The 124,749-nt window shown below is 39.0% G+C and overlaps 6 protein-coding genes across 11 annotated transcripts; 3 read left to right on the forward strand and 3 right to left on the reverse strand.

The window, feature by feature from the left end:
• Positions 1 to 423: 423 nt before the first annotated feature.
• On the forward strand, positions 424 to 14,507 carry LOC133657301 (calpain-2 catalytic subunit-like). The gene is made up of 21 exons (XM_062058459.1): positions 424 to 750; positions 968 to 1,037; positions 1,399 to 1,517; positions 5,193 to 5,326; positions 5,399 to 5,567; positions 5,651 to 5,734; positions 5,847 to 5,932; positions 8,103 to 8,177; positions 8,407 to 8,567; positions 8,738 to 8,907; positions 9,513 to 9,524; positions 9,991 to 10,202; positions 10,281 to 10,317; positions 10,385 to 10,450; positions 10,523 to 10,580; positions 10,643 to 10,707; positions 11,294 to 11,362; positions 11,470 to 11,548; positions 13,424 to 13,540; positions 13,617 to 13,675; positions 13,750 to 14,507. Exons 1-21 carry the CDS (start codon positions 514 to 516, stop codon positions 13,771 to 13,773), a joined length of 2,103 nt encoding a protein of 700 aa, XP_061914443.1. The 5' UTR covers positions 424 to 513; the 3' UTR covers positions 13,774 to 14,507.
• A 115-nt stretch (positions 14,508 to 14,622) lies between these two features.
• On the forward strand, positions 14,623 to 47,723 carry cfl1l (cofilin 1 (non-muscle), like). Its single transcript, XM_062058460.1, has 5 exons — positions 14,623 to 14,769; positions 32,958 to 33,023; positions 40,075 to 40,355; positions 44,255 to 44,331; positions 47,268 to 47,723. Exons 2-5 carry the CDS (start codon positions 33,021 to 33,023, stop codon positions 47,384 to 47,386), a joined length of 480 nt encoding a protein of 159 aa, XP_061914444.1. The 5' UTR covers positions 14,623 to 14,769; positions 32,958 to 33,020; the 3' UTR covers positions 47,387 to 47,723.
• Positions 47,724 to 51,272: 3,549 nt separating this feature from the next.
• On the reverse strand, positions 51,273 to 76,251 carry rrbp1a (ribosome binding protein 1a). 2 transcript variants are annotated; one of them, XM_062058461.1, is made up of 26 exons: positions 76,006 to 76,251; positions 70,823 to 71,917; positions 68,577 to 68,731; positions 68,359 to 68,481; positions 67,524 to 67,676; positions 67,309 to 67,427; positions 67,050 to 67,203; positions 66,215 to 66,353; positions 65,759 to 65,940; positions 65,654 to 65,688; positions 61,313 to 61,388; positions 61,144 to 61,181; positions 60,983 to 61,064; positions 60,866 to 60,900; positions 60,718 to 60,784; positions 60,551 to 60,640; positions 60,379 to 60,468; positions 59,736 to 59,825; positions 59,571 to 59,663; positions 59,433 to 59,483; positions 59,246 to 59,326; positions 59,091 to 59,174; positions 57,081 to 57,158; positions 55,556 to 55,654; positions 51,725 to 51,868; positions 51,273 to 51,660 (listed from the first exon to the last, which is right to left on the reverse strand). In XM_062058461.1, the coding sequence occupies exons 2-26, from the start codon at positions 71,895 to 71,897 to the stop codon at positions 51,622 to 51,624; spliced, it is 3,372 nt and encodes a 1,123-aa protein (XP_061914445.1). In that variant the 5' UTR covers positions 71,898 to 71,917; positions 76,006 to 76,251; the 3' UTR covers positions 51,273 to 51,621. The 2 variants fall into 2 exon arrangements, with proteins under 2 accessions (XP_061914445.1, XP_061914446.1); XM_062058462.1 differs by lacking the exon at positions 57,081 to 57,158.
• Positions 76,252 to 82,569: 6,318 nt separating this feature from the next.
• On the reverse strand, positions 82,570 to 94,409 carry snx5 (sorting nexin 5). Its single transcript, XM_062058463.1, has 13 exons — positions 94,033 to 94,409; positions 92,824 to 92,928; positions 92,618 to 92,728; positions 92,414 to 92,535; positions 92,150 to 92,273; positions 91,741 to 91,836; positions 91,556 to 91,661; positions 91,394 to 91,469; positions 89,548 to 89,587; positions 88,031 to 88,117; positions 87,647 to 87,806; positions 84,487 to 84,572; positions 82,570 to 83,503 (listed from the first exon to the last, which is right to left on the reverse strand). Exons 1-13 carry the CDS (start codon positions 94,066 to 94,068, stop codon positions 83,453 to 83,455), a joined length of 1,200 nt encoding a protein of 399 aa, XP_061914447.1. The 5' UTR covers positions 94,069 to 94,409; the 3' UTR covers positions 82,570 to 83,452.
• A 168-nt stretch (positions 94,410 to 94,577) lies between these two features.
• On the forward strand, positions 94,578 to 121,268 carry mgme1 (mitochondrial genome maintenance exonuclease 1). Of its 4 annotated transcripts, none has more exons than XM_062058465.1 (6): positions 94,578 to 95,232; positions 95,868 to 96,096; positions 96,164 to 96,296; positions 104,478 to 104,608; positions 104,912 to 104,947; positions 113,989 to 115,546. In XM_062058465.1, the coding sequence occupies exons 1-6, from the start codon at positions 94,737 to 94,739 to the stop codon at positions 114,041 to 114,043; spliced, it is 1,080 nt and encodes a 359-aa protein (XP_061914449.1). In that variant the 5' UTR covers positions 94,578 to 94,736; the 3' UTR covers positions 114,044 to 115,546. The 4 variants fall into 4 exon arrangements, with proteins under 4 accessions (XP_061914449.1, XP_061914452.1, XP_061914450.1 ...); XM_062058468.1 differs by lacking the exon at positions 113,989 to 115,546 and adding an exon at positions 121,244 to 121,268 and having other exon boundaries at positions 94,579 to 95,232; XM_062058466.1 differs by lacking the exon at positions 113,989 to 115,546 and adding an exon at positions 112,822 to 112,867 and having other exon boundaries at positions 94,579 to 95,232.
• On the reverse strand, positions 105,673 to 120,774 carry LOC133657306 (glycine N-acyltransferase-like protein 3). Of its 2 annotated transcripts, none has more exons than XM_062058469.1 (6): positions 120,693 to 120,774; positions 109,586 to 109,725; positions 109,391 to 109,498; positions 109,183 to 109,303; positions 108,895 to 109,027; positions 105,673 to 106,907 (listed from the first exon to the last, which is right to left on the reverse strand). In XM_062058469.1, the coding sequence occupies exons 2-6, from the start codon at positions 109,658 to 109,660 to the stop codon at positions 106,508 to 106,510; spliced, it is 837 nt and encodes a 278-aa protein (XP_061914453.1). In that variant the 5' UTR covers positions 109,661 to 109,725; positions 120,693 to 120,774; the 3' UTR covers positions 105,673 to 106,507. The 2 variants fall into 2 exon arrangements, with proteins under 2 accessions (XP_061914453.1, XP_061914454.1); XM_062058470.1 differs by lacking the exon at positions 120,693 to 120,774 and adding an exon at positions 116,760 to 117,198.
• Positions 121,269 to 124,749: the final 3,481 nt, after the last annotated feature.

The raw sequence follows: 124,749 nt of genomic DNA on the forward strand, positions 1-124,749 counted from the left end.
TTCGAGTTGTTATGGAACAGATAGGGATAACAGACATACATTGACGCATTTAGATAACAAACAATGACGCACATGAGACATATAAAAAATGGCAGAAGACCGGAACTCGATAGTGATTTTGGCTTGTGTGTGTCTTGTTTGCTCCGGAGTGACATGTGGTCTGTCTGCACGGCCAACTCAATTCAACCTGCACTTCTGATAATGGGTAAATAAATTTGTTGTACTAAACTACTTTTGTTGCCTGTTTAAGCTTCGGACAATCCACTACAGCTGTCTCATTAAAGCAGAAATGCTTTTCATTAAGACACATGCAGAAAACAATTGCGTTCACACACAGACATGGTATAAAACCTGCTTTTGAAAAAAAGGTGTTTCAGGTGCTTCAAAGTCCTGCAGTAGGAAAAACATAGGTGTGGCCTAACCTGATCTGTGCATATAGTAACCAACACACCTTGGAGCACACTCACTTTGGTAGGAGACAGTCACTAACAGGCACCCGAGAAGACCTTCAAAATGGCCGGCATAGCTTCTAAACTTCAGCACACTCGAGACAAACTGAGTGGGATTGGAACTAACGACCATGCGGTGCCGTACCTCAACCAAGACTTTGAGTCTTTGAGGAGAAGCTGCCTGGAGAGACGACGCCTATTTGAGGACGAAGCCTTTGAGCCTCTGCCGACATCTTTGGGCTTCAATGAACTGGGACCCGGTTCCTATAAAGTTCGAGGCATCGAGTGGCTGAGACCCAAGGTGGGTACTGTACTGTACATGCACGGACATTTTATGTAATCCATTCATGTCATTAATTGTCCCAACTGTTTTTGTGTGTGTTTTCTGGCTTGTTGCCAAGCATCATGCAAAATGAATGCCAAATAGGGGTGTGAAGTGGTTGCAGGTGCGCCCATTGTTTGGTGTCTAAACTCAAAAGTCACATCTCATATTGTCAATAAACATTTCTTTGTCTCAGGATATTGTTTCCAATCCCAAATTCATCCTGGAAGATGCTACCAGGACTGATATTTGCCAGGGAGCACTTGGTGAGACACGCACACAAATACCTTTTTTTTTTTTTTTTTAAAGTAGTTTCATGCTTGAAAAATTTGAAAATCTTCATGTACTTCTCCTCCTCCTTCTCTTGGCTGTATAATTAAAAATGATCCTGCTCGGGTTGACCGCCCTATCCTAGCAAACAGTGCAACGACATGAGCTGTCTTTGTGTACAAAATATGCTTGCATGTCATGCTTCACTCTGTCTACACCCTGTCTGGAACAATGTGAACAGGTGTGGGTGAGGCTGGGCGGGTAGTAGATTTAATGCAAAAGATAAGATGAGACTGTGAACTGAGACGTATGTTTTTGCAATACAGTATAGATTAATACGATCATATTTTTGGTCAGGTGACTGTTGGCTCCTGGCGGCTATCGCCTCCTTGACTCTCAACAAGCAGGTTTTGTCCCGTGTTGTGCCACATGACCAAAGCTTTGACAGGGACTATGCTGGCATCTTTCATTTTGAGGTACATTCATTCACACTCACACTACATTACATCCAAATAATGTGCAACAAAGGGTTTTGCATCAAATTAACCCAAAATGTAATCTATACAGTTGGTGACCTTAAGGGACTATTCCTGAAAAATGTCCAGGTATAAATTGAGGATATGACCTGACCCTAGGGCGGGGGCTTAGCAACTCTCGAGCCGCATGCGGCTCTTTAATGCCACCCTAGTGGCTCCTTGGAGCATTTTTCAAAAAGGATTGAAAATGGAAAAAGATGGGGGAAAAATCATGTTTTTGTTTGAGGACAAGCATGACACAAACCTTCCCAATTGTTAGAAAGCCCACTGTTTAATATGTTTGTGTGTATGCTTCACTGATGAGAGTATTTGTTAAACGTCGTTTTGTACTAGTGTTGTAACGATACCAATATTTTGGTACCGGTACTAAAACTATTTTGGCACTTTTCTAAATAAAGGGGACCACAAAAAAATTGCATTATTGGCTTTATTTTAACAAAAAATCTTAGGGTACATTAAACATATGTTTCTTATTGCAGTTAAGTCCTTAAATAAAATAGTGAACATACTAGACAACTTGTCTTTTAGTAGTAAGTAAACGAACAAAGGCTCCTAATTTAGCTGCTGACGTATGCAGTAACATATTGTGTCATTTATCATTCTATTATTTTGTCAACATTATTAAGGACAAGTGGTAGAAAATGAATTATTAATCTACTTGTTCATTTACTGTTAATATCTGCTTACTTTCTCTTTTAACATGTTCTAGCTACACTTCTGTTAAAATTTTAATAATCACTTATTCTTCTGTTGTTTGATACTTTACATTAGTTTTGGATGATACCACAAATTTGGGTATCAATCCGATACCAAGTGTTTTGAAGGTTTGCATATTTCTGTAAATTGTCCATTTTAGTTCTATTGATAAATCATTTCTGTTAAGGGACTAATTATTATTATTATTTATTTCCATTTCATATGTGTTGTTTGGGAAGGTGCAATGTATTTTCGTTAGATTGTTTAACGGTTGCCACGGTTACGGTTGCCTTGGTTACGGGCACTTCCGTTTCCGCCGGCAGGTAAGAAAAGTGTTTAAAAGAGCTCCGGCATTTGACAGGCAGCGGAGCGTCGGTAATACTACCCGGAGATAGAGTTTACCACAGTTGCAGATCAGATAAGTAACTAGTACTCTAAGCGTTGTATTTAAGTTTGTTATAAGTGACAGTTAAGTGCCAGTGCACTAGTTTAAGTTTAAAGACGTTTTGGGCGCTTCACTTTGCCAGTAGGAGGTGAAGCACATGCTAACCGCTAGTTAGCTCACCGCAGCTCGCACCTGTGTTTGTTGGCTGCAACGTGACTTCACGAACGCCAGGTTCAGTCACGTTCGGACCCGGTACATTTCAGAGACTGTATCGTACTGAAAATTATTCATTAGTATCGCGAAATTATTCATTAGTATCGCGGTACTATACTAATGTCGGTATACCGTACAACCCTATTTTGTACTACTAATTTCGGCAGTTCTTGAACTCACCATAGTGTGGACTGTGACGCAACAGTTTGTTTACATGTAAAATCTTCCACTCCTTTGTCTCATTTTGTCCACCAAACGTTTTATACTGTGCGTGAATGCTGTTGTTGATGTTCTTGACTTGTTAGAGTGCTAATCAGGCATATTTGGTCAGTCCATGACTGCAAGTTAATCAATACTAACATGCTATTTAGGCTAGCTGTATGTACATATTGCATCATTATGCCTCATTTTTTGATAGTAGGCTAATATAGACACTTACATCATGTGTTGCCTTCATTATAACACATATATAATACTTGTTATTTTGATAGTAGGCTATTGTAGCTAATATAGACACTTACATCATGTGTTGTCTTCATTATAACACACATAAGACTTTTACATTTTTGCGGCTCCAGACAGATTAGTTTTTTGTATTTTTGGGTGTAATATGGCTCTTTCAACGTTTTGGGTTGCCGACCCTTGCACTAGGGTGTGAACAAGTTGAGCCCAGATAAACATACCCCAACTCGCAGGTATTAACTATCTATTCAAGGACTATACATACCTTAACCCTGGGGTAAAAAACTGGACTACACCAGATTATACCCTGTCAAGAAAGCATGCATTGGGTTAGCCCAGATTATACCGTGACCCTGAATATAAAAATATACCTCTGCCCAGCATTCAAAGAACTACCCATTTTTATACCCTATAACCCTGAGGTAACAAAAGAAAGCAGTATTATACCCTAGGCAAAAAATTATTTAGTACAGTAAATTTCCTAACCCTTGGGTAGAATTCTGCACAACTATTAGTATAAAATGTAATTCGGGCTAGGACTATGGCATCAAAACAGTGCCGCGATCCTCACATTTAAAACCACACTGCGCAGAGCGTCTTCTTGTTCGTGTTGTTAGTCTGTTTTTCTGTGGCTTTCTCTTTCTCCAAGCGTGTAAGGCATTGAATACACGATACAGCAACTACTCTCTTTTGTAATCATTCACTTTAAAACCTATCTGCACGCGTATTGTGGATTTTACGACTAGGGAATTTTATTTTGAACATGCGTACAATTACAATATGATATTTTACATGTTTTCAGTTTCTCATTATGAGATGTAATGTTCTTCTTCTTCTGGGACTAACCCAGAAAATAACTCTATGCCCAACGTCTATTTATCCCAAAATATACTTTAACACAGGGGTGTCCAACGTTGTTCCATGGAGGGCTGCATGCTGAAATATTAAAGGATGCGGGGGCTCTTTTGATACCAATGCAATGTAGACCTATAGATTTTTTTAAGAATATAAAAACAGCCTGCATGTCAGCTTTGTGGTATTAGCAATAACATTTCCACTTTTTCTTCTTTTTCAAAATAGTATTTTTAGAATGTGCCGTGGTCCGTTTAAATCTGAGTTGTGGGCCACAGTTGGCCCACGGCCCTGTGGTCTAACCCCATGATGTAAATTGGATTAACCCAAACAATACCTCTACCAGGGCATTTATAAAACTAATGTGGCCAGATACCCTAACTGGGGTAAAAAAAATGGTCAGGGTCAGAATATACCATAAAACTGGGCCAAAAACTAAACTTGGCCTAAATCTAGGGTATAAATTGTAATAACCCGCAACATACCCTGACTGAAGTGAATAAACTGGATTTAGCACAGACTATGCTGGTATAAAACCTGACCCCAGGGTATAAATTGGACTGGAATAAACAGGACTAGACCAGAATCTCCCCAAATCTTAGGGATAACTAGGGCTACGGCAAAATACTGGACTAAAAACTGGAACTATGCCCAAAAAACACTGAACTACCACCAAAGCTGCCTACAAATCTGGTGTAAAGATGGGTCTAGCCTAAATACAGTGATACCATAAAAAATAAACCAGGATATATACTCTGCAGTGGGCTACATAACAAACTAAAATTGGACTATAATAAACAGGAAGGTCCTCCTAGTATATACCCAGTCCTTGGGGATGAATTGGACTAACCCAAAGATACCTCAACCCTATGGTACAAACTAAACTAGCAGAGAACACAGTGCAACCCTGGGTATAGGTGGAAAAGCTTATCCCAGAATATACTGTACACTCTGGTGTATGAACTACTGTACAATGGCTGCTACACCACGTCCTCTTGCATTGTCAGTTCTGGCAGTTTGGTGAATGGGTGGATGTGGTGGTTGATGACCGCTTGCCGACCAAGGATGGAGAACTGATGTTTGTCCACTCAGCCGAAGGATCAGAATTTTGGAGTGCACTGCTGGAGAAGGCCTACGCCAAGTATGAGAGACACATGCTTTGGTTTTATTCTTCCAGGTCTAGATCCTTACAGGCCTTACTTTTATGTGACAGGCTAAATGGATGCTATGAGTCCCTCTCTGGAGGAAGCACTACTGAAGGTTTCGAGGACTTCACTGGAGGCATTGCTGAGCGACATGAACTTTCCAGTGCCTCACCTCACCTCTTCAATATCATGAAGAAGGCCTTGGAAAGAGGCTCCCTTCTTGGATGTTCCATTGATGTCAGTTTGAGTGTCTCGCTTCTACCACTTTTATATTGATTAGTATATGACACTCTTTTCACTTACGCTTCAAATGATCCTAGATCACCAGTCAGGCTGACTCTGAAGCCGTCACGTATCGCAAACTGGTGAAGGGCCATGCCTACTCTGTGACAGGAGTTGAGGAGGTAAAGAGTCAGTAGTATGAGTGGTTAACTATCAAATAGCAAACATATCTAATCAAATATGCTCAATGTAAATAACTTTACCCTCTGCATTTACCACCTCATTGTGTGTCAGGTGGATTTCAGAGGAAACCCACAAAAGCTGGTCAGGATCAGAAATCCATGGGGCCAAGTGGAGTGGAATGGAGCCTGGAGCGACACGTGAGTATAGTAAACACCTAAACCTACATGTCAATCTTTGTTAAATATTCATACAAATTATCAGTATGGGTATGATATTTTAATGTATTTTGAAACATGCATACATGCAACAATTACAATATGACAAATCACATATTCCCAGTTTCTCGTTATATGTCCGAAAAGAGAAGGAAGAGGAGAGCATATTTATTTCTACTCATTTTCCGTTTGATAGCAATTTCTAACATATTTGTATGGTAACTTCCTGTGCTCAATCTGTGACACAAACAAATATAGAAATTAAGATAGATAAATAAATAACGTTCTCATAAATGAACAATTAAATACAGTAAGTTGTGATAGGATTGTCTAGTTTTTGATAAGGGTCAATATGTTTATCAGTATTCTTCTTCCTCGTACTTTGTAAACACTTTGAGTTTCTAAAACAGCTTATAAAAATTGATAATCTTATTACACATATTAATATGCTAAAGGTCTTAAGTGTTGTACATGCATACAAATGTTTTGGGTAAATTTTTTTCTTCAGGGTATATTTTTCTTCTTTGTTTTAGAAGAATCATTGTTGTACATATTTGGTTAGCAGGTTATAGTTTACTTTGTGAAACATTCTAGCTGTTTGCAAATGCATCAAAAGATTGAAAATCAATATTTTTCATTTGAATGATCTCGATAGCCAACATGATCCATACATCCATCCATTTTCTACCGCTTATTCCCTTTTGGGGTCGCGGGGGGCGCTGGAGCCTATCTCAGCTACAATCGGGCGGAAGGCGGGGTACACCCTGGACAAGTCGCCACCTCATCGCAGTAGCCAACATGATGTGATATTCCAATCAACATCTTTTTGTAACAAGATCAATAAATGAAGCGTGCTTTTGTAGTTATTTCCCCAAATTTCTACACAAAAACTCAGATATGCTAGTAAAGAATATGGAGTGATTTTTGCTCCATAACATATTTAGCTTTAATCTTTGTTGAAGTAGTTATTGCCACAAAGTTGTATATAATTATTAGATTTCTAGTTTATTTTATCATCTATTATTACACCTCGAAATTAATTGTTTTTGACTGTCAATGTCTGCTCCTTCAATTTGTATTTGTGTTTGACTTTCTCTCCCGCTGTTACCGAATAGCATTAATTTAATTTTACTGTTATATAAAGATAGTTTGTTTTTGTCAAGCCATCTCTTTAATGTATTCATTTCTACTGTTATTATTTGTATTAGCTTCTGTGTGTTCTCTCCTGAACAAAGCGCGGCCGTGTTGTCAGCAAATGGCATTAACTTTAAATCCTTTGTAACTTTGCAAATGTTTATATAGAGATTGAACACTTTTTGGTTCTAGTATTGTTTATTATTATTATTGTTTATTAATTTACAATATAACATACATCCATGAACATGGATGCATATGCAAAAGTGCAATATATTTATCTGTACAGTAATATATTTATATCTGCAGCTTCTTTTGTAAATGCAAACACTCTTATTGCTCTTTTATCCTGCACTACACCAAGCGATTGCAACGAAATTTCGTTCTTATCTGTACTGTAAAGTTCAAATTTGAATGACAATAAGCTGAGATAGGCTCCAGCACCCCCGCGACCCCGAACGGGACAAGCGGTAGAAAATGGATGGATAAAAGGAAGTCTAAGTCTGATCACTGAGGTACCCCGCAATATATATTTAGAGCTGCAGCTACTTTGCTTCACATATTGTTTCCTATTGGTTGTGGAGCTTCTTACTGAGTTTGAGACCAACCCTCTGATGCCATATTTCTAATTTGTAAACTAATTGGTTAATTGTATTAAATGCTTTCGTTAAGTCCATAAACACTGCAGCTGCTCACTGCACAGATCAAATTATCGATTTAGTTTTTTACATTAGATCCTAAACGAAATGCAGTGGATAACACTATATCTTTATGTCATATGGAGACATGGAAGAAAAATTACGCCTATTTAGCAACGATATGAGGCTAGGAAAAACAGGCTCTGCTCTGGTGACTCATCAGGGACTGCTTGCATGGGCGTTACTGACTTTCTTGTGTTGACTTCCTTGAATGCCATTTTTGAATCTAAAGGCTTTCACTAATACTTCTGAGATGTTGTACACTTGATCACATTCAGTAAGCAGAGCTAACCAGAAGAAAATATTGCCTATTGTTCTAGGTCCTCTGAGTGGAGATCTATTAGCGATCAGGACCGACAGAGGCTGACCAACCGGCGTGAAGATGGGGAGTTCTGGTAATCAATCAGTCTCATACACACAGTAACTGCAAATGAGAAATGCTGTGACATATCTCGGGGTACTGAAACACTCCTTTGGGATTTTTCGTATCTTTGGCAATACAGAAGTAAGCCAAACAAGTCTCAGCTGTGTATAGTACATAACAAGCTGCATCCCCTTTTATTGTAGCATCACACATCCCCCTGTCCATTTTCACACAGGCATGATAAACCACTCTTCCCACAGGATGTCATTTTCTGACTTTCTGCGAGAATATTCCCGTTTGGAGATCTGCAACCTCACCCCTGATGCCCTCACAGGGAGTGAGTTCAAGAAGTGGGCGGAGACAGAATTCGAGGAGACGTGGAGAACCGGCGTGTCTGCTGGTGGCTGCAGAAACTTTCCAGGTACTTTACTTAAGATCACTTGACACAATGTTAAATTGTTTTTTTGGTAGTTGCAGTTAAAATGTTGCTCCATGTTCGATTGAAGTTTGTAGTCTAAGTTTATTTCGAGCATTTATAAAGTTTCAATATGATACATCACATATTGTACATGTTTTTTTGTTTTTGTTTAGATACCTTCTGGACAAATCCTCAGTTTGTCATCAAACTGGACGATGTGGACGATGACCCCTATGACGGCGAAGAGGGATGCACCTTCATTGTGGGCTTGATGCAGAAGAACAAGCGTAGCAAAATGAAAATGGGCGAGAAAATGGACACCATTGGCTTTGCTGTATATGAGGTCAGTTATTCTATAAGTCAGGGGTCTCCAACCTTTTATGTACCAGGGACTGGTTTGATGTAAGCATTATTTTCATGGACTACCCAGCTTGCAAAGATTGTAATAAATCCATTAGAAGAAGACAGCCTGACTTAAACTTGGACAGTAATTTCCAGAACTTATCTCATCCTGTGAGAAGCCTCCATTTTACTAATGATTTCCAATGTTGCAAAAAAGTGTAGAATAAAAATTAAAATACAACATTTCTGTCATCGAAATTTTGCGTCAGCCTTTGATAGTAGGCTAATATAGCTAATATAGACACATCATGTATAGCCTTCATTTTAACACTTGCATAAGGCTTTTAATTTTTTGCGGCTCCAGACAATCTTTGTTTTGTATTTTTGGTCTAATATGGCTCTTTCAACATTTTGGGTTGCCGACCCCTGGTCTAGCGGGACAGGCAAAAGTCAAGTAAAAAAAAAAAAAAAGTGGTCGGTTATAAATTATTTAATGTTTCGGTGTGGCCCGGTAGCAAATGTGTCACGGACCGGTATAAGGGAAATTAGACTTGATCCTTTTACAGCTTTTCCTAAAGTGCATTTGTTTTTGTATTTGTCTTACAGCTGCCTTCTGAGGTACGAGTGCAAAGAAGGAGACACTTCACTGGCTGACATCGCATGCAATCCATTTCTGGTCTTAAGCAGATTTTCCCATATGAAATAGGAATACAGTAGAACATTTTGTTTCACAGATGCTCACTTTCAACATTCTTAACTGCCACACACGCGTAAAAAGAAGTTAATCTCCATATAAGACAACAAAACAAACCACACCGCTTTAGTTTTAAAAACAAGTGACGCATGCAGTATGTTGATACTACTTTGAAAGTGAGTCTGCTTCAGGTAACTTCCTGTGCATTGTATCATACTTCTCTCAATGCCATTCATTGTGTTAATCCTCCTGTTGAAGTCTCGCAAAAAAACATTGAGCCACTTCACTATATTCTGACGTACCTGGAAAGGCTGAATCAGTCACTCCAAATAGGAAGGATCTACACTTAATTTCTCTTGTGACTTTTCCCACATGTGTGTCACTTCCTAGTACTCTGGTGCCAAGCAAGTGCACCTGAAGAAAAATTTCTTCATGCGTAACCGTTCGGCTGCACGCTCCGAGACTTTCATCAATTTACGAGAAGTGTCGAATCGCCTCCATCTACCCCCGGGGGAGTACCTCATCATGCCCTCTACCTTTGATCCTAACAAGAACGGAGATTTTTATGTGCGGGTGTTCTCTGAAAAAACGGCTGACTTTCAGTAAGTACAACCGCAGCGCAGTGTGGCACCGTAAGAAATATCACAAAATGTAACACAAATATCTGTTGCTGCCTTTAGTGAAATTGACGATCCAGTTGACAGCCATGTCAAACAGGTAATATCATTAGGCATCCAAACGGTGGTAAGAATACATGAGAAAACGTTTTTTGTTCAATTCATAGCCTGACATTGATGAAAGCGATGTTGACGATCGGTTCAAGAGAATGTTTGGACAGCTGGCCGGACATGTAAGTTATCAATAATTTTATGTTTCATTTTGAAGTACTTCTGATTCGTAAATATGTCACTGTGACTCTTAGGACATGGAGATTTGTGTGTTTGAACTACAGAAAATTCTCAACAGAGTGGTGGTAAAAAGTAAGAATAATGATCTTCTTTTGCATGAAATGCAGAAAATCGTATCTAGATTTCATTTGCAGGAAGTGACATCAAAACCAACGGGTTCAGCCTGAGTACCTGCCGCAATATGGTCAATCTGCTTGATGTATCCTTCTTATTTAGCCGTGATTTCAAATTCAGTTCTGATGGGTAGACAATTTGGGTTTGTGTTTCCATCTCAGGTTTGTGTATTAATGTGCGTCAGCTGCATAAATAATGTGACATCTGGCCAGCATAGTCTTGTCCAAGCATACTGTGACTGGTGCTTCAATGAAGGGGTACTAAAAAAATGTTTATGGTTATGGTTTAAGTTTATTTTGAACATGCACACAGTTACAATATGATACATCATATAATTCACATAATATCATGTCTCTTTACAATACGTCCAAAAAGGAGTACGAAGAAGTAAAGTGTATTGAATCCTGCACCTTTTACAATTCATAACAGTTACTAACACATATGTTCACTTCCTGTTCTCATTTTGGCAGTTTAAATATCTGTCAGTTTAGACATTTCAAAACCCTTTACAATGGAAAATGTACGGCTTGGTGGAAATTGGTCTCTGTTTACCTGCTTCTATACTATATTGAATTGATCACAATTTAACTTCTGTACAGTACTGCAAAGGGATACAGCGCAAGAACTCGGTACAATCATGTTCACAATTGCCTTTAACAATCTTTTCAAAGAAAGATGGAACTGGAAAATTGGGATTGGTAGAGTTTAAGATTCTTTGGTCCAAGATCGAGAAGTTCTTGGTAAATTTATATTTTTTGTATATTATACACAATCGAAACACATCCAATGCTAGAGGTATACCCCGAAAAATCCTTCAACATTAACTAGTGTTGGGTTCTCCCTTCAGAAAATTTACAGAGCGAGAGATGCAGATAATAGTGGCTGCATGAGCTCCACTGAGATGCGGATCGCAGTTGAAGATGCTGGTGAGTCCATTCCGAATAAAGGATACTTTAGAGCATGAAACAAAACACAGAAGGCAAATCTAATGCACAAAGGTTTAGATCAGTGCTATTCTGGGAATTACATCATACAGACCCCCCGAGTTCAGTTCAAAACTTGGGAGACAAACGTTTTTGCATTAAGTCCTAAAAACACTAGAGTGCCCGTGTTGCTTAGAGGAACTTGGGCCTCTGTAAACACATTGGCAGACACTTCCATTGGCATTTTAACCTTCCTAGCAGACCCAGAACACTGGGGTCCAAACTTGCGGTTTACATAACTGAGGCGCTCCTCAAGGCACCCCTTTAAGTGCTCTCATTTTAGTTGTTACAATTTTTTTCTGTAATGTGATTTATGTAACTAAGGTGTTGCTGTAGCTCGTTTACTGTTTACGTCGATAGTCATTTGTTCAAATTATTCAGTTATACTATAAGTATTCTTCAAAGTTCCATCTTAGGTCCTCTCTTTTTCATTATTTGGGCTATTCAACTGGTGACCCGCAAGTTCAGTTCAAAAAACTTGTGAGAGACTCACATTTTTGCAGCAGAATCCTAAAAACAATTGGGTTGTCATAGAGGTTATATTTTTGCAGAAGGTCCTTTAAAAACAGCAGATTGCTCCTGTAACTCTGACAAAATGATTAGACCAAAATCAAATGTCCACTGTAGAGGACGCTGGTGCTACTGAATAGACAAAATAAGACTAATAGTTTACCTTAGGGGTCGGCAACCCAAAATGTTGAAAGAGCCATATAAGACCAAAAATACCAAAAAAATGTCTGTCTGGAGCCTCCAACAAATAAAAGCCTTGTATAAGTGTTATAATGAAGGCAACACATGACGTAAGTGTCTATATTAACCTACTATCAAAATGACTAAGTGTGTCACAGGCTGACGCAAATCTTCGTAGCCAGAAATGCTGACAGTAATCTACATATTTTTACAACATTGGAAAACATTAGTAAAACAGAGGCTTCTCAGAGGGTGAGATACTGTAACTCCTGGCATATAATGGCCAAAAGTATAAATGTGTGTGTCAATCTTAAGGAAACGGCAGGCTGTGTTCTTCTTATGGATTTATTACAATCTTTGCAAGTTGGGTAACATTTGCTGTGGTCTGGAACAACATGGCACACAAACAACTATCAGAAATGCAGCCAATATTACATACAGATAATGTGTCATGAGACATTCAAATTTAAATTAAATACACAGAGGACATAAGTAAAGGAAATTAAATGAGCTCAAATATACCTACAAAAGTGGCACAATGATGCAATGCGTACATACAGCTAGTCTAGATAGCACCTTAGCATCGATTAGCTTGCAATCATGCAGTGACCAAATATGCCTGATTAGCACTCCACACAAGTCAATAACATCAACAAAGCTCACCTTTTTGCATTCATGCACAGCATAAAAAGTTTGGTGGACAAAATAAGACAAAGAAGGAGTGGCATAAAACATGTCTTTCTGTGGCAGTGTCGTAGAAAGTTGTACTTGTAATCAAACTACGGCGAGTTCAAAGACCACTGAAATAAGGACAAAACGGCGCTCGCCAAATACTCTCATCAGTAAAGCATGTTCAATATACAGTGGGATTTCTAACAGTTAGGAAGGTTTGTGTCATGTTGGTCCTCCTACAGAAACCATATTAAAACAGAAATTTGTGTGCATTATTTAAAAAACTCCAGGGAGTCACTAGGGCGGCACTAAAGAGCCGCTGGTTGCTGACCCCCAGTTTAACTAACAGTAACAAAACAATTTTGTTGAATATCCCTTATTTAGGTGGATTTTGCCTTGTGTACATTGTGGGATGTGAATTTCTCTTCTTTATTTGATGTTATTGTTTTTTGGCAGGTTTCTCTCTCAATAACCCACTGCATCAGATCATTGTGGCTCGCTACAGAGAACCAAGCTACACCATTGACTTTGACAACTTTGTGTGCTGCCTGGTCCGCTTAGAGTCACTCTTCAGTGAGTTTTTGCTCTGTACATTTTTGCCAAAAGTATCATTATTTGTCTTTCCAACAATTATTTTCCCTTACAACAGACACATTCAAGACCCTGGATACATCAGGTTCCGGTGTGATAGAGCTGACTATGATGGAGGTAAAAGAGTCAAGTCAGAGTCAAAATATTAGATGAAAATTTGTAAATAACGGTTTCTGTGTTTTTCTTTCCAGTGGCTTAATCTGGCCATGTTGTAGAGGAGCTTCTCACACTATGGAAATGAAAGACTTGTTGTTCTTGTTCAACATAACATTATTTTGGTTGTGGTGTGGAGTCTCATTGGTCAAATCAAGGGAACATTATCTAATATTATAACAAATATTGAATCTATGTACAATATGAATGATTGTGTTCAATAAAAAAAGTCATTAAAAAAATCTTAACATGTTTCCCTGTATCCACTGCACTAAAAATGTTTCATTTCAATTTCACTCACTGTAATATAATCACTGTTGCCTCCTGGTGGTTATTGAAAAAATAGTCCATCCCTTTTTAGTGTTGTCAAGGCAAAACAAATACACCCTACGTTTGAGAAAGTAGTTTTATATACAGTAATTGTACTTAAAGTCATTAAAAAACTATTCCTTTGTAAAAGATTAAGTAAAACCACATTGATTTTGTTTAACTTCCCTAGGTAAAACATTACAAATCAAAGACAAATTTAAAAAGTAATGTAAAATACGGTTATGTTGTGTTTCATTCTATTTTAAGTAGTTTTTCCTTCATTGTCTTTTATTTTATAGTGGTTATTTAGGATGTCTTGTTGTCTGAATGGTGGCAAACTGTTCTGGCGGCGATTGAATATATATTTTATGACCACATTTTGGAATTGTATATGGTATTGTTGCTATTGTAAAATAAGGTGTTGATGTACCCGGCATGTATTTGTTTTTGTGTGTGTATCGTAATTTTGTTGACACAAAGTTTTTTGGGAAAAAATAAAAAAATAAAAAAAACGTTTTTCCGGTGTTCTGACGTAGTTCCTCCCACCAACCAATCAGATGCAACAATCTTAATGACGTATACATTATGCTGGCGAATCAGTTTTCATTTTGTTCACTCACTCAGAGCCCATACGTATTAGCATACGCATCGTCGTTAACTCGAATTTTCTGAGTCACGTTGGAATGTGACTTTTCCATATACGTAAATCTAGATTTATAATCTCGGCCGTGGATTGTACACACAAAAAGGTACGTAGAAGACTTGTATATATGTTGTTGTATGGAGACGTTAAAATGGGGTTCAACTTATTGGATCAATGACGTAACCGTCATAGATATTGTATACCTACGGTATGGTAACCGCAATAAAGAATGACTAGGCCCGTCATGCAACTAAATGTTCACGGTAAACGGTTGCTTTAACATTTCATCAAATGAATTTACTGACAATGTTATGATGTATTTTTGGTAGAGCTGCATTTCATCATACTTTGGGATACATATTTTGTTTACATGACAAAAAAAATCATAGGGGCGCACATGGACTTATTGGAACACAATTAGTATTATTATCGTTGTAAAGTCAGACAGCTATAGTCTTAAAATGTAGTACCGGCTATGTTCCTAAAATATAGTAAATACGAAGCCATCCATCCATCCATATATGGATGGATGGATGGATGATATATATATATATATATATATATATATATATATATATATATATATATATATATATATATATATATATATATATATATATATATCAATTTTTCTATCTACCTAAATTAACATTTAAAAGTCACCTACACTGTACAGGAAAACATGAAGGCCACATACTGTACACCACAGCCATAAAAGGAATAGATGCAAACAATTCATGAAAGAGTAATAAAAAGGGATTGATTGATTGATTGAAACTTTTATTAGTAGATTGCACAGTGCAGTACATATTCCGTAAAATTGACCACTAAATGTAACACCCGAATAAGTTTTTCAACTTGTTTAAGTCGGGGTCCACTTAAATTGATTCATGATACAGATATATACTATCATCATAATACAGTCATCACACAAGATAATCATCAGAGTATGTACATTGAATACTGAAGTTAGGTTTGGTTGATATCAACACTTCAGTCATAAACAATTGCATCATCAGAGAAATGGACATTGGAACAGTGTAGGACTGACTTGATAGGATATGTACAGCAAGTAGTGGACATAGATAGATCAGAAAGCATAAGAATAAGTATCTACATTTGATTATTTACATTTGATTATTTACAATCCGGGGAGGTAGGATGTGGAAGGGAGGGTGTTTGTTTAGGGTTGAAGTTGCCTGGAGGTGTTCTTTTAGTGCGGTTTTGAAGGAGGATAGAGATGCCCTTTCTTTTACACCTGTTGGGAGTGCATTCCATATTGATGTGGCATAGAAAGAGAATGAGTTAAGACCTTTGTTAGATCGGAATCTGGGTTTAACATGGTTAGTGGAGCTCCCCCTGGTGTTGTGGTTATGGCGGTCATTTACGTTAAGGAAGTAGTTTGACATGTACTTCGGTATCAGGGAGGTGTAGCTGATTTTATAGACTAGGCTCAGTGCAAGTTGTTTTACTCTGTCCTCCACCCTGAGCCAGCCCACTTTGGAGAAGTGGGTAGGAGTGAGGTGTGATCTGGGGTGGAGGTCTAGAAGTAATCTGACCAGCTTGTTCTGGGGTGTTTCTAGTCTAGATTTGAGGGTTTTGGAGGTGCTAGGGTACCAGGAGGTGCATGCGTAATCGAAAAAGGGTTGAATGAGAGTTCTCGCTAGAATCGTCATGGTGCTTTTGTTGACCAGAGAGGAGATTCTATAGATAAATCTCGTTCGTTGGTTGACCTTTTTGATTACCTTGGTTGCCATTTTATCACAGGAAAGATTAGCCTCTAGAATGGAACCTAGGTAGGTGACCTCATCTTTCCTGGTGATAACAATGTCACCCACTTTTATAGTGAAGTCACTGACTTTCTTAAGGTTGATGTGGGACCCAAATAGGATGGATTCCGTTTTACCCAAGTGTATGGACAGCTTGTTGTCAGCGAGCCAGGTGCAAATTCTACAGAGTTCAGCACTGACGATTTTCTCCACCTGTGACTTGTCCTTGCCGGATACCAGCAGGGCCGAGTCATCCGCAAACAAGAACAATTCACAATCGCATGCTGATGACATGTCGTTTATGTATATTAGGAACAGTAAAGGCCCTAATATACTGCCTTGGGGGACTCCACAGCTTACTGAGAGGGGGGGACGACACTGTGCCGTTCACCTCTACCACCTGTTTCCTCCCCTCCAAGTAAGATTGCATCCAGCTTGATGAGGTTTTATCAAATCCGATTGCTCTGAGCTTATCCAACAGTATAGCGAGGTTAACGGTGTCAAAGGCCTTCTGAAGGTCCAGCATGACCATTCCGCAGTATTTGCCCGTGTCCACCTCATGTTTGATGTGGTCGCTCAGATAGAGAAGGCATGTGTCAGTGGAGTGGTTAGTTCTGAAGCCGGATTGGAATTTGTACATGAGTTTATTAGTGGCAAGGTAACTATCGACCTGTTCATAAACTATTATTTCCATTACTTTCGAAATGGAACTGAGAAAAGAAATAGGTTGGTAGTTGCAAGGTTCTAATTTGCTTCCTTTTTTAAAGAGGGGAGTTACTCTTGCTATCTTGAAATCTTTTGGTACTTGGCCTTGTGTAATTGATAGGTTTATTATGTGCGGAGAACAATTCTTTACCTTTTACCCTGTGAGAGATAAGCTTATCGGAAGGAGGAAGTCTCAATAATGAGACCACTATGCTGCTAAGGCCATGTCCACTCAAACATGACTACTTTAAAGTGCTCATATTATGCAAAACCAAATTTTCTTACCTGTTGGTACCTGATTTTGTGTATTTGGGATCCCCATAAGTCCCAACAATGTGAAATCCTTCCATGGAGTCATGGCAGAGATATTTATAAAATAATCTTGCCGTCCAAACCTTCTTCAAACAAAGCCGTTCAGAATCTTAGACTTTAATGATGTATTTTGCCTTTGGTGCATCATTCTCTCGATGAGCGTCAAGCACACCTGTGAAGTGAAAACCAATTCAGGTGACAACCTCTTAAAGCTCATTGAGAGAATGCCAAGAGTGTGCAAAGGGTGGCTATTTTGAAGAAACTAGAATATAAAACATGTTTTCAGTTATATCACCTTTTTTTGTTGAGTACATAACTCCACATGTGTTCATCCATAGTTTTTGATGCCTTCAGTGACAATCTACAATGTCATGAAAATAAAGAAAACACATTGAATGCGAAGATGTGTCCAAACTTTTGGCCTGTACTGTATATGTATTTATATATGTGTGTATGTAGGGCTGGGCGATATGGCCTTTTATTAGTATCTCGATATTTTTAGGCCATGTCACGATACACAATATATATCTCGATATTACACAATATATCGCGATATTTTGCCTTAGCCTTGAATTTACACATGATGCATATAATCACACCAGTATGATGATTATATGTGTCTACATTAAAACATTCTTGTTCATACTGCATTAATATATGCTCATTTTAAACTTTCATGCAGAGAGGGAAATCACAACTAAGTCAAATTACCAAAACTGTATTTATTAAGCAGTGGCACAAACATTCGTGTAATATCAAAACAGAAAGTGCAAGATTGTTAGAGACATTTTAAAACAAGCTATTAGTGCACTTTTGTGCATGATGTCACTAAGATGACATATCAAAACAACACTAAATTAAAGTGCACTTTTTGTACAGAACGCCACTACAATAGTTAAAAACAAAGTGAACTTTTGTGCATGATGTCACACAAGATATTTCAATAACTGTCAAATAAAAATTAGCTGCATAATAGGAAATCAAATAGTGTATGTCCTTCGCTATGTGGTAGGTTACTGCGGACGTTATCTCCTTCTGTTGTTGACTATTTTTTTCATACTGTGTTGATCTGGAAATGGAAGACGACGGGCTCAATTGGGTCAGTGCTGGTTGCTTCTGCATTTTGTTGGGTGTGGCACCGGCCGGAGATGTTGACATGCAGAGTTTCAAGCACTCCTTATTTTCTAGCGGGTGACTTTTCAAATGATAGTACAAATTAGTAGTGCTGCTATTTTTTTGTAGCAACACTTTTGTCGCATACTTGACATATTATGGTTGTCTGTTCAACATCTTCCCGCTTAAAGCCAAACCACCGCCAGACGATGGACCCATGCTGTTTTTCTTGGGAATTAATTATTCTTCCTCCATTTGTTAACAGATTCGCATCTTTCTCTCTCTCGTATTACCACTCGCACCGCTTCGCTTGCACACCTTCCACTGCTAACGTTATAAATGATAAATGGGTTATACTTGTATAGCGCTTTTCTACCTTCAAGGTACTCAAAGCGCTTTGACAGTATTTCCACATTCACACACACATTCACACACTGATGGAGGGAGCTGCCATGCAAGGCGCTAACCAGCACCCACCAGGAGCAAGGGTGAAGTGTCTTGCCCAAGGACACAACAGATGTGACCAGGATGGTAGAAGGTGGGGATTGAACCCCAGTAACCAGCAACCCTCCGATTGCTGGCACGGCCACTCTACCAACTTCGCCACGCCGCTCCATGCCGCAACCTCGCTGCTCCGCGAGAGCGTATGACGTTGCACACGCGACAGTATGTGACGTATGTAACAAGGTGCACTTGTTTTATCACTCCTGTGAGAAGGAGAGACAAGAAAGAGTGAGAAAAGCCTGAAGTGTAATGCCCACAGCTAAAAGCAACTGAGTGAGGACGTATACTCAAATACTCACGATATAGTCATTTTCTACATCGCACAGAGACAAACCCGCGATATATAGAGTATATTCGATATATCGCCCAGCCCTATGTGTATGTATATATAATTATATATATATATGTGTATGTCTACATATTTATATGTGTATATATACATGTATATATATGTGTGTATGTATATGTGTGTGTGTATATACAGTATATATGTGTGTGTGTTGTGAGTTCAATCCCGGCCTCGGGATCTTTCTGTGTGGGGTTTGCATGTCCTCCCCGTGACTGCGTGGGTTCCCTCCTGGTACTCCGGCTTCCTCCCACCTCCAAAGACATGCACCTGGTGATAGGTTGATTGGCAACACTAAATTGGCCCTAGTGTGTGAATGTGAGTGTGAATATTGTCTGTCTATCTGTGTTGGCCCTGCGATGAGGTAGCGACTTGTCCAAGGTGTACCCCGCCTTCCGCCCGATTGTAGCTGAGATAGGCTCCAACGCCCCCCGCGACCCCGAAGGGAATAAGCGGTAGAAAATGGATGGATTGATATATATATATATATATATATATATATATATATATATATATATATATATATATATATATATATATATATATATATATATATATATATATATATATATATATATATATATATATATATATATATATATATATATATATATATATATATATATATATATATGTGTGTGTGTGTGTGTACGTACAGTATATGTATATGTAACAAATTAAATAGTTGTCCACAGTACCCGTGCAAATTGTGGATGTTGGTGATAGTTCAATAAGTACAATAAATAACAAAAAATACAACAAAAACAAAAAAGGCATACATTGCATAGATTAGTCTTAAATCTATGCAATTTATGATAGAAATAAAAGTAATCATCAGAAGGAAATTAAGACATTGCTTATACAGAAACAGACAGGCGTATGTTCTCTTCTTACTCGCCATGTCTGAGACATGATGTCTCTTCTTCTGCTTCTGTTCGGAATGCCGTGCTCGACTTTGAGGTGTAACAGTTATTATTGTCCGGCTGGAAACGGCGCTGAGCGAAGGATGGTGTAGCAATATTGTTGTCTGGGTGGAAATCGGGAGAAATTAGTGAGAATGGTGGCTCGGGGAGATTTTCGGGCAGGTTATTGAAATTCGGGACTCTCCTGGGAAAATCGGGAGGGTTGGCAAGTATGGTGAGCAGCAGAGACTGAGCAAGACGCTGTGCTCACATGAACTTACACACGCTTACCGTGTGAACCCTGTAGGATCTGCCGAAAACATCTGGTCTTACTCGCCAGCATTAGCCTATAGCTAGAGATGGACATAATTTTGTTTTACAACCACGGGTAGAAAGAAAGTGAGTGTGAAGGACAGTACTGAGAATAAGATGTAGATGATATTCATTGAATAAAAGAAATAAATCATCTAAAATATGACAGGGCGTGACGCCAACTTGTCAATGGAATTGAACCATATCACTGCGAGTCTGCACTATAATTAAGCAGAATGAATCTGACACCAGCTATGAATGATAAAATAAAATCTAAATTTGGGAAGTTTATCCTTGAAAATATGGAAAAACTGATAATGGTGCGTTTGATGGAGAGGCAGCTCGAAGGACATACCGTAGATTCTTAGAAAACCACTCTAAGAAGTAAATGTTATACAATATTATAACATTACGTATTAAAACTACCGGGACTGTAGTTGTTAGTAGTACAATCTACTGCAGGGGTTCTTGTCACGTTTGGGTCATGTCGTTGCAAGTTTGTGTTCCCCAGGATGCGGAAGGGCAGGCAGGAAAACAGCGTGTAGGTAAGCGCAATCTTTAAGCCTCAGAGAAGACAAATAATAAAAGTGCCGCTGGAAGCACACAAATAGCTTAAGGCTAACCTTGGCTATGTTTAGCGTATTGCTCAGCAGCAAACAGAACATATAACTTGCAGACCACAAAGTAACATGTCGCATAAAGCGAGGAATTCGACCGCGCCGAGTGCACAGCGTCATGGGTATAAAAAGGAGGCATGAATAAGCTGATAGCAGCTGGAGCCACGAATCATAACACGGAAACAGGTGTGGCTAAAACTCAATGCTCCTAGCAACAGGAAATGTAACCAAGGGAGGCTTAGGAGCATTGGCAAAATACATTGCATAACATGATCTGTTGCGACAGATCTTAACCTTTTTGACTTGAGGGCCCAACTTTTCCACTACAGATGGGCCTGGGGCCCACTCAAATAATAACACTGAGTTAGTTTTCTTACTCTTGATTTTAGACGTATTAAATAATTATATCTAACCTACTACCTTGTCAGATGATACAAAACCATGTGTTAATCACAAAGATTATTATCAAGACTAAGGTCAGGCTGATTACAAAAATAAATACTAATCAAATATCAATCAATCAATCAATCAATGTTTATTTATATAGCCCTGAATCACAAGTGTCTCAAAGGGCTGCACAAACCACAACGACATCCTCGGTTCAGATCCCACATCAGGGCAAGGAAAAACTCAACCCAGTGGGATGACAATGAGAAACCTTGGAGAGGACCGCAGATGTGGGTGACTCGGTAGAAAATGGATGCATGGAAGTGCTTTTCATAGATAAAAACCACAATCTGTAGTTCAAAACAAAAGAAAATAAAGAGCAATCAATTCAGTCAGAATTGTTATGCCTAAGGTTTGTTTGATATCATTACTGTCACAAGGGATAGAAAAGTGCATTACATACGAACCACAGCTGAGAAACAGGTATTTTTGGTAGCCGTCTTGTGCACAGATGTCTAACTCAAGGCCCAGGGGACAGATGTGGCCCACCACTTCATTTGATGTGGCCTGCGCAAGTCTGGAAATAAAGTGCGTCAATAAAGTACCTTTAATCATTTTGATTAAAAAAATGTATGTACTGCATGAAAGTGCATATTTTTATAACTTTAATATTCGATCATGCAACAAATATATATATAGTTATATATTTTTGTAAAACTAAGTAATATTTGCTTGTCATCTTGACAAATATATAAATATTTGCTTGTCATCTTGACTATTTCAAAGCAAGCCAACATTTCTTACGTAAAAAATCTAATAATCAAATGCATAAGCAATTGTGTAATAACATTATGAGGCGAGTATAACTTTGATAGTAATATGTATTCACTGTAACATGCGGCCCTCTAAGGCAGTCATTGACTGTGATGTGTCCCTCGATGAAAAAGAGCTTTACATCCCTGCTCTAGGTGTCGCTTACAACCCAACAATTGGCACCGGCCCTATAGTTAACCACTGTTCAATTGTATTGTTTATGATACAATATTTCTTATCTAAAATTTAAAGTAAACAAAACAAAAAACGTTGTTTTCCTTATTAAAACGCATGTTATTAGTTGAGCTCATAGGACTAGATAGTACAATCCCTCAGATTAATCAGCAGTTAGTGTTGAGTGGGGGGTGGGGGGTTAGGGGAAAAAGCTTCACTGGGGTCTTCAGGTGGGCACCCTCCTTCACTGGTGTTTCGTCGATAGGCCCACGACACCTCCGGAGGGCTCAACGGCGACATCTGGCGTCCCAGGTGTGCCCCCCTCTGCCTTTACCCCTAGATGTCATTTAGCAGCCCAGTTTGGGTCCTTTCTCTTGAACCATATCCATCTGCTACTTTGTTCAGCAGCATCCGACAGCGATTTGACAGCCCGCCGGAAGGCCTGACCTCTCAATCCCATTCCTTTGAGGAGCTTGGTTGTGGACGTAGCAACGAAGCCTCTGCACCCGACTTCAACTGGAAGCACTCGGGCACGCCAGCCGCGCTGCTCTGCCTCGGCTGCTATGTCCGCATACCTCAGTTGTTTGCGCTCATATGCTTCACCAACTGCTGCTTCACATGGTACAGTTAGTTCAACAATGAACACAGTCTTCTGGGAGGTTGACCACAAGACCAGGTCCGGCCTGAAGCTGGTTGTAATGATTTCAGGCGGGAAGATGAGTGTGTGGTCCAAGTCAACCTGCATTTTCCAGTCCCGGGCAGAGTCCAGAAGGGTTGCCTCCACTCTTGCAGATGGTTTTGGTGGGAGTTGTCCTGCTCTTACAAACTGAGTGGTGATTGAGTGACTAGGGATTGGGGGAGGGAGGGCCTTGTTGTTATTTCTCCTTTCCTCCAGGGTGATCGCCAGCTGTCTCAAGACCTGGTTGTGCCTCCAGGTGTAGCGGCCTTGAGACAAACTGATTTTGCAGCCAGTGAGGATGTGATGGAGTGTTGCAGGGGTTTGACAGAGTGCACAAGAAGGATCTTCTCCAAACCATTGGTTTAAGTTCTTGGGTGTGGGAAGAACATCGTAGGTGGCTCTGATGATGAAGCTGATTTGGCTCCCTTCCATTCCCCAAAGATCTTTCCATGTGAGCTTACGATGCTCCAGGTTTTCCCAGCTAGTCCACTGTCCCTGTTTGGACTGTGCCACTGCTGTTGCACATCTGTCTGCCTCCTCTTGTTGTCGAACCTGATCAACCACCAGCTTTCTCCTCTGGGCTGATGTTGCCTTGTGCCATGTGGGTCGACTAGCCCCAAGTCCAAACCCACCTCTTCCGTGCTGCACTTGTCCCACTATGTCTCCATGCCTGAGAGCAGATTTGGCTTGTTGTACGGCCTCAGATGGGATCCATTTCCTCCCGGTTGTCAGTCTGGGAGCAACCGCTCGGATCACCTCATCTTGAGACTCAGTCAGTGTCATGCTCAGCCTCACCTTGGTGCATTTAAACTCCTCCGTGAGGCTAGAGATGGGCCTGTTTTGTTTTGGGCTTTTTCTGGGCACCAATTAAATTGATTTCAGTTAATTTCAATGATTTGAGAAACAAGCGTTTTGAGTTACAGAACTATATATGTATACTATTGATAATTAGATAGATACACCCACCCCAAGTTTGGACCGGGCACGCTTACGGCCAAAATTATAATCGCAATTATTTTTATCAATATTGAAATCACAATTATTAATCACAAATATTTTACTATGTTATGTAAAACATATTTTTATTGCCTTTTCTATTTTAAACCGCTCTGTGAGCAACCGTAACTACCTTTACATGGCGGGCAAACAATGGCGGTTGAGGAAAGAACGGAAGTGTTTCTAATGCCTAACCTGGCGCCGCAGCTCAATACTTTGTTTATATGTGCACACCAACGCAGCGTTGCCGTGCAACTTGTTGTGGCGTTTGTTGGTTTATACGCGCAAGAGCATTTCCGGGTTTGCGGAAATGAGCGGGAGAATGCTTAGAGAACGGTGAGGCGTGCGGATGTGTTCCGGTTTTAAAATGTGGGTCACTCTACAGGAGAGAAGGGCACCAATGTATAAATGCATTTATTTTTCCAAATATTTTCGGGAGCTACGAGCGACCAGCTGTTCAACCGTCAGTCACCCTCTAACTCACTCCTACTTGCTCTCACATACAGTAAGTCCACTGTCTTTCGGTTGCCCCTGGTGGTTGGCTGACTGTTGGTTGTGAAAGTACTTGAAATGATATGCAGCAGAGCGTGCTTTTTAAATGTTAATATTGCAGACGATCCTCCTCATTTAAACATAGCGGCCAAAATCGTGATCACAATTAAAATTTGATTAATTGTGTGCTGCCTTACTGCAGCCAATGGTAATTACTCAACTTTATGAGCATTTCAATCCAACTACACTTCACTTTCCTTTTTCTTGACGCACTGCCACCACTCCCGAAAGTTAATTAAAAAGAACAGAAGTGACGTTTTCCTTCCTCAGTGTAGCGACATGTGACTACGGATTCATTCACCTACGCCACGCATACGTAACAACTTCATTGTGTCTTTTTGAACAGTATGAATTAATTGAGGGGAGTGTGTCACATTCGTAACCACGAAATGTCGTAACACAAGGATTGCCTGTACATGGTTTCACAGTTAAAGTGTTACCATAACAGCCACAGTCGTGTAAGTAGCAGCGCTGATGTTAAAGTAAGTGATACAATAGATAAGTATAGAGTATAACAAAGTAAGGTACACAATGTACCACAAGTGGACAAGACCCAAAATGTAAAACTGTAGGATGCGAATGGTCAACTGTTTGCGTTTACTGATACAAAACATTTTCACTCCTTAATACAAGTCCCAGTTTTTATTTCACGCAAGGCAAGCTGCTAGGTACAAGTGCATGCTCGGACACGTGCTGGAATTTGGATGCCATTCTTGTTGGAGCCGTGGCAAGCCGAGGCAGGGGTGCGCCTCCAGCACTGTAATGTCACATGCTTGTGTGATGTACTTGTGGACATGACTGTACAATAGCAGAGAGTTTCTTTGTGAGATGTCCAAGCACACGCACATAAAATAAAAACATTTACCAATGACACATATCTATGTACACTACTATGGAGGTTAATTTGTGTCTTTATTACGGCAGGTTTTTTTAAAAATGTGGTTTATGTGACTGAATTTTTTGCATTTACTTTTACATCAAATTATGCTGACTATTTCATTAAAAAATTAGTGTATGAAACTTCAGTGTAAAAAAATTCAGTGTATAAAAATTCAGTGTAAAAAAATACAATGCTTTTTTTTTAATTATTTTTTTTTTTAATTAATCAATCCAACAAAACAATACACAACAATACCATAATAATGCAATCCAATTCCGAAACCAAACCCGACCCAGCAATCCAATTCCAAAACCGACCCAGCAACATTCAGAATAGCAAACAGAGCAATTGAGAGGAGACACAAACATGACACAGAACAATCTAAAAGTAGTAAAACAAAAATGAATATTATCAACAACAGTATCAATATTAGTAACAATTTCAACATAGCAGTGATTAAAAATCCCTCATTGACATTATCATTACAGACATTTATTTAAAAAAAAAATTAAAAAAAAAGAACAATAGTGGGGACGGCGTGGCGAAGTTGGTAGAGTGGCCGTGTCAGCAATCGGAGTGTTGCTGGTTACTGGGGTTCAATCCCCACCTTCTACCATCCTAGTCACGTCCGTTGTGTCCTTGGGCAAGACACTTCACCCTTGCTCCTGATGGCTGCTGGTTAGCGCCTTGCATGGCAGCTCCCGCCATCAGTGTGTGAATGTGTGTGTGAATGGGTGAATGTGGAAATACTGTCAAAGCGCTTTGAGTACGTTGAAGGTAGAAAAGCGCTATACAAGTATAACCCATTTATCATTTATTTATTTAGTGTCACAGTGGCTTACACTTGCATCGCATCTCATAAGCTTGACAACACACTGTCCAATATTTTCCACAAAGATAAAATAAGTCATATTTTTGGTTAATTTAATAGTTAAAACAAATTTAAATAATGGATCCCATATTCCAATATATGACTTATTATTATCTAAACTAAATGCAGTTTTTTCTACTGATATCATCTCCATAGCTTGTGTGTACCAGTCAGAATGTGTTGGACAATACAATGCTGAAAAAATCATTATTGAAAAATTTGCTGCTTCAAAAAGCAAGACTCACTTCCGGTAAATTATGGCTGAAGCAATCGATCCGGTCTCAGAACCAGTCAATGTCAAGTTTGAAGTCTGACCACCAGGTGTGACGTCTCATACACACTAGCACCTGACCACCAGGTTTTACATCACACACAACGACTGGTGTGATGTCACACACACTAGCACCTGACCACCGCTGGATGTTTTCAAACTATAGAAAGGATTCTAATGGTTAAAATCTGCACTTTTGAGTGACATACGGGTTACTACGGTGACCATAGGAAGCGCTGCTTCATGCAAACGAGGCACAGGACAGAGTGGGTGGGGCAGCAACAAGCCTTAGACCTCGCAAACGTGAGTGTCAGACAGAGGCGGATTTCTACAAAAAAGTTCTGCAGAACAGTATTATATTAAATAGGTGGATGTTTTTTTTTATCCTTTTGCTTTTATTTTTCACCGCGTTTGTTGTTCTTACTCAATTTTAAAGGGCGTCGGTCCTTGAAGTGGTCTGGAAAGTAGAGGGGCATTGGGCATGTTTTGGATATTCAGTGTTTTATTCTTCATAGTCAATATTGTAAATCCCACATTCTGTAGTTTCATGTACATTCTGAGTGTCTTTTTCAGTAAAAAAAACTAAACAGACAATCTCAAAAACGGAATGAACTTTAACTTACAGTCAGAGTGTACATAAAAATACAGAATGTGGGATTTACAATATGAACAATAAAACATTGAATATGTTAAATATATGAACGTTGCTCCTTTACTTTCCAGACAACCTACTTGATTGCCATCTTTTATAATTGAGCAAGAGCAATAAATATGCAACAAACACAGCGAAAAATAAAAGCAAAAGGATAAAAAAAGATCCACTTATTCGATATAATATCATTGTTCTGCAGAACTTTGTTGTAGAAATCTGCCTCTGTCTGAAACTCGCATTTGCCAGGTCTCAGGTTTGTTGTTGCCCCGCCCACTGGGTTCCGTACCTTCTCTGCATGAAGCAGCGCTTCCTATGGTCACGTAGTAATATAGTTTGAAAACATCCAGCGGGCCGCTGGATTATGACGTGTTATGATGTAGCACATTGTGGTTCGGTGCTAGTGTGTGTGACTGCACACCTGGTGGTCAAGTGCAAGCTTCCTCCATTGAGAGACTTTGTACCCTGGCCTGTAAATATTGTATGACGGTTGTAAAGGGGCCATAGAGGTCGGGTGCAATGTGAGCTGGGCGGCAGCCGAAGGCAGGGCACTTGGCGGTCCGATCCTCGGCTACAGAAGCTAGCTCTTGGGACGTGGAACGTCACCTCGCTGGGGGGGAGGGGCCTGAGCTAGTGCGCGAGGTGGAGAAGTTCCGGCTAGACATAGTCGGACTCACTTCGACGCACAGCAAGGGCTCTGGAACCAGTTCTCTCGAGAGGGGATGGACTCTCTTCCACTCTGGCGTTGCCGGCAGTGAGAGGCGACGGGCTGGGGTGGCAATTCTTGTTGCCCCCCGGCTCAGAACCTGCATGTTGGAGTTCAACCCGGTGGACGAGAGGGTAGCTTCCCTCCGCCTTCGGGTGGGGGGACGGGTCCTGACTGTTGTGTGCGCTTACGCGCCAAGCAGCAGCTCAGAGTACCCACCCTTTTTGGATTCACTCGAGGGAGTACTTGAGGGTGCTCCCCCGGGTGATTCCCTCGTTCTACTGGGGGACTTCAACGCTCATATTGGCAACGACAGTGAAACCTGGAGAGGCGTGATTGGTAAGAATGGCCGCCCGGATCTGAACCCGAGTGGTGTGTTGTTATTGGACTTTTGTGCCCGTCACGGATTGTCCATAACGAACACCATGTTCAAGCATAAGGGTGTCCATATGTGCACTTGGCACCAGGACACCCTGGGCCGCAGTTCCATGATCGACTTTGTAGTTGTGTCATCGGATTTGCGGCCTCATGTTTTGGACACTGGGGTGAAGAGAGGGGCGGAGCTTTCTACCGATCACCACCTGGTGGTGAGTTGGCTGCGATGGTGGGGGAGGATGCCGGACAGACCTGGCAGGCCCAAACGCATTGTGAGGGTTTGCTGGGAACGTCTGGCAGAGTCTCCTGTCAGAGAGAGTTTCAATTCCCACCTCCGGAAGAACTTTGAACATGTCGCGAGGGAGGTGCTGGACATTGAGTCCGAGTGGACCATGTTCCGCACCTCTATTGTCGAGGCGGCTGATTGGAGCTGTGGCCGCAAAGTAGTTGGTGCCTGTCGTGGCGGTAATCCTAGAACCCGTTGGTGGACACCGGCGGTGAGGGATGCCGTCAAGCTGAAGAAGGAGTCCTATCGGGTTCTTTTGGCTCATAGGACTCCTGAGGCAGCGGACAGGTACCGACAGGCCAAGCGGTGTGCGGCTTCAGCGGTCGCGGAGGCAAAAACTCGGACATGGGAGGAGTTCGGGGAAGCCATGGAAAACGACTTCCGGACGGCTTCGAAGCGATTCTGGACCACCATCCGCCGCCTCAGGAAGGGGAAGCAGTGCACTATCAACACCGTGTATAGTGAGGATGGTGTTCTGCTGACCTCGACTGCGGATGTTGTGGATCGGTGGAGGGAATACTTCGAAGACCTCCTCAATCCCACCAACACGTCTTCCTATGAGGAAGCAGTGCCTGGGGAATCTGTGGTGGGCTCTCCTATTTCTGGGGCTGAGGTTGCTGAGGTAGTTAAAAAGCTCCTCGGTGGCAGGGCCCCGGGGGTGGATGAGATCCGCCCGGAGTTCCTTAAGGCTCTGGATGCTGTGGGGCTGTCTTGGTTGACAAGACTCTGCAGCATCGCGTGGACATCGGGGGCGGTACCTCTGGATTGGCAGACCGGGGTGGTGGTTCCTCTCTTTAAAAAGGGGAACCGGAGGGTGTGTTCTAACTATCGGGGGATCACACTCCTCAGCCTTCCCGGTAAGGTCTATTCAGGTGTACTGGAGAGGAGGCTACGCCGGATAGTCGAACCTCGGATTCAGGAGGAACAGTGTGGTTTTCGTCCTGGTCGTGGAACTGTGGACCAGCGCTATACTCTCGGCAGGGTCCTTGAGGGTGCATGGCAGTTTGCCCAACCAGTCTACATGTGCTTTGTGGACTTGGAAAAGGCATTCGACCGTGTCCCTCGGGAAGTCCTGTGGGGAGTGCTCAGAGAGTATGGGGTATCGGACTGTCTGATTGTGGCGGTCCGCTCCCTGTATGATCAGTGTCAGAGCTTGGTCCGCATTGCCGGCAGTAAGTCGGACACGTTTCCAGTGAGGGTTGGACTCCGCCAAGGCTGCCCTTTGTCACCGATTCTGTTCATAACTTTTATGGACAGAATTTCTAGGCGCAGTCAAGGCGTTGAGGGGATCCGGTTTGGTGGCTGCGGGATTAGGTCTCTGCTTTTTGCAGATGATGTGGTCCTGATGGCTTCATCTGGCCAGGATCTTCAGCTCTCACTGGATCGGTTCGCAGCTGAGTGTGAAGCGACTGGGATGAGAATCAGCACCTCCAAGTCCGAGTCCATGGTTCTCGCCCGGAAAAGGGTGGAGTGCCATCTCAGGGTTGGGGAGGAGATCTTGCCCCAAGTGGAGGAGTTCAAATACCTCGGAGTCTTGTTCACGAGTGAGGGAAGAGTGGTTCGTGAGATCGACAGGCGGATCGGTGCGGCGTCTTCAGTAATGCGGGCGCTGTATCGGTCCGTTGTGGTGAAGAAGGAGCTGAGCCGCAAGGCAAAGCTCTCAATTTACCGGTCGATCTACGTTCCCATCCTCACCTATGGTCATGAGCTTTGGGTTATGACCGAAAGGACAAGATCACGGGTACAAGCGGCCGAAATGAGTTTCCTCCGCCGGGTGGCGGGTCTCTCCCTTTAGAGATAGGGTGAGAAGCTCTGTCATCCGGGAGGAGCTCAAAGTAAAGCCACTGCCCCTCCACATCGAGAGGAGCCAGATGAGGTGGTTCGGGCATCTGGTCAGGATGCCACCCGAACGCCTCCCTAGGGAGGTGTTTAGGGCACGTCCGACCGGTAGGAGGCCACGGGGAAGACCCAGGACACGTTGGGAAGACTATGTCTCCCGGCTGGCCTGGGAACGCCTCGGGATCCCCCGGGAAGAGCTAGACGAAGTGGCTGGGGAGAGGGAAGTCTGGGCTTCCCTGCTTAGGCTGCTGCCCCCGCGACCCGACCTCGGATAAGCGGAAGAAGATGGATGGATAGATGGATGGTTGTAAAGTTACTAAGTGCTGATTTAAAAAAAATAAAAAAATCATGGCACTACATTACTCAGAATATTACTTCCTTGATATTTTATGATCATTTTCATTACTGTGATTACCTTTCTCTACTGTCTGAATGAGAGACTGCGTGATTTTACTAAGATCAGGCCCGTCGCAACTAGGTAGGCAAACTAGGTAGGCAAACTAGGCAATTGCCTAGGGGCCCCAGCTGAAACTCTATATGTAAATCACGGCTTATAAACAAATATTTGTTCATGAGATTTGTATTATTTATTTAATGTTATTGTGCTACAAATTGAGTACAGAAGTGAACAAACAAATGTGTGTGAAATTGCTATGAAACAGAAAAGGGCACTCTTACTGACATGTAATGAGAAATTGGAAATATGTGACGTACCATATTGTATCTGTATGCATGTTCGAGAAAGACCAAAACCTTATGAATTGTTATGTGGTTTACATACCAAGGACATAAATCCTTGGACACAGGAGAGCTTTGTGGGCGGAAAAAAGAGAGCCAAAAGTAGTTGCCCTAATCTAAACCAGTGGTTCTCAAACTTTTTCCACCAAGTACCACCTCAGAAAACACTTGGCTCTCCCAAGTCCCACCATAATGGCCCAACATTAAAATACAGTAGTGTAGTAGGCTTAAGTGTTCATTAAAAACAAGCTTGAGGTTTTATTTAACAAGTTTATGTAATATTTTTGGCCACTGTATTATTACACACAGTTTGAACAGTAACACTGTGTTTGGGGACGGCGTGGCGCGGTTTGGAGAGTGGCCGTGCCAGCAACCTGAGGGTTCCTGGTTCAATCCCCACCTTCTACCAACCTCGTCATGTCCGTTGTGTCTTTGAGCGAGACACTTCACCCTTGCTCCTGATGGGTCGTGGTTAGGGCCTTGCATGGCAGCTCCCGCCATCAGTGTGTGTGAATGGGTGAATGTGGAAATAGTGTCAAAGCGCTTTGAGTACCTTGAAGGTAGAAAAGCACTGTACAAGTATAACCCATTTACCATTTAAATATAGGAAAATAAAACACTGTACTTTAATGAAGTGAGTATTTGGCATACCACTAGATGGAGCCCATATGCAATACAAATAATAATGTTAAAAAATAACTTACTTGATACAGATTTTGTCACGTTCGTCTATAATCTATATGCTGTGTATTCCTGTCTATAATCACGATCACCAAGTTAAAGGCACATTGACAAAATATTTCAAATAATTTGGAAAATGTTCAAGTAACAAATATTGCAATTAATACCATCATTGACTGTAACGCCCATCCCTAATCGTGACGACGACAGTGAGGCGTGTATTTATGACTCAAGTTTTGGTCACCAAAACTTTGGCCACTTCTACACACAACCGGTAGTGTGACTTAGTTACATCATCTAAGTCGATGTGATCAATGAAGCATAACCTAATGTGGCAAAGTGTTGTTTTTACTTCTTCTCAGACAAAGACAAATGGAATTCCACGGGGACACGCGTCCCTGTTCAGCTCAATCCCTTTTGACACAACATTGTCCTAATCCTACGTTTTACCATATAAGGTCACTGAACGCATCTCAGCTGCAGTTCAGATTGTGGGGCAGGTTTGTTGTCCATATACGGGCATTGCCACGAGCCACACCCACCATGACTCCAGCTGGGATTTTACCTGTCTGAAAAAGAAAATCCTTACCTGTAAAATAAATTTAAAAAACCGATAGAGTGACATTAATGTTTGTAAAGTGAAGGATAAAAACAGGCGCCTCCATAGATTGGGAATGAAGTACTGATTGTCAGATAATGTTGAATGCACGGAGTCATGTGCCGAAACCGACACACCTGGGATGAGGGGGGAGGGGCTTATCCTGTAGCTCCACCTCTACAAGTCTAACCTGCTCTCCTTGCCTATAACCCTTCAAAGGTGTGACTACTGCTGCCATCGTCTCTTTGCTGCCTGCCGTCTTTACACACACCTCAAGCAAAAATGGTGAGTAACTTAAGCTGGACTCAATTTGGTTGAGCTCCTTGCTGCTGTTTTGTGACCTATGACCTTTTCACAGCATTCCACTCGTCCTGACATGTGCTTCTCAAACAAAAAGTCTTTTCAAGTTGCTTCTAGAGGGTAATTTTCTCTCTGTTGTGTTACAAGGAAGTGGATTTTTTTTTTGTAAGCATAAAACCAAATTGGTTGGTTGATGGAGGAATTAGTTTCTTCCTTGTTTGGTTTTAGTCTCCAAAATGGTGGCTGCTTTGTTTGAGCTTGACACTTAGACTGTGTGTGAGTCCCTCAGGGCAAACTTGCTCGCGCCGACATGTTCCACAATGACAAGAATGTGGAAGTAAGGAAGCTACGGCCATTTTGTGTCAGCTGCCTCGTTTTCAACCAGTTTAATTTTCCATACTACCTGCGTCTATCCAGGTACGGTGGCGTATGATCAATGCGAAGAATCATTCTGACAGTTCTTCATGACAAGTGTCAGCTTTCATAATGGAAATGACCACAAAGAGACTCCTAACCTATTTAGAAAGTTTCAGTAAAGGTGTCACAGTGCGACATGTGTGCTTAATCCGTGGTACCAAGTACCACATATTGACCAACATTAAAATACTGTAGGACAGTTGGCCTAAATATTAATCAAAAACAAGGCAGTAGTGTAACATTACACACAGTTTTAACAGTGTTTCAATATTTAAGTGATTCTTGGGCATACAACTGGATGAAGTCTGCGTACAGCATTTTGAGAATCCCTGTGCTAACTGGACCAATGACAAATGCTTCATGTTTGCTTTTAATTATATTTAATATCTTCAAATGTTAATTGTCAAGATTTTGATGTGATTCATTACCAAAAACTTTTTACAATTATGAAATAGGATCTTTTAAATAACATTAATTCTATTTAGTGACATCACTTAGTGGTGACACCTGCCTTACTTGTTTCACCGTCTGACCAAATTTAAATAAAGCTAATTATGGTTAAAATTTGTTACAGATATAAAACTGGTCTTAGATGTATTTATGAAAAGAGACAACCCTTTCACTCGGCTGTAAAGGTCAGTTGTGCCAATCTAATATTAGTGGACATCAAAATTACCAGACAGCTTTTGGTTGGTGAGTCAAAACGTTTTAATTGCTGTTTTTAAAGGACTACTTTAAAAAAAGTTGTCATTTTGTGGACTGGTGTGCTACCTGACATTTTGGGAGTTTGAGATGCCAAAACATTAGGGATATAATGATACATTTTTGTATAATTTCTTGTATCGTTTATTGTTGCATCCCGGCAAAACATTACATTATATAATTTTAATGCAGTGCAACCTCATTCAAACTAAACTTATTTTAAAGGGTAAAGTTAACCATGACATGATTGAATTGTATTATGTACAAATTGCATTAAGTCGAACTGGCACAGTTTCAGCGTGCCCTTAAGCAAGGTGGTGTGTAACCTTTTCATGTCGCTGCCTAGAGGGCGCTAATTTTTCAAAACTTTTGGAAGCACTCTATCCCGCCCTTTTCTGGCTTTGAGCATGTAAACGACGCAACGCGTAATACACATGCACTAGCTTTGTCAGCTAATGATGGCTATTTGGCAAAGTTTAGATCATGTTGGCTATTATTGAATTAATATTCTATTTTAACATGACTGCTGATTGTTAGTTGCTTCTCTTAGGTTCTTGGGTACATGTTTGGGCACATGCTCACTGCATGTATGAGACAGCGGTGAGTCACAAGCCTTAAAGCTTGACTAGTGACTCGGGCTGATGAGTAATTTTTATTAAAGTGTAGTTGTAAAAAAATAAAAATGTAACCTTTTCATTTGAAGCAAGTTGCAAACAGCCCCTGCACATGCATATACTGTTTATATGCAGACATATATTTATTAGGGCTGTCAAGTGTTTGAAATATTTAATCGTGATTAATCAGTTTGTCCATAGTTAACTCAAAATTAATCGAAGACCTATTTTTTTTGTCAATAAGTGTACTCTAGACAGATAATTTAAGTTTTTATTACCATGACTGGACAATTGGTTTGCATTAATTACATGTTTTTTAAACATGCTTTTTAAACAGATCAACACAAAGAACGAACACACTTTTAATGAGAATAAAAAAATACCTGCAGTGGGTTGGTGTCCTTCCAGATTTTGTATGTTGTAGGAATACATAATCTGTATTCCTGCTGTAGAAGCATTTGCATTCAGAGGGGGAGCGCCACCATGTTTAGATACCAGTTTCTCGCAATCACACAAAATGTGGATTGTTACGACCAGAGTTGGTTGTCAAAAATGTTTGGTAATGCAAAATGTGATATTTATACCTAAATAAATGCTCCTGGTATTCTGTACATTACATGTTGTACAAGTTAATCATATTTATTTTGCTGCATGACAATGTCTTAACCCTTTCTATGTATACATAATGTGCGATTCAGCCTGATAAACATTTTTTAATTGAAGACTATCAATCAGAGCATGTTATAAAATGGTGTTTAACCACCCATTATTGGGATGCAAGGGCCGCCAAAAAAAGATGTTCGTCAGCTGTGGTCGGTATGGGCAGCAGCGGTACACAGTTGTGATACACTTTTCCACCATGTGTGGCAGTAATGACAAACTGTAGTCTGATTTTAAAGTCACAGATGTTTATTAATCGCAAAAATTATGACTAATGTGGTAAAGCTGTTTTTATTTGCACTTTGATTTTATTGACGTTTAAGAAACGTGTATTTTAGATAATTTTAGCGCAACACAATTGTATGTACATTTATTTTGTCAGTTATTTATAAGTCCCTTCTTATGCAGTATATTTGAGTACCCTATCAGCCTGATCTAAGCATAAGGTTTGTGTTGAATAAATATTTATGAATGCTTTCATATTTGACAAGGTTGTAAAATGTAAGTAAGTTGGATATAGTTTTTGAATATAGTTTAATATGAGGAGTAAGATTACCAATTCAGTGTCAATATTTGAGTTGGCCTCGGGCCCCTCTGCAGTGGAAAAGTTGGGGCCCGAGGTCAAAAAGGTTAAACTGTCGTAAAAGAATATACAGTACACTTGATTGCAATCTGCCAAAAAATATCTCTACTCAATTGATACTACCATTTATGTAGGAAGAAATGTCACACATTTACAGTGGCGTAAAGTGCAAAACACCAGCATTTCATGAAACAAATTTCAATTTCAGAAAACTGATTAAAAAAAAAAAAAAATCACAGATTGACAGCCAAGTCAGCAAATCATTTTGTTCAAAGCCGCAGAGCCCGAATGAGGAAGTGAAGACTCAGTGGATGGTTTATGACATTTTAAATTGTTTCTGTTTTTGTGTTTTCTGAAATTGTAAGTTTTGGCTTCTTTTTTTTTCTTTCTGTGACTGTAATTTGTTTCATGAAACAAATTACGTCAAAGCACGCCAGCCTGCCTTCACTCCAGTGACGTCTGCTCACGGTCATCAAAGATAAAATAGTTTTGTCTTTGGACATCGGACATATTAGCTTTTCTTTGCCTTTTTGCTTGCTATTTTTCCGCTTTTGGCTCAACATTAACTAGGCACCATTACATTTCCCTACGAGTCTAAAAGGAGCCAGGACTCATGCACGTTAAAAAAAAACCCAGTGCCGTTAGGTCTGGCTATAAGAATAAAAAAATGCATAATTCTTTGAAGACCTAATGAACTAATTGGACGAAAGGAATTTTGACACATTAACTCTTCCAGCACACACATGTAGGTATTGACACCAGCAATTTATGGATCGATCCACCCTCCTTATGTGTACTGACTGACACTCAGTACATGTCCATGCACCAAATTAATGTGATTTCTCAAATAGTTTGGCTCTAAATAGGCCTCCTACAACCCATGGGAACACCTTAATCCGATCGTTTTCGGTTTTTGAAAATCGGACTAACACACCTGGATTATGTGATTGGAAACCAGGGGCCGTACTTATCAAGCTTCTTAGAATTACTCCTAAGAAGTCTGCTAAGAGTTGACTTAAGAATAAATAAATTATTCGCTGAAAGCTGCACTTAAGTTAGTTATCAAGCGTCTTACTCACACTTTCAGCGAAGTGTAGGACTGAATCTTAAGTGTCACACTCAGAGCTGAATTACGACATTACTATGTGCCGTAAACGGAATTTTAGGTGACGTAATTTCTGTGTCCATAGAAATTACCAATCACGGAAGGGAATCCGTTGTCTAAGAATAAAGAAATATCTTGGAAATATTTAAGTGGACAATGGGAGTGTATATTTTGACAATAAACTACAAAATAATACAAAACAAACTAGTCCCCGCCGGCACTCACGCTACCGCTCCCTCTCTTCTATCGCCCACACACTCACTGACGTCACTCACCTCACGGCCACACACATACGCTACTGTCATAACATTTTCTTTCCAATTCATTAATTAGGCAACTAATTTGAAACTAGTGTGGGTGGCTCTATATATACTAGCCCACTGCAGACACATGCAGAATCAACAAAGAATCGAAAAGTATTAAATCTGTGACAAAAATAATATCCGCTCTGTCTAAACGATACCGTTTGATCAGCTGCTCGTCATAAAAAACAAAACAAAACATTGTTCCGTTCCCTGAACGTTCGCGCACGTCTCTCTCGCCTCAGTGCCATCCCCTGCTGGCAACTCCTAACCACTTAAGACACCTCTGAAGGTCTCTTAAATATCGTGGAGAGTAGGAGTGATTCTTAGACTTAAGAACGTTGATAAAAAGCTTTTATTCTTAAGTTTGAGAGTAGGACTAAATTTCGCAAATTCTCAGGACTTAAGTGTAAAATGGCACTCTAAGAAGCTTGATAAGTACGGCCCCAGATCTCTCGACCGCTGGAGAGGACCCTTTTGTATTGCGCATGCACCAATCTCCATGCGCGCAGAATACAACCCTGAAGCAGATACTATTCAATAAAAACATAATTGTAATGAAGAGGAGACTGTTTATTTGCTTCACAAATTAAAAAAACTTTACATTTTAAAGTGCATCGATGGTAGAATTATTATTATTTTTTTAAAGGTAGCTAAGGAAATGTAGAATGTCGATTTCAGTTTCTCAAACGAAATACGAATGAGATAAAAGATAATGAAGCAGGTATAATAAAGCGTACACAAACCTCGTCACGCTGCGTTTGTGCACTCCAAACTGATACTTTCCACACAACTGGCAAGATAGTCCAGAACGATTGCAACATTCCTCTGGATATCAGTTGGGACACAAACTGTCTTTTCCTTCGGATTTAAAACTCCTTCCATGAATCCAGAGTCTTTTGAATGAACTTAGACATTTAAAAGTTTAGTTTTCATTATTTTCGTCCGAAAATTCCTTCCCCTTTCTTTGCATCCGACCCGATACATTCTTGGTAGTAGCGTCATGTTCGTAGCGCAACCCGAGATCACTTCTTGATGCTGTCTAACATTAGCATAGCCACTAAAGATGTAATATTTGTAATCTGTGCCAATATTACAGCAGACATCACTTAAAGCCAGCTGTAAGGATCCGCAAATCATACTGTGACGTCACAGGTCAACCGGAAAAGTCATTGTTATCCACCCTAAAATGAAATAAGCACCCCCTAGTGTACAGGCGTATGACCAATAGTCACATTAGAGTGTGTGCATGGACACTTGGACTTTACATGTAAATGTGAAAATACAAAAAATAATTATTATTTGAGAAATCAGACTAATTTAGCGCATGGAAACGTAGTGACTGACACACCAACTTATGTATATATAATATATTATCCTCTCTTCTAGACTCTTATTATTCTACATGATTATTTCCTGTTAAGTTTCGGGTGCAGCATGGTTCCGCCTACACTTCTCAAACTTTACTAAGCACTAATTTCTAGTTGTTTAAAGCCATCTTAGCGGCTAGCTTAACCTTTAGCATGCCTGCTGATTGATTGATTGAAACTTATTAGTAGATTGTACAGTACAATTGACCACTAAATGGTAACACCCAAATAAGTTTTTCAACTTTAAGTCGGGGTCCACGTAAATCAATTCATGGTAATTCGTTGCACACCATGCTCTTGGTGGGAAATGTTTGTTTGGAGGTAGCGGGGGGGGTATATCGTAGCGTCCAGGTGTTGTGCCGGATAATGCACCCCCCGCGTAGAATGCACCCCCTGACGGGAGTGTTATATCAACTAAAGCCCACACTTAAAGTTTCCACGTGCAAGATTGAATCTATTTAAAAAAGTTATTTAATAAGAAGCCAAAAGTGCAACAACAATGTTCGTGTTGGAGGAGTTGTGAATGAACGAAATATGAAATCCGTGCTGCAGTCGCTGCTGGGCCACCACATTAGGTACACCTGCGCACACACACACACCTTGTAGCGTCCCGGAAGAGTTACTGCTGCAAGGGGTTCTGGGTATTTTTTTCTGTTGTGTTTATGTTGTGTTACTGTGTGGATGTTCTCCCAAAATGTGTTTGTCATTCTTGTTTGGTGTGGATTCACAGTGTGGCGCATATTTCTAACAATGTTAAAGGTTTTTATACTGGCACCCTCAGTGTAACCTGTATCGCTGAAGATCAAGTATGCATTGTATTCACTTCTGTGTGCGTGTCAAAGCTGCACATATTATGTAACTGGGCCAGTACTTGTTAGGCTGGACGAAAAGAGGACGTTACAATTCTCGGAAGGGTCACTGAAATTTGGGAGTCTCCCGGGAGGTTTGGCAAGTATGAGAATTAGCGGTGTACCGCGGCACCGCCGCTGTATATAATCGGCAGGCCAGCTCTAGTGTTAATTTAATATCGCCTCACGGGCCAAGTGAAATTACACGGCGGGCCAAATTTGGGCCGCGGGCCGGAGTTTGACACCATGGTGTAGGGAGATGCACAATTAGTTGCTTGTCAGTCAGAAAATCTCCATTAATCAGCAATGGTGAGCACATACTTTTTTTCACATTTTTTCCACATCTATATGAAGTCGTATAATCACAGAAAAAAAATGCTCAGCCAAGAAACATCAATTCACGCCAAATAACACATAACTTTGTGCTGTTTTCAGGCATCTGGAGTGAAAGTCGGCGACGACGTGAAAGAGATGTTTGAGAAGATGAAACTCAACAAACAAAGTGATGACCGCATACGTGTGATGGCGCTGGAAATCGAAGACAGCTTGATTCGAGTTACAGATGTCATCAGGCAAAAGGACATAGAGCAAAACACAGATGCCTTTGAAATATTCAAAAAAATAATGCTCACCAAAAACTGCTGCTACATGGTCTACGACTGCCACTACGAGAAATGCGAACAAGGAGGACAAGAAGATCTCGTCTTCTCCATGTGGTAAGTTTTTTTACTGCAAAGACGACATAATACGTATTCTGACGCACTTTATCTGGCGTATATGTACGGTTATTGTCCGCTTCCCCTTAGGAACAGTCCCGAGTGTTGAGTATTAAACTCTGAGACTGGTTTATTAGGATATTGACCACGTTGGGGTTCCGGTCAGAGAACACATGGTCATCAGTTGGACTCGTCAACTTTAAAGGCCTACTGAAATGCGATTTTCTTATTTAAACGGGGATAGCAGGTCCATTCTATGTGTCATACTTGATCATTTCACAATATTGCCATATTTTTGCTGAAAGGATTTAGTAGAGAACATCGACGATAAAGTTTGCAACTTTTGGTCGCTGATAAAAAAGCCTTGCCTGTAGCGGAAGCAGCAGACGATATGCGCGTGACGTCACAGGTTGTGGAGCTCCTCACATCCGCACATTGTTTACAATCATGGCCACCAGCAGCGAGAGCGATTCGGACCGAGAAAGTGACGATTTCCCCATTAATTTGAGCAAGGATGAAAGATTTGTAGATGAGGAAAGTGAGAGTGAAGGACTATAGGGCAGTGGAAGCGATTCAGATAGGGAAGATGCTGTGAGAGGCGGGTGGGACCTGATATTCAGCTGGGAATGACTAAAACAGTAAATAAACACAAGATATATATATATATATACTCTATTAGCCACAACACCAGGCTTATATTTAATATGCCACAAATTAATCCCGCATAACAAACACCTCCCCCCTCCCGTCCATATAACCCGCCAATACATCTCAAACACCTGCACAACACACTCAATCCCACAGCCCAAAGTACCGTTCACCTCCCCAAAGTTCATACAGCACATATATTTCCCCAAAGTCCCCAAAGTTACGTACGTGACATGCACATAGCGGCACGCACGTACGGGCAAGCGATCAAATATTTGGAAGCCGCAGCTGCGTACTCACGGTACCGCGTCTGCGCATCCAACTCAAAGTCCTCCTGGTAAGAGTCTCTGTTGTCTCAGTTCTCCACAGGCCAATGGTAAAGCTTGACTGTCATCTTTCGGGAATGTAAACAATGAAACACCGGCTGTGTTATCCGGCACAACAGTCAGGGGGTGCATTCTACGGCGGGGGCACAACACCTGCCGCAATACACCGCTTCCCACCTACAGCTTTCTTCTTTGCTGTCTCCATTGTTCATTGAACAAATTGCAAAAGATTCACCAACACAGATGTCCAGAATACTGTGGAATTTTGCGATGAAAACAGACGACTTAATAGCTGGCCGCCATGCTGTCCCAAAATGTCCTCTGCAATCCGTGACGTCACGCGCAGGCGTCCTCATACCGAGACGTTTCCAGCAGGATATTTCGCGCGAAATTTAAAATTGCACTTTAAGCTAACCTGGCCGTATTGGCATGTGTTGCAATGTTAAGATTTCATCATTGATATATAAACTATCAGACTGCGTGGTCGGTAGTAGTGGGTTTCAGTAGGCCTTTAATGGTGCATATTGGAGTATACACAGCGGTACTTTGGGTTAGATAGTACTTTATTGATTCCTTCAGGAGAGTTCCCTCAGGAAAATTTAAAAAAGTATCTGATAGTGTTGTCCGATAGCAATATTTTGGTAGCAGTACCAAAATGTATTTCGATACTTTTCGGTACTTTGATACTTTTCTAAATAAAGGAGACCACAAAAAAATTACAATATTGGCTTTATTTTAACAAAAACATGGTAGAAAATGAATTAATAATCGATCATTTACTGTTAATATCTGCCTACGTTCTCTTTTAACATTTCTATCTACACTTCTGTTAAAATATAATAATCACTTATTCGTCTGTTTGGGGGCTTTACATCAGTGTTGGATGATACCACTGATTTAGGTATCAATCCGATACCAAGTCATTACAGGATCATACATTGGTCATATTCAAAGTTCTCATGTGTCCAGGGGTGTATTTCCTGAGTTTATAAACATAATATAAATTGTTAAGAAATATTTTTTGATGCTAAAAAATATCGTTGTAATCATGGGGTGGAAGAGACCGGTACTTTTTAGAGGCGGTATATTACCGAATATGACTAAATAGTATTGCGGCACTATACCAATACCGCTATACTGTACAACCGTAGTATATGTAATACACAAGTAAAATACTTATTAATATTTCTGTTATCTAATTAAACAACAATCTGTATCTTATGCCTACAGATATGTTTAAAGTGTGTATATATATATATATATGGAGTAAAAAAATAACAAAGATCAGAAAACATACATGCACAAACAAGCTGTCAATATATTGTAGTTTCACAACAGCATGTGTGAACTAGCCACATTAGCAGCAGCAATGCAATCCCTAACTGAGATGTTAGCCGGTAGCTTCTTAACCCGGCACCAATAATGTTCCTAAAACACCACTAAACATTACACAAACACCGTTATGTCCATTACTAGTTTAAATGAGTCTTATACAATCCTCAAAATACTCACATCGTCAAAGACTGGAGCACTGATTGAATGTAGCAGAGAGACAAGTTAACACAAGTCAAAATAAGGAAGCTGTCAAAGAAATGCTTCAAAATATAAGTATAAAAAACTTATATAAACATGGAGAATTCTTAACACCGAGCTTTAATGGCGCTCCGTGCGAGACCGCCACAGGTTGTGCGATCGTTCGAATTCCAACGTGTCCCTGCGTCGCACATCCCACATCCTCCCTTCCTGGTTTACATTGATTAGGGATGGGCACCGAAAGTCGCTAACTAAAGCGGTTGTAACCAGACCGGACATAATGTGGCTGAATCATTTCGGTGGTCAATCAATGCCGACTGAGCCGCACGTGTTTAGAGAGAATCTATTGGAAGTAGCGTCACGGCAAGCACGGGTCTTATTATTTTTTTGCACATTCTGTTCCAACTGCGATAATATGACCATGTGCTGTGTGGTTCTTTTAATGTACAGTAATATTCTTTTCAAATTAATGCTCATAAAATTCCGTTAAATAAAAGCTTTTTTTTTTTTTTAAACATCTTTTTTTACCTTCTGTTTCAAAAGCGCAGATTAAACAATACCCATCCCTATTTACCATCTGTCATTGGTTTGATGCTGCCTTTACCAATCGTAGGTATTAACTGTAAATGTATATTAAATCTATTTACCAGTGTGTGTATATATGGCGAGTGCCATTGACAGTAACAAAATCAACACAATTTAAACTAGTGCCTTATCTTCCTCTGTGGCCTCGTCCACCAGTGATAATAGTATTTAAATATACAAAGAAATCCAATGTATTTGCCGTAGTGGAAGTGATTAGCCTTGAGGGGCAGCGCCACACTGTGTGGAGACGCCGACTTAGACTTAGACTTCTTTTTATTGTCATTCAAATTTTAACTTTACAGTACAGATAAGAACATTTTGTTGCATTAGCTCGTTGTAGTGCAGGATGAAAGAGCAATAAGGTGCAGATTTAATTTCCCCTCTAAGATTAATAAAGTATTTCTGATATAGATTACTATACAGATACATTTTACATATGCATCCACGTTCATGGATGTATGTTATATTGTCTTTATATTCCAGCGAGTTAATCTGTTTTTGGGGGGAATTGAGGGGATATTTATGATGCTTAAAATGAATAAAGTCAGCCAGAGAGTGTCGGCAATGGCGATCATACTTTTTCATGAAAATAATCCGATGCTGATCAATGGCCGATAAGCACATCCCTAGGTATGAGCAGTATATTGTCCTGTTGAATATATGTTCAATTCAACAAGATGTAGGTGTTTTCCCCCCCTAACCATGACACAGTTCACCCCCTACCCCTTGTGGCACCCCCTAAAAAAATATTGCACTGGTTACAGTACATTTCATGTTGGCACTGATAAATCTTGTCTTTTCTACCAGGACACCGGACAGCGCGGCTATCAAATCAAAAATGAAGTACGCCAGCTCGAAAAATGCCCTTAAGACTGTCCTAAAAGGTAAGGAATTTTTTTAGTTAAAAGAAAACCTCTTATTTTTTAAATTTGATTTATTTTTGTCTCCATCATTCACAAATCTTATGCAAAACACATCTTTTTTCTGTGCATTCTGGATAGTGAAAAAACTGCTAGCTAGGCAATGAGGATTATACTATTCCGCCTCTGAAGAACTCTTAAAAAAACAAAAAAAAACACCTTTTTAATGACAATACCATGACGTGCATTTCAACCAAGCTATAGCGACATTATTGTAAGCGCTAAAACTACTGAGCCCTGGGCTAATGCTCGCTAATAGAGCTGCTGCATCTGCTTTGAGGTAGCAAACGCTAATTCTCATTAATACACTGCAAAAAGTCAGTGTTCAAAAACAAGAAAAAAACAAACAAAAATTAGGGATATTTTAGTTAAACTAAGCAAAATTATCTGCCAATAGAATAAGAAAATTTGGCTTGTCAAGACTTTCCAAAACAAGTAAAATTAGCTAACCTCAATGAACCCAAAAATACCTTAAAATAAGTATATTCTCACTAATAACGGAGTACGTATTTTCTATTGTTTCATTGAAAATAAAACAGCAAAATCCATTTGGCTGTCATCTGTTAATGAGACACAATTGTGTCAGTCATGATTTTTTTTTTTTATGCTTGAAATAAGAAATTATTACTTTAAAAAAGTAGTTTTACACTTGTGAGTGTTGATGACACAGATTTGCAACAGTTGATATTCTAGTTTCAAGCATGTTTTACTCCATACAGGTCATACAATCTCAACAAGCTGTAATATCTTACTGAGATCATTTAGGACCAAAACCCTTAAAACAAGTAAAACACTGTAACATAAAATCTGCTTAGTGAGAAGAATTATCTTATCGGACAGAAAATAAGCAAATATCACCCTTATTTGAGATATTTAATCTTACTTAGATTTCAATTTTTGCAGTGTAAATCATGCCTTACTTGTATAGTAGAAGGTTGTGGCAATAAGCCACAAAAGAAGGTGGTCTACATTAAAATTCCACACGCTACAAACTAAACATCAGGACCAAAGCTGTGGATTCTGGCTCTCGACTACCCAACATCGCTAGGAGGACTTGCAATATGCTCGTTTGGGCAGCATTTTTTATTTTTTTTACCTGAGTGAGGATTATGTTGCATTTACCATCTTAACCAGTAGTGCAAGTCTTGTGCTGAAAGATACAACCTTCACATCAGTCACTTTTATCTGTTCCACTGTAGCCGGATCTGCTTCTAAAACTTGCAGCTCATCCTCCGCACATTCAGGCTAAACAAGAAAACGCTCTGGATCATCATTTGTCCCAAAAATTGTCATTGTCATCTCTCAAGAAATCTGCCGTGATTAGTCGTAGTTGACGGAAATAGTGCTGTGAAATCAAAATTTTATTTTATTTTTTTCATAAAGAAATACAATCATGTGTGCTTACGGACTGTATCCCTGCAGACTGTATTGATCTATATTGATATATAATGTATATATTGTTTTTTATGTTGATTTAATTTTTTTAAAAATTATTTATTTTTATTTTTTTTATTTCTTGCGTGGCCCGGTGGTTGGGGACCACTGCACTAAAGTGTACTTCATGTGTAGTGACATGCTAATTTTTATTTTTACACTTTTTTTTCCCAAATTTCATTGTATGTTATACTCTTCTGACACCACCAGATGGCAAAATGTCCACATAAGTGGCCATAAGACCCCAATTCAGTAGTGTACACAATTTTGGAAATAAGAGCTGAAAGGTGCTGTCCACACATGTGGCCACTAAGGCCTTTTAGAATTAATGTAACTAAAATAAGTTGACATTTTGTTTTCGTCACACGCTATTTTACACTATAGAGCAGGCGTGTTCAATGATAAAGAAAAATTTACCTTTTTTTTTTTTTAATCCTTCATGTCTTTTGAAGACTCACGTCCCTCAGGTCTGTCTCTTGGTAGCCCGGACAACTTTCAGTTTGTGTGTTCGGCATCTGCTCTTTTGCTTTTCAGCTTGAAGCCTTTTGAATTTTGGGTAACACTTTAGTATGGGGAACATATTCACCATTGATTAGTTGCTTATTAAAGTAACAAAGACTTACCGTAATTTCCGGACTATAAGCCGCTACTTTTTCCCCTTGTTCTGGTCCCTGCGGCTTATACAACGGTGCGGCTTATATACGGCCTGTTCTTCTCCGACACCGGCGAAGAGGATTTCGGTGCTTTTAGTACGCAGGAGGAAGACGATGACACAATGATTAAAGACTAACTTTTCATATACCGGTAGGCTGGTTATTTTGATAACGTACAGGCGAGCACTTTGTATTACTTTGCACCGTTGTATTATTTGTACTCTGCACGAATGCTGTTCGCCATGTCAAAGATGTGAAAGTTTGATTGAATGATTGAAAGATTTATTGTTAATAAATGGGACGCTTTGCGTTCCCAAACAGTCATCTCTGTCCCGACAATCCCCTCCGTGGTAGCAGGAACCCCTATATACTACGCTAATTACACATCAAAACCCTGCGGCTTATAGTCGGGTGCGGCTTATATATGGAGCAATCTGTATTTTCCCCTAAATTTAGCTGGTGCGGCTTATAGTCAGGTGCGGCTTATAGTCCGGAAATTACGGTAATTTAGAGTTATTTGGACACTAGGGGAACATATAAGGGTTAGGGTTACTCATAAGCAATAATTCTGAGGTTATTGAGGGAAGACTCTTAGTTAATGGCTTACTGGTTGTATAATAAGGCCATGCAGAATAAGGCATTAATAAGTACTTAATGACTAATTAGAAGCCAATATGTTAATAAGCAACTAATGGTGAATGTGTTCCCCATACTAAAGTGTTACCAAATTTTGTATTGTTGGCCACAATAGTGATTGTATACATTTTTGTAAATGTTTATCATATGTTGGTTGAAAGTGTCCGTCATCCACAGGTGTGAAGCATATGCTGCAGTTAAACTCCCGTGAAGATATTGAATCGATTGACGATCTTGCCAAGAAACTGGGAGGACGTGTCCTATCGATTGAGGGCAAGTGCTGCGAAGGAACTTAAACAGCAGAAAAGTACACACTTCCCAACATCTTTTTATTTTTTTCTTTGTAAATGTTTCAACACATTTTACAGATTGGGGTTTGGGCTTTGGATGGGGTTAGTACCCTACCAAATAGTCGGAGTCATTTTCCAAGTCATTCAGTTTTTTTTTTTTTTTTGGTGGTTTAGTTGCAGTTTAGAATAACCATAATCTCTTTAGAAATTTGGTCATGTACATAAAACACGCTCACTGCATGCAGCATCGTCCAGCGATCAGACTTGACTGTAACACTTTGCTATTTACTTGTGGGGAAAATGTCAATGTATTGCCAAAAAAGAAATAAACCAGTATCAAACATTTTGTTGTGCACCAGACATTTCTTCACTTAAATAATTTTTTTTCACACTAACGTTCCAGTGAAGACTCAAACCCTCGATCGCTTGACTGTGAGGCCGGAATGCTTACCACTCCAGTGTAATTTGTATATTTTACCGCCAATGGAAATAAAATCCTTTACCCAATTACAACACTGCTCTTATTGCTTTGTTTTGTTTTTTCATTCAAATTTTTAAGTCATTGTCTCACGTCCTACTTCTAGGCTTTTTCAGTCCTTTTCACTCAAAAGGCATTCGGTAGGTTAATTTCGAACATGAATGCAGTTTCAACATGATATAAACATTTGTGAAAGAATGGGCCGCTCTCAGGAGCTCAGTGATAGTCATAGGATGCCACCTGTGCAACTAATCCAGTCGTGAAATGTCCTCACTCCTAAATATTCCAAAGTCAACTGTTGGCTTTATTATAAGAAAATGGAAGAGTTTGGGAACAACAGCAACTCAGCCACGAAGTGGTAGGCCATGTAAACTGACAGAGGGGTCACCTGATGCTGAAGTGCATTGTGCAGGAAGTCGGCGACCTCTTTGCACTGTCAGTTGCTACAGAGCTCCAAACTTCATGTGACCTCCCATTCGGCCCACATACAGTATGCAGAGAGCTTCATGGAATGGCCGATCAGCTGCATCTAAGCCAGGGGTGTCAAACTCGTTTTCATTGAGGGCCACATCGCAGTTATGGTTGCCCTCAGAGGGCCGTTTTTAACAATAAGTTATATATGTGTGTGTGTATATATATATATATATGTGTGTGTGCATATATATATATATATATATATATATATATAATCGTGGTCAAATCTGACCACCAAACTTTTCTCCAGGAGGTCTTATCTTTGTCCATGTGATGTCAGATGAAATGAAAATTTAGCTGTTTGGCCACAATACCCAGCAATATGTTTGGGGGAGAAAAGATGAGGCCTTTAATCCCAAGAACACCATTCCTACCGTCAAGCGTGGTGGTGGTAGTTTTCTGCTCTGGGCCTATTTTGCTGCCAATGGAACTGGTGCTTTAGAGAGAGTAAATGGGACAATGAAAAAGGAGGATTACCTTAATTCTTCAGGACAACCTAAAATCATCAGCCCGGAGGTTGGGCCTTGGGCGCAGTATGGTGTTCCAACAGGACAATGACCCCAAACACACGTCAAAAGTGGTAAAGGAATGGCTAAATCAGGCTAGAATTAAGGTTTTACAATGGCCTTCCCAAAGTACTGACTTAAACCCCATTGAGAACATGTGGACAATGCTGAAGAAACAAGTCCATGTCAGAAAACCAACAAATTTAGCTGAACTACACTGATTTTGTCAAGAGTAGTCAAAAATTCAACCAGAAGCTTGTGGATGGCTACCAAAAGCGCCTTATTGCAGTGAAACTTGCCAAGGGACATGTAACCAAATATTAACATTGCTGTATGTATACTTTTGACCCAGCAGATTTGGTCACATTTTCAGTAGACCCATAATAAATTCATAAAAGAACCAAACTTCATGAATGTTTTTTGTGACTAACAAGTATGTGCTCCAATCACTATCACAAAAATATAAGAGTTGTAGAAATTATTGGAAACTCAAGACAGCCATGACATTAAGTTGTTTACAAGTGTATGTAAGCTTTTGACCACGACTGTATGTATTGTCCAGGGTGTACCTCGCCTTCCGTCCGAATGCAGCTGAGATGGGCTCTAGCACCCCCCGCAACAAGCGGTAGAACATGGATATATATATATATATATATATATATATATACACATACATAATATTTTTTACATAAGCTGCAAAAAAATAATTGTAATTTTACTTTAAAAACTGGCAGCTCACTCACCAGAATTTGACAGTAAAAGGATTTTTTTTTTTACAGCATATAAAAAAATCTAATAAATGGAATGGAAGGGACAAGCGGTAGAAAATGGATGGATGGGTGGAATTGAATGGAGAAACAATACCACTGTTCTAACTGCAAAATTCAAGCAACAGAGCTGCCAGTTTTTGTTTTTACTGTAAAATGTTTTTTTTGTTTTGTCTTACTGTAAATGGAAAAAAACTGTACCAAAGTTGATTTTACAGTAAAAAAAAACTTAACCATATAATTGTCAATTTTACAGTCTACAATTTGATAATTTGTTTTGAAATCATAAATCAAGCATTAAAGTACAGTATATATCTTTATTTTAACATGTTTTTTGGAATAGAAAAAATATTTTGATATGGCATTTTAAAAGCATGCAGTACATGCAATTGCATGCAGTACATGATTTGTAATGTCAAAAGAGAAAGAACAAATATATTTAGTAAGAAAAGATTAAGCATTTTGTTAACGCATATTATTTCCAGGCTTTTGCAGGCCACATAAAATAATGTGGCAGGCCAGATTTGGCCCCCGGGCCTTGAGTTTGACACCTGTGATCTAAGCCATACATCACCAAGTCGGATGCAGTGGTGTAAAGCACGTCGCCACTGGACTCTAGAGCAGTGGAGACGCCTTCTCTGGAGTGATGAATCACGCTTTTCTATCTGGCAATCTGATGGAGTCTGGGCTTGGAGGTTGCCAGGAGAACGCTACATTTCAGACTGCATTGTGCCGACTGTGAAATTTGGTGGAGAAATTATGATGTGGGGTTGTTTCTCAGGAGTTGGGCTGGCCCCTTAGTTCCAGTGAAATGAACTTTGAATGCTCCAGGATACCAAAACATTTCGGACAAGTCCATGCTCCCAACCTTGTGGGAACAGTTTGGAGTGGGCCACTTCCTCAAAGCAAGGCCCGTAAAGACATGGATGACAGAGTCTGGTGTGGATGAACTTGACTGGCCTGCACAGAGTCCTGACCTGAACCCGATAGAACACCTTTGGGATGAATTAAAACGGAGACTGAGAGCCAGGCCTTCTCGACCAACATCAGTGTGTGACCTCACCAATGCGCTTTTGGAAGAATGGTCGAAAACTCCTATAAAACCACTCCGCAACCTTGTGGACAGCCTTCCCAGAAGAGTTGAAGCTGTAATAGCAGCAAAAGGTGGACCGACATCATATTGAACCCTATGGGTTAGGAATGGGATGGCACTTAAAGTTCATGTGAGTCAAGGCAGGTGGCCAAATACTTTTGTCCATATAGTGTATCTGAAAATGAGTAAGAAGAAGCAAAGCTTATTTAATCCTACTCCTTTCCGCTTCATAGCAGTTACTTGCACTTATTCACTTCCTGTTCTCAATCTGTAGCACAGTTTCTTAAGTCAGTTATTATCCACCTAATGAGAGGAATATCTTGTTTTCAATAAGTATAATTCTAATTCAACTCTTTTAGGTGCTTTCTGAATTGGAGCTAGGGAGTGTTAGGTGTGGCTTTCTGTGTATGGCATTTTTGTTTGAAGTGTCAGAAGAAAAGAGCCAGACTTGTGATGTAGTTACACTGTAGTTTATTCATTCATACAAACTCAAATGCGAGCTGCTGTCCCGCTATGGAGGGAAGCCCAAAGGCCTTGTAGTGTCACTGTAAAGTGTTCCCATCAATCAACCACATTAAAAAAACATACAAAGTAATTGCACAAGTTGATGTACGTTTGACGTACAATCGGTTTCCCTTTTAACACTGAACCATGAGGAAATGTTTGGGTTATAAGGCGAAGGGGGGCATAAACATCTGACATAGCCAGAATTGTTGATGGAATGCGGGTTTCAGTCAAGATTGCAGCAGGATTACCTCCACTAATCTTACCATAAAATGTTCATATCCAACATTTGATTATTAGCGTTGCAAAACAAATGCAATTAACTACAGTACAAGAAAGAAAGAAAAGTTTTGGAATGCATAACTATGATAACTGTAAGGCATATTTGGTTTTGGTGTCCAAACGCGGTGAACTTCCTGTCAGACGGACGTTCCCTCCTTCAAGCCCACAAGCTCTCCCTGAACAGATAAGATCAGGTGAGGCAAACGGAGCGGAGTCTTGCTGTGTACAAACGTGTGCTACCTTGTCATCCTGGTGCTCCTGTAGTGTTTTCACCGTCTCCCTCTCTTTGGTCAGCTGCTCCTGAGTCGCTTTGAGAAGTTGCTGGAGTTTGGTGGCTGCCTGGCCAAGATCTTTGGACAACTTCTTCTCTTTCTCCAACCGCTCCTGAAGACATAAAAGGGAAACGTATATCATTCATTTTGTAAACGCGCAAATCGGTTCAGGGTCGCGGGTGAGCCGGAGCCCATCCCTCGGACCGATCAGCTAAGCACATACATTGGAACCTCTATTCACAAACTTAATTGGTTCTTGAACGTGGTTCGGAACTAGCACATTTCTCAATAAAAAACAATGTAGATTAAAAAAAAAAGTTCCGGTTCCAACAACATCCATATTTTGGTAAAAGTATTTACACTTTGAACACAATATAAAGCACTAAACACTACAGTATATCAAACAAACATAACCACTTTCTATTTAATAAAGTCAAAACAACAACTAGCTGAACGGTCATTTGCAGCCGCTCTGATTGATTGATTGAAATTTTTATTAGTAGATTGCACAGTACAGTACATATTCCGTACAATTGACCACTAAATGGTAACACCCGAATAAGTTTTCCAACTTGTTTAAGTCGGGGTCCACGTTAATCAATTCATGGTACAAATATATACTATCAGCAAAATACAGTCATCACACAAGCAGACATGCAATCACACTGTCACTAGTACTGTGGTGCACTCGCTTTGAAATCACAAATCTCTGACTTGTAACAGCCAGGTTGCTACAATGATTAGAAATAAAAAAAATAAAAACTAGGAGTGAAGGGGGCGAGGTTCAGTGTCGACAACGCTGTGGATGCTACCTGTATGTTTCAAGCCACACATTGCGTGTCCATTGCTTTCTTTGGACTCATATTGAGCTAGCAAAACTAGAAAAAAGGCTAAAAACACTTAAAAAGTACACAAAGTAGCAATTAGCACAGGAGCTAACAACACTGCTCTGCTGGCTGAATGAGTAGTGATCAGTCCGCTCACAATGGATGTGCTGCCGGGGACAAAATGGCTGCTGTGCAAGGCACACAATCAGCTGATGAAACATTCGTACACAAAGACGAGGTTCATACAACAAAACGTTTTTATTTGGTCTGTGGTTTGTAAATTGAGGTTCCCCTTGTATGTATTACACTTCACTATGGACAACTTACAATCAACACTTTGAGGGGGATAGAAAAACAGGCTTTGCTACACATCTACACTACCGTTCAAAAGTTTGGGGTCACCCAAACAATTTTGTGGAATAGCCTTCATTTCTAAGAACAAGAATAGACTGTCGAGTTTCAGATGAAAGTTCTCTTTTTCTGGCCATTTTGAGCGTTTAATTGACCCCACAAATGTGATGCTCCAGAAACTCAATCTGCTCAAAGGAAGGTCAGTTTTGTAGCTTCTGTAACGAGCTAAACTGTTTTCAGATGTGTGAACATGATTGCACAAGGGTTTTCTAATCATCAATTAGCCTTCTGAGCCAATGAGCAAACACATTGTACCATTAGAACACTGGAGTGATAGTTGCTGGAAATGGGCCTCTATACACCTATGTAGATATTGCACCAAAAACCAGACATTTGCAGCTAGAATAGTCATTTACCACATTAGCAATGTATAGAGTGTATTTCTTTAAAGTTACGACTAGTTTAAAGTTATCTTAATTGAAAAGTACAGTGCTTTTCCTTCAAAAATAAGGACATTTCAATGTGACCCCAAACTTTTGAACGGTAGTGTATAATCGTGTACCAACTATATCTGGCAGTCATTTCCAGACGTAGCAACTGTTTTGGATTATTTTGTTATTCTTCCACAAACAAGTTAACCTAGCATGATGTTGCTGTTCAAATCTGGCTTCGGTAATGTTAGCAATGTAGCTCACAAAGCTATGCTCGTGTTGCTAACGTTTGTGTCCTCCTCTACTCCTTACTGTTGCGTTGTTTGCGATACATCTTATCTATAAATGTTGGACAAGTGCAGGGTTACAGTGTATGATAGCCAGAGACAGGCGTGAACAAAGCCAAACAGGAGATAAAGTTCCTTAAGTTTTCCAAGGGCGTAAAAACCTTTGAATTCCTATTTTTTTGCTCAAATTTCTCAATAAACCTAATACATTTTCTAATAGATATATTTTTAGTTTTGATCCTTTTTAATGTCTTTTGATCAGATCACAGGTTTAAATTAATAAAATAACTCATGTTGTGCTAATGTTTACTAATTAAAATTTTGACATTTGAGGATGTCCCAATCAAATACAATCATTACATGTTTGGTATTTTTGTTTAGGGCTTAAGTTGGTTGATGAATATGAGCAAAGAAAGTATCTGCTGCTCACTGCTCCCCTCACCTTACCATGAATTGATTAACGTGGACCCCGACTTAAACAAGTTGAAAAACTTATTCGGGTGTTACCACTTAGTGGTCAATTGTACGGAATATTTACTGTACTGTGCAATCTACTAATAAAAGTCTCAATCAATCAATCAATCACCTCCCAGGGGGTGAACAAATGCGGAGGTTAATTTCACCACACTTAGTGTGTGTGTGACTATCATTGGTACTTTAACTTTAAAACAATTATGAACCAAAATGTTTTTATGCCCCCTTTGAAAAAGGAAGGACTTTTATGTCCTGTCTGGCTTTGAGGTATTGTTGTACACCTGTGAAAGAATTGGACATTGACTTTTGACTCCAATGACAAATCATGTATAATGGAGTAACAAAATGTAAAACAAAATGAAGAACAAACAAGTCAGCCTTTGTCCAGTGAGGGTTAATTGTTGGGATATATGGTACTGTGAGATCAACAATACTAGATGTTCTAAAGCAGGGGTGTCCAAACTTTTTCCACTGAGGGCCACACACGGAAAAATTAAAGCATGTGGGGGCCAATTTGATATTTTTCATTTTTAAACCCTAACAAAATATATGGATGTTTATTTATTTTACCTTTAGGGGTCCCGGGACCATAAAGGGTCTTAGTCATTAAATTGTTAAAAATAAGTCAAATTATTATTATTATTTTTTATTTACAGTAAATCTCTATATCAACTTCAAGTTGATATAAATTAATAAAAAAAAGGTTTTATGGCTTTTATGTCAAAAACAACTTTGTTATTTATAGTAAAACTGAAATATGCAGTACTTAGTAATTAGAGCCCTAAAAGATCAATAATGCATTGATAGTAATTCTTTAATATTTTTGAGTAATCACAGTGAAAAGACAAATAAAATACCACTAAATATATTTGGGATCTAAAAGGTGCCCCACTCATAAAGTGATACGTTTTTATTAGGTTTTTTTGACTTTCAACACTTAAGTTACGAGATCAACTTCAGATATATCTGTCAATTTTACGTTTTAACTATTATTTTGTTTGTCTTATGCTCTTTTGTCAAATAAAACGTTGATGTTTTTATATGGCAACTACACAATATATGCAATATTTACCACATAAAATATTTTAAAGGGAAATATTTGAAGTAATTGGAGCCTTAAAAATAATTAATTATAACATGGATTTTTTGTCATAATTTTTTTTTTTGGAGCAATGGCAAAAAGAGAAAAAGAAAGAAAGACAAAAGAAAAAAAAACAGCCTGCATAGCAGCTTTGTGTCAACATTGCAACTTTTCTCGTTAGATTTCACCTTATTCATTTTTATTTTTGCAATAGCATTTCCAGAATGTGTGGCGGGCTGGTAAACAATTAGCTGGGGGCCGCAAATGGCCCCCGGGCCGCACTTTGGACACCCCTGTTCTAAAGACTATTACATTGTTTGGATGATGTATTTGAGATTATGACCACACCTTGAGCTGGACGACATCTTCTGTGTTGCCCTCTGGCGACTCCGCAGAAACCTTAAGTAGATCTAGCTGAGCCTGAAGTTCTGTGATAGTCGCCTGGGCCTGCAAGGAATCGCCACAACAGATGTTAGGTTAGCGCATGTCGTCGCTGCAGCTACTGGAGTCATTTTTTTGTTACTTCTGGTTTAACTGGGACAGAACCTGGTGACACACGAAGCGACTATAAATAAAGACACCTACAATACAGGCGTCTGTGTGTTAGTCAGCAAACATTCTTGTGCCGAACCAGCACCACACGTCCGCACACCAAAGCTGCTCGACCGGTTAGTTCTGACTTCGAGCGAAAGGCTCATGTTAAACAGCTCGGATGATGTTCCCAGTCATTTCAACAAAGGAGAAGAGGGGGAAGCGATAGCATGCGGAAAAAAAGGAGGGTTGAGAAAGAGCTGTGGTTAGTTTTGAGCTCATATGGTTAGCGTCAAGAACTACTGTGTCGCAGATGTACTAGGCCGACTGAAAACCATACTTCGTTAGTGAGTCATCTGGATCAGGGCCGTAACCAGGATTTGACAAATACAGAGGTCAAAAAAACGGTGGTCCAAGAGGAGCTTTGAAAGGCTGAAATCACGGGTTTTCCCAGTACCATTAAAAATAATATTACCTTGAGCAGCACAATGAACAATACACTTTTTTAATTACTATGCTGAAGTTAAACGTATTAAGCAGTTTCAACATCATTAAAACATAAATACGGGAACTCCCGACCTTCTGCTTTGCAGTACATGTCCTTGTCAGGCACGCCACAAGGGCTACCGGAAGTAATGGGAGAAATGTATCTTAATATTCTAATCAGTGACAGCGGATGACGTGTCTGGGAATACATTTGGGGTAAAATTTCATATGAAGCACCTTGTCATTCAATAATTTACATTTGACACGCGCTTCTTCACACAAAACGCCCCCCACCCGACCTTATACGGATAGCGAAGCTCTACGCACAAGGCGTGTTCTGCGTATGGGGCGGGGCGGCACCTGACTGACATGACAGTATTATACCAACAGCGAATCCCATTCAGGTAACACCAACATTGCAGAGACATCAGCATAATTTCATGTTAACATTATGTTGACGGCACATTTCAGATCAGATGATGTTTAAAGTAAAAGTGGACTTAATTGTGTAACAATATTGTCTGGAGTTGTATCGGGTTTAGCTGTGCATGACCAAAAAACGTATATTGCTATAGGATGATCTACCACAGGGCACACAATGTCCCACACAAAGTATATTTGCTGTCAGTTATATCATTTTCTTTAAAAAAATAAAAATACAGAGGACATGACCTCGGTGTCCTCAATGGTAGTTACGGCCATGATCTAGATGTGCATCCATGTTCAAACATATTATTTTTTGCTACTCGACTGAACAAAAAGTAGAGCTGGAAGAAGAAGGGAGAGTGAATGAATGTCCAGTACACAGTACTGTGCCTGGTGCCACAAGGGTGCCCTGTGACTCTCGCACCCTGACCTGACTGGGGTGAGCCTCAGTGGGGCCATTCTGTTCTCGCTGACCACTCATGGTGATTGGGCTCAGTTGCTCTTTGACCTGAAATAGGAAGCCGTTGCTCGTCACTGAATACATCACTTCCAGCCGCAAACGCCACCGGCACTCCGGCGAGCTTCTTGTCCGCATTAAGGAGGGACATCTAGAAGGGTGTGTTCACACTGGACGGGTTTGGTTAGAACTCTGGTTCACTGGTACATTTTTTTTTTGTGATATCCGAGTTGGTAAAAATTCAGTGCTTTTTTAAAAAAAATAATGATTTGTAATTAAATATTCTAATTCAGTGGTTCTCAAACTTTTTTCACCAAGTACTATCTCAAAAAACACGTTGCTCTCAAGTGCTACCATAATGACAAACATTAAAATACTATAGCATAGTAGGCCTAAATATTCATTAAAAACAAGTCAGAGCTTTTATTAAACAAGTCCATTTAATATTTATTGCTACTGTAACATTACACACAGTTAGAACAAAAACACTGTGTTTAAATATTTATTGAAGTGATTCTTTGGCGTATCACAAGATGGAGCCCGCATACCACTATTGGTAAGCTTACCACAAGTTGACAATCACTGCTCTACTTAATCTCTTTTTTAATGTAACCTAAAAAAAATGCCAATAAAAAGCTCTTAACTTGAAGTATTTTCATTTAAATTACATTATTTTTAAGATGGGTATTTAAACAAAACAAAAAAATCCTCCTAAAGTAATTTACAGACTTGAAAAGAAGCATTCTGTTTTTACTCAAATAAAACAATCAGCTCCTTATAAAATGCTCAAGTTTACACAACAAAAAACACTTTTCTGAGCTGTAAGTTTTGAATGTTGAAATTTTAGCTTTTTTCTCTGCTTCAGATAATATAAAGTAAATAAAACAGAGCCATCAATCAGTGCTAGCATATGTAAAATAGTGGTTTAAGAGAACATATTTAACCTATAATTGCTTATATTGGTCAAAATTACATGTTGAACTTTGCAAAACAGATCAGAGTTTGGTTTTGATTGGCTTTCCTGACATACTGTATGTTTTGTATTTATACATAAATGTGCAACATTGTCTCTTTTTTAAACATTCAATGATAAGAACATGAACTTATTGAATTACGAGCTTTGTTTTAATTTCGTCCAATGGCAGACGAGGCAGGCATGCGCCTTCTGACACACATGGGGGATTAAAACAACATTCTCTTTCATGTAAGGCTCCTATTATAAATATAATGTACACATCATTGGGCATGTAATATATCCCCATATTGATTTTAAAATATAATGTACATGTACATTGTACACGTAATATATCGCTGTATTGATTCTTAAATGTGTGAGAAATATTAATATTGGTTAGTTTAAAACACACTCGGAATTGACGCCATTTATCCAAAACTTCTGTAATGGATGGTTGCACGTTACGTGTGAAAAATTAAAAAAACTGTCTACTCTACCCTAAAAACAATACATCATTAGAACTTGGAAGTATCAGAAGTGTGTTGATGGTTTATATATGTTTATTATGAATATTTTACAGTATTTGTTATATAAAAATTCACACTATTTTAAGCTGCTAACATCAGTCTTGTGACAGTGAGGTTTTTTTATTTGCAATGGCTTCACATTATCTTTGTGCCACATTGCGATAATGTTGTTGCTCTCAGTCAAGCATGTGAATCTCAGTCAAGCATGTGAACTGTGATTAAAAAACAGAACAAATGTAATCAATGAATTACAGCTAATGTGATAATTTGACATAAGTTTTTGTAGTTGTTTAGTTTGTGTTGAAAATATACATCAAACAAGCTGCCCAATCAGGTTGCAACTTCCCTTTTTACTTGCCCAATTTGATGTTAAAGTGTAATGCAAAACATACCATGTATACTTCTCTGCTTTAATTCAAACCAGAGAACCAAACCATGAGTGTGAACACATCCTACATGAAACACAAATGTGCTGGCATTTGCCAAAGTACAACAAATCACCTTTAAAAGCTCCTCCTTGTGCGCCTGGGCCTCCTTGTGGGCCAAGCCCAGCTGGCTCTGAGTCACAGACAGCTGCAGCTTTAACTGAACACACAGGACACGTCACATGTTAAATGTATGAAGCTTCTGCGAACATCTTTTTTTAGAAAATCTACCTGTTCCATCTCCTCGGCGATGCAATGGTTGTCTGACTGCTTCTCCAGCTGTGCTTCCAGAAGCAGCATCTGCTCTTTCAGCTGCAAGAGATAAGCGGGTTTCCTCTGAATGATGATCAGATAAACATTATATGTACTCTAAAAAAAAAAAAAAAAGGGGGGGGGGGGGGGGGGGGGGGGTCCTAACCTGCTCTATACTTTGTTTTTCTGACTCCATCATGTGGACCTTTTCCAAAGCCTGGTCGCATGGAAGTAATGATACAGTAAAGAGTATCAGTACGGGTCCCATGGGGGACTAAGGAGATTACAGGTAAACTTTGCTTACTGCTCTCAGCTGCTCCTCTGAGCTAGCCATCTTTGACTTCCACACCAGCTCCTCCTCTTCTACACTCTTTTGCAGATGCTTCAGCATTCCTTCCTGAAGAAAAGGGGGCTTGGTTGAGACAAAAAAGTTCCACTCTTTAATCACAAAATATAATCATTCTTCTACCGTTTCAGCCAAAACTGTCCTGTACTGTTCACAATCAGCTTGCAGGGAGTTGCGGGTCTCATCAGCTTCCTTCATCTTTTCAAGCAACTCCTGAAACAATTCATAACATAAAATTAATCAAATATAGTCTATGGTAGGGGTCGACAAACCGCGGCTCTGATGGATTTTTCACAGACAAATTTTTTTCAATACCGAGTGCATTTGTGAAAAATAATTTCATCGATTCCGACTGTTTGTCAGGCTTTGGATGTGTAAAGCACAGGTGTCAATGTCATTTCATGTGGCCCCGTCACGTCATTCAATGTGGCCCGCCCCGTCACTTCATGCCAAATCAACACTTTCTAGTGTGCAGTTTTGCATGCAGTACAATTTTGACAGAAAAATGTACTGCATGCAACTGCATATGTTCTACACTATCTGATCATAAAACATTTTTTGAGGGTTATCAAAAATAAATACTTAAGATCTGCTAGTCACCTTGACTTACATCTGTTAGTAAAACATAATATAATCAAAATCAGTTGCCTATGCAAACTCCAGACCATCTTTCTTATGTGGAAAAGGGGGAAAATGGCTCTTTTAATAGTACAAGTCGCCGACCCCTGGTCTATAGTAATAAGAACTTCACAAGATTGCAGCTTACTGGTGATGTTTGACTTGAATGAGATTCTTGGCTCTGCTGCTGGCTGAGAACCTCTTGAGCTTTCTGCGTAAAGGCTTGTAACCAATTTGGCTACAAGGACATAAAAATATAAATAAATAAATACATTTATAACCAGAATTAAAACGGCTATTGTGGCATCAGCTTCATCTACCTGTTCGGTCTCTAAGGGTACAAGTGGGAAGAGTTTTTGCAGAGATTCTTTGGTTTCACTTTGAAAAGCTGCTAGCTGGGCTGTAATAGCCTACAAATAAAAAAACACAATCAGCAGAGAGATAGAATGCCAAGTGTTCTAATGCAAGGTGTTCCCGTCATATTCACTTCATTTTGTTTGGCTTCCCTCAGCTGCTCTTGTAGTGACACAACGAGGACCTCCTTCTCTGTCAGACTGCAAACAAACAAAAACATTCAAATCAAAATTCCTGACCTATTAATGTGTGACTGAGATTTTTGTGCTGAAGTCAATCACCTGCTCTTTATTTGCTCTATGGAGCCATTTGATTGCTGAAACAGAAAGGGCATGCACATAGGCCAATGTGATTATTTCCTGTCTAGCGGGGAAGGTACAGTATTGACGTGTGCTTACTGCTGTGTTCTTAAGTTGTACGGTCTCTTCCTTGAGGTTTCTAAGTTCGTCTTGAAGCGAGGCGATAAGGCTGGAATCCTCACTAAAGAGATCGAGATCATGTCTAAACAATCAGCACATATTAAAAAGGTGAAGCAAGCACAAGTCCAGACGAAACATACCTCTTATTCCGCTGCTCCAACTCAGAAATCGTGTTCTCCTGAATAACAGATTTGTAATTAGCAAGGCCATTCATAATTTAATGGTTTTGATAAATAAATAAAAACTGTTCCTCGAATCATCAAAAAGTACATTATTGATAAAAAATCACAGTATATCCGAAACACTTACAGCAGCCTCCTTTTTCATTAGCAATTGCTTCAGCTCGTCGTGGAGCGTGTTCAACTGGCTGTCCCTTTCCTGAAGACTGCACATGGCATATAGAGTTAGTATTTGGGGAAAAGTCTCATCCAAGTTTTATAAAACATGGTTACATTGACAAGTATGTCCTTTTTTCAAAATACATTTCAGCCCCGAGAAATAAATGATTCTGACTCCTAAATTCAATATTAATATTAGCAATATTAAGTCCATTCTTAAAATTATTGATCTAATACTTCTAAAACAAACACTTGATCATAAATTGGTCATTTGTATTCGTTGACTTGTGTTTTGCTTGATAAGGACACAAGACAGTAGCAAACGACCGTAAGAAGTTGTGTTAGATATATTAATGACAAATATTTAGAAAATCTTTTTGGGCAATTTTGAAGAAATACTATCTTTTGCACTAATCTAATATATCTTGCAAAAATGTAGCTTAATCCAGACTATTCCACTCTAGAATAATTTAATACTAAAAACAGTGGAACCTCGATTAACAAACACTTCCTTGTATCCATCCATCCATCCATTTTCTACCGCTTATTCCCTTCGGGGTCGCGGCTGGAGCCTATCTCAGCTGCATCCGGGCAGAAGGCCGGATGCAGCGGAGTACTTCCTTGTACGAAACTTTCAATTTACGAATCACAAACTGAATAAAAATATGCTGCGGTGCACGAAACTCGTCACAGTGTACAAACGTTTCATCCACCTATTTTGTGCCTCGCAGCCATTTTTGGCAGTTTGGTCTCCCTCCAGGGCTAGTTCAGTCAGCAATACAGTGCTGTATTTGGCTACTGTGCTCAGTGCAGAATGTTGTTTTTTTTCTATAGCCTTTTTACAACATTTTTGTAGTTTGGGACGACGTGGCGCGGTGGATAGAGCGCCAGTGCCAGCAATTTGAAGGTTCGATCCCTGCCTCTGCCATCCAAGTCACTGCCGTTGTGTCCTTGGGCAAGACATTTCACCCTCGCTCCCAGTGTGTGTATGAATGTGTGGTGGTCGGAGGGGCCGTAGACACAAACTGGCAGCCATACTCCCGTCAGTCTCCCCCAGGGCAGCTGTGGCTACAAAATGTCGCTTACCAGGTGTGCACGTGGAGTGAATGTATGATGGGTTCTCACTTCTCTGTGTACGCTTTTAATGTCGAGTGTATAGAAAAGCTCTATATAAATCTAATCCATTATTATTAGTTTTGCTAGCTCAATATGAGTCCAAAGAAAGCAATGGACAAGCAGTGTGTGGTTTGAAACATTCAGGAAGTTGATGTTGGGGGAAAAAAAATAGCTAACGTGATGCGTTTTTGAAATTAATGCGCTGTCTGCTTAATATAAAAATATATATATATTTATATATATATTAAATTTTATTATAAATGTGCCTGTTAGCCGACAGGCGGCACAGGCAGCTGCCTAGGGTGCAATCTGCTGGCAGGGGCGCCAATTTGCAAAATCTACAAATAAAAAACTACCGGTATACGTAAATACAAATGAATGTCTAATGAAACACACTCTGCACACTTATAAGGGAAGTTTTCTTTTAAATTAACAATAAAATGTCAATATAATATTAAAAGTCTTTAGAGCAGGTGAGTAATTATTTGTGAAAGACTGTAGTCACGGGCAAATTTACCATTAGGCAAACACAGGCAGTTCCCTGGGGCCCTCAAACGTCTCATAAATATGATTTATAAAGAAGTATTGTATGTAAAACACATTTATTTTTGTCTTAATTTGTGGGCTTAAACAAACACCATAATGCTCACTCAATCATGATTGTTTCAACAGCTCCCCCTGCTTCCCATGCTGTGAACTATTCCATGTTACTTTGGATACGTTCCGAAACACTTATTGGTGCGGTTTTGAGAGTTTAATTTATAAAGCCCAGAAGAGAAGAAGGTGAGAAGAAAACAGTTTTATCAAAACTAGCCGAGGTGTCAACTGTCAAGCTTTTTCTAAGTGACAGCAAATTAGGTGTACAACAGCAGCAGTCAGCAGCAGCACCGCTACCTTTTCATCGGTACCGGTCCGTGGATCGAAAATTTCGATTTTTTAAATAATTTTTTTAAAAATTAAATCAACATAAAAAACACAAGATACACTTACAATTAGTGCACCAACCCAAAAAACCTCCCTTCCCCATTTATACTCACTTTTTTATGACAATTTTTTTTTTTTTAATTTAAAAAAATGTCCCGTCCCCTCTGGTCCGTGGGACAAATTTTCAAGCGTTGACCGGTCCGCAGTTACAAAAAGGTTGGGGACCACTGTAGTAAAGGATTGTAAGACGAGGGCCTTGTAACACGTAGTGCAAGCAAAGCAGAAACTTGAAAGGCATTTCTTTGTTGTCAGCTTCGTCTAGAGGAGTCTAGTTTCCATGCGACCATCGGCAAGAGCTCCTTTTTATGCACCAAATCTTTCGGCTTCACAGCAGTAACGGTATATGTCACATCCGGTCAAAAATTGTCTCAGAGAAATGGTTATAATTTATTACCGGTAAACGATTTTAGTTTCTCTCAATTACAGTAAAAGTTGAGATCAGTGAAAGAAAAACCCCAAAATGATAAATATGAAGCTTGCATGATGGTTCCTAGCAACCAATGGTAAAGTGCACTACATTAACAAGTTTCAGTTATTTTCTCAGGGTCATTATTTAAATAGCTTATATTTTTTCTTTCGCTTGTTGTGTTGCAAATTTATTGTCTTTACATTTTAAATTATACAGGCGAGGGAGCGCAAAGTCCACTACATTCTGAGGCGTCAAATGATGGAGTTACTACATTACATATACACTTACAGTGTATATATAAAACCTTAATACAGGTGTTTGGATGTTTTTAGTGGATTTTATAGGCAGAATAGAGCAACTCACATAGGCTTCATTATAAGTGGACTTATGATCGTGTTTATTTACTATTTAAAATACATTAAAAAAGAAAAGAAAAACAAATGCGTTCTCTTACATGAGGATTGTAGGCAACATTTTTAAAAAAAGATGCAGTTCCTCTTTAAATAGATACTTAATCCAAATATGGACTTTTGTTGCGACTGGAACCCATTATTCACATTTACATTGTTTCTTATGGAAACATTTTCTTCAATGTATTAACTTTTCTATTAACGAAACTCTGTTCAAGAATCAATTAAGTTTGTAAATGGAGGTTCCACTTTACTTTCAACTGATACATTTTCTCGCAACGTTTTAGTCTACCACTTTTTTGTGTATTTTTTACCTGAGATACATGTATAAATATTCACCAAATTAAAAAAACACTAATTTGGCTGGAGTTTGAATATTTATGGGCTTGATTGTATGCATTCAATGCACTAAATCAGTGGTTCTCAAACTTTTTTCACCAACTACCATCTCAAAACACTTGGCCATCCAAGTACCACCACAATGACCAACAAAATAATACAGTAGCGTAGTGGGCCTAAGTATTCATTAAAAACAGATAATTTATTTAACAAGTAAATTTAATATTTTTGGCCACTGTAACATTACACACAGTTTTAATTAGGGATGTCCGATAATGGCTTTTTGCCGATATCCGATATTGTCCAACTCTTTAATTACCGATACCGATATCAACCGATATATGCAGTCGTGGAATTAACACATTATTATGCCTAATTTGGACAACCATGTATGGTGAAGATAATGTACTTTTTAAAAAAAATAAATAAATAAGATAACTCAATTAAAAACATTTTCTTGAATAAAAAAGAAAGTAAAACAATATAAAAACAGTTACATAGAAACTAGTAATTAATGAAAATGAGTAAAATTAACTGTTAAAGGTTAGTACTATTAGTGGACCAGCAGCACGCACAATCATGTGTGCTTACAGACTGTATCCCTTGCAGACTGTATTGATATATATTGATATATAATGTAGGAACCAGAATATTGATAACAGAAAGAAATGGGGGGAGGGAGGTTTTTTGGGTTGGTGCACTAATTGTAAGTGTATCTTGTGTTTTTTATGTTGATTTAATAAAAAAATAAATAAAAATAAAATAAAAACCGATACAGATAATAAAAAAACAGATACCGATAATTTCCGATATTACATTTTAACGCATTTATCGGCCGATAATATCGGCAGGCCGATATTATCGGACATCCCTAGTTTTAATAGTAACACTGTGTTTGAATATACAAAAATAAAACACTGTACTTTCATCAAGTGATTCGTCGGCATACCACTAGATGGAGCCCGCGTATCACTAGTGGTACCTGTACCACAGTTTGGGAATCACTGCACTGAATACATCAACACCAGTTATAAAATAGGAAACAAACATGTACCTGAGCTTTAACTGTTGTAGTTCTGTAGCATTTGCCTGTGGAGTAAAAAAAAAAAAATCATGAAAATAAATGAATAGAGTCACAGTAAATAAATCAAACTCTCACCTGGTCATGATCCTGCTCTTTTTTATTCTGACTGGCCTCCAGTAACGAGTTGATGGATGTCAACTGCTGCACAAGCTGTTGTTTCTCAACTTGCGATTCCTGCAGCTGAGCATTGAGAGCGTCCACCTGAGCAGAGCGCTCCTTGACCTCCGTCTCCAGGTGGCCAATTTGTACCTGAAATTCTGCATGGAGAAAGTCGGCTCATCAATAAACAGCTCCTAAAAACATAATTTACCATAATTTGTCGAATGGTGGCTTCCACTCACATAGATATGCCATCCACTTGATCAAATAAACGCTAATGTAGCCTCCGGATTTAACCATTGCAGACAACGAGTACTCATTGTAGTTGAGTAAATAAAGTGGCTACGACATGATAAAATATGACAAGACCAACAAGTAAAAAATACAACAACCGCACTGTTCATTCTCCATTCATTCGATTTCTAATCTAACCTGAGAGTGTGCTGCTGTCCTGCTGGGCTTTTTTCAAAGAGTCTTGCAGGTTGATGTTTAGAGTCTGTGTTGTTCTCATCTCCTCACACACCTCCTCTAGTTTCCTCTGCAACACTTGCTCGCTCTCTGCATGACTGGCCTGCCAATAATACAAACAATTTAAAATGGTGCAACAGCAGAAGGCAGTTAATATTCAATACGTCCTTCCTGGATTCAAACTCAAGCACTTAATTTGGAGACTTTTCCTGTGCCTACCACTTTGTTGTGAATTGCATAATTGCTCAAATCCAAAATAAAAAAAACATTACTGAATGAGCTTTGACACGACACATTAATGGACATGTATTAGTATGCCAGCATACTAAGTGTTGACTAAAAGTATAAATCACTGCATAATAGCCTGTTTAAAGACCTAAAATGTGTAGAAGGGGTGGAGTTAATGATTACCGAAACTAACTTGCCTCACATAAACAGAAACTGGCAACATTTCCAAAGTAGGTGACTAATTGAATGACAAAACAGGATGCACAGTTCAATATGGCCTCACACTGCCATTGTGTTAGCGCTCTTATATGCTGAGAGATACAGTGAGCTTGAGCAGAGAGATGCTCAGACACGCACACATTCCAGCTGCTGCTGAGACACGGTTTCCTACTAGCTTTATCATTTGTGTGTGTGCATTCCAGCCCAGCCTGAGATCTATGCTTCTAGAGCAATTAAACTTGCTGTAACATTACCCAGTCAGATGACAGGAGGCAAAAGTCTAGGGTTGTTGCAATTTAGAAAAAAACATTTTGGAAATGCCTTAAAAAAATAACTATAATAAAGGCCGAACCTGTGAAGTGGAGAGCTGCTTCTCAGTGGCAGAGACTTTAGCCTCCAAGCTTTTCTTCATGTGTTCATTGGTGTGCAGAATTTCATTCTTCTCTCCAAGCTCCTTGGTTAGTTTTCCACATTCCTGATGCAGTTTGGCTAGCTCTGCATTTTGTCTGGGGACAGAATGAAGTGTGAGAAAGGTGTTTTCACAACACATGTTTGTTCAAAAGTTTGGAACTCCGGATTGACTGTAAACACTGTACTTAATGTGCACTTACTTGCTCTCAGCCTGACTAGTGGCTTGGTTGAGGGCGTCGCGGAGAATAGAGTTCTCCTGCTGGAGACGGGCCAGCTGGGCATTGGGACCCTTTTCAAGTTGGTCCTGCAGGCCGAGAACCTAGCAGATAGTATTGAAGTTTTTTTGTAATCTTGAGTCGACGCACAAATGTTGACGCTACAATGGTAAATCACACTATTATGTTGAAAGACTAACTTTTGCATTGAGCTTCTGTGTTTGGGCTACATGGTCCTGGTAGCTGGCCTGCATGCGAGCTTGCAGAGCAATCATTTCCTGCTCCCTCTTGCTTAGCTGGGAACTCAGCCTAGTCTCCACACTAGCCACCTTCGACTTCTCAGCAGAAAGCTCCTAAAAGCAGACAAAAATTAATTACAACTTTTTAAATGAGCAAAAATGCTTCGAATTTATGGATAGTCTCCATCAGGGTTATGGCGCCTCAATCCTGATAATTTTGCCCAGCTACAAATTATGTTGCATGTTAATTGAGTATGCATTATACACTATAGCAAAACGGCACAAGCCTACGATTTCCAGGACATCACTTGACCCAAATATGCAGATATTGCATACATAATTTGTGTGCAAGATGTGTACTTTGTGCACTTAATATCTTAAAGCTCTTTCAGCAGACTTTGTAGGGAGAATCACATGAAGTGTACATACACATTGTTGTCTCCTCTCATAACTTGATGTTATTATGCTCAGCAAAACTAAGGTGAGCATCAAGGACAAATTATTACCATTCCTCTACTACCACCTAGAGGACAAAATAAGCAAGCCAATGTGTGTATATATACACAATATACTGTAACACTCACTGCTTTGACAAATGCATTTGTCTTGTATTTTACAGAATGCATTTTTAAATGTTGTGTTTACTATTTATTTTCACAACCATTCAGCTAGAACCTTTTCTAACTTTACACACAGCTTGTAATATTTGATGTGATTTGTGTTACTGTTGTAGGTGCAACTGGACCAACCAAACCCATACAGAATTTGGACCTTAAAGAAAAGATGACCCTTATACCTTTGTGAGATCTCTCACACGGTTCTTTGCTGCAGAAGAGTCCTCTTGTTCGGCCGCCAGCTGTTTTTCCTTCTCCTCTAGTTGTTTCTTCAACATGGCCACCGGGTCTCCTTTCTGAGTGGCCTGCAAAAGCACATGAAGCACAGTAATGCTTAAGTGTCCCTCGTCATTAGGCAACCAAGCATCCAGTAGACAGTAGACCAAATCTAGTTCCATACCTTGTGCCAAGTATCCTGGATGATGCCAGCTTTCTCAGACAGCATCTCGATGAGCCTGTGGGCTTCTGCCTCACTGAACACCATGCTGCTGACAGTGGACACTAAAACCTTGTAGGGCAGGTGCAGTGGTGCCTCGGATGGATTCACTGCTGCCACTGTACAGGAGAAGGACAAAACAAAAAGTTGAGCTTTGAAAATAAATGATATAAGTCTGTGGTACCAGGCAAAAATAAGCCTGAGGATATAAGAACCGCACCCTCACTGACTGCTTAGGGCCCTGTTAGACTTTTCTAGCTGGCAAAACAGGGCTGCCATGTTTAGACAGGCTCTGCCCGCCCATGTGCCAAAAAGACCCAGCACTGCTCTAACAGAGTATTATTTCTGAGTAATGTGAGTGTAACGTACATGGGTCCAATGAGTCTGTAATACAGAGTGGATATAAAAAGTGTACACAGCTTTTTTTCTAAAACGTTAAAAGTTTTAAGAAAAATTATGTTTTATTTTACTTACAGTGAAGCCATTCCTTTTGAAAGCTTCATCTGACTTTTTTTTTTAATATTATATGAATATGCTGAGCTATCCAGCTCCACTACTCTTCAGTGGTGGCAGTGTTGGGCGTTTGTTGAACCACAGTGCCATCTGCACATTTGTTGTTGCCCCTGATGTTTCTTTTTCTTAGTAGCACATGGTGGTTGTGTTTCTTTTTTCAAAATGCACATATTCTTGCACAGTGCACATTTTTGTACTTTATCATGTACATTTTGTACGTCTGAATTTTAATTTTAATTTATTTTTCCCATTTGGCTCACAAGATTGAGAGAGAAAAGAAAATTGACAATAAAGATGACTGACTTGAATAGGTTCTGTCGGATGTGGTTCATCACTTCCCTATTTGTCCCTATTGCAAATGGACTTTACCCAACTCTTTGCAAATTTTTGTAGGAAAAAGTGTAAGTTTTATGTAATCTCTCTATTAAACTAACCAATGAAGGATAATATGTGATGTATCATATTAAAACGGTATACAGTCGGGAAGGGATTCATTTGGCTCCATTCCTGGGTGGATCTCAAGTGAGAAGAAGGTGGGGGGTTAATTAATTTGCAATGCGGTCTGCTGAAAATGATTGAAAGAGCCATTCTACATAGCAACTGATGCTGTGGCCAAAGTTGGAATTGCCACAAAACACATTTTAAGATATTCTATATTTATTGCTGTCTGCTGGCTAAAGTGGATATTGTGCATGTCACGTTTCATGTGTCAGGTAAACCACAATGAATGGGGCCATATGAATCATTTTCCTACTGTACCAACCAACAATCAAAATAAAACTGCGCCTTAGAGCAATATATATATATATATATATATATATATATATATATATATATATATATATATATATATGTATATATATATATAAGGGTAAAGTGTCAAATCAATTTTCAGATGAATTGCTATTCTTTTTTGTAACGATTCTTAATCTATTCGAAAAAATCTAAAAAAAAATGTTTTTTCTTTCCAATCTGTCCTATCCAGCCACTCAGGCAATTCATATTGTTAATGTAGAGGCCCTTATCTGCTGTACAGATTTACTTCAGAAAAGAGAAGTGTTGGATACTTCTCTTGTTGCCTTATTTGTACATGACTTTATTAAATGTTTAAGAAGCATTTTATTAAACAAAACCAGTTTTCTTTTAAGTACAGGTAATATAGAAATTGATCAGAGTTGTTTGTCTTTTTTATGGAAAAATGTTGTTAATCCAAGAACTGGCATCCGATGTTATTAAAAAAGTATAGATTTTGAATCGAGAATCGTTTTGAATCGAGAATCGATTCTGAATCTAATCGTTAGAATTAGAATCAAGAATCAAAACAAATTTAATCAAGTGGTACTCAAAGATTCACAATTTAAAAAAAAATATTACCTCTCATTTTTAACCATCATAAAATCACGCATTGGCTAAGGTGTGAGGTCTGATAGAATTGAACAAACTGTAGAGAACATTTGCATCATTTCAGTAGAACTGTGGCAAATCGGTCCATAGCCCAAAATACCTGTCTCACAAGTCCTAAACCTCGAGATATGTTATATAAGAGCTATGTTAAAGTAGACAAGACCACTAAACTGCTTATGAGTGACTTAAATGTTGCTTTGCTTCGCAAAACCATTTTGGAAAATGATGTTTGGAATTAATTCTTCACAATAGGAGAAATAAAATTTGATAAATTCAAATAATAATGCACTTACCAGTCTCTGACTTTTTCTTAGAGGCCTTCTTCTTGGGCTCCTGGGTTTTTGGTGCAGGAGCGGTGGTCTGCTGCAATCCCACCGGTGGCACAGCCATGACAGGAACATCTTTAGCGACAGCTTCTAGTAGCGGGGCAGACTTGGTAGGTCCTGAAGACTTGGTTGGTGCTGCTGAGGCCTTGGCTGTGACCGCAGAAGACTTGGATGGGACTGAGGGGGTCTTCCCAGAGGGAGGGGCGGGCTTCACAGAGGGAGGGGCAGACTTGGCCGGGGCAGGCGCAGACTTGGCCGGGGCAGGCGCAGACTTGGCTGGGGCAGGCGCAGACTTGGCTGGGGCAGGCGCAGACTTGGTTGGGGCAGGCGCAGAATTAGCCGATGCAGGTGCAGACGTGGTTGAAGGAGGGGAAGACTTGGAAGTGGAAGAAGCAGATTTGTTTGAAGTAGAGGCAGGGGAGGATTTAGCTGCAACAGGAGCTGGACCTGATGCAGAAGATGGGGCAACTGCTTTGGTTGGGGCAGATTTCTTGGCCTGGACTAGAGCAGGAGCTGCTGAGAGTTTGACCGGTGCAGGGGCTGCAGCAAGTGGACTAGACTTCTTCTTTTTTTTGTCTTTAGGTGAAGGTGCAGGTGAGGGCTCAGAAAGAGTTGGGGTTGGTTCCGCAGCTTTGGGCTGTGGGTCTGCGGGTGCAGGGGTTGCAGTTGGTTTCACCTCAGTAGCTGGGACAGATTCGGGGGCAGGAACAGGAGCAGCGGCCACAATTGGGGCAGCAACAGGTTCAGGGACTAGATCAGCCTCACTAATCTCATCCGTTTTTTCTGATTCTGGGATCATTCCATTGGGTTTTTCATCCTTCTTCTTTGCACGGTTCTTTTTGTCAGCCGTTTTATCCTTCTTCTTTTTGTCCACACGAGATGACTGTATCTTACCTAACTCCTTACGCTGTTTAGCCAGTACCTCTTCATAAGAGGTCTCCTTCATAGAGAAGGTGGAGACAAGAGCAATCCCAATTACAGAGATCACCATGAATCCGCCAAAAACCATTATCCCGAGAGTCTGAGGGTCGTAGATATCCATTGTTCAATGTTTTTGTTCACCTAAAAAGAGGGAAAGACTTTAACATGTAATGGAAAGACAAAAAATTGTGGTACAGGAAGACCAAAACCCATAGCGAGTGGTGAAAAGCCGGCAATATAAGACGCACTCATTACATGCCCTAAAAACACCTATTTTTGATACTCTAGTCTAAACCAGGGGTGTCAAACTTCTTTTAATTGAGAACCACATCGCAGTTATGGCTGTCATCTGAAGACAAGTTTTAACAGTGAATAACAGAAATCCTTATTTTAATACATATGTTTTATATTTATAATACAAAAAAAACATGTGAATTAAATACCTTAAATTTTTTTTTTCAAAACGAACCATGTTGTAACTGTTTTAAAAGTCAACTTTTCTATTTATATACTACTATTCCTTTATTGGGAGTAATAAAACGACATACTCTTGGCCGATACAACACAATCTAAATAGAAATTACCACTGAATATAATGCCAATCGCCCAGTTATGACTGAGATTTTATTACCGATATTGCAGTGGTTTTGTCAGAGCATGCTATCCACAACTCACATTTAAAAGATTTTGTTCATCTGTGATGCACTTTTTATTTTAGTATGCATTTGTTTCTTGTGTATTGCTTTTTTAATTTGAGCTATTTGAGTTACTTTGACCAACAGAAAGGCTTTTTGTGTTGTACTTGTATGACTAGCAACAAAGAAACTCATTTATTTAGGAAGAGGAGCTCCACTCTCCACTTGTATTCATGATCATTTGTGGTCATATGTCATTCAAAATGTTTGAATTGAACGACAAATACTGAGAGTTCAAGGAAAAGTTATTTGACCCTCAGGTGAGCTACTTAAAATCAGCTCACTCTCTACTGGTTGGAAACCATTGTTTAAATAAACTCATGCATACTTTAACAGGTTAACACAATTGGAAAAACAGTTCTAACAAAAAAGAATACTGTAAAATTAAAGGGGAACTACACTTTTTTTGGAATTATGCCTCACATTCACAATCATTATCAAAGACATGACAACGGATGGATTTAAAAAAAAAAGCATTCTAACTTGTAAATAAACGTAAATAAAAGACTCCTTACAGGAGAGCCAATGGGAGGTCCTCTGTTTCGCCAATAAAATCCAATAAATAACCATTCAGAAACCGCCAACAATACTCCATTTACATTTAGTGAATTGAATATTAATCAAGTATTAGTGATACTGTTATTATAAGCGCAAACGCAGACGAACTACAGTATCTATAGCGACGCTGTGATCACTACCGTGTGTCCCTATGTTTGTATGTCTCGCTTCCTTGCTCCCTGTTTATTCTAGATCATAAATCATGCATCTCACCTGGACAGAAGAAGTATGAGGGCGTATTCCGACAAGTTGTTACACTTTGACAGCCATTTAGGCGAAAACGACACGAAAAGACGTTTGGTCCCCCAGGACCCCCCGTCTCCGTTTCTTCGCGAGGATTATGAAACATTCTTCATTTGAATGGGAATATATGAACATCCTAGCAGTCAGCATCTTAATGACAGCAGACATTGCACAATACGTGATGTTTTATTATTTTTGTTGGCTCTTTTGAAGTCTGCAGTGAGTAGTAATCAGTGATTAAGGGGGGGAAAAAAGCAAATGTGATGCATGTTTTAAATTACCGCATTCTTCAGAGTATAAATCGCACCGGAGTATAAATTGCACCTGCCAAAAATGCATAATAAAGAAGGAAAAAAACATATAAGTCGCATTTTTTTGGGAATTTTATTTGATAAAACCCAACACCAAGAATAGACATTTGAAAGGCAATTTAAAATAAATAAAGAATAGTGAACAACAGGCTGAATAAGTGTACCTTATATGACACATAAATAACTAACTGAGAATGTGCCTGGTATGTTAACGTAACATATTATGGTAAGAGTCATTCAAATAACTAAAACATATAGAACATGCTATACGTTTACCAAACAATCTGTCACTCCTAATCGCTAAATCCCATGAAATCTTATAAGTCAAGTCTCTTACGTAAATGAGCTAAATAATATTATTTGATATTTTGCGATAATGTGTTAATAATTTCCCACATAAGTCGCTCCTGAGTATAAGTCGCACCCCCGGCCAAACTATGAAAAAAACTGACTTATAGCCCGAAAAATATGGTGATGTGCCGCGTATGCTTAAAAAAATCTAAATACATAAATATTAAAAGTTATTATAAATGTGCCTGTTACTACATTACATATATAATCACATCATGTATATAAAACCTCAATGGAGGTGTTTGGATGTTTTTTTAAGAGCTTTATAGAGCAGCTCTCATAGGCTCTATTGTAAGCTGACTTTTGATCGCATTTATTTAATATTTAGAATGCAAAAAATAAAATAATTACATACATCATCATGTCCCTCATAATTATTGTGAAGGATAGGCAAAATTCCCCAAAAAGTGCAGTTCCCCTTTAAATGTAAAGATCCATTAATCTTTGCCATGTCTATTTACTCCCTTTTAATAAACTGTGCCTAAAGCAGAGATTCTCAGATTGTGGTACCAGGCTCCATCTAGTGGTATGATAAAGAAACACTTGATTAAAGTATCAATCAATCAATCAATGTTTATTTATATAGCCCTAAATCACAAGTGTCTCAAAGGGCTGTACAAGCCACAACGACATCCTCGGTACAGAGCCCACATACGGGCAAGTACCAGTACAGTGTTTTATTTTTTATTTATTCATACACAGTGTTAGTTAAAATTAGGTGTAATGTTACAGTGGACACAAAATAATACATATACTTAATAAACTAACCCCTCTATGTTGTTTTTAATGAATGCTTGGGCCTACTACGCAACTGTATTTTAATGTTGGTCATTAAGTTGGTACTTGGAGTGCCAAGTGTCTTCTGAGGTGGTACTTTGTGAAAAAAAGTTTGAGAACCGCTGGTTTAAAGATTGAAAATGTGCACTATTATCCGTTGCCTTAGGATGTCGCTGTTCTGCACTTTCAAAAACGCTTGTTTTGAGGCTACATAAGAAACTGGCTCAGAATCCAACTCTTCTATTACGTAACTTGTTTAGGGCTTCTTTTCATTTTCAATTGACTCTTGAATAAACTTTCATAGACTATGAAAGATGGTAAACACTTAGGTTGGTTTACACAACTGCCAATGCAGAATCCTCTATATATACCTGAATGAATGAGCACTTATAGGTCAGATTAATCTTAATTAATTTCAAATGTGGATATGGATTTTTTTCCCCCTTTTTGCCAACCAAATGGAAGAAATGTAGCGTTTCGTAAAAACGTCCGTGTGCATTTAAAAGCTCTGCAAACTGGTCAAAAGAGGGACGAGATTATACAACCTCCCATTTTGTCACGTCACACATCAGGACATCTGCACACGTTCACGACTGATGAGTGTACCTTTTAAAGAGGTTCTTTTTTTCCCAGCAGTACTTGAATCCAACACACCGAAAAAAACTGAACAATTATGCAAGAATTAATTGACGTTAACGTTGAATAAAAATGAACGGTAATGTGACAAACTTAAGCACATTCGGGTCAAATGTGCATGTGTGGAGTAGAGTCAATACGTGTACGTTGCACAGCTGCAGGGTAAGAGGTTTTCCCACGACAATGTATGATCCAAATTTCAACATAAACTCCACTTCCGCATAACAATTTAATGTCGGTATTCGCAGAAGACTTTACTTCGCAGACTAAAACTACAGCACAAACTGAGGACAAAAAGAGCAAGCGTATTAAAAAAAAAAATCTGCAATTTTGTGTATTCGAGGAAAAAATACGAGGCTTAGAACATTTTTAATCACTAATTTTCTGACTAGCACGGCGGCTAACGCAGTGAATCAATGAACTTGGCTAGCGTCTTGAACTTTCTTACAATGACGTGTCAACAGAAAAGTGTGGACGAAACAGACAGCGGGTGGGGAGGGGAAAAAAATCACCCCCCACCCCAAAAAAATAATTAAAAAAAACATATTGAAGTAGCTTGTGTGCACTAGTACGCAGCTTTAGGGTTACCAGAATATAGCCTGACAAGCTAGTTGTCGCTGGCTAGTTTATGGACGTGGAAATTCCTATTCTCGCTTACCTCGCTAAGGATGAGAATGATGTCTGCTCGGATGTAAGAAAAGTGGGTGATGGAAGGTAGCTTTCAGGTGAAGATGGTACCGCTTTTGTAGGGTATTTGCAGCGGTCTAGCTTAGTTGCTTTCCCCCCCAGATGTCTTCCCCTAACTCCGCTGGGCAATCGCTGGACTACTGTGAAGTCGTGGCACTTGGAGCTGGCTAGACGTGCTGGCCCCGTGCCCCAGATAGCTAGCGTTAATCCTGGAGGCTTCCAATTGGCTGCGAGGCATTCACACCGGAAATGAGAATGCTGGTACTTGTAGTCCTTTCGAGAACGAGCCTTATGAATAGGCTTACAGTTCTGTTACGGTTCTGTCAAACAAAGGGTGGTTGTTTAAAAAGAAAAGGGATTTGCTCAAGTCGCTGTAAGTCTGCATCTTTCTTTAAGAATTGTATTCCGTTGTTTAGAAAGAGAATGTTTATAGTCAGCAATAGCCAACATACTCCACTAATGAAGAGGGGGAGAGGGTGCGAAAATATTGCATGTGGAAATATGGTACAAGTATTCAACCAGGTGTTCTCTAATGCAGGGGTTCCTTACTTTTTTGATCTTGGGGCCAGGGGCGCCGCTAGGGATTTTTGGCCCCATGAAAATAATTTGATCTTGGGGCCAGGGGCGCCGCTAGGGATTTTGGGCCCCATGAAAATAATCTTTACAGGGCCCCCTGTATTATAATTTCATCATCATTAGGGGCCTCTCTGGGCCCCCCTCCATCATGGGCCCCTAGAATCCGTTTCCTTTACCCCCCCCTTTTCGGCACCCCTGCTTGGGGCCTAACTTTTCCACTACAGAGGATACCGGTGATTTTTATCAAATTAAATAATTCCCACCTCCAAAGACATGCACCTGGGGATAGGTTGATTGGCGACACTAAATTGGTCCTAGTGTGTGAATGTTGTCTTTCTATCTGTGTTGGCCCTGTGATGAGATGACGACTTGTCCAGGGTGCATACTTGCCAACCTTGAAACCTCCGATACCGGGAGGTCGGGGTGGGGCGGGGGCGTGGTTGGGGGTGTGGTTAATAGGGGAGTATATTTACAGCTAGAATTCACTAACTCAAGTATTTCATATATATATATGAAATACTTGACTTTCAGTGAATTCTAGCTATATATATATATGTATATATATTTATTTTATTATACATATAAATAAAATAAATACTTGAATTTCAGTGATCCGGGGGCTATCCAGTAGATGGCAGTATTGTCCTGCTTAACTTCTCCTCCGTTCATGACTCGGCCACCGTGTTCAATGGAGAAGTCTGTTCAACAAAATGTACAGGCAACATAATTACATACCCCTTCCCCTTCGAACTGTCCTGGATGAACTGAAATTCTTGTTTCCATTCGTTTTGGAACTTGCAAGCGTATTTCTTCATCTTGCTCGTCGACGGCGTCGCCATGTCTGTAACTTCCTCGTTCTTCTGCTTCGTCTCCTTGTTGTGTGCGCAGTTGTGCACTCTACTCTCTAAAAGCCGTAGATGTTATGACGTCATTGGGCAGGCAAGCTGTTTATATTGTGGGAAAGCGGACGTGAGAACAGGCTGTCCCCACTCAGGTCCGGCTGAATACCGGGAGTTTGTCGGGAGAACATTTCTGCCGGGAGGTTATCGGTAGAGGCGCTGAATACCGGGAGTCTCCCGCTAAAAACGGGAGGGTTGGCAAGTATGCCAGGGTGTACCCCACCTTCCGCCTGAATGCAGCTGAGATAGGCTCCAGCACCCTCCGCGACCCCGAAAGAGACAAGCGGTAGAAAATGGATGGATGGATATTTAACCTGCTCAGTTTACAACCTTGTCAAATGATATGAAAGAATGAACAAAGATTAATATTTATTCAACACATAAATGTCCATCTTAGGTCAGGCTGATTTAGAAAAAAAAAAAGCACTAACTAAATATACTGCATAAGAAGGAACTCATAAATAACTGACAAAAAATACATACAATTATGTTGTGCAAAGATAGCCTAATTAAATAATTAACACATTTCTTAACTAGACTATCAATAAAATTAAAAGGCAAATGCTTCACCACTGTAGTCATATTTCCGTATTTTTCGGACTATAAGTCGCTCCGGAGTATAAATCGCACAGGCTGAAAATGCATAATAAAGAAGGAAAAAAACATATATAAGTCGCTCTGGAGTATAAGTCACATTTTTTGGGGAAATTTATTTGATAAAACCCAACACCAAGAATAGACATTTGAAAGGCAATTTAAAATAAATAAAGAATAGTGAACAACAGGCTGAATAAGTGTACGTTATATGACACATAAATAACCAACTGAGAATGTGCCTGGTATGTTAACATAACATATTATGGTAAGAGTCATTCAAATAACTATAACATATAGAACATGCTATACGTTTACCAAACAATCTGTCACTCCTAATCGCTAAATCCGATGAAATCTTATACGTCTAGTCTCTTACGTGAATGAGCTAAATAATATTATTTGATATTTTACGGTAATGTGTTAATAATTTCCCACATAAGTCGCTCCTGAGTATAAGTCGCACCCCCGGCCAAACTATTAAAAAAACTGCGACTTATAGTCCAAAAAATATGTTTTTTGTGCTTAAGAAACTTCTCCATAACTTAAGTTGCAGACTACTGTTTGTGTGAGACAGAGCTGGGGTTTGAGATTGTCATTACTGCCACAAGTGGTGGAAAAGTGTATTACAAGTGAGTACCATGAGGGCTGCCGCCCATAGGACCACAGATGAGAAACATATATTTTTTGGGGTTCCTCTAGGGGCCTATGGTTAAGAAACACTGCTTTAATGAATCAACACCTCCATCCATCCATCCGTCTTCTTTCGCTTATCTGAGGTCGGGTTGCGGGGGCAGCAGCCCAAGCAGAGAAGCCCAGACTTCACTCTCCCCAGCTACTTCATCAAGCTCTTCCCGGGGAATCCCGAGGTATTCCCAGACCAGCTGGGCATATAGTCTCTCCACCTGTCCTGGGTATTCCCCGTGGTCTCCTACCGGTCGGACATGCCCTAAACACCTTCTAACATGTCTGAAATAAAAACAACATTCATTAAAACCTCTACAATTTATAGCATATAACTAACATATTTAAGTAATAATTAGGGTTGTCAAATGTCAAAGGTGGCAGGGGATCGCATGGGCCCATATATATTTCTCTCTTTCTCTCAAATAGGGACAGCACATATTAATGAAAATACAGTATTTATAATAAGTAAATAAGTCAGGTTTCAGCAAAAGTTTAATTTCTGCCTGAAGCCCAGAGAAAGGGTTGGTGTATACATCCATTGGAATAACAATAACATTAACAACAAACCACAGAAGGAGGTCAGGTTCATTACTATAGACTGATTCACATTTAGGAAATTGCTTTAATAGTAAAATGAATCAATAATAACATAAAAAATAAAAATGTATATTCTATTACTTTTAAAGTGCTATGATGAGTGAGGAGATTCCAAATTGTGGCAAATTTTGCTTCAAAATACACTGAGAAGGGACTTTAGATAAAACTAAATTTGCATGTATTGCAGCGATTCATTCTTATTCCAGCACAACAAGTTTACAATACCATTTAAAGCAAGCCACGCTTTTGAATCAGCCGCCAGCAAAAAATCTACTAGTACAATGACAAGAAGCAGTAAACAACAAATAATACTTGCGAAATATACCCGCAGCTATCTTGTCAACAAAAGTACTTCAAATACGTTAAACACTTTTGGGGCAACTGTGTTTGTTAGTTATTAATCCAAACTCAAAAGTGTGATTTATGTATATTTTTTTCAGTCATTTGACAGCACTAATAATAATGATAGAATTACAATTACACTTACTTTAAATAGCAAATACACACCGAAGAAACCCACTCAAAGTACACATAAGTCATACTTCCTACTCTGGAAGTATGCATTAAATGAGCCAGAAGTATTGGAAACATCTCAGTCGTGGTCAAGTAGTGTGTACAAAAGCATATTATTGATGACAGGCCTGTATGCATTGGTTTAGTAGACGTAAAGTTAATGTGTCCTGGTTAGCCTTCACTTAAGACAGGGGTGTCAAACATGTTTTCATTGAGTGACTATGTGTGATTATAATACATATTTTCCTCATGATATTACATGATTGCCTATGCATTTGATTATCATATTTTTTTATGTACACTGTAAAAAAAATAAAAAAAAATCTAAATTTGGCAATAAAAACTGGCGACACAGTCGCCAGAATTTTACAATAAAATTGACTTTTTTTTTTTTTACAGCATAGTACTGTAAATGGAAAACCAGTATCACACTATTTAGGATAAAAAAAGCTGCCAATGTTTTACTGTGAAATCTACAGTTGTTTTCATAGTGTATTAATGCAAATGAAAAGAAAGGTTGTACCATTTTTTCTTCACAGTAAAATTCTGGCAACTGAGCTGCCAGTTTTTTACCGTAAAATCTATTACAATTTTTACAGTGTACAATTTGATAGATAACTTGCATTGAAATAGGTCAAGAAGATATTTAAGTATTTATTTTATTTCAACAATAAATAGTGTTTGAAATTTATAATAATATATTTGTTGCATTATTGGATAATGTTAAAGTTTAAAATATATGCAATTGCATGAAGTACATGTATATCTTTCTGTCCAAATGGAAAAGATAAAGTACTTTATTGAGGCCTATTATTTCCAGGCTTTATAAAATGATGTGATAGGACAGATCTGGCCCTCAGGCCTTGAGTTTCACACCCGTGACTTAAGAAATATATTAATTTTCGTTTGAGATCCGTCTGTTAACACATTTAAGTAAATAAACACGTCTGAACATGATTACAATCACGTATTCCGTGACACTGTTATTCTAAAACCTAGTGTGTGTGTGACAATCATTGGTACTTTAACTTTAACTTTAAATTTCATAGGAAAGTAAGGAACCAGGAAACAATACAAAGGGAGTTAATCCATTGCAGGGTCAAACAGTCACCAGGATAAAACCTTTATTAACTGTACAGGTGCTGCTTTACATACCATTTCAACATTGCTGATGTCTATTCAAATATGTCGCAATAAGTTTCAATTTTGTTATGTGGCTATCATTAAAATGATGGTTTGAACTGACTTTTGAAATCACAATTCCCTGGAAATCCAAAACCAGCAAGTTTTCCCTCATGCCAAATGGATCAAATGTGCTTTACAGTCTGCTGTGAAATATAAACCAGCAATACTCTAAGAATGCAAATATTGTGTAATGAGATTGAACATTTGCCTTGTTGTGTTAACATGATAATCATTCAAGGGTGTGTGTGCAAGCAAAAGGCAGGACACACTGACCTGGCCAAAGCCTACACATACAATTAACACACATGTAGCATTGTGCTTTAGAGTAGACAAAACTGAATTATAATAGGGGCAGAATAACATTTATATTAAGGCACAGTGGTGGCGGACTGCTTTTCATCACGATGGAAGTGCTAGAAAGGGTTAGACCTGTTATAATTTTAGCTATTCAATAAATGTCAGCAATATTCTTTGTAGATTTGTGATACAAAGGTTACTGAAACATATGCAGTACACCTAGCCTGGAAACATTTACATATCACAAACTTTGCTTCATGGCAGTATAATATCAACGCAGAAGAAAACAAGAGCGCCCGTGGTCTTTGGACCATACTTTATGCTATCTAAAGCTGTTTGCTCTACGTAATCAGTTGGCAAATTTACCTGTTTGTACTGATAAGGTGTAATATTTCCATTGGCTAAAAACATCTGTAGTTTTTAGCCAATCATCTAAAACTTACAGGTCACTATGACACGACTGCAACACAGTTTGATTGTAAAACTACAGTATTGTACTTAAGATAAGCCACATTATCAACATTTCAAACTTATGTATATGTTTAAAGTGTTGCACTCTAGCTCTACATGTGATCCCCAGTTCAAATTTGTGGCCACTCATGCAATGGTCAGGTATGAGAACTTCCATGAGATTGTCACCAGTTCTTTTAAATTTCTTTTGGAAAACCATGTGTGACACCTTGCCAGGAGTCTCGATGTAATTGGCCATCACTGTTCAGTATCGTCTTCAAAAATGGCAGCCAGAAAATGCTTTTTTCAATGCAACTATTCTGTGTCTAAACTATGTTTACCAGGGAGCTAAAGACCTACCCCATGGCCACTTCACCGACAGCTATTTCATAGCAAAGTCGTACGACTTTGCCAATATTCAACCAATTATGTCAATTTCTTCCTTACAGTTTGCTGATTTAATCGGTTGAGTGGGCATGTCTGATTGCAGCTCTGAGTAGGGGCGGAGGGTGTCTGAGGCTGGAGCTGACCCTTGACGAATTGCAAAATAGAAGGCAGAGGAAGACTGCAGATTTACTATTTAAAATAACTTGGTTATTGGAGCATTTTCTTAAAAGAAACCGGAAAGCCCCCAAAAAGCAAAATAGAGGTGCCAAGTTTGTATTATAAGGCCAGAAGTATTACAGTAATTGAAATGTATTATATTGCCCCCAAAAATTACAACAGACTCATTTTGGGAAAGTATAGGATTTATTCAATATTGTTACAAATTTATAAATGCTAATATTGAGTTAGAAAAACATTGCATAAAAGAATCCACACTGCTGGAATCAATTACAAATACATTCTTTTCGAAATCTATAATGTATTAACACACCAATGTGCTTTGTGATGATTGTGAAACCTTTTGGTCGTCCTCGTGTACATTTTTGTAACTGTTCCGATGCCTTGGAAACATAATGGGACTACTACATGGGACCCCGTCAAGGTTTAAGAAGATATAGCGCAAAGTCAGGGAAAAAAGTATCAATTGTAAATGGAGGGAACAAAAGGGCAGTCAGTAGGGAGGTGTCGCAGATGATATAACACCTGTATCTTAAGAGGTAGTATGACTGCTGTGCAAACAAAATGTGTGAAGGATTGTATTTTCAAAATGCATGTGTAAATGTGTTTATGATGTTGTGCGCTAAACCATGGTATAAGATTGCTGGGAATGCATTAGCAGATCTCAATTTAAAACTATTTTGATGAAAATGACACAATCTCAAAGATGTCACACTCCACTTTCAAGGGAGATAAATCATGTATTAATGGTGCTCTGAGAAGCAACTTGTGACAACAGTATTAAAATGAGACGTTACAAGAAAAAAAAAAAAAGACAAACAATGACTGTAATAATATTGGGTTGGGTGTGAAGAGCATGTACTGCGGATCAAAGGACATGGCTTGGGTAAGTAATTATGTGTTAAAAAAACATAACAGGTCATGAGGCACCAGAGAGGCAAGTGGAAGCTAAGATGCGGGTTGAATTCATGTCTGTGTGAGGCCCCAGAGACGCCAGGATTTCATTGGCCATAACTGGTCACATGGCAGTTGGGACAAGAATACCGTCATTTGATGTCAGTTGCTCTTAAGCATCTCAATACACCCCTGCAATAGTGTCACATTGTTCTGCAAAAGAGAGGAAAAAATGCATTCATTTATCTCTTCTTTATTGGCTGGCGAAACATTCATGGTGAGAATAGTTTTTGATTGAGACTTTTATTAGTAGGTTGCACAGTGAAGTACATATTCCGTACAATTGACCACTAAATGGTAACACCCGAATAAGTTTTTCAACTTGTTTAAGTCGGGGTCCAGTCATTCAATTATTCAACAAAATGACTGAATGTCACGGTTGCATTACTACCCATACCTAGACAAGTTTGTCATGTGACCCATCACCCCAGAAATTGCCTCCTATGTTGTGTTTTACACTTATCAATGTCAACGATTCTAAAGGCTATGTCCTTGAGGATTTTTCTAAAAAGGGAACTGCACTTTTTTGGGGGGAATTGTGCCTATCGTTCACAATCCTTATGAAAGACATGGCGACGGATGAATTTAAAAAAAAATAATTCTAACTTCTAAATAAATATTTAAAATGATTAAAATGTTATTATAAATGTGCCCGTTACAACATTACATATACGGTATACTTACATCATGTATAAACCACCTCAATGGAAGTGTTTGGAAGTTTTTTTAAGGGCTTTTTAGGCAGAATAAATAGACTACCATAGGTTCCATGGAAAGCGGACTTTTGATCGCATTTATTTAATATTTAGTATGTAAAAAAAACAAAAACATCCATCGTCATGTCTCTCGTAATGATTGTGAACAATAGGCAAAATTCACAAAAAAGTGCAGTTCCCCTTTAAGGCTTAAGTCAGTTTCAAATGTTTGTAAAAGAGAAGGTCATTAAATGTTCCCATTTGAGTTTACGTCTTTGAATAATTGCTTGCTTTATTAAAAATCTCTAAATCTATAACAATAGTGTGTAGAAATCTTAAAAGTCATTCTATATGTCGTTATACTGTAGTTTTATGCTAATAAGTGACTATAAAGAATTGGTAACAAATATAAACTTTTTAGAGAAAGATTAGACTACTCACCTTGGCATGTTTAATCTCCAGTTCAGCCATTTCTATGAGATTCTTTCTGAATGCCATAACTCGCCTGCCCTTGAAACTAGTGAGCTCTGCAGGAGAACACAATTAAGTTTGTCTGATGCAAACATTTTTCACTCAGAAACAGCTACTACATGAAACATATTTCCCTACAAAAATAATATTGCTCAGATGTGATTGACATGTCAGAGAGAAATTAATTTCAAGGGTCTGTTTTCACCATTTACACAGTTGCCTAGTGAGTGCTAAATTTCCAATGGTTTTTAAATATATGAATTGGCTTCTGGACGTAATGACTTGTATGTACATAATACGTGCACGCGGCTTAGTATTGGGTATTTGGATAGTTAGTGTAGCTGTCATTGAATGTACTGTATATTCTATCATAACAACAGGACTGCTTTTGTATGTGTGAACACGCTGCCTGCGCATACGTGTTGATGAGACAGAGTGTTTAATAAACAAACTATGTAGTTGTGAAAAATATAGATAGTTTTAAAACAAATGTGTTCTGTTAAACCACTAATGGTAACATAAGATAGTTACCAATGGTGTTCTTGTTATATTTTTTGGTTTGAAAAATGTATGGTAACGGTGAGTAAGTTGCAAACATTCCCTTTAACAATGTCCTTTTATTAATGTAGTGGTCGTTCAGTGCACTAGGTTTTTCTTGTAAGGTGGTACCTAGGTTTTCATCAGTAATCAGTTCCAAAATGACCAAACGAATCAATTATTCTCATAAGAAACAGTCACGATACATAATGGTAACAATCCAATTATTCCAGTTCATACACCCCAAAATATAGGCACAACACATAATAATAAGAAATAATTATAAAAGACAAAAATGGATGAATGAATATGTAACATCACTTTTACCGTAATTGCGCACTCCGTAAATGCAGCATAAAAGTAGATAATGGGTTTCTCAATGCAAAGCGCGTTGAGTCACTAGAGAAAAGCGCCATATAAATGCGATTCACTTCACTTCTTGTTGGTGAACACAACAATGAGTGAAGGTGGAGGAAAAAGCTACATGTAAGATATTTTACTCTAGTCCTTTACAAAGTTAACTTTTAAAAGTGGATGGTTAGAACTGTATACTTTCTCACTTGAACGTTACTTTAGCTCAATTTCTGCAATGTGTCTCTATTGTGTCTGAGACCATGTCCACACGAACGGAGTTTCAAAAACGCATATTTGGGGTTAAAACGATCTCCATCTACACAAGTGTAGTTTCAAAGCTGTATGTCTACACACAAATGCCTACACCTGCTGTCATGCACATTTTGTCCAATCAGAAGCCTGGAAAAGCAGCCACAGCTGACTTAGTTCTTATTACACCACACTATTTTAATATACTAGACATAAAATGACATGTACCTTATCTTTAAAATTAGCCTGCACTTATAGAGCCCTGGGAACATTATGAATCTTTTTTAGTGTTTAAAGCGCATGTGCACGCATGTGCTGCTGAAACCCAAAACGTTAAATCAGCAATATGGTGATATATTAAATGTGCAGTGAAGTGTACATTATTTCTAAAATCAGCATGCAGTAATGAGCCAAAGAAACCTTTTTGAATGTTTCAGTGCCTAAAGCGCCCGTACATGCGTGTGCCGCTGCAAAACTCTCATGGAATTGTAACACATTTAATGATCAATATAGAGATGCATGTACAATGAAGTGTACATTGTCTTAACATTAAAAAGGAGGAAGGGTACATCATTTTTTGGTCATTCGGGCACATTATATGCGCATGCACGGTCGATTCCGTGCCATCTATGATCTGTCGTTCAACAAGGGTTAAAACATGATAATGCTGCAACTTTCTCATGACACAAAGCAAAAATTCTTGCTTGTCAAAGTTGTCCCAATAGCTGGAGGTCCGACAGCAATCGTATCCAAAACAGCGGACTGTCATTGTCGCCCATTTTGATGCGTCTTTTTCATCCATGTAGAGTGAAAATAAAAGCATGTTTATGTAACCTGACTCTCGCCAGATCCTTGTAGTTCACTGAGCTCCACACATTGATCTGGGAGTTCTCAATAGGAGATGTATTTCAGAAGGCGGGGCCTTGTAAAAAAAAAAAATTTTATGTAATTGGATAAACCACTTGTCCGTTATCTTGAATGACGTGCTACTTCAACCACTCACATCGAAATCAACCTGTGACGCTGATGAGAGCGACGCTGGGAAATCCAAACCAGGTCGGAAGAAGAGCCAAAACATCCTTGCCACCAAAAAAATGCCTTCAAAACCGTTGTCTGTTCATCTTTTAGATAATTAATATTCGATAGATTCGACAAAACAGTTGCAATAGCAGAATCAATGTCAGCACACGACGCAGCGAGGACTGTGTGCTGCCATTGTTGTTTGAATCAAACAGTCGCTTCGGCGCTACGTCACATCTATGAAATCCCGCCCGCCGATCCTGATTGGTTCATTATTTTTTGCTATTTGGAAGGAGTTTGCAATGCCTTCGAGCCCAGACCCTTGTGTTGAGCTCAGCGAACTACAAGGGTCTGGCGAGAGTCAGGTTAATGTTTATGCTCAAACGTAAAGTAAGTCCTCCTATAGTGTGTTTAAAGGCAGCGTTGTTGAACTTTTGAAATGACAGCGCACAACCGTGACGTCATCAGAGGAGTACAAGTCTCCGTTTGAGCAGTTTACACACATACGCAGAGCGGAAAGTTTTGGAACTCAAAACTTTGGCCAGCGTTTGCAAAAGTCTGTGTTTTTAAGGACAAAAGTAAGCATTTGTGTGTGGACAAGAGGCCTAAACGCAGTGATAAGTATGCGTTTATTAAGTATCCATGTTTGTGGGGACATGGCCTAAACTCGAAAAGAACCACTATCAATTTTTCAGAGTCACCAATCTGTGGGATTCTTTCTTTGGGCACTTGTTTCTGCACAATGATACCTGGGGAAACAGACTAATATATTCTGCAATGTTTGGCTGCATGATAACCGAGACATATTTTTGGCAATAATTAATCCTACAAAAACGAGGATACCAATATTTTTATGGACCTTACTTATATATTCAAAAGGTGTACATATATCTGTGACAGTGTACATACTAAAGAGATTACGCCGCAAAGGCAATGATCAAACTTGATTCCACATGACTGTCAAACCAACCTTTCTTCCCAGACTCTGAGAGCTTGTCAAACTTCTGTAGACACTGCTTCTGGTGTTCCTCCGCCTGAAGAATGTCCTTACTCTTCAGCCGAGCCTTGTCCAGCGCCTTGTTGGAGTTCTCATAGTCGACTAATGCCCGGGCTCGACGGTAGAGAAGATCCTTAAATGTGTTTGTAGGGATGAATAGAAAAAATACAACAAGAGGCAAAATGTGTCAACCTTTATCCAAAAAGTGTTTGCAACAGAGGCAATAACATATGCAAACACAAAAAACTTAACATTTTTATTTAAAAAGCATTGTACAAATGTTTGCTTTGACGCACCAAATTTTCTGTAAAATGTTTTTCATTAGTGTGTGGACGGAAGGTGTGACTCATCACTTACCTTTGCTGCCTGAATATCTCTCATGTAATATCTAAGCAGCTCGGTAAGCTTGAGTTCCTGATCAGATGCCACTCTTCCCTCTACTTTCTGTGGGAAAACAAAGAAAAAAAATACAAATACACTGCAGTCCATGTTTAAAGTAGTGCATACATTCTACATAAAACTACATTAACCCAAATATAAAATGGTATTTTTGGCCTAAAAAAAGGACAGTGTGTCTTACACAGTATTTGGAATCACAGATACTACTGTACAGTTGATGCCTGCATAATTCTACTGGATTAGATTTATACAGCGCTTTTCTAGACACTAAGAGCGCTTCACAGAGAACTGATCATTTATTTACTACACATTCACACATTGATGGTGGTAAGCTACATTTGTAGTCACAGCTGCCCTGGGGTAGACTGACGAAAGTGTAGCTGCCAATTTGCACCTACGGCCCCTCCGACCACCAGAATGACACATCAGCATGCGGAGCAGCCAGGTCGCGCACCACTGCTAGCCACTTTAGAGCGAGAGGGAGGAGGAGATCGAAGCATGGTGGTAGGGATAGCCTAACCACCTGCCAAAAGGCTAGACCGTGACTCCGATTCCATCTGTTAATTGATCATCTTTCATTGTCATTCACTAGTGATGCTAACCTACAATATACTATTATACTGTACATATTAAAATTTTAAATATGTTTGATGCATATAATAAGGTTCAAGGTTGGATTATGCTTCTCTGCATTTAGCTTGTCAGCTTCCTTTGTCATAAACAAACCACAATTAAAGAAAAACTAGGAGCTGGAGGATTATTGAAGCTGAATATAATCTAATAATTAAAATAGTCACTTTTATTGACAATGTTGATCCGAAATAGTGGACTATCAACTTCAAGTTAGCAGGAGGGTTTGGAGAGGGAGGAGTGGTGCAGTGTACAGCGGTGTCTTCCCACAGCAGCATAATCCAGGCTTTATTAGGGTGTCAATAATAGACATTTTAATTATGGGCGTCTCTATTCGTGGGGGGTCTTAGAACACAACCCTTACAAAGAGCGGGAATTTACTGTGTATATATAGTATATAAACACAAACAGAGGTGCCGCCAGTCGCCATCCCCCAAGCAACCCTTTCAATGTTGATCACACACACTACTAACCTGGAGAGATGCAACCGGAGACACGGTGGAAACAAATGTGTCAAACATTGGGCAAGTTATTAAACAATCCAAAAACGAGTTATGATAATAACTTTAAGACAAATGTGATCTAGAAAGCTCAGTCATTAAACAATGGTAAATCAATTGAGAGATATTACATCCTTTTTATTGCAATCCACCAGTTGTTATTTGAATGACAATGAAACAATGATTTCAATATCAAGGATTATTCTTGTGTTTTGTGTCTATATTTTATTCTTTGTACAAAAACGTCTCTTGTAAAAGGTTTTCTTATATTCTTGGTCATCTTATATTCCAGTCAATGTGGTGTACATGTACCGTATATATGGAATTCATTAATAAGATACTCACTCTGAGCTTCTCAAAGAGATCTGACAGCTTTTCCATGTGCCTGAAAAAAACCCAAACTAATAGTGATTTTCAAAGCAATTTGCACATTCACCTTACATGCACTGGTGTTCAAACACAGTTCACATGGTCCTTGGCCTTCCAACGAGTTCCAATCCTACGACTGCATAATAGGTAAAGTTTTAAATGGCTAATTAATTTTTTTATAAATTATTTTGAAATCAACATTTAAGTCACATACACTTCCTACAGAACACATTGAGGACATAAAGATATAAAATACAGTAAGAAAAAAAAAAAAATTAGCTCCTTATATCGCTGGGGTTGTTTTTTTTTAAAAACGGAAGAGGTGTTGCAAGAAGAGACGAGCTTAATAGGAGGAGGAAGTCTCGATAAGGAGACCACTACGCTGCTTATTTTTTGCTGTCCATTAAATACTCAAGATCAATTTAAATTTTCCCAGATACCATCTTAAACCCTTCAAAAGGGGGCTGTTTTACAACTTGCTCAGAGTTACATTTTTCAAAGCAAAAATTATAACAAGAACATTGGCTAGTTTATGTTATCATTAGTGGTTTAACACCACCCATTAGTTTTACAATTGTCTGTATTTTTCACAATTACTAAGTTTAGGTAATACAAACATTTTACCGGCCCGGATAAAATTATTGTTGTTTACGGCTGTCACTCACCCTGTCTCGTCAACACGTACGCGTGGGGAGCGCGTGCAAACATACAAAAGCAGTCCAAGAGAAGTAACGACCAATTTGCAGTCATGTTGTTGTAATGATAGAATATACATTAAATGACAGCTAACGCTAGCTATTCAAATTGGTATCACTTGCTAACACCCAAAGCTAATTCCCGTGCATGTGTTACATACATAGATAGATATGTCATTACGTACTAGAAGCCGTAAGAGGGCAGAATATATTGTGTAAAATACTTTGGAAAGTTGGCGCTTTGTAGGCATCTGTGTAAATGTTGCAAACAGCCCCTTTAAAAAGGGGTCATATTAGGATTTTTTTTAAACACTTCTTTGTGGTCTACATAACATGCCATGGTGGTTATTCGGTCATAATGTAGCATAGATAATTTTTTTAGACTGTTTTCAAGCCGCTTTCTGACCGTCTCTTCAGAATGTGCCGTTTTGTAGGCGGTCTTTATGTGGCTCCACTTCGACAGCGTCTTCTACCCGTCATATTTGTTGTAGTTTTTAGCGATTCCAAAGTGAGTGACAGATTAAGTTCAAACTACACGCTACGGTTGTATTAGGAGGAGTTTACTGTCAGCCCCGCGGACTACATTGGGCACTTCACCCTTTGGGTAAATCTCTACCGTATATGGATAATCTGCTGATGTCACAAATGACAAAAACGTCACCAATGGGGCAAATTCCTAATGGCTTTTTTCCCGGAAGTATAAAGGTAGTTAGTTTTGCATAATAGGGCCCCTTTAAAGATGATCATGGCATTAGAGAATCTTTGACCAGGCATGTAGCCAATGTTGAAAAAAGAAATTCTAAAAAATATGTTTTTAAATATTGCTGTATCCACTTTACAAACTTTTGCAACGTCTATTTTCACTTCACTTCCTTTAATTTTCAGCGCTGCCACCAAAAGAGTCTGCCTGACGCTTGGGAGACATACTGGACAATAAGAGTTAAAATGTTAAGTCAACAAATGACATTGTCCTTTCTCAATGAAGCTTCGCGCAACTATCCATTACTCTGCCTAGATATACAGCCACATTTGTAATTTTCATCGTATCTGGTTTTCTTTGTGTAAAATATCCAAAATTCATGGGATCGTAAAAACGAGGACCACCTAAGTACTGTACCGGTACTCACTTCCTATTTGCTGTACTGTCTTCAGCAGAAAGCGTGTTCAGAGTGGCCGAGATCTGAATGTAATCCTCCGCTATATCTGAAATGATAAAAAGAGGCACAAAAGATGTATTATCCTCCATCCATTGAACAGTTTAACAAATTAAGAAAAAACACTCAAAATACTTTTGTGGGTGCGGGTCATCTTCTCTGCTTTGGCAGTGGAATCTTTAATTTTGCTGTAGTAGTCAAGAAGAAACGTCTTCTCTTGCTCAAAAAAGTCATCTACTTCCTGTGTGGGAAAGAACAATGAGATAGTTTTTGGCTGAATAAGATTGTATGAGTTTAGGGAGATTGTGTCTAAGCCACACCTTTATTCCTGAGATAAGGACCTCATCAGCTGACTTCACCATGTTTTTGAAGAATCCCCCAAACATCTCCTTGGCATTCTTTCTTCTGACACTGAGCTAAAATTAGAAAACATAGGAGTGTAAATGCACGTATTCTTGTGAGTGAAATTGGGTATTTATAATAAATAGGACGTAACAGATACATTTATTGCACACATAATCTTAGTATATAATAGTAAAACACATGTACTGTAAACACACCACTGACTAAAAAACACTACATAAATAAGCATAACTGCTGATATCAGCAAGATGGAGGCTGTGTGTCACAACTGTCCTGTAAAATAAAACAATACTTCCCCTCTTTCCAACAGACAACTCAGGAAAGGAAGTCAGCATTATACGGAACTCAGCATTATACGGAACTCACATCCTGGTCATACTCAAGGAAAATCTGGAAGTTTCTGTCTTTGCTTAGAATGGGATGAGAAGATAGCCTCTGTAGGAAAACTTCATGCACTTGGACAGTTTTCTTAAACACAGCCAGGTACTCACTGAAGAAAAAATATACAACATAAATAAGCTTAAAAAGCAATCCCGCATCACCAGGCATCTAAAATTATTAGAACAGTTAAAAATATACATTTTAAGCGACACTCAGTGAGCTAATGTATAATTTATCTGTGACACTCACGCTTCCAACTCCTGCTTCATTTTAGTGTACTCCTCCTTGGTCATAGTGGCTTCACCTTCTCCCAGTTTGTGCATTTTCTCTTTTGGACTTTCAAAGTCAGGCTTTGGCGGTGCTGGGGGAATCTAGAAAGGATAAGCATGAGCGTGATAACAGATTGTTTTCCTCATTCAACAAGCTTAGAAGAACAAGCACTGTGTTACTCACTATTAGGCCAGCATAGTCTTCCGTCTCAACCAGAGTGTCATGGAGCCAGATGAAATCTTCATGCAGCCTAGGAACAGAGAACTCTGGCTCCCGGAAAGTGGTAAGTGTGGTCTGGGAACAGAATTTGTTGGAAAGGCTTTCACGGTTTGTGCAACAGTGTTGCGGCTTTCTGAAGATTAGTAGGTGTGAAAATGTACAGTATTTACCTTTGTGTGGACTGTAAACTTGACTTTGTCCCTCTCACAGAGTGCGTCAGGAATATCAATGAGCAGCGATACATCATTACTCAGGTCCACAGACACAGAGCGCATCTATGGAGAAACAACAGACTAATGTAACCCTTTAGTAAGTCTCCAACCACAATAAACTACATCCATCCATCCATTTTCCTCCGCTTATCAAAAGGTCAGGTCGCAGGGGCAGAAGCCTAAGCAGAGAAGCCCAGACTTCCCTCTCCTCAGCCACTTCGTTCAGCTCCTCCCGGGGGATCCCGAGGCGTTCCCAGGCCAGCCGGGAGACATAGTCTTCCCGACGTGTCCTGGGTCTTCCCCGTGGCCTCCTACCAGTTGGACGTGCCCTAGGGAGGCGTTCGGGTGGCATCATGACTAGATGCCCGAACCGCCTCGGAGTCTTGATCACAATAAACTACAGCAAAATCTATTAGAGTTAAGAGTGACTGTGTCAGATGTTATATATTGTTCCTCATCAGTAAGTCTCCAACCACAATAAACTATAGCAAAATCTATTGAGAGTTAAGAGTGACTGTGTTGATTGATTGATTGAAACTTTTATTAGTAGATTGCACAGTACAGTACATATTCCGTACAATTGACCACTAAATGGTAACACCCGAATACGTTTTTCAACTTGTTTAAGTCGGGGTCCACGTATATCAATTCATGGTACAAATATATACTATCAGCATAATACAGTCATCACACAAGTTAATCATCAGATGTGTCAGATGATATATATTGTTCCTCTTCAGTAAGTCTCCAACCACAATAAATTACAGCAAAATCTATTAGAGTTAAGAGTAATTGTGTCAGATGTTATATATTGTTCCTGTGTTAGATTCCAGACTACCAAAAACAACTTTTTAAATGCGTGCGTCAGCATTCTTTGAACACAAGTGAAATTCCCCATTTAACCCATTGCGACCCACTGAAGTACAACGATATGAAAACACATTTAGTCCGTGTGTAGGCAACGTTACTAATAACGAAGACGTCTTTAATTAAATTAGTTGTGCCTGACATATGACACTTCTAATTGTTTTTGTAAACGAGACGATGCTAGCTAATAGCCGCAGGCTAATGTGATGAAGTGGCGTTAGCTAGATGTCAACCGTTTGGCAAACTTATTTTAGCTCGCTAAATTCTTCCACAGTAACGTGCATTTTCTGCTTGACTTACCTTCTCCGTGTCGCTTGGGTCTAAAGTGGCTGTCATGGTTGTGAATAAGTCGAGTGAAGAGACGTGTCGGCAGGGCAGGAAGCCTTTTGTATGCGTGTAGTTTGCAGTGAGCGGCTGGCTAGCGGCTTTTTGACGTGCTGTCAATGTTCTTCCCGTTTGTTAACTGACGAGTTTTGGGATTTTTGATCGTGCAGTAAAAAATGGGCAAAAAGCCAATTCCACTATATATTATATATGTATACAGGCGGAGACGTGACTAAATCTAATTTTAAAACAACAACCATTACTGCTGCCGTTAAGTTGTAACAAAGTCATGGCAATAACAAGAGGCCGATAAAAAATTGGAACATCCGCCCTATTTTAATACGCTAACGGATGTATTTTAACGACGGGTCTAGCATTGTGGGTAATGTAGTTTAAAATATACATTAAACACAGTTTTTTAGTCATATGACAACTACAATTCCCAGCTGTTGGAGGACGCAAATTGAAAAAAAACAACAACAACCTCGCCACAAGGTGGCGTAAGTACACTGAAACAGTGTGCATGCTAGTACCCCGCATAATAGAAGAAGAAAGTTTCAATGGCGCGCTGTTGGATTACCTGAAAATGGACATGTTGAGACAAGTTCTGCAATATGAATGCAAGGATATAGACCGCTCTAACAATCGAATATAACACATGGTGTATTGACGTAGCAAAAATGTTCATTCTTAATCGCGTTTCTAGCCGAGTGCTTCAGTACACCACTCTCCCTTTCGGCTTCTTGTCAGCTTGTTATCGCTCCAGCTCCCGCAGGGGGCCGAGTCCATACAGCTCCGTGGACAGTGAGCGGTACTCCTCTCTCGTTAAGTCTGTTACGTCTCCGAGGGTCACGGCTCGGACACCAGAGGCAATTCAAGAAGAGGACGAGCACATGTTCGGACCCGTCGTCAAGGCTCCGTCAAGACCAGAGACGAGGCTCCTTAAGATAATGCACCCGTTCTTACACAGTGAGGACACTCCAGAAACAGATGATCTCGAGTCAGGACCTCCATTACGGATTGTATTGAATCGGGATCAAGGCAGGTCGTCAGTGCCAAGTGTGACGAGGATTCTTCAGGCGACACTTTCATCAGAGCAGCTATTCTACCTGGAGAGATGGAAGAGGAGGATGGTGGCAGAGCTGGGCGAGGAAGGCTTTAAAGAATACACTAAAAGTAGGCTTTGTGATATCCATCCATCCATCCATTTTCTACCGCTTGTCCTTTTCGGGGTCGTGGGGGGTGCTGAAGCCCATCTCAACTGCATTTGGGCGGTAGGCAGGGTAAATGGGTTATACTTGTGCAGCGCTTTTCTACCTTCAAGGTACTCAAAAGTGCTTTGACGCTATTTCCACATTCACCCATTCTCACACACTGATGGCGGGAGCTGCCATGCTAGGCCCTAACCACGACCCGTCAAGAACACGGGTGAAGTGTCTTGCTCAAGGGCACAACGGACGTGACTAGGTTGGTAGAAGCTGGGGATCGAACCAGGAACCCTCAGGCCACTCTCCCAACCGCGCCACGCCGTCCCCAGGGTACACCCTGGACAATTCGCCAGCTCATCGCAGGGCCAACACAGATAGACAGACAACATTCACACTCACATTCACACACTAAGGCCGAATTTAGTGTTGCCAATCAACCTATCCCCAGGTGCATGTTTTTGGAGGTGGGAGGAAGCCGGACTACCTGGAGGGAACCAACGCAGTCACGGGGAGATAATGCAAACTCCACCCAGAAAAATCCTGAGCCTGCTTCTGAGAAACATGCTAACTGTGCTCCGTTTAATCAAATTGTGTTTTAACCAGACTTGTTTAGGAAAGGAAAACTGTTCCATTCTGCTGTGGAGGAAGTCCTGATGTCTGGTGGAACTCTGAAAGACAAACAACATGAACTACATCCACCGGAGGTGTTGGGATACCTAGAGAGCATATCTCACATACTGGAAGACGTCAGTGCTGTAAGAGTGATCGAGAGCACTGTGCAACATGACGCTCTTAACTATTTGGGAATAGTGGACTGTGTGGCACGCTACAGGTGAGTATCGTCATTTGGTAAACATTGTCGACTGGTTGGATCCACTCATAAGCCGTTTTGTCCATAGAGGGGTTCTTTGTGTTATTGACTGGAAGACTTCAGAGAAGCCAAAACCATTCCTGGGCAACACATACGACAATCCCATTCAAGTGGCGGCCTATGCAGGAGCCTTGAACAATGATGGCAACTACAAATACCAGGTAGTACTGCATATTCTATTCATATAAACAAAACTGAACACACCTCTCACATTCCAGCAACTATTTTATCTTATGGGCCAATCCACCTAACTGCATTTCCAAGAAATACAATTAATAAATTAGAAATGTCGACGATGGGATAGGATCCAGGACTGATAGTTGCCTTTTTTAACTAATGAGCTACCATGCTCAGTCGATCTTAACAGAATCTGTGTCCGATTGTTTACAAAGCTAACGATTGTACTAATGTAAAGGGTTCCTTCAAAGGTAGTTGTGTAACGATTTGTTTTAACAATGATTTTATATTTGTGGTTGCCAATACAATTCAGGGATGATCTGATTTTTTTACAGAACTATCCGATCCGAAACTATTCAGTGAGCTGAAAATCGATTCAGTAACCTTTTAGCAAAACAATCAAACAGTTTGACTGTGAAATACTGTAAATACTTACCGTATTTTCCGCACCATAAGCCGCACCTAAAAACCACAATTTTTGTCAAAAGCAGACAGTGCGGCTAATAACCCGGTGCGCCTTATATATGGATTAATATTCATATTTATTTTCATAAGGTTTAGGTCTCGCAACTACGGTAAACAGTCGCCATCTTTTTTCCCCGTAAAAGAGGAAGCGCTTCTTCTTCTACGGTAAGCAACCGCCCCATAGAAGAGGAAGCGCTTCTTCTTCTACTGTAAGCAACCGCCAAGGTGAGCACCCGCCCCCGGAGAAGAAGAAGCTTGCGGATATTTAATTTCATTTGTTTTTCTGTAAAGACAACAAAATGTCTCCTACTAAGAGACACGCGTACAAGGTTCCACTGGCTTTTGATATTCATGTGAACCGCACTGTGGATACAACGGGAGCACGTACGGTGAATATTCGCACCACAGGGAATGAGAAGTCGTCCTACTGTGGTTGTAGCTTGCCATGCTAACGGCCAGAAACTTCCACCCACGGTGATATTCAAAAGGAAGACCTTGCCAAAAGAGAACTTTCCAGCCGGCGTCATCATAAAAGCTAACTCGAAGGGATGGATGGCTGAAGAAAAGATGAGCGAGTGGTTGATAGACGTTTACGCGAAGACACCGGGTGACTTTTTTCACGCAGCGCCGTTCCTGTTGATCTACGACTGCATGCGCGTCCACATCACAGATGGTGTCAAAAAACAAGTGAAGCACACCGAAGAAGAATAATTCGAGGGATTTGTAGATGAGTAATAACTTCAGAAAGTGAGCTTTAAATGTTTATTTTGTGTGTTGTGTGACACTAACGTATGAGCAACGTTGAGTTATTGATGTTGCTATTGCTCTGCACTATTTTGAGTGTTACTATTTTTGTGATTGCACATTTGCACATTACATTTTGGGAGTGAACAGAGTTGTTAGAACGCTGGTTTGTAATATATTATTAAATTTTGACTGACCTATCTGACTGTTTTGTTGACATTCCCTTTAGCGTAGCGTAGGTGCGGCTAATAGCACGGGGCGGCTAACAGGTAAACAAAGTTTTGAAATATGCCGTTCATTAAACGTGCGGCTAATAACACGGGGCGCCTTATGGTGCGGAAAATACGGTAAGTAAATACTGGCTACTGGACACTACAGGGAAAGTTTCCTATATTCCTGTTATTTTAAGTTAAATATGTATAAATTAATTATGGCTACAAACAAGCAAATAAACCAACAATTAATGACTAATGCATTCACATAGTATTTGAATAAAGTGCAACTAACACTTTTGGTTGAATTAACAAGAGGAAACTTTTTCTGCTAATATTTTCAACATTCAAGCTATTTTCAATAAACGTACAGTCAGCAACATTTTAACAGTAGATTTACCTGCTAAATAAAGTTCCCCGGGCCGGTCATGTATCTGTTATTTGCTCTGGTGTTGCTGATGACAGTGTTTCGGTTGTGCTGAAGCATATGATCCCTCATTCCTGTTAATGGTTTTGGCCCTTTGCTTCCTAATTTCCATAGCCTCCTTCATCCATGTCTTGTATTTGTTTCTGACAAAATAATTTTTTCTTTGGCTGCCAGTTGTTGTCACATAATATTGTGTTCCGTAAGTCGGTGCGTCGCCGAAATTCGCTCCGCTGTCACTTACATTGTGTCAGTCGTGTCCTTTGCGGCTTAAAGTTGTGTTGTGGCTTTATGTTATTGTGTTGTATCATTTGTGTTTGTTGCAGCTTTTGCAGTTGTGCTGTCGATCAACGTTTTTGTGTGTGTGTTGTAATCTATTATATTGTTTTGTGGCGTTTGGGTTTGTTATGACCTTTCTTGACCACCGTATCTATCTGTTATGTTTGTTTTGATGACGTCACAGACGGGCAAATAGACTTAACGTTTAACGTCCTTACTTTTTAAAATGCTAAAATTCATATAAAGTGTGGCGTTCCCTAAACCCAATTGTTTCCTTTTTGTAGTAACGATACAATCGATCAATTCCCTTTTAAAATGATTTTGGATCGATCCCTATCTTCCGGAATGCAAACTTGCAGAGCACAGATGGATATAATTGAAATGTAAGAAAATGAATCGATCAATCGTTACAGCCATATTAAAAAAGGATGCACGCTCATGTGTACACAATCACATTTCCATATTCCGTGTTACACACATGCAGGAGTTGCATGAATTCTAGGAAGGTGCGTGCCTTGTCAGAACACCCGCTCAAATTTGAAAGCAAGCTGCAAATAATTCATCATCTATCCAGAGATGCTAAACCACACCACCATAGTGTAAAATAAACTGTTTCTTACAAGTTTAATCATCACTGGAGGCTAAGCAGAAGAAGCTAACAGGTAAAATAATACCTGGGATTTATATAGCGCTTTTCTAAGTACCCAAAGTCGCTTTACATGTAGAACCCATCTTTCATTCACACCTGGTGGTGGTAAGCTACTTTCATAGCCACAGCTGCCCTGGGGTAGACTGACGGAAGCGTGGCTGCAATTTGCGCCAACGGCCCCTCCGACCACCACCTATCATTCATCATTCAATTCACCGGTGTAAGTGGCACCGGGGGCAAGGGTGAAGTGTCCCGCCCAAGGACACAACGGAAGCGATTTTTTTTGGATGGTAAGAGGCGGGGAGCGAACCTGCAACCCTCAGGTTTCTGGCACGGTTGCTCTACCCACTACGCCATGCCGCCCCTACTTTAATGTAAAGTAGGGGTTATCAATTGAGATGTCGATACTATTGATGTCTGTATTGTATCATTATATAAACAATACTAAAGTGATTAGATCAGGGTTTATTTCCCCTGCATGTAATTGATCGTGGTGCATGGCCACACCTTAAATATCAGGGTATTTTACAAAAAACTAATTGAATTGATATTGTATGAATGGATTTACCGTATTTTTCGGACTATAAGTCGCAGTTTTTTTCATAGTTTGGCCGGGCTCCAGTGCAACTTATATATGTTTTTTTCCTTGTTTATTATGCATTTTCGGCAGGTGCGACTTATACTCCGAAAAATACGGTATATTAGGGCTGTCAAATGGTTATTTAAGCATATTAATAACACTCTAGAATTGTGATTAATCATGATTAACTACTGGTTATTATTTGCTTGCATGAATAAAATTTGCTTAAGAAAATACCCCAATATTTGGATACAAATGCAATTTGGTTGTGGGTATTTAAAATGTTTTACTGAACCGCAAGTTATTGATTTGCTCAAAACTTGGTGACAGTAAGTATAGCAAGTACTAAGTGCACATTTGGAAAGTCTTTGCAATAATATTGCAAACAAGGTACAATTACTAACCGATAATGTAGTAAACGCACTCATAAACAAGTTAACATAGTGCACCATTTAAAGGCCTACTGAAATGAATTTTTTTTATTTAAACGGGGATAGCAGATCTATTCTATGTGTCATACTTGATCATTTCGCGATATTGCCATATTTTTGCTGAAAGGATTTAGTATAGAACAACGACGATAAAGATTGCAACTTTTGGTATCTGATAAAAAAAAGGCTTGCACCTACCGGAAGTAGCGTGACGTAGTCAGTTGAACATATACGCAAAGTTCCCTATTGTTTACAATGATGGCCGCATGAAGTGAGAGAGATTCGGACCGAGAAAGCGACAATTTCCCCATTAATTTGAGCGAGGATGAAAGATTTGTGGATGAGTAAAGTGCAAGTGAAGGACTAGTGGGGAGTTGAAGCTATTCAGATAGGGAAGATGCTGTGAGAGCCGGGGGTGACCTGATATTCAGCTGGGAATGACTACAACAGTAAATAAACACAAGACATATATATACTCTATTAGCCACAACACAACCAGGCTTATATTTAATATGCCACAAATTAATCCTGCATAAAAACACCTGCGTGTTTGTTATGCTAGCTCCTAGCTCCTCTGCTAGCTCCTAGCTCCATAGAACACGCCAATACAATTCAAACACCTGATCAACACACACAATCACTCAGCCCAAAAGACCGTTTACCTAACCCAAGGTTCATAAAGCTTATATATTTTTAAAAAGTTACGTACGTGACGCGCACATACGGTCAAGTTATCGAATGTTTAGCAGCCAAGGCTGCATACTCACGGTACCTGATATTCAGCTGGGAATGACTACAACAGTAAATAAACACAAGACATATATATACTCTATTAGCCACAACACAACCAGGCTTATATTTAATATGCCACAAATTAATCCTGCATAATAACACCTGCGTGTTTGTTATGCTAGCTCCTAGCTCCTCTGCTAGCTCCTAGCTCCATAGAACACGCCAATACAATTCAAACACCCGATCAACACACACAATCACTCAGCCCAAAAGACCGTTCACCTAACCCAAGGTTCATAAAGCTTATATATTTTTAAAAAGTTACGTACGTGACGCGCACTTACGGTACGGTACGTGTTATGCTAGCTCCTAGCTCCTCTGCTAGCTCCTAGCTCCATAGAACACGCCAATACAATTCAAACACATGATCAACACACACAATCACTCAGCCCAAAAGACCGTTCACCTAACCCAAGGTTCATAAAGCTTATATATTTTAAAAAAGTTACGTACATACGCAAAAAAAAGCCAAAGCTGCATACTCACAGTAGCACGTCTGCGTCTTTGTCATCCAAATCAAAGTAATCCTGGTAAGAGTCTGTGTTGTCCCAGTTCTCTACAGGCGTCTGTGTATCCAAATCAAAAGTCCTCCTGGTTAGAGTCTCTGTTATCCGAGTTCTTCCATCTTGACTGCATCTTTCGGGAATGTAAACAAAGAAGCGCCGGCTGTGTACTGTTGTGGCTGACTACGTTCGAAAAATACGTCCATTTCGCACCGACAACTTTCTTCTTTGCTTGCTTGGCTTCCTTCTCCATAATGCAATGAACATGATTGAAACAGATTCACGAACACAGATGTCCAGAATACTGTGGAATTATGAAATGAAAACACAGCTTTTTCGTATCGGCTTCAATGTGGAAGGCATACCCGTGTTCGTCGGGCTACGTCACGCGCATACGTCATCCTCAGAGGCGTTTCGAACCGGAAGTTTAGCGGCAAATTTAAAATGTCACTTTATAAGTTAACCCGGCCGTATTGGCATGTGTTATAATGTTAAGATTTCATCATTGATATATAAACTATCAGACTGCGTGGTCGGTAGTAGTGGGTTTCAGTAGGCCTTTAAATCTGCATTTACTTTTCTTTAGTTCAACAAGTTGCTTAAACAAACACGCTTGTTTACCTCTTCAGATGACAATGCTAATCTCTTTTTTTGGTACAATGCGACCCCAGCTCATTATGATTACTTACAGCTGTCCAATGTTCTCTAGTAAGCAAAATTAATTGGAGCTGGAGCCTATCCCAGCTGCACTCAGGTGGAAGGCAGGGTACACGCTGGACAAGTCGCCACCTCATCACAGGATCAGCACAGATAGACAGACAACCATAACAATTATAACAGGGTATCCGCAGGGTCTTAAAAAGTCTAAAAAAGTCTTAAATCCAATAATTTGAATTTAAGGCCTTAAAATGTCCCAAATCTTCCTAAAATCTCATAAAAGGTCTTGGATTTGATTTTGAAAGGTCTTAAAAATATATTGACGCTACTTTTATTTTAAACATGCATAAACTTCAGTCTCGCTTTGAAATGTTTCGATTTTTGTGGACGCTATGACAAATAAATGATAATGATAAATGGGTTGTACTTGTATAGCGCTTTTCTACCTTCAAGGTACTCAAAGCGCTTTGACAGTATTTCCACATTTACCCATTCACACACACATTCACACACTGATGGCGGGAGCTGCCATGCAAGGCGCTACCAGCAGCCATCAGAGGCAAAGGGTGAAGTGTCTTGCCCAAGGACACAACGGACGTGACTAGGAAGGTAGAAGGTGGGAATTGAACCCCAGTAACCAGCAACACTCCGATTGCTGGCACAGCCACTCTACCAACTTCGCCACGCCGTCCCTGACGTAACTAAGTACACAGCGGAACAAACTGTGCTGCCCGGCCAGAATTTGTTTGTATTTTGACAGTTTAGTTAGCATAACAGCGGAGAAAACGTAACGAAAGCCCACAGCAAAACCAAATTACTTGCATAAAATTGGTAAGTAAAAGTTGAACGATATGTGTCTCCTGGACGATCAATTTAATGCATGGTTGAAGCCTGTGGATGGAAACGTATAAAGTGTTAAGTACCCGGATGTGCAGCCATCGAGGAGGGAAGCGATTGTAAACATTGGGGTGAAAGGGAATGGAATGATTATGTAAAAGTAAAAAATCCAGGATAAGTACGTGTCAAAAGATGCTGAAACGCCTCAAACACGTGCACAACTTTACAAAGATAAACGTAACCCCCCCAAAGGAGTGTTATGTGGGTTAAGTAGCGCCAATTGCCGAAGGAGATCAATATGAGATGTTTACTAGTGAAATCATACTATTACATACAGGACGCACACGCTAATTTGTCTGTGGTAGTAGTGTACTACTACTAAACTATAAAAAAAACATAATTCTTTTATATTATTTATTCCAATAATTTCAAATCAGCTTCTCATGCCTAATCTTTTCTCCAAGTTTATACAGCAACCGACATTAAAAGCGGTTGCCTGTTTAGTGTTTACACTCATCTTATTGTGGGGTCAGGAAAGCAATAGAGATTTGCCAATGTCATCTTGTCATGCCTAAATAAAAAACTAATCATTGTGTATTAGCAATATGTTTTCAAAAAAGTCACAATAAACTGGTAAAAATATATCCATACACACCAGATACAAAATGAGCTGAGCAAATTTGAATGTTATCCACATTATTCACATCCAAATTCTGTTTGACGCTTGCAAGCCATAATCGCCTTCTTTCTTTTTAGACAATCACTCTGTCTGCACACTGTTTTTCACAACTTTGTGCATATACAGTTGCACTGTAGATGTTTTTATCGGTTTGCTCAATTCTGACTGCTGAAAAAATATTACCAAAGTTAACCATTTAGCTTTAGCATAGATGCTAACTGTCCCTTTCACAGACAATATACTGTTGTGCTTTCCTCTGCCATTGCTGATGTTGATGTTACATGAAAACACTTGATATGAAGCACACTGCACCTTTTGCAAGAAAACACTTCTATGGCAAATCTGAAAATTGGCTGTTACGATTAGTTTATACTAGAGAAGCTCGTAGTGTATTTAGTTAGTTTAATGTAAAAGAGCAGTGAATTAATTAATATACTAGAAAATCATTCTGGACCTCTGATTTTACTTTGTCATTGTATATTTTATCCGTATGGATGTGAAATGGTCTTAAATTATTTTCAAGATGGTCTTAAAAAGTCTTAATTTTGACATGTTGAAACCTGCAGAGACCCTGTTTAAACATAGAGCAAAACAATATGAAAAAATTATAATACTCTAACGCTAACACAGATTTGTTTTTAAATTTATTTACACTTTTTAGCCTTTTTTAAAGAAAATATATGCATCATTGACTGTTAAGAAAATTATATGATGATGTCATATTGACCACGCCCCCACCGCTACAAGTATATTGGCAAGGTGGGGGAAACACTGTAGATTGATATTTTTCTTTTTCTTATCACAAAATAATTTATAGTCCAAAATATTTGCTAAAAACTGAAATGATGACACTTTTGTGAAAAACCTAATGATTAAATAAATGATTACTAATTCATCACACACTTTTTTTCAGGTGGAAAATGGCCTCATTGTTGTCGCTTACAAGGATGGCTCACCAGCACATGTACACAAACTGAACACTGAGCTGATGTCGGAATATTGGGAAAAGTGGTTGATTCGCCTGGAAGGGTATAGAGAAAAGAGGTAAAATAGAATAGAAAGCAGTTTATAATATCAATTCACTTCATGTCTTTCATTTAGGGATGGTTATAGTAATCAAATTAGTCAGTTGAAGCAAAATGTGCGCTGTTTGGTTGCAATCAGCAGAGGCACTTTATGATTAAACTTTTGATTACTAAACATGGCTGTATCATGTGACAAAATGTATGTGATTATTTTGGTGTCTTCCTTTTTATTTCTATTATGAAAAGTAGTGGTTATCAAATGTGTCTATGTATTCGCATTTGTGTCGGTGTCTGCCAACAGCATTTTCCCTATTTATTTCAGATCGAGTGAAGTCTCTTCCGCTTCTTCGGAGAGAAGGTAAACTCCATGGACAAGTACATTTTTTAGGCTGTTGAACAAAAACTCAATCATAATGACCAATTTTAGTTATTGGCCCCATTTTTCTCTACACTTTAAGATGAATGGCAAACACATGCTTCTTTAAAGACTTCTCACATTTTTAAAATTGAAACATGTTTTAGATATTATCTCAATAATGTGGCATGAGGAACATAATTATGTCTAAATACTCATAGAGTAACACATGTAACATTTATAACTTCCTAATGCTTATTGTGCCTTTTTTGTTCAAAGATTCAATTAACCTTGACCGAGGAGTCACTGTAGCAAAGCAATAGCCCTGTAAACATCAATAAGGTTTTAAAACTACAATAAATGCTTGTTATTTCTGTCAGTGTGTCTGTGTTACGTAATGCATTTAGAAGAGCCACTGATTAGTAGTGTGGAACCATCTCATTAATCACTGGGCATGTGTACACAGTAAAGCTTTATTTTTGTATATTATATTAAAATGGCTGTTTGTGGTAATCTACTCGCAAAGTGGTGACCAATACCAAAAAAAACCACGATAATTTTTTAATAATTATGTGAAGAAGTTCTACATTGAACCTTGCAATCAATTTTCTTATGTATAAATTGAGTACTGTTGTAAGGTGTTCTTCATATCAGGACTTTGGGTAGTTTGATTTTAAGTACACCATGTTTCAATAGCTAAATCTGTAAGTTTAATGCAAAAAAAGAAGAATAATCAAAATGCTTCATGTTTATTTGTATATTGATCACACATATGGATTATTTGGGTTACAAAAGATTGCCTTTAAACCATGCTGATACAATGTTACATGGATACAAGTGAAAGTATATTAAGAAAATATTAATGCTCAAAGTACAATAAACATATATCATACCTATATTAGTATGTCTCGATAATATATAAATTACACATGTATTTTATTGTTATTGGTGAAGTTATACTGGTGATCTCAATATAATAACCGTAACGTGGAACAAATGAATACAATTATATAAAGGAACTTAGCCCAGTCTCAAGGGGGTTACCACAAGCTAAACAAAATAACTTGAAGTCATGGTTGAATTTACCTTGTACTTTATGTTGTCTGTAACTGCCACGTTTGGGCTGTGAGGAACTACCTTATATTGCAATTATTACATGTGCAAAAAGTGATTCCTGTTGCCACTAGGTAGCGTGTGGCTATGTTCAGGGAGGGGCTTTTTCATCCATCCATCCATTTTCTACCGCTTGTCCCTCTTGGGATCACAGGGGTGTTGGAGCCTTACGCAGTTGCATTCAGGCGGAAGGCGGGGTACACCCTGGACATGTCGCCACCTCATCGCAGAGCCAACGCAGATAGACAGACAACATTCACACACTAGGGCCAATTTAGTGTTGCCAATCAACCTATTCCCAGGTGCATGTATTTATCAGTGTATTTATTAAAGTAGAATAAACACATTAGTGAGTGCTGACTGGGGAAGATGTTGGCACTTTGGTTGACAAATTCAGATTAATCAAATTTAAGTCATCCTTGGTGCAGACAATTTTGACGCTTTTCAACATCACAAGTTCAACTGAGCCCAGAGTACTCTGTATGAGGGATCCTCAATAAAGCCAAGGCTTTTAAAAAGCTTATAAGAGACCGTGTTTTCCTCCTCAATGTAGCAGAACACCGGGTAACCCTGATTAAGGAGTGTCTGGGCCAAGGTATGGACCAACACTTTGGCATACCCTTTTCGTCTGTGCTCGGGCACAGTATACAACATGCCCATTGCCATGTACTCATACAAAAGTATCCATGATACAGGCCGACCCTGATCATCAGTGATGCAGCATGAAGGCATGTTGCTGACCTGGGCTTTAATTCTGTTGTATCCGTGTTCATCTCCTCCAAACTTCCAGGTTTGATTTACCAGGTCAACATGGGAATGACTGAGAGGTGAAACCCTTGATTCAAGGGCACTGTAAAACAAGATACATAAGCTTATACGTCGGTATGTGCAGGGCTTTTTGTAAAATATTTTATTCAAAGATTGATTGTGAACTAAATGAAAACTAAGCTAGGAAAAACTACAACATGTACTGAAAATGGTGTTACAGTAAAGTACAGTTTCTAGTTTATGTCACATTTAAGACATGTGAAATGCATCTTTTAAACCGGGGCTATTCAACTAAATAGTTTTAGGGGTCACATTTCCTGAAAGCTAATGACCAGGGACCTGGACTTCTCCCTTTACTATTATTCTTAATTTGAGAACCAACATCCTCTCATGTGGACATATTTTTATGGAGATGTCCCAAATTTCGTGAAATGTTTGTGATTGCCATTGCCCATTAATGCTTATTTTTAGTCCCCGGGCTGGCAAGCATTTAATCATATCTCTCCGTCCCCAGTGGTGAGCCACTCCCTTAAGCTTATAATCACCTCCATTACGGCAAATAAACTACACTTCTTAGTATCTTAAGTAGCACTATCACTGGAGGAGAAGGCTATACATGTTACAGCTAGCTAAACTAAGTTAGCTTGAAACAACACCAATAAATAATGGCTTAGTAAACTTTAAGAAGTGTACTGTAGATGGAACCATGTTGCAGCAGAAAGTAAGCAACTATTGACAGGAAAGTAACAAGTAAAGTAATGAGTCTAGTATATATAATGAGTCAGCATTGCTGCAGTCAGAACAAGACACGTAAGAGCCGGGTGGGGTGATCCATAAATTGTTGGCGTCGATACCAAGGTTAGTATCAGTATATGAACGATACCAGAGTGATTAAGTCAAGATTTTTATTCTGGCAGAAATAATTCCATTGTTGTTTTTGTTAATGTTTACAAACCCAAAGTTATTCCCTGGACGCAGTAGGATTTTAAGGGCCAACACCAAATGATTTATATGAGCAGTATGTAGTAGTTTCTACTTCCGATTAGTTATTGTGTTGATTTTGTTTTGCTCAAACAATTGTATGCAATAAAATAATATAAGGAACTTGTTTAAATGTGATGATGTTGTTAAACTGTCAATAACACTAAGTGTAAATGGAAACATTTAGAGTTCATACATGTGATGCATGGCATCGGCAGATCTCACCTATCGGAATCGGTAGCATAAAACTCTGATCTCTAATTTTTGGTGTGTTTCTTTTTTTCATTAACAAAAATAGCCCTGTTATGCAAAATACAAGTTTCCACTGCAGTTGGTCTTCAGGAGGTTAAAATGCCAATGCAAGGAATTGCCACTTTGTTTGCACTGGTGCAAGTTCCTCAATGACAAAAAGTCTCATAAGATTTGCTGATGCATGATAATTAGGGCTTTGAATCTTTGGGGACTAGACGAATCGATTCCATTCAGAATCCGTTCTCAATTCAAAACAATTCTTGAGTCAAAATCAATACTTTTATTAACATTGGGTGCCAGTTTGATGATTAACTACATTCCTCCATAAAATAGACAAACCGCTCTGATAAATGTCTATAATACTTAAAAGAAAACTGGTTTTGTTTAATACAATTCTACTCAAACATTTGATAATGTTAAATACAAAGAGAAGTATACCATACTTCTCTTTTCTAAAGTTAATCTGTACAGCAGATGCGAGATATTCATCAAGTGCTTGGACACTCAGGCATTTAGGCGAATCTTTTTTTTTCTCAAATCGATTTTTGATTTTATTCAATTAATTAGGAATCGTCACAAATACGAATCGTGATTCATTCGAAAATCACTTTTTTTTTTGAGACCCCTAATGGTAATGGTTCAAATTTAGGTGTTTGCCTTTTGAGGTATGAGCTTCAAACAGTTGCTTTTTGGTGTGTTGCACTGCAATTCAAAAAGGGCTAAATCACTTTCTAGGTCCACTTGAAACATGTCTCTTCTCACTGTTTTCTTTGATCACTTTGGCATGCGGCAACCCTTATGTCTGTGTGCATGTGTTTGCGTTATAGTCTGCCAACCTGTCAAATACTGGCGTCATCAGAGAGCTATGGTCTGGCAAATACAGAAGATGTGCAGACACCATAGGTTTGTAGCTGACTTGTCTGTTCGATGAAACCTCTTTGAGCGTGAGGGTATGAATGCTGTCAATGCCTGTAATGAAATAGAACTGTTACTGTACAGGGACCACTTTCATCTACTTTTCAATGACAAAAGACTACTTCTAAATTCATGTACACTTATGTCTATTGCATAACTGGATTTAATGTTACTATTGTCTATTGAGGTTTTTTTGTTTTATTTTTTACCTCCAACAATAAAATAACCGCTCCAGTCAACTACTTCGTCCTTTAATAACATTTTCTTCAAAATCTGCTCATCCTTGCAGTAAAATATTATCTTTTTTACCCATTCCAAGGCTAGCTTATTCTGTGGAATAAAAAAAAAAATATTAGGACCAGCAGGAATAAATCAGGGGGGGGGGGGAGAGAGACAAACATATTTTCAAAGGGGTACCTCAGGATCAGGTCGGCAAATGATGACCTTAAAATCAGGCCATGTATCAACAATGAACATTATATTGCTAGGTTTGTTCCTGTTGTAAGCATATAAGAATCCATAGACCTACAAAGACAGAAAAAGGAGCACCAGGAATAATAATGAATGCATTGCTTCATTAAAACATGACAATTATGAATAAAAACAGTCGACCTGAAAACTCTTGGGTAGGTCTTTTCGTAGAATACTCTCAGCAATCTTGGTCTCGTCTTTTTGTAGGACCTTCATTTTTGGCGAGCAAAGATTCCGTCATCCAGCGCTGTTTGCCCTGCAAGCTTTACTGCTTGTTCCCCCTAAATGAATCCAAGAGTTCAGTCTTCATCAATCATTTACAGTTGATCCTCACCACTCACCTCCTTTATGGTCAATGCAGAACATAAAAAAAAGAGCTATTACCAAACTCAATGTGTATGCCTGTGTATAGTATAATCAGGTCATTACACAACTCCTGTGGCATACTGTGAGTAATTTACACAGAAAATTACATCGTGAAAATCCTTACAGATAATACAGTGTCACAAAAATACATAGTATTGTGACTATTGTATGCATAATGTTACAAACAATATACATCTGAATGAAAAACTAATTGTAGCTATACTTCACATAAAGGTGAAGTATCACTCGAATCACAAGTTTGTGCACTTACAATGTTGCTCTGAAATAGCAACGTTTGCAATCAACAGAAACATTGCTCTTCAATGGGTAATAATTTTACTTTCACATGTACAGATTACAGAGTTTTTTTTTGTTTTTTTTTTAAACAATAATAACATTTTTTTTATCAATATATTATATATCAATGTATTTTATTTATTCATATTTCTTGCCCCACAGTTGACAAATCTACAAAAAATGCCCGACAGGTTGTCAGGAGCATGTTACACCAATAGGTGGAACCATAATCCCAAACCAGGTGAAGACCTCAGTGTAGAAATTGTATTATTTTTTTCTCAAGGGAAAATATTATGCTGAAGAAAAAAAAACTTGGCTATAAGATGGCACTACAACTCAGAAAATAAGTCATCACAGAGCCAGAGTCGAAATCGCTGAAAACACAAGTTATTTCTCCTCTCAGTAAATATATTGCAAAACAGCAATGTTTCCCAAAGGATGGGATCATTGCCAAATAATACATTCATGTTTCCTCAATGAAACACAAGTCCGCATTGCTGACAGAACTCATACAGCTCCAAGACCAAGACGCTACCACCGCCATGTGGTACTTTTGTGAATAATAATAATAATGTCCATCCATCCATTTTAAATGGGTTATACTTGTATAGCGCTTTTCTACCTTCAAGGTACTCAAAGCGCTTTGACACTATTTCCACATTCACCCATTCACACACACATTCACACACTGATGGCGGGAGCTGCCATGCAAGGCGCTAACCAGCAGCCATCAGGAGCAAGGGTGAAGTGTCTTGCCCAAGGACACAACGGACGTGACTAGGATGGTAGAAGGTGGGGATTGAACCCCAGTAACCAGCAACACTCCGATTGCTGGTACAGCCACTCTACCAACTTCGCCACTCCGTCCCCATTTTCTAACGCTTGTCCCTTTCGGGGTCGCGGGGGGTGCTGGAGCCTATCTCAGCTGATTTCGGGCAGAAGGCGGGGTACACCCTGGACAAGTCGCCACCTTATCACAGGGCCAACACAGATAGACAGACAACATTCACACTCACATTCACACACTTGGGCCAATTTAGTGCTGCCAATCAACCTATCCCCAGGTGCATGTTTTTGGAGGTGGGAGGAAGCCGGAGTACCCCGAGGGAACCCACGCAGTCACGGGGAGAATATGCAAACTCCACACAGAAAGATCCCGAGCCCGGAATGGAACTCAGGACCTTCGTATTTTGAGGCACATGCACTAACCCCTGTTCCACCGTGCTGCCTTATAATAATAATGTATTGGATTTATATGGCACTTTTCTAAACACTGAAACCACTTGACAAATTGAGAACCCATCGTTAATTCAGTCCACATTCACACTGTGATGGTGGTAAGCTACACTTGGAGCCACAAACGCCTTGGAGTATTCGAAAGCGTGGCTGCCAATATGCGCCTATGGTGCCTCCGATCACCACCAACACGTATACAGTACCGGTATTCAAATTCATACACCAGTGTGAGCGGCACTGGGAGAAATTTGGGTGAAATGTCATGCCCTAGAACACGGTGGCCGTGACTAGGATGGCGGAAGCTGGAATCAAACCTGGAACCCTCAAGTTGCTGGATGGCGGAAGCTGAAAATCGAACATTGAAGCCTCAAGTTGCTGGCACGGCTGCTCTACCATCTGCGCCATCCCATAAATTAACAGTTAATCTATACCAGGGGTCCCCAAGCTTTTTGACTCGGGAGGCCGCATTGAGTTAAAACAATTTGGCGGGGGCCGGGCTGTAATATATATTTCTATATACAGTATATTCCTCACGCACTGACTGAAAGAGCGCGCACTTGATGTCACGTTATCGATGGGAAAATTAATTTTTTGACAATATGATTTGCCAGCAACCCCGAAAGAGACAAGCGGTAGAAAATGTATGGATGATTTGCCTGAGCGGCTAGGAGACACCAAGAGTAACAAGCGGTAGAAAATGGATTAGAAAGGACAGAGTCAAAAAAATTATAATAATTACAAACAAATTTAAAAAAAAAAAAAATAAAAAAAAAAAAATATATATATATATATATATATATATATATATATATATATATATATATATATATATATATTAGAGATGCGCGGATAGGCAATTATTTCATCCACAATCGCATCACAAAAGTCGTCATCCACCCGAACTAACATTTTATCAAAACCACAACCGCCCACCACCCGCCACCCACCCGTTGTTATACATCTATTATAGACGATGCAAGGCATTAGTGAGGTTAGAAAGCTTTTGCCTGTTAAAGAAAGGAGACTGATCCAATGCAGCAGAGACATTCAATGCGTGCCACGCATTAATAGCTCTTGGCCACGCATTAGAGGCTAAGAGATATTAATGCGTGATAATATTATTTATCATTATTATAATATTATTGTCATTTCCATTAAGAAAGTGTTGACTATTATTATTTTTTTCCCCTGGTCTTTAGTATTCCCTTTTTTGGTTTGTCGCGTACCACGTTTGCTGCCATCTTTTTATTTTTTTCTTCTTCTTCTGTTGTGTTGTGGTGTGCTGTGTCGCGCCAAATTTCTTCCCCCTACAAAAACCTCCCTCCCCCCCATTTACTTCCGTGGTCATGTTTCCTCTTACGTCATTGACAGCGATCGATAGCACTTCGGCTTTGACTGCCCGTCGCTGGAAGGATACTTCGTCTTTGACAGCTGCTGGAATCTGAAGAAATCGATTATTGTTTTGTTTTTTTGTACAGGCGCGAAACAGGACAGTCGCGTGCCGGTTAAGGACCCCCGGCAACTTTGTGATTTTATTGGACGCAGCCCCGAAAGTAAATGGGGGGGGGTTTGTAGAGGGGAAGAAATTTGGCGTGACAGCTGCAGCAGTGCCTGATGAATAATTGCCTGTGTCAAAGAGTGATGCTCGTTTTTCGTATGTGGGTAACAACATTTAACTATGTATATATATTTCCGAATTGGTTCAACTGCCACCCGCCCGAATCTATTTAAAATCTATTTTTTTCGTCATGCATCTGCCCGACCTGCGGATTATCCGCGGACTCCGCGGTTGTGTCCGCAAACCGCGCATCTCTAATATATATATATATATATATATATATATATATATATATATATATATATATATATATATATATATATATATATATATATATATATATATATATATATATATATATATATATACAGTGGGGCAAAAAAGTATTTAGTCAGCCACCCATTGATTGTCAATGGGTGGCTGACTAAATACTTTTTTGCCCCACTGTATATAATTTTAAATTTTTTTTAAAATTTTGGACGGTGGTGGGCTGTAGTGGGCCGTTGTTTGGGGACCCCTCATTTATTCTGTTATACAAGCTGTACAGGAACTACTCTAAAGTTTTATTTCTGAGGTATTGTCCATTAAGAAGATACTGTAATAAAAACTGCTAAAACACAGGTACTCCCTTTTGTGAAATACTTGATTAATATATCATATGTGAAATAAACAAAAAAAAGAACTGGGACTATAAAATAAACAAGATAGGTAACGGTGTCATAATCTTCGTGACAGTTTTTGGGTGTTTTTTCTGTGTTTAGTTTAGTGTTTCTTTCTGTCCAACACTCATTTTTGTTCCATTTCCACTTTCTGTTTTGGTTTGGTTTTGCATTGTCTTCACCACTGTTTTTGAGCGCTGTTCTACACACCTGCTCTTCTACACACTTGCTCTTCTTGATTAATGATCAGAGGACTCGCCTGCCTCTGATCATTCACCAGGAGGGTTTATGTTTAGTTAATGGTTCGCTGACTTCATGGTGTAACTTTTTGTACATGGGAAATAAGTTATACTTGTATAGCGCTTTTCTACTTTTAAGGTACTCAAAGTGCTTTGACACTATTTCCATATTCACCCATTCACACACAGATGGCAAGAGCTGCCATGCAAGGCCCTAACCACGACCCATCAGGAGCAAGGGTGAAGTGTCTTGCTCAAGGACACAACGGACGTGACTAGGATGGCCGAAGCTGGGGATCGAACCAGGAACTCTGAAATTGCTGGCACGGCCACTTTACCAACCAAGCCACGCTGTCCCCCGTTTTGGTGTTTTTGCCTTGCCCAAGTTTTGGTCAATTGTGACACACTATTTGTTTCGGAAATACTTCAGAAGTTACATTAAGTATTGTATCTTATTTAACCACTGAGTATTATTTCATTCATATAATAGAATGAAATTATTTTTATTTATTTAATTAAGGCAGTATATAACACATGAGCAAAAGTATCACGGTAAATATGCCAGAATTGGCTGCAATGGCTAAATTTTGCTGTCCTAGGGCAGTCACCATAGAAACAGACATCGAAAAAATACATAAAATTACAAAACAATATTATGATTCATTGTAAAACAGGTCAATATAAAAAAAGCCAGAGTGCAAACTCCACAGGTAAAAAACTGGTTAGTCTTTAACCACTGTTTTTTTTAATTTATTTTTTAAAATTGGTTAGTCACCGTTTCCAATATGAGCTAAAATAGTGTGTTCCAGGCTTGGTTGCTCTGACAGAAAAAAACAATTGTTTAAATTCAGTCCTATGTTGATGTGTCACCCCTGGTTAATTGACTCTATTGCTATTTTACGTCTGTAAAATGTAATGGTGGAGGAGCAAACCTATTCAAAACCGTGGCATAAAATCAGTGGTCCCCAACCACAGGTACCGGTCCGTGGATCGATTGGTACCGGGCCGCACAAAAAATAAAATAAAATAATTATTTTTTAATTTTTATTAAATCAACATAAAAAACACAAGATACACTTACAATTAGTGCACCAACCCAAAAAAACTCCCTCCCCCATTCATTCACACAAAAGGGTTGTTTCTTTCTGTTATTAATATTTCTGGTTCCTATATTATATATCAATATAGATCAATACAGTCTGCAGGGATACAGTCCGTAAGCACACGTGATTAAAAAAAAACAACTAAAAAAAAACAAAAAACATACCCACCTCACCCCCGGTCCGTGGGACAAATTTTCAAGCGTTGACCGGTCCGCAGTTACAAAAAGGTTGGGGACCACCGGCATAAATCATCGGAATACATCTGATTGTGTAGCTGTCAATCTTTTTTTTCATGTAGAGTTAGAGTTAGAGTTTGAGTTTATTTTGAACATGCAAGCATACAACATGATACATCACAATTTCCAGTTTCTCTTTTCAACATATTCGAAAAGGAGTAGGAAGAAGCAGAGCTTATTTAATCCTACCCCTTTTCTTTACATAACAGTTGCTGAAACTTTTTTATTCACTTCCTGTTCTCAATTTATTCACAATAAACTCCATAGGTAATCACAATAAAAATAAATAAATAATAGTAAGAATTTAATAATAATAATTGGTGAAGAAAGTCATATTTCATATGATGAGATAAGTAAGATTACTTTAAGAATGAATGAATGGATGGATGAAATAAATTGAAAATGTTTGTCATGGTTCTTCTTTGTACTTTGTAAACACTTTAAGTTTGAAGAGTTTCTTGAAGTGGATCATATCAGTACATTGTTTGATTGCTTTGCTTAATCCATTCCATAATTTAATTCCACATACTGATATACTGAAGGTCTTAAGTGTTGTACGTGCGTACAAATGTTTTAAATTACATTTTTCTCTAAGATTGTATTTCTCCTCTTTTGTTGAGAAGAATTGTTGTATATTCTTGGGTAGCAGGTTATAGTTTGCTTTGTGCATAATTTTAGCTGTTTGCAAATTCACTATGTCGTGGAATTTCAGTATCTTTGATTCAATAAATAAAGGATTTGTATGTTCTCTATATCCAACATTATGTATTATTCTAACTGATCTTTTTTGTAACACCGTAAATGAATGAAGTGTACTTTTGTAATTATTTCCCCATATTTCTACACAGTAGCTCAGATATGGTAACACTAGTGAGCAGTAGAGAACATGTTTTGCTTTATTCATTATTGACGTGTTTCTTGCTACTTTATGTTGTATATTTTTTACGTGAGATTTCCAGTTCAATTTATCATCAATCATTATACCTAGAAATTTGGTTTCATTTACTCTTTCAATTTCTATTCCGTCTATTTGTATTTGTGTTTGACTTTCTCTTCTACTATTACCAAATAGCATTATTTTAGTTTTACTAAGATTCAACGATAGTCTATTTTTGTCAAACCATCTTTTTAATTTCTTCTGTTATTATTTGTATTATCTCCTGTGTGTTCTCTCCTGAACAAAACGCTGTTGTATCATCCGCAAATAATACTAACTTTAAATCTTTTGTAACTTTACAAATGTCATTTATATAGAGATTGAATAATTTAGGTCCTAATATTGATCCCTGAGGTACACCACAGGATATATTTAGCGTTGTAGACATGTGTTCGCCTAGCTTCACGTATTGTTTCCTGTTCGTTAGATAACTTCTTATCCAGTTTAAGACTAACCTTCTGATGCCATATCGTTCTAGTTTTTTGATTAAAATATTGTGATTAATTGTGTCAAATGCTTTAGTTAGATCCATAAAAACTGCTGCTGCACATTTTTTACTGTCTATTGCATTGGTAATTTCTTCTTGATTCCCATCATGTCCTGTGTCCAACCTCAAATCTTGTTCCCAGTTGTGTTCTGTAACAGCTGACCCCGAAGGTTTCGGGATTTCAATCTTTCCTTTACCTTTTCGCATCGCGGCAGTCACTGACGTCACTGCCTCTTGCTTGTGTCTTAACGGCAGTTGCTTCTTTGGCGACTTGCGGTACTTTAACTTGTTTTTTCCAACAATTTCGTATCTTGCGCCGTTCAGAGATCAATTTGAGGTGTCAGTCTGTCAACTTATATCACTGTGCGACGTCGGGATCACTTTAAAACAGCTGTAAACTCGTCGTAGCTTTTGGTTGCTAGGCAACCGCTTTGAACTGCGGCAAGGCGCCTTTGGCTTGAGTCTAACGGCTCTCCCAACTCGCCTTCTTTCAGCGTATCAGTGCCTCTCAACTGACCAAAATCAGATTGAAGATGCCAGGGTACTCTCCTGTGGCTGTGATCGCAAATCAGTGGTCAAAATCTTCAGATTTAACAAAAAACTCCGGTAGCAAGAGGGGAGCCTTTCTCTTTTGCGTCCTTTCTCATTGACAGGAAGTGACGCAAAAAAAAAAACCAAAAAAAAAACGTGGCAAATAATATGGTTGATCTTAATGCCCTTATGTGCTATACCGATTTAGATCGTAAAGCAGCCGTGCCAGCAACTTGAGGGTTTCTGGTTCGAATCCAGCTTCTTCCATCCAGGTCACGGCCGTTTGTGTCCTTGGGCAAGACACTTCACCCACCTTGTTCCTGATGGGTCGTGGTTAGCGCCTTACTTGACAGCTTCCGTGTGTGTGAATGGGTGAATGTTATGTATAATGTAAAGCACTGTAGTAAAATATATTAATATAAATACAGACCGTTTACCATTTAATATGCTTTGTGTTAGGTGACGGAAAATTCAAACTAGTGATGTCACATCACATGGAAATATGGCACCGCCTTATGGAATGTTTACAATGAAAACGCAACAACAATTTAATTATATCCAATATTTACAATAAAACGCACACACCATAATATTGCAGCTTTTTGGCTTCCATATACTTTGTCCTTTTAGAATACTTATGCGGCTCTTTAAATATTCATGTTATACATTTGTTTTACTTTTACAAATTTCTATGCCTTTTAAACATTCTGCACTGTTGATGTCTATCTTATTCTATTAATAATTACACAGATTTTAAAATGTTATTGTTCTGTCTAATATGCTACTGGTGGAGACTTAAAGGCCTACTGAAATGAATTTTTTTAATTTAAACGGGGATAGCAGATCTATTCTATGTGTCATACTTGATCATTTCGCGATATTGCCATATTTTTGCTGAAAGGATTTAGTATAGAACAACGACGATAAAGATTGCAACTTTTGGTATCTGATAAAAAAAAGGCTTGCCCCTACCGGAAGTAGCGTGACGTAGTCAGTTGAACATATACGCAAAGTTCCCTATTGTTTACAATGATGGCCGCATGAAGTGAGAGAGATTCGGACCGAGAAAGCGACAATTTCCCCATTAATTTGAGCGAGGATGAAAGATTTGTGGATGAGTAAAGTGCAAGTGAAGGACTAGTGGGGAGTTGAAGCTATTCAGATAGGGAAGATGCTGTGAGAGCCGGGGGTGACCTGATATTCAGCTGGGAATGACTACAACAGTAAATAAACACAAAACATATATATACTCTATTAGCCACAGCACAACCAGGCTTATATTTAATATGCCACAAATTAATCCTGCATAATAACACCTGCGTGTTTGTTATGCTAGCTCCTAGCTCCTCTGCTAGCTCCTAGCTCCATAGAACACGCCAATACAATTCAAACACCTGATCAACACACACAATCACTCAGCCCAAAAGACCGTTCACCTAACCCAAGGTTCATAAAGCTTATATATTTTTAAAAAGTTACGTACGTGACGCGCACGTACGGTACGGTACGTGTTATGCTAGCTCCTAGCTCCTATGCTAGCTCCTAGCTCCATAGAACACGCCAATACAATTCAAACACCTGATCAACACACACAATCACTCAGCCCAAAAGACCGTTCACCTAACCCAAGGTTCATAAAGCTTATATATTTTTAAAAAGTTACGTACGTGACGCGCACGTACGGTACGGTACGTGTTATGCTAGCTCCTAGCTCCTATGCTAGCTCCTAGCTCCATAGAACACGCCAATACAATTCAAACACCTGATCAACACACACAATCACTCAGCCCAAAAGACCGTTCACCTAACCCAAGGTTCATAAAGCTTATATATTTTAAAAAAGTTACGTACATACGCAAAAAAAAGTTGCGCACATACGGTCAAGCGATCAAATGTTTAGAAGCCAAAGCTGCATACTCACAGTAGCACGTCTGCGTCTTTGTCATCCAAATCAAAGTAATCCTGGTAAGAGTCTGTGTTGTCCCAGTTCTCTACAGGCGTCTGTGTATCGAAGTCAAAAGTCCTCCTGGTTAGAGTCTCTGTTATCCGAGTTCTTCCATCTTGACTGCATCTCTCGGGAATGTAAACAAAGAAGCGCCGGCTGTGTACTGTTGTGGCTGACTACGTTCGAAAAATACGTCCATTTCGCACCGACAACTTTCTTCTTTGCTTGCTCAGCTTCCTTCTTCATAATGCAATGAACATGATTGAAACAGATTCACAAACACAGATGTCCAGAATACTGTGGAATTATGAAATGAAAACAGAGCTTTTTCGTATTGGCTTCAATGTGGAAGGCATACCCGTGTTCGCCGGTCTACGTCACGCGCATACGTCATCCTCAGAGGCGTTTCGAACCGGAAGTTTAGCGGCAAATTTAAAATGTCACTTTATAAGTTAACCCGGCCGTATTGGCATGTGTTATAATGTTAAGATTTCATCATTGATATATAAACTATCAGACTGCGTGGTCGGTAGTAGTGGGTTTCAGTAGGCCTTTAAATCAACCAAGTATCAGGCTATCGAGATGCACATTCTCTTTAAAATGTTTTAAAATAGTTAGGTAATTTTATTTTATTGATGTAATATTTTGCCAGAAAAATACTCTTAACAAATAGCTTCATCTGTAAAGAATTTAGAATTTCAAAGATGTGAAATATGGCTGTGCCTCAAATGGCATACTTTGGTAAGTACACTTCATGTGTGCACTGTGTACTTTGTTACTGAGGGTGCAAATTTTGTCTAAAAGAACACCTCCAGGCAACTACAACCCTAGAATAACACCATCCCCCCACCACATCCCACCTCCCCGGATTGTAAATAATCAAATGTATATACTTGTTCTTATGCTTTCTGAGCTCACTATGTTCACCGCTCGCTGTACATATCCTACCAAGTGAGACCTACACTGTTACAATGTCCATTTCTCAGATGATATAATTGTTGATGACTGAAGTGCTGATATCAACCAAACCTAACCCCCCAACCCAACCCCCTCCACATCCCATTGTAAATAATGTAAATAATTCAATGTATATACTCTGATGATTAACTTGTGATGACTGTATTATGCTGATAGTATATATTTGTAACGTGGACCCCGACTTAAACAAGTTGAAAAACTTATTCGGGTGTTACCATTTAGTGGTCAATTGTACAGAATATGTACTGTACTGTGCAATCTACTAATAAAAGTCTCAAAAAAGGTTTGTCCCAATTCGATTACCGGAAATCCCGCCCACTTCCTTCTGTTTCCTATTTTCTAGAGCAATATGTGCCACAACTGCTTGTCACATCAGCCGCCATTATTTCAATATAGTCACTCCTCTTCTGCTACGTGGCAAAGATAGCGAATTAAGAGTAAATACGTAAATACGAGTTTTGACTCACAGCCTATTTTGACAATGTAAATATAGCAAAGACAATGTCGTTTGTCTAGGTGGAGTTGCCGTAGCATTCTACTGACCACAACATAAGAGCGTCGAATATACATGAATGGTTTTAGAGTGAAATACCTGACGTTTATTCTTGTATTTAAACCATTATTTAGCTACACTAACACTTAACTCAGTAATAAGAGGATTACAACTTCAACTTACCTCTGGTAAACAAGCCCAATGAAGAAGAGTACAGGAAACTCGTAAATTCTGTCCATTTCAGGCTAATCCAGTAGAAAGTTAGAAGTCACACAGTGACAGAAATTTTCAAAATAAAACGGAGGAGCCATATTTGAGTTTTGTTTTGTCTTTGGAATGCGGTGTACAAATAGGTCATGCGAGTGGTCATCATTTTCCTGACTATAGATGCAGTGTCTTATTATTTGTGAATGTACTTACCAGTGATTTGCAAGGTTTTGCATGTAGCGTGACTTGAAGCTCAACAAGTCAGTGTGCTTTTATTTTGAGCAATTTTAACTGGTGCTTGTAGATTATAACTTGTTTGTCACACTCAGTTCACCAAGAAAGGATGTTGTATTTTAATCTAGTGTCGTTTTATTTGTGTGATTATATATATATATATATATATATATATATATATATATATATATATATATATATATATATATATATATATATATATATATATATATATATATATATATATATATATATATATATATATAATAATTGTGTGCTTTTATCTTCAACAGTCAACGTTGAGCCCGCGGGTTCCATCTGGTGGCAGAGATCCGGCAGCACACATTCGCAAACGTCAATAAAGCTACCTTTAACTTGTCAAATGTATTTTTTTACCATGAAAAAACAATTAAAAAATATATATATACATAAACCATAGTATGAAAAAAGGTTCATGTATTTGATAGACTTAGACATTCGTACTTTTAACTTGTCAAATGTATCTGCCATCTTTTTTGTAGTTTTATTCCTTTTTTATTATCTTCATTATTTTCTGTATTGATCCTACACTATTATTGTGTTTTTTTTTGTTACTTCTGATATGGCATTGCCACGGTTTACTTGCTTATTTATTTATTTATTTTTTGTGTCTTTTTATTTTGTATTGTTGTCTTCTGTGACTTTCCTTTTCTTTTTTAAGTGTGAACGGTGGAGAGGTCCTCGAGAGGTGATCTTGGGATCACTTCTTGAGGATCCTTGATGCCGAGGAATGTTCATCCACTATGGTCTGGATAGCCTGTAGCTGATCCTGAGCCAGAGCGGGATGGATGGATATATATATATATATATATATATATATATATATATATATATATATATATATATATATATATATATATATATATATATATATATATATATATATATATATATATATATATATATATATATATATATACACAATATCTGGGTATCTTTTCTAATACTGTTTATACTGTAAACCTTGAATTGTTAAAGTTTAAGTGCACCTCTCTCCTCAAGTGTGCATGTGAGTGGGTATGAGTGGATGTGCGATTGTATGAAGGTTTTGCGTGACCAAAGTATGACTGTTAAATGTGATTTTAACTGTAAAATTCAATACAAATATTTGCAAAAAAAACCAAAAAAAACTTGTCAAATATATTTTTTTTACCATGAAAAAACAATTAAAAATAAATAAATATAAACCATAGTATGGAAAAAGGTTCATGTATTTGATAGACTTAGACATTCCTACTTTTAACTTGTCAAATGTATTTTTTTTTACCATGAAAAAACAATTAAAAAATATATATATCTAAACCATAGCATTTCCATAAGAGTATAGACACATATTATTTTGCACACTCAATTATATTAGCAAAGTCAAATAAACCAAAGACAGAAGACTTTGCATCATTGATTTTATTTTTCACCCCAGGCTAAAAATGTTTGATCTGTAAAGAAAAAAAAATGTTGTAGCCTAGCCAAATACATTCCTTAAGCTCCCATAAATGTTTAACAATGGCAAGTATCAAGGTATTTTTCTGGCCCATAACAAGCAACCCTGTTCCCTGTTTCCAGTTCTGTTAATTTTCCACTGTCTAGAAAGGAAACAGATTGCGGTTCTTATAGGCACAATAACAATGCAAGATGTAAAACTAAGGTAATTGAAATAAGTGGAGGAATTACGCTTTAGTCTAGCAATAGTTGACTACAAGACTAATTAATCACATGACCTCTCACCTGTAGCCCTCCTTGCACTCGTCGCCGTTTTCTGTCCTGCAATCGGTCTTCTTCAGACCTTAGTGATTTAATGACAACATACATTCACTATGAAAACATTCATGTTGGTCTGTTGACCGTGAGTAAAACATTTTTTTTGTGATTTGTGATATTCAAAGCACTTACGGCATGGGGAAGTTCTGCAGGAGAGCGAGACACCACCATCTCCTAATTTGCAGCATGTTTTCCTTTGAAGAAGGAAATGCAGGAAGATGTTAATATCCATCCATCCATCCATTTTCTACCGCTTATTCCCTTCGGGGTCGCGAGGGGCGCTGGAGCCTATCTCAGCTACAATTGGGCGGAAGGCGGGGTACACCCTGGACAAGTCGCCACCTCATCGCAGAGATGTTAATATGTTGTAAAAAAAATAACACCTTGTACACTAAGCATAATGTGTCACGATTTACACATACCTCTCTGAAATCACAATTGGCCCCCATTACAATGTACAGAGTGTACTGTAAGCCAAGAGGTACTGCTTAATATAATGTCAGGCGTATTCCCAAGGATACATTTTTTTCAATACAAATTAATGTGGTTTTAATGTAGCAAGCAAACATTTTGACAGACAACAGCAATGCTATAACATGCTGATTTGGTCTTACCATCAAAACAAACACGCCACAGTTGTTGGAGCACCCTTGCTTTGTTAGGCCCTGAGGTGTGAACAATGTATTTTAATAAAAGTATGGCAAGAAAATAGTAAAAAGTTAGCAAATGCTATTATGTAATGTCTCACCTGGACATCATTCACACCAAGCTCTCTCCAGGGGCCAGAAGAGAGGCTGTGAGCAACGTGTCTGTACAAATAATAAGCGAAATAAAAGTCACTCAACTTCAATCAACTTTTGATTGAAAAGCACGCATAAACGCTTGGAACAAAGCCTGAACTGAATAAGGAAGAGGTTGGAACTTCAAATCAAAAAGTTTTCATAACAGGCTTAAACAGAACTGCCCGTCTCAAAAAAGATAAATAGTTCTGTTTCCATCTGTTTAAGGAATCAAAATAGTTGGAATATGGAATGGAATATTTTAGATCAAATAAAAACAGAACCATTAATTAAAACAAACAAAGGACAAGTGGTTTAAAACAGAACTACCACTGTCCAGGAGGTGCCCTAAAAACCTGAATAGACTGGTTCTACTCTCATCTCTCCAAGACATGAGACAGCTAGTGGAAGAAAACAAAGTCTTAATACATGTATGATTATATGAGTGACATTCATAGATAACCACAGTGGCACAATAGTTAACTTTACCAGTTGTTCCTGGGTGTCTTGGAGTTTCTGTTCCCAGTATGCTGTGTGTGCTGAAAACTTGTGGAGACTAGGGAAGTCTCCATGAGGTCTCTGCTCACTGTCATCATTTACTAGTGCAGAAAGCAACAACCGAAAAATAAAATCAAGTGTGAAATGTCACATTTCTCATTTGAATGATGTGCAAAATAGAGCCAAAACTTTTTGATTTGAAGTTCCAACCTTTTCCTTATTCAGTTCAGGCTTTGTTCCAAGCGTTTATGCGTGCTTTTCAATCAAAAGTTGATTGAAGTTGAGTGACTTTTATTTCGCTTATTATTTGTACAGACACGTTGCTCACAGCCTCTCTTCTGGCCCCTGGAGAGAGCTTGGTGTGAATGATGTCCAGGTGAGACATTACATAATAGCATTTGCTAACTTTTTACTATTTTCTTGCCATACTTTTATTAAAATACATTGTTCACACCTCAGGGCCTAACAAAGCAAGGGTGCTCCAACAACTGTGGCGTGTTTGTTTTGATGGTAAGACCAAATCAGCATGTTATAGCATTGCTGTTGTCTGTCAAAATGTTTGCTTGCTACATTAAAACCACATTAATTTGTATTGAAAAAAATGTATCCTTGGGAATACGCCTGACATTATATTAAGCAGTACCTCTTGGCTTACAGTACACTCTGTACATTGTAATGGGGGCCAATTGTGATTTCAGAGAGGTATGTGTAAATCGTGACACATT

Source organism: Entelurus aequoreus, linkage group LG09, assembly GCF_033978785.1.
Source record: "Entelurus aequoreus isolate RoL-2023_Sb linkage group LG09, RoL_Eaeq_v1.1, whole genome shotgun sequence".
Classification (NCBI taxonomy): Eukaryota; Metazoa; Chordata; class Actinopteri; order Syngnathiformes; family Syngnathidae; genus Entelurus; species Entelurus aequoreus.

What these genes read in the sequence shown, in the direction of transcription:
- cfl1l (XM_062058460.1), top strand. An exon ending in GATCTCGTCTTCTCCATGTG is followed by an intron (nt 40,356 to 44,254) that starts GTAAGTTTTTTT and finishes CTTTTCTACCAG; the next exon opens with GACACCGGACAGCGCGGCTA. An exon ending in CCTTAAGACTGTCCTAAAAG is followed by an intron (nt 44,332 to 47,267) that starts GTAAGGAATTTT and finishes CGTCATCCACAG; the next exon opens with GTGTGAAGCATATGCTGCAG.
- snx5 (XM_062058463.1), bottom strand. Translation starts at nt 94,068, where the DNA reads ATGACAGCCACTTTAGACCCAAGCGACACGGAGAAG. An exon ending in TCCTTGAGTATGACCAGGAT is followed by an intron (nt 91,837 to 92,149) that starts GTGAGTTCCGTA and finishes TTCTAATTTTAG; the next exon opens with CTCAGTGTCAGAAGAAAGAA. An exon ending in ATCTCTTTGAGAAGCTCAGA is followed by an intron (nt 88,118 to 89,547) that starts GTGAGTATCTTA and finishes GTTTTCCCACAG; the next exon opens with AAAGTAGAGGGAAGAGTGGC.
- mgme1 (XM_062058465.1), top strand. Translation starts at nt 94,737, where the DNA reads ATGTTCATTCTTAATCGCGTTTCTAGCCGAGTGCTTCAGTACACCACT. An exon ending in GACTGTGTGGCACGCTACAG is followed by an intron (nt 96,097 to 96,163) that starts GTGAGTATCGTC and finishes TTTTGTCCATAG; the next exon opens with AGGGGTTCTTTGTGTTATTG. An exon ending in ATGGCAACTACAAATACCAG is followed by an intron (nt 96,297 to 104,477) that starts GTAGTACTGCAT and finishes ACTTTTTTTCAG; the next exon opens with GTGGAAAATGGCCTCATTGT.
- LOC133657301 (XM_062058459.1), top strand. Translation starts at nt 514, where the DNA reads ATGGCCGGCATAGCTTCTAAACTTCAGCACACTCGAGACAAACTGAGT. An exon ending in CCAAGATCGAGAAGTTCTTG is followed by an intron (nt 11,363 to 11,469) that starts GTAAATTTATAT and finishes TTCTCCCTTCAG; the next exon opens with AAAATTTACAGAGCGAGAGA. An exon ending in GATCGCAGTTGAAGATGCTG is followed by an intron (nt 11,549 to 13,423) that starts GTGAGTCCATTC and finishes GTTTTTTGGCAG; the next exon opens with GTTTCTCTCTCAATAACCCA.
- LOC133657306 (XM_062058469.1), bottom strand. Translation starts at nt 109,660, where the DNA reads ATGAAGGTCCTACAAAAAGACGAGACCAAGATTGCTGAGAGTATTCTA. An exon ending in CGGTTATTTTATTGTTGGAG is followed by an intron (nt 109,028 to 109,182) that starts GTAAAAAATAAA and finishes ATTTCATTACAG; the next exon opens with GCATTGACAGCATTCATACC. An exon ending in ATGACGCCAGTATTTGACAG is followed by an intron (nt 106,908 to 108,894) that starts GTTGGCAGACTA and finishes CTTGTTTTACAG; the next exon opens with TGCCCTTGAATCAAGGGTTT.
- rrbp1a (XM_062058461.1), bottom strand. Translation starts at nt 71,897, where the DNA reads ATGGATATCTACGACCCTCAGACTCTCGGGATAATGGTTTTTGGCGGA. An exon ending in CTGAGGCTCACCCCAGTCAG is followed by an intron (nt 55,655 to 57,080) that starts GTCAGGGTGCGA and finishes GATTCCTTGCAG; the next exon opens with GCCCAGGCGACTATCACAGA. An exon ending in AGGAGCACCAGGATGACAAG is followed by an intron (nt 51,661 to 51,724) that starts GTAGCACACGTT and finishes TTATCTGTTCAG; the next exon opens with GGAGAGCTTGTGGGCTTGAA.